Source organism: Oncorhynchus gorbuscha, linkage group LG02, assembly GCF_021184085.1.
Source record: "Oncorhynchus gorbuscha isolate QuinsamMale2020 ecotype Even-year linkage group LG02, OgorEven_v1.0, whole genome shotgun sequence".
Classification (NCBI taxonomy): Eukaryota; Metazoa; Chordata; class Actinopteri; order Salmoniformes; family Salmonidae; genus Oncorhynchus; species Oncorhynchus gorbuscha.
In genome coordinates, this window is record NC_060174.1 from 62,927,383 (window position 1) to 63,067,399 (window position 140,017).

The 140,017-nt window shown below is 43.2% G+C and overlaps 3 protein-coding genes across 4 annotated transcripts; all 3 read right to left on the bottom strand.

Annotated features, from left to right (window-relative positions):
• Positions 1-24,293: 24,293 nt before the first annotated feature.
• On the bottom strand, positions 24,294-79,927 carry LOC124006445 (GDNF family receptor alpha-4-like). Its single transcript, XM_046316466.1, has 8 exons — positions 79,382-79,927; positions 39,494-39,757; positions 39,304-39,396; positions 38,327-38,678; positions 30,774-30,883; positions 30,351-30,485; positions 29,771-29,922; positions 24,294-28,608 (listed from the first exon to the last, which is right to left on the bottom strand). The coding sequence occupies exons 1-8, from the start codon at positions 79,488-79,490 to the stop codon at positions 28,408-28,410; spliced, it is 1,416 nt and encodes a 471-aa protein (XP_046172422.1). The 5' UTR covers positions 79,491-79,927; the 3' UTR covers positions 24,294-28,407.
• A 21,777-nt stretch (positions 79,928-101,704) lies between these two features.
• LOC123993564 (ORM1-like protein 1) lies at positions 101,705-102,715 on the bottom strand. The gene is made up of 2 exons (XM_046295869.1): positions 102,345-102,715; positions 101,705-102,043 (listed from the first exon to the last, which is right to left on the bottom strand). The coding sequence occupies exons 1-2, from the start codon at positions 102,668-102,670 to the stop codon at positions 101,908-101,910; spliced, it is 462 nt and encodes a 153-aa protein (XP_046151825.1). The 5' UTR covers positions 102,671-102,715; the 3' UTR covers positions 101,705-101,907.
• A 4,852-nt stretch (positions 102,716-107,567) lies between these two features.
• Positions 107,568-114,822, bottom strand: LOC123993573 (UDP-glucose 6-dehydrogenase-like). 2 transcript variants are annotated; one of them, XM_046295890.1, is made up of 12 exons: positions 114,768-114,822; positions 113,334-113,502; positions 113,128-113,229; positions 112,747-112,947; positions 112,460-112,657; positions 112,161-112,308; positions 111,903-111,997; positions 111,615-111,745; positions 111,363-111,505; positions 109,409-109,500; positions 109,107-109,217; positions 107,568-108,870 (listed from the first exon to the last, which is right to left on the bottom strand). In XM_046295890.1, exons 2-12 carry the CDS (start codon positions 113,493-113,495, stop codon positions 108,766-108,768), a joined length of 1,488 nt encoding a protein of 495 aa, XP_046151846.1. In that variant the 5' UTR covers positions 113,496-113,502; positions 114,768-114,822; the 3' UTR covers positions 107,568-108,765. The 2 variants fall into 2 exon arrangements, with proteins under 2 accessions (XP_046151846.1, XP_046151837.1); XM_046295881.1 differs by having other exon boundaries at positions 113,334-113,500; positions 114,659-114,820.
• Between the last annotated feature and the right edge of the window lie 25,195 nt (positions 114,823-140,017).

Here is a 140,017-nt window from a genome sequence, read left to right on the forward strand (position 1 = left end):
CTCCCCTCCTCTCTGTCATGTCCTCCATGTTGTTTATGTCAGGGCTATAGGAGATGAAAGGTAATGAGCAACAGCTGTTTCTCGGTGTTATCACTGTTTAATGGTTACTTCATTCGTTTCACACAGAATTCAATTTGAAAAAGCCCTGGGGTGTGGTTTATATTTAATAAAGTTGCATTTGAGAGTGAGTGTCTGTGTGCGTATGCGTTTGTGTGTGTGTGTTTCAGTTTGTGTGTGTGTGTGTGTGTTTGAGTTTGCGTGTGTATGTGCTGTCTGGGTAATGGAGTGGTCGAACAGGGCAAACGTGGGGCAGGGATTCAATTACTTCAGTCTGGTATCCCTCAAACAGAAGGCCTCCGAGCGCCACCCCGACAGGGACAGGAGAGGATCTCATCTCATCAGGTGGTACAACCCTTTTGTCTCAATTCAGACAAACGAAACACAACTCATCATACCACTGACGTTGTCAAGTCCCCGATCTTCTCTTACACGGCAGGTTGGAGTGAGTCCGTGGTGCGTGTTTGTGCATGCATGCATGTAACACTCGACTTTATGGATGTGAGTTGAACAAGGTTAAGCCATCAGCAGATGAATGAAAGTGATTCCATAAAGATAAGATAAGAGCATTAAATAGAGAGGGACTTAAGAGAGGGAGAAGGACGGTGGCAAGAATCAAAATTTAATGTGAGCTAAAAGGAATAACAGATTTGAGAAATCACCCCCAGGAATCGATACCTCTCACGAGCGAGCCGGGGCAGAGAAAATAAGGTGTCCATTGAAGAGGCACCATTATTGTTATCATTTTCATTTGTATGGTTTTAACTTCCTTACCACAGGTCTTACAATAAAACGGCCATCGATTCCAGTAATATCCGCGGGAGGCACATTGTTTATGAACATCTACCCACTCAGAGAAATTAGGCCCCGCAGTCTGTGTTTGGGCATTAGAGCGTCCTTTTACCTGAACTATTATGGTGATAGTGTTCTAGTAGCGCCGCGCCGTCGTGTAACATGTCATGACACATCTGTCTCTACCACAACATCACGAGTCTCCGCCACAACACTTCATGACAGCCGTTAGTCATTCAGCGTATATGAATATGTATGAACTCTGTAACATTCTACTGTACGAGCATTATGAATGTATGGATTCAAGAAGGTAGAAAATGACCCAAAGCGGCATATTCCCAATCTAACGTGCCAGGTTTTTAAAATAATTATTATAATTATTTTTTTTTATCTTGGGGACCTTAGTTTTCAGCTGTTTTCAGGTGTTTTATCTAAATGTTTGTGTCATGTTTTGTCATTGGTTATCATGTCTTGTCTCTGTGCTTCCCTTCTATTCGTTTCCCTCTGCTGGTCTTATTAGGTTCTTTCCCTCTTTCTATCCCTCTCTTCCCCTCCCTCTCTCCCTCTCTCGCTCTCTCTCTCTATCGTCCCGTTCCTGCTCCCAGCTGTTCCTCATTCTCCTAACTACCTCATTTACTCTTTTCACACCTGTCCCCTATTTTGCCCTCTGATTAGAGCCCCTATTTCTCCCTCTGTTTTCCGCTTCTGTCCTTGTCGGATCCTTGTATGATGTTCGCTGTTCTGTGTCCTTGTCTCGCCCTGTCGTGTTTTACCTTCTTCAGATGCTGCGTGTGAGCAGGTGTCTAGGTCTGCTACGGCCGGTGCCTTCCCGAAGCAACCTGCAGTCTATGGTCGAGTCTCCAGTCAGTCCTCTCTACTGACGAGTGGATTTCAGTTTTCCTGTTTTGTTTTCACCTTGATAATATCCAGGATTATCACTTTTGTCAAATACTGGAATAAAGACTCTGTTTTCGTTAAGTCGCTTTTGGGTCCTCATTCACCTGCATAACAGAAGGATCCGACCAAGAATGGACCCAGCGACTACGGATTCTCGCAACACTGCCGTCGAGATCCAGGGAGCAATGCTCGGCAGACACGAGCAGGAATTGTCTGCTGCTCGTCATGCCGTTGAGACCCTGGCCGCTCAGGTTTCCGACCTCTCAGGACAGTTTCAGTCTTCGTCTCGTGCCACCAGCTACTTCCTGGTCTTCCGAGTCTCCGGAACCTAGGGTTAATAACCCACCATGTTACTCTGGGCAGCCCACTGAGTGCCGCTCCTTTCTCACCCAGTGTGATATTGTGTTCTCTCTCCAACCCAACACATACTCAAGAGAGAGAGCTCGGATTGCTTACGTCATTTCACTCCTTACTGGTCGGGCTCGAGAGTGGGGCACAGCTATCTGGGAGGCAAGGGCTGAGTGTTCTAACAATTATCTGAACTTTAAAGAGGAGATGATACAGGTTTTTGATCGTTCAGTTTTTGGTAGGGAGGCTTCTAGGGCCCTGGCTTCCCTATGTCAAGGTGATCGATCCATAACGGATTACTCTATAGAGTTTCGCACTCTTGCTGCCTCTAGTGACTGGAACGAGCCGGCGTTGCTCGCTCGTTTTCTGGAGGGACTCCACGCTGAGGTTAAGGATGAGATTCTCTCCCGGGAGGTTCCTTCCAGCGTGGACTCTTTGATTGCACTCGCCATCCGCATAGAACGACGGGTAGATCTTCGTCACCGAGCTCGTGGAAGAGAGCTCGCGTTAACGGTGTTCCCCCTCTCCGCATCGCAACCATCTCCTCCCTCCGGCTCAGAGACTGAGCCCATGCAGCTGGGAGGTATTCGCATCTCGACTAAGGAGAGGGAACGGAGGATCACCAACCGCCTTTGCCTCTATTGCGGTTCTGCTGGACATTTTGTCATTTCATGTCCAGTAAAAGCCAGAGCTCATCAGTAAGCGGAGGGCTACTGGTGAGCGCTACTACTCAGGTCTCTCCATCAAGATCCTGTACTACCTTGTCGGTCCATCTACGCTGGACCGGTTCGGCTGCTTCATGCAGTGCCTTGATAGACTCTGGGGCTGAGGGTTGTTTTATGGACGAAGCATGGGCTCGGAAACATGACATTCCTCTCAGACAGTTAGGGAAGCCCACGCCCATGTTCGCCTTAGATGGTAGTCTTCTCCCCAGTATCAGATGTGAGACACTACCTTTAACCCTCACAGTATCTGGTAACCACAGTGAGACCATTTCCTTTTTGATTTTTCGTTCACCTTTTACACCTGTTGTTTTGGGTCATCCCTGGCTAGTATGTCATAATCCTTCTATTAATTGGTCTAGTAATTGTATCCTATCCTGGAACGTTTCTTGTCATGTGAAGTGTTTAATGTCTGCTATCCCTCCTGTTTCTTCTGTCCCCTCTTCTCAGGAGGAACCTGGTGATTTGACAGGAGTGCCGGAGGAATATCATGATCTGCGCACGGTCTTCAGTCGGTCCAGAGCCAACTCCCTTCCTCCTCACCGGTCGTATGATTGTTGTATTGATCTCCTTCCGGGGACCACTCCCCCTCGGGGTAGACTATACTCTCTGTCGGCTCCCGAACGTAAGGCTCTCAAGGATTATTTGTCTGTTTCTCTCGACGCCGGTACCGTGGTGCCTTCTTCCTCTCCCGCCGGAGCGGGTTTTTTTTTTGTTAAGAAGAAGGACGGTACTCTGCGCCCCTGCGTGGATTATCGAGGGCTGAATGACATAACGGTTAAGAATCGTTATCCGCTTCCCCTTATGTCGTCAGCCTTCGAAATTCTGCAGGGAGCTAGGTTCTTTACTAAGTTGGACCTTCATAACGCTTACCATCTCGTGCGCATCAGAGAGGGGGACGAGTGGAAAACGGCGTTTAACATTCCGTTAGGGCATTTTGAGTACCGGGTTCTGCCGTTCGGTCTCGCTAATGCTCCAGCTGTTTTTCAGGCATTAGTTAATGATGTACTGAGAGACATGCTGAACATCTTTGTTTTTGTCTACCTTGACGATATCCTGATTTTTTCACCGTCACTCGAGATTCATGTTCAGCACGTTCGACGTGTACTCCAGCGCCTTTTAGAGAATTGTCTCTACGTGAAGGCTGAGAAGTGCGCCTTTCATGTCTCCTCTGTCACATTTCTCGGTTCTGTTATTTCCGCTGAAGGCATTCAGATGGATCCCGCTAAGGTCCAGGCTGTCAGTGATTGGCCCGTTCCAAGGTCACGTGTCGAGTTGCAGCGCTTTCTAGGTTTCGCTAATTTCTATCGGCGTTTCATTCGTAATTTCGGTCAAGTTGCTGCCCCTCTCACAGCTCTTACTTCTGTCAAGACGTGCTTTAAATGGTCCGGTTCCGCCCAGGGAGCTTTTGATCTCCTCAAGAAGCGTTTTACATCCGCTCCTATCCTTGTTACTCCTGACGTCACTAAACAATTAATTGTCGAGGTTGACGCTTCAGAGGTGGGCGTGGGAGCCATTCTATCCCAGCGCTTCCATTCTGACGATAAGGTCCATCCTTGCACTTATTTTTCTCATCGCCTGTCGCCATCGGAACGCAACTATGATGTGGGTAACCGCGAACTGCTCGCCATCCGCTTAGCCCTAGGCGAATGGCGACAGTGGTTGGAGGGGGCGACCGTTCCTTTTGTCGTTTGGACTGACCATAAGAACCTTGAGTACATCCGTTCTGCCAAATGACTTAATGCACGTCAAGCTCGTTGGGCGTTGTTTTTCGCTCGTTTCGAGTTCGTGATTTCTTATCGCCCGGGTAATAAGAACACCAAGCCTGATGCCTTATCCCGTCTCTTTAGTTCTTCTGTGGCTTCTACCGACCCCGAGGGGATTCTTCCTGATGGGCGTGTTGTCGGGTTGACTGTCTGGGGAATTGAGAGACAGGTTAAGCAAGCACTCACTCACACTGCGTCGCCGCGCGCTTGTCCTAGTAACCTTCTTGTCGTTCCTGTTTCTACTCGTCTGGCTGTTCTTCAGTGGGCTCACTCTGCCAAGTTAGCTGGCCACCCCGGCGTTCGGGGTACGCTTGCTTCTATTCGCCAGCGTTTTTGGTGGCCTACTCAGGAGCGTGACACGCGCCGTTTCGTGGCTGCTTGTTCGGACTGCGCGCAGACTAAGTCAGGTAACTCTCCTCCTGCCGGTCGTCTCAGACCGCTTCCCATTCCTTCTCGACCATGGTCTCACATCGCCTTAGACTTCATTACCGGTCTGCCTTCGTCTGCGGGGAAGACTGTGATTCTTACGGTTGTCGATAGGTTCTCTAAGGCGGCACATTTCATTCCCCTCGCTAAGCTTCCTTCCGCTAAGGAGACGGCACAAATCATCATTGAGAATGTGTTCAGAATTCATGGCCTCCCGTTAGACGCCGTTTCAGACAGAGGTCTGCAATTCACGTCACAGTTTTGGAGGGAGTTCTGTCGTTTGATTGGTGCTTCCGTCAGTCTCTCTTCCGGTTTTCATCCCCAGTCTAACGGTCAAGCAGAAAGGGCCAATCAGACGATTGGTCGCATATTACGCAGCCTTTCTTTTAGAAACCCTGCGTCTTGGGCAGAACAGCTCCCCTGGGCAGAATACGCTCACAACTCGCTTCCTTCGTCTGCTACCGGGCTATCTCCGTTTCAGAGTAGTCTGGGGTACCAGCCTCCTCTGTTCTCGTCCCAACTCGCCGAGTCCAGCGTTCCCTCTGCTCAGGCGTTTGTCCAACGTTGTGAGCGCACCTGGAGGAGGGTCAGGTCTGCACTTTGCCGTTACAGGGCGCAGACTGTGAGAGCCGCCAATAAACGTAGGATTAAGAGTCCTAGGTATTGTCGCGGCCAGAGAGTGTGGCTTTCCACTCGTAACCTTCCCCTTACGACAGCTTCTCGCAAGTTGACTCCGCGGTTCATTGGTCCGTTCCGTGTCTCCCAGGTCGTCAATCCTGTCGCTGTGCGACTGCTTCTTCCGCGACATCTTCGTCGCGTCCACCCTGTCTTCCATGTCTCCTGTGTCAAGCCCTTTCTTCGCGCCCCGTTCGTCTCCCCCCGTCCTTGTCGAGGGCGCACCTATTTACAAGGTACGGAAGATCATGGACATGCGTTCTCGGGGACGTGGTCACCAGTACTTAGTGGATTGGGAGGGTTACGGTCCTGAGGAGAGGAGTTGGGTTCCATCTCGGGATGTGCTGGACCGTTCGTTGATTGACGATTTCCTCCGTTGCCGCCAGGGTTCCTCCTCGAGTGCGCCAGGAGGCGCTCGGTGAGTGGGGGGGTACTGTCATGTTTTGTCATTGGTTATCATGTCTTGTCTCTGTGCTTCCCTTCTATTCGTTTCCCTCTGCTGGTCTTATTAGGTTCTTTCCCTCTTTCTATCCCTCTCTTCCCCTCCCTCTCTCCCTCTCTCGCTCTCTCTCTCTCTATCGTCCCATTCCTGCTCCCAGCTGTTCCTCATTCTCCTAACTACCTCATTTACTCTTTTCACACCTGTCCCCTATTTTGCCCTCTGATTAGAGCCCCTATTTCTCCCTCTGTTTTCCGCTTCTGTCCTTGTCGGATCCTTGTATGATGTTCGCTGTTCTGTGTCCTTGTCTCGCCCTGTCGTGTTTTACCTTCTTCAGATGCTGCGTGTGAGCAGGTGTCTAGGTCTGCTACGGCCGGTGCCTTCCCGAAGCAACCTGCAGTCTATGGTCGAGTCTCCAGTCAGTCCTCTCTACTGACGAGTGGATTTCAGTTTTCCTGTTTTGTTTTCACCTTGATAATATCCAGGATTATCACTTTTGTCAAATACTGGAATAAAGACTCTGTTTTCGTTAAGTCGCTTTTGGGTCCTCATTCACCTGCATAACAGTTTGTCTATTTCTGGCACAAAGGCTATAGCTAATTGCTGGAGATGTACCCTTTTAGTCCAGGAGCACCTGGCCACGTCTACAGAAGACCTGGAGACATGCTGGGAGAATCTCAATGAACTACATAATGGACATCAGCTCTCTGGCCAGAGGTCCAGTGCTCTAACCGCTGGTACTAATCGCTGGTCCACTGGGCTGTGTTGTAGCTGGGCACTTCAGATGGACGCTATAGAGTCATCGGACCTCAGATAATGACACCAGCGCCGAGCTCCTCTAACGATAATTGTCTCCACAGGAAAACTCTTTGTGTTCTTTTACCATCAACTTGAGAACATATTTTCTGCTTCTCCTAATCCTTTTGTGCCCCTCCATGTGAACGTGACCGATGCTTATGGGCAGTGTAACAGTGTAATGTGTGCGTGTGTATGTGTGTATGTACTGTATGTACGTGAGAGAGATAAACACACACACACACACACACACACACACACACACACACACACACACACACACACACACACACACACACACACACACACACACACACACACACACACACACACACACACACACACACACACACACACACACACACACACACACACACACACACACACAGACTTCTCGGCAGGAAAGAGGCAGGATTAAAGCTCTAAAGCCCCTGGCTCCATCTTTACCGCTGAGATACCCCATCTCCCCTCCTTTCTCTCTCTCTCTCTCTCTCTCTCTCTCTCTCTCTCTCTCTCTCTCTCTCTCTCTCTCTCTCTCTCTCTTTCTTGCATGCCTTTATCCCTCTGCGACCCTCTATAATCCCTAACAATGTGGTGCATTCTCTCCATCTCAACAGAGAAGCACTGAGAAGCATCCATTAGGTTGCATAATTTACCTACAAAGCAACAAAAAAAGCAAAAAAAAGGGCCACTTCCATGGAGTGCATTTCACTGCTGAAAATGTGCATTTGTGCCCCACTCACCCAGCCAGGACGCAGACTTAAAGGTACAGACCTCATACATGAGAGCCAAATCCCCACCCTCCTGCCTCGCCACTGACCCCATCTTCACAGAGCACTTAATGGTCACACACAGGTTAAATCACTTATGGTCCAAGTTTTACACACATTTTCACAGTAGAAAACCATGGAACAAAGTAGCAACATTTCCTCAGAGCAGTTGATGCAACGTGTGTGTGTGTGTATGATGGTACTTCTGTATAACAGCGTGCCATCTTTGGGGACAAGATGGAGCAGTCATGCTCGTGAAACGCATTCCAACAGAACCAAGTTCTCAGGCACACACTGGCATATTAACCGTACCATAACAATCCCATCTGTTATCCACGTGTGTGTGTGCATGTGTGTGTGCACGTACAGTACAAGTCAAAGGTTTGGACACACCTACTCATTCCAGGGTTTTCCTTTATTTTTATGATTTTATATATTGTAGAATAACAGTGAAGACATCAAAACTATTAAATAACACATATGGAATCATGTAGTAACCAAAAATGTGTCAAAATATATATTTTTATTTGAGATTCTTCAAAGTAGCCACCCTTTGCCTTGATGACAGATTTGCACACTCTTGGCATTCTCTCAACCAGCTTCATGTGGTAGTCACCTGGAATGCATTTCAATGAACAGGTGTGCCCTGGAAAAAGTTAATTTGTGTAATTTCTTTCCTCAATGCATTTGAGCCAATTGTGACAAGGTAGGGGTGGTATACAGAAGATAGCCCTATTTGGTAAAAGACCAAGTCCATATTATGGCAAGAACAGCTCAAATAAGCAAAGAGTAATGACAATCCATCATTACTTTAAGACAAATATTTTTTTCAAGAACTTTGTACATTTCTTCAAGTGCAGTCGCAAAAAAAACTCAAGTTCGTTAGAGTTACCAGCCTCAGTGAATCAGGCCTTCATGGTCAAATTGTTGCAAAGAAACCCCTACTAAAGGAAACCAATAATAAGAAGAGACTTGCATGGGCCAAGAAACATGAGCAATGGACATTCGACTGGAGGAAATCTGTCCTTTGGTCTGATGAGTCCAAATTTGAAATTTTTGGTTCCAACCGCCGTGTCTTTGTGAAATGCAGAGTAGGTGAACAGATGATCTCCGCATGTGTGGTTCCGACCGTGAAGCATGGAGGAGGAGGTGTGATGGTGCGGGGGTGCTTTGATGGTGACGCTGTCAGTGATTTATTTACAATTCAATGCACACTTAACCACCATGGCTACAACAGCATTCTGCAGCAATACACCATCCATCCGGTTTGTGCTTAGGGGAACCATGCTGTGTAAGGGCTATTTGACCAAGAAGGACAGTGATGGAGTGCTGCATCAGATGACCTGGCGTCCACAATCACCCAACCTCAACCCAATTGAGATGGTTTGAGATGAATTGGGCGGCAGAGTGAAGGAAAAGCAGCCAACAAGTGCTCAGCATATGTGGGAACTCCTTCAAGACTGTTGGAAAAGAATTCAAGGTAAAGCTGGTTGAGAAAATGCCAAGAGTTTGCAAAGCTGTCATCAAGGCAAAGGGTGGTGTCACGCCTTGGTCATTGTATCTTGTGTTTTTGTTATATGTTTGGGTAGGCCAGGGTGTGACATGGGTTTATATGTTGTATTTCATATTGGGGTTTGTATTAATTGGGAGTGTGTATTATTAGGGGTGTGTCTAGTTAGGCTTGGCTGCCTGAGGCGATTCCTAATTGGAGTCAGCTGATTCTCGTTGTCTCAGATTGGGAACCGTATTTAGGCAGCCTGAGTGCGCGTTGTATTTTGTGGGTGATTGTACCTGTCTCTGTGTTAGTCACCAGATAGGCTGTATTAGTTTCACTCGTTTGTTGTTTTTGTATTTTCAGTTATTTTCATGTACCGCATTTTTCTTTATTAAAAGTCATGAGTAACCTACACGCTGCATTTCGGTCTGACTCTCTACAAACAACAGACGAACTACATTACAGAATCGCCCACCCCATTCACAGACCGAGCAGCGTGTGAACTGGCAGGATCTGAAGGTGGACGTTATGGACAACAGAAGCAAGGAGTATACTACGTGGGAAGAAATCGACAGGTGGGCGGCCGACCCAGAGCGAGTGCAGGAGCCCGCCTGGGATTCCCTACAGCAATGCGAAGAGGGCTATACACGGATGGAATCGAAAAGGAAAGCACGGCTATACAGAGCGAAAACCGTAGGTAACGGGGAAAGCGCAGAGAGAGAGTGGCAGAGTCAGGAGTCAGACCTGAGCCTACTCTCCCTGTTAATTGTGAGGAGCAGCAATATGAGGACTTCTGGTCTTGGGAGATAATATTAGACGGAAAAGGACCCTGGGCGCAGCTGGGAGAATATCGCCGTCCCAAGGAGGAAATAGAAGTAGCTAAAGCGGAGAGGCGCGAGTATGAGGAGGCACGCGGTTGGAAACCGGAAAGTCGCCCCAAGAAATTTATTGGGGGGGGCTAAAAGGGAGAATAGTTATGCCAGGTAGGAAACCTGCGCATACTCCCTGTGCTCACCGTTGGGCTAGAGAGACCGGGCAGGCACCGTGTTATGCTATGGAGCGCACGGTGTTTCCAGTGCGGGTGCAGAGCCAGCTGCGTGTCATACCAGCCCTTCCTGTTGGCCAGGCTAGAGTGGACATCGAGCCAGGTAAGCTTGGGCAGGCTCGGTGCTCAAGAGCTCCAGTGCGCCTGCATGGTCCGGTCTATCCAGAGCCACCTCTACACACCAGTCCTCCGGTAGCAGCTCCCCGCACCAGGCTTCCTGTGCGTGTCCTCGCGCCAGTACCACCAGTTCCAGCACCACGCACCAGGCCTCCAGTGCGCCTCGCCTGTTCAGTGCAGCCAGTGCTTTTCTCCCCTCCTGCGCTGCCGGAGTCTCCCGCTTGTTTAGCGCAACCAGAGCTGTTCTCTTCTCCTGCGCTATCGGAGTCTCCCGCCTGTTTAGCGCAGCCAGAGCCTTTCTCCTCTCTTGCGCTGCCGGAGTCTCCTGTCTGTCCAGCGCCACCAGTGCTCCCAGTCGGCCCAGCACGTCCAGTGCGCCTCGCCTGTTCAGCGCAACCAGAGCTTTTCTCCTCTCCTGCACTGTTGGAGTCTCCCGCCTGTTCAGCTCAGCCAGAGCCTTTCTCCTCTCCTGCGCTGCCGGAGTCTCCTGTCTGGCCAGCGCCGCCAGTCGGCCCAGCGTCACCAGTCTGCCAGGATCCGCCAGAAGTGCCAGTCTGCCAGGATCCGCCAGAAGTGCCAGTCTACCAAGATCTTCTAGATTGGCCAGACAACCTGAATCATCCAGGTCCATCAGCCAGCCAGGATTTACCGGAGCCTACTACCTGCCTGAGCTTCCTCTCAGTACTGAGCTTCCTTTCAGTACTAGGCTTCCTCTCTGTACTGGGCTCCCTCTCAGTACCGGGCTTCCCCTCAGTACTGGGCTGCTTCGGTCCCGGGCTGCCCCTCTGTCCCGGGCTGCCCCTCTGTCCTGAGCTGCCCTGCTGTCCTGAGCTGCCCCTCTATCCTGAGTTGCCCCTCTATCCTGAGCTGCCCCTCTATCCTGAGCTGCCCCTCTGTCCCGAGCTGCCCCTCTGTCCCGAGCTGCCCCTCTGTCCTGAGCTGCACCTCTATCCCGAGCTGCCCCTCTGTCCCGAGCTGCCCCTCTGTCCCGAGCTGCCCCTCTGTCCCGAGCTGCCCCTCGGTCCCGAGCTGCCCCTCAGTTATGTGGGGATCAGGGTGAGGACTATTAGGCCATGGTCGGCGGAGAAGGTGGATTATCCTAGGACGCGAAGGGGAGGAACTAGGACATTTATGGAGTGGGGTCCACGTCCCAAGCCAGAACCGCCACCATGGACAGGCGCCCACCCGGACCCTCCCTATGCTCTTGAGGTGCGTCCCGGAGTCCGCACCTTAGGGGGGGGGGGTTCTGTCACGCCTTGGTCATTGTATCTTGTGTTTTTGTTATATGTTTGGGTAGGCCAGGGTGTGACATGGGTTTATATGTTGTATTTCATATTGGGGTTTGTATTAATTGGGAGTGTGTATTATTAGGGGTGTGTCTAGTTAGGCTTGGCTGCCTGAGGTGATTCCTAATTGGAGTCAGCTGATTCTCGTTGTCTCGGATTGGGAACCGTATTTAGGCAGCCTGAGTGCGCGTTGTATTTCGTGGGTGATTGTACCTGTCTCTGTGTTAGTCACCAGATAGGCTGTATTAGTTTCACTCGTTTGTTGTTTTTGTATTTTCAGTTATTTTCATGTACCGCATTTTTCTTTATTAAAAGTCATGAGTAACCTACACGCTGCATTTCGGTCTGACTCTCTACAAACAACAGACAAACTACATTACAGGTGGCTACTTTGAAGAATCTCAAATCTTACCACTTTTTTGTTACTACATGATTCCAGATGTGTTATTTCATAGTTGTGATGTCTTCACTATTATTCTACAATGTAGAAAATAGTACACATAAAGGAAAACCCTTGAATGAGTAGGTGTGTCCAAACTTTTGACTGGAACTCTACGTGTTCTGAAAGTTATAAAAGCGACAGAAAGTTCAGCGAATAAAAGAATCAGGAGATGAGGAGATGCATATTGATTAGCTATATAGCCAAGGTGGTAGTGAAAAACAAGACACTCCAACAACACTGATGTCTGTGATAAAAGTAGAGGCCCTGACTCCAACAACACTACTGTCTGTAGTAGAAGTCAGAGGAAGGACAGGGTTGGGAGCCCTGGAAGCAGGGCAGGCACAGAGAAGCCTGCAGCCCAAACACAGCTGCCCACTGAATAAGTCAGGCCACCCAGAGGACGAGAGGAGCCAAAAAAGAAGAGAGGAAGAGAAGGAGTGAGAGAATTCCCACAGACTCTATCAAAGCAACAGCACGAGAGAGAGAGAGAGAGAGAGAGAGAGAGAGAGAGAGAGAGAGAGAGAGAGAGAGAGAGAGAGAGAGAGAGAGAGAGAGAGAGAGAGAGAGAGAGAGAGAGAGAGAGAGAGAACGAGTGGGAGGAAAACAAAGATCCTCCCCTCTTTGTTTCTCAGACATATCCTCATCATCAAATAGAGAGCGAGTGAGTGAGAAGAACATCGATGGCCATGCTCCTGCTCCAGTTTCAACTGTTCTGCCTTACTATTATTCAACCATGCTGGTCATTTATGAACATTTGAACATCTTGGCCACGTTCTGTTATAATCTCCACCCGGCACAGCCAGAAGAGGACTGGCCACCCCACATATGCTCTCTCTAATTCTCTCTTTCTTTCTCTCTCTCGGAGGACCTGAGCCCTAGGACCGTGCCCCAGGACTACCTGACATGATGGCTCCTTGCTGTCCCCAGTCCACCTGACTGTGCTGCTGCTCCAGTTTCAACTGTTCTGCCTTATTATTATTTGACCATGCTGGTCATTTATGAACATTTGAACATCTTGGTCATGTTCTGTTATAATCTCTACCCGGCACAGCCAGAAGAGGACTGGCCACCCCACATAGCCCGGTTCCTCTCTAGGTTTCTTCCTAGGTTTTGGCCTTTCTAGGGAGTTTTTCCTAGCCACCGTGCTTTTACACCTGCATTGTTTGCTGTTTGGGGTTTTAGGCTGGGTTTCTGTACAGCACTTTGAGATATCAGCTGATGTACGAAGGGCTATATAAATAAATTTGATTTGATTTGATTTGATTTGATGGAAGCAATAAATATTAATAGCAGATTAAAGATGAGGAAAAATAAGAAAACAGTATATTTATGGTGCTTATGTTGTTGCAGTACATTGTCACTATAGACACAGGTTACCTGAAACCACAGATGTACCTAGTGAAGGACTGGCAGGAAGAGTTAGTGAGACGCCAGAGAGGGAGAGAAGAAAGTGATAGCGTGAGCGGAGTGAGAGACATGAGGTGACAGATGGAGAGAAAGGAACTATGGGGCTGACAGAGAGGTGACCCTCCAGAGAGAGAGAGAGAGAGTAAAGGAGAGAATAGAAAAGGATGGATGTTGATTCTAAATGATTGAGAAATAGATGTAGACTTATAGAGAGGAGGCCAGGCAGTGAGACAGAGCAGGTGCTTGAGTACCCGGAGAAAAACAGACTCAATCATAAATGCAATTCATTGTTAGAGCAGCTTTGTTTCACCTTATTACAAACATCGGAGGAAGAGAGATTGCATTATAAAAAAACAGAGCTGTAGGAAGGTGTGGAAGATGAAGTATGTTTGTTTTTGCGACAACAGGAGTTATAAACAAACACATCAGAGATTAAAAGGGGTGAAGAATCCACAATCTCAATAAAATAAAGTAAAAATACCTGCCTCGATAAGTGAGTTGTAAAGGCAGGGAACAATCTTGCGTCTCCGCCAAAAGCAGCTGCAAGTCGACAGCTTGATCAACTCCTGTTCCTCTACAGAGTGACTTGCCTCTACTGTCATGCAGATAGATTTATGAATCATATATCTAGACACCTAGTGATATAGTTGGTCATGTCGATGTAAGTGTTGCGATGATATTATTATAACAAATCTCTGATATACTAGCTGTCGTGGCAGTAAAGTAGTAGTACTGTAATGGATGTAATTGTATGGGTGGTAACCAGAGGAATATATTTATAATAAGGTAGGCTAGTCTTTAAACTAAGAAAGTGACAGGCCGCAATCCCATAGCTATACAGCACATGTAATCAGAAAATAGCTCAAAATGCCATTTGGTAAATGCTGCATGAGCAGAACCTGGCATAGCAGTGATGGGATCCTCTGAGCGGAGGGAACTCAGGTCTGGACACAGATGGGAGGTCATCACCCTCTAATGGAAAAAATATTATATTCCAACCCAAGTATTCTTTTGGGGGATTTGTATCTTGTCCAGGCCAAGACAGCAATCTGAATGTGCAGAACGTTTCTCCACTTCACTGGGATTTAAATGTTTAATCTCGCCAGGTTGAATTTACAACACTCCAAAATATCAATATTTATGGAAGTTGGAAAATAACTGAGTTAGAGGAATAGAGTCCATTCGGTAATACTTAATTTTAAGGGGTCCGTAATTACAGTGTAATTACATGTGTAAATACATTAAAAGTACTGTAACTAATTGTAATAATTCATAGTTACACTGTTTTCACAAGTAAGAGGTGGTAATTGTGATCTGTAATTACAAAGGTGCAACAATGAACGCATGTTACCATGCTTGTTACAAATGTTCAAGCTTCCAATGATATCCAATTGCAAAAATGTTCAGCCTGCACAAACCATGTAATAAGTGTTAGCCAATTGAAAACCAACCACTTAATTGACACAACTCTGCTATAAAAGCCTCTGGAGTCTGATGCCCAGGTCCAGATCAAGATTTTGTTTGAAATGCATGGACACAATTGCCTCAAAGTATGTTTGGAATATTTATTTATTGCACAGAAGAACAAGTTGACCAATAGAATAGGTAAACTTTTGTACTAAGGGGGATAGTAAATTGACATAGGCTAGTGTTTTTGCTGTTTGTTAGGCCAACTCATCTTGTTGGCTGACTAAAAGTAGGCTAAATGTGGACAGTTCTAGCATCTTCAATATGTGTCTGTCTTCATTCACTTGTAGCTATCTTCTTGGTAACCAACTCCAGTGTAGATTTGGCCTTGTGTTTTATGATGTTGTCCTGAAAGGTGTATTAGTCTCCAAGTGTCTGGTAGAAAGCAGAGAGAATAAGGTTTTCCTCTAGGATTTTGCCTGTGTTTAGCTCCATTCAGTTTATTTTTTATCCTGAAAAACTCACAGTCCTTAACGATTACTAGCATACCTTAGCATGATACAGCCACCACCATGCTTGAAAATATGGAGGGTCTTTGCCAAATGTATTTGCAGTATTAATTGAATGTGTTTTTGCCAACAGGATGCATCTTTTGGAATATTTGTATTCTGTACAGGATTTCTTATTTTCACTCTGTCATTTAGGTTTGTATTGTGGAGTAACTACAATTTCGTTGATCCATTCTCAGTTTTTTCCTACCACAGCCCTTCAACTCTGTAACTGTTTTAAAGTCACCATTGCCCTCATGGTGAAATCCCTGAGCAGTTTCCTTCCTCTCCAGCAACTGAGTTAGGAAGGATGCCTGTATCTTCGTAGTGACTGAGTGTATTGATATTGATCATTATTAGCTTCACCATGCTCAAAGGTATATTCAATGTCTCGTTGTATTTTTACCCATCTTCTAATAGGGGTCCTTCTTTGAGAGGCATTGGAAAACCAGGGTCTTTGTGGTTGAATCTGTTTGAAATTCACTGCTCGACTGAGGGATCTTACAAATAATTCTATGTGTGTGGTACAGAGATGAGGTAGTCATTCAAAAAATAATGTTAAACACTATTATTTCCTACAACTTATTATGTGAGTTGTTAAGCAAATTTTTACTCATGAGTCATTGGATACTTATTAACTCAAGACATTTCAGCTTTTCATTTTTTATTAATTAGGAAACAATTCAAAAAACATAAATCCACTGTGACATTATGAGATAGTGTGTGTAAGCCAGTGACAAATGCATCTCAATGTAATCCATTTTCGATTCAGGCTGTAACACAACAAAATGTGGAAAAAGTCCAGGGGTGTGAATACTTTCTGAAGGCGCTGTACAGGGAGGAGGTCAGAGACCTGGATGTGTTGTGGCCAGGAAAACAACCTCTCCCTCAACGTGGGCAAGAAGAGTGAGCTTATTGTGGACTATAGGAAATGGAGGGCCGAACACTCCCCCATTCACTTTGACTGGACTGTAGTGGAGTGGGTCTTATTTATCCTTTCGCCAAGTCACTTTACACCTACCTCTATATGTACATACTGTATCTACCTCTGTATGTACATACTGTATCTACCTCTGTATGTACATACTGTATCTACCTCTATATGTACATACTGTATCTACCTCTGTATGTACATACTGTATCTACCTCTATATGTACATACTGTATCTACCTCTATATGTACATACTGTATCTACCTCTATATGTACATACTGTATCTACCTCTGTATGTACATACTGTATCTACCTCTATATGTACATACTGTATCTACCTCTATATGTACATATTGTACCTACCTCTATATGTACATACTGTATCTACCTCTATATGTACATACTGTATCTACCTCTATATGTACATACTGTATCTACCTCTATATGTACATACTGTACCTACCTCTATATGTACATACTGTATCTACCTCTGTATGTACATACTGTATCTACCTCTGTATGTACATACTGTACCTATCTCTGTATGTACATACTGTATCTACCTCTATATGTACATACTGTATCTACCTCTATATGTACATACTGTATCTACCTCTATATGTACATACTGTATCTACCTCTATATGTACATACTGTATCTACCTCTATATGTACATACTGTATCTACCTCTATATGTACATACTGTATCTACCTCTATATGTACCAAAGCGCAGCGTGGTAAGTGTTCATGATGTAATATTTAATGAAACGAACTGAACACTGAAATAAAAAACAATAAAGTGAACGAACGAAAACAGTATCGTGTGGCCCAAACACTCACACGGAAAACAAACACCCACAAACCAACAGTGAAACCCAGGCTACCTAAGTATGATTCGCAATCAGTGACAATTAACGACACTTGCCTCTGATTGAGAAACATACCAGGCCGAACACAAAAACCAACATAGAAAAACAAACATAGACTGCTCACTTCAACTCACGCTCTGACCATCCTAAAACAAAGAATAAAATAACAGAACTATGGTCAGAACGTGACAGTCATCATTTGTTTCTGGCAAGTTATGTCTAAGTTTGCTAATCTTGCCAATGAAAAAATAATTACAGTAGTTGGGAATATCAGTGGGTTTTGTGATAAATTAGATATCTGATTCAATGAATGATTTTGGCCTTTTTGCCCAAAATTCCATTTAAGGTGTTCCAAAGTGTTTTTACCATCATTCTTTATATCATCTATTTTTGTTTCATAATATAGTTTATTTCATTTTTATAAAGTTTAGTCACATGATTTCTCAATTTGTAGTACTTTTGCCAATCGGTTGTGCTGCCAGACTTATTTGCCTTACCTTTTGCCTCATCCCTCTCAACTGTACAATTTTTAAATTCCCCATCAATCCAAGGGGATTTAACCGTTTTTACAGTCATTTTGTTCATGTGTGCTTATTAGTAACTGGAACACCAATTTCATAAATGTGTAAATGTGCAGCGTCTGGTAGTTCCTCATTACACACCAGAGACCAGCAAATATTCTTTACATCATCAAGATAAGAATCACTACAAAAGTCATTGTATGACCTCTTATACACTATATTAGGCCCAGCCTTTGGAACATTGGTTTTCCTAGATATGACTAATATATTGTGATCACTACATCTTATGGATTTGGATGCCGCCTTAAAGCACATTTTTGCAGCATTAGTAAAGATGTGATCAATACAGGTTGACTGGATTAATATCTACAGGAGTGGTCACCAACCGGTCGATCGTCATTTTTCTTTGAACCATTTCATGTGTCTTGGGTTAGAACTCCGCTTACCCTGCAGTCCCAGAGAACAAATCAAGTACATTCATAAGTCTACAGCTGGCCAACCAGACAGCTCAAATCACTGTGTCTGTACAGTTTCCTCGTACCATAGTCTGTAAAAAAGAAGAAGCCTCGAACGCACAGCAAAGTTGATCATGTGAGATTCCTTTTAAAACCATGGCTAGAGGGACAACGAATACAGCAAGGAACTGCTCGTCTTTATGAGTAAGTTCATTTTAAAGTTGTTATTCAGCACTGTCAACACTTTCATAAGCCATAACATGTGTTCTCCCTACTTCCACTCACGCTACAACCAACAATGCAGCGGCAATGAACGAGTAGCAAAGTGTTTCGACAAGCTTGCGTCGTTATTGTTAGCGGCTTGTGTCTTTTTTAATATCAAGGAATGTTTCACTTTCTCTGGTCATGGTCAACATGAATCGCATGAGGCAGAAATAATGCAGTGAGACTTAAGTTTCGCCATCAGCTGGAAGACTGTGTCCTCTTTTCTCAGGAGAGAGGAGGGAGGATGATTCGGGTGAGAGGCAACCTCACAGCTGCTCCCTCCCCTCAGACTGGCCATCAGATGCAGGCCATCAGTTCAGTAAAAATAAATCTCATGATTATGCTCTCTCAGCTGTGCCTCACAAGTAATACAACCAATGATCTATTACCAGTGTGATCATATACGGTATCTAACCTCAATATCATTTCAAAATGGTCTGAGAAGAACAACATTGGCAGGGCAATTCAAGCATAGCCAATATGTAGTGGGAATGTATTGGGCCTATAGCCTACTGCACAAACCTCATTGCTAGAGAACTGTTTTTAATTGGTTAATGTTGCATAGACTTGCGATTCTTTAAAGCTACTTGTGTCAACACACCTCATTTTCAATAGTGTATGTGCATAGCAGAGGTGCACTTACCAAAAATGTCGATAAGTACGCCGTACCCCCTAAAAAATATAAAAATAAAGTTTGCGGGATTGTACATTGCACTTTATTATTTATTTTATTTGTATTTATTTATTTTTTGGCAGTGATTATTAGCACAGTATACACGATCCTAAATTTGGCTTCAAGACACCCGTAAAATTGAAAAAATGAAAAACTAGATTGTGCTGATTTATTGGCACATATTGGCCATAGTTTATAAACTCAGTGGATAGTGCTAAAACAATGACGTCATACCTGAATCTTTATGCACGTTCGCCAATGAAACACTAGCTAGCTTCTTTGTGCTAGCAAGACACATTTTTAGTATAATGCTAGCTGGATAACACATCAACTAGGTAGCTGGGCCTAACTATAGGCCTACACCATAAATGATAGAAATCATGACAGCTAATGAAGATAGAAGAGCTATTGGAAGAAGGTCTCTATGTTGTCTCTGACAATAGCTAGCTAGGCTAATTGTAGCGTGTCTTTGCTAAATTGCCATACATTCTTCTTCTCTACCACAAAGTCCCACAAGATCTCAGACTCCAGGATGGGAAAATGCTTACAAGAAAGAAACAGGTGAAGACACAGATGTTGTCGATTTCCATTGTTACTTGCAATGTGGATTTCCTGTTTTCTCTGAATTGGCTAGCTAGTATTTTCACTTGCTAATGAGTAGTAAGTAAGTATTTGTTAATTGCTATATATGTAGGTAACTTACTAAGTAGGTACACAATAATCACAAGTACCAGTCAATATACACTTCATTCTAAGTAGCTAAATCCTGTGTAACACCTAGTAAATACAGTACATTGTACTTGGGCAGATATGACATGTACTCTGTGTTGTACTAGTGTGTTTATCTTCCAACTTGGATGGCAAGGAGGTTTAAGTTGTCATAACTGGTAACGTACACATTCATTATATATATATGCTTTTTAAAATGTATAATCAGGGATCCCACCTGTATGATCCCCAGTGATGTCGACCTATATTTGAGCTGTTTCTGTAAACACAACCAAGTTAATCCATACGGTACACTTTTTGGTGCCGAGTTGAGTGGAGATTTTGAATGGTGCATTCACGGGTAGGTAATTAGAGCCCATTGAGCCTCCGACTTTTGCAATCTCGGACACCCACAGCACATCTGTCCACGAGAGACTACCGTTGACCATTGCTGCTGAATTGGATGCAGCTGAGAGGAAACGAAACACTAAGTCTCCTAAGCTTTATGTCTTCAAATCTCATAAGCTTTATCACGTAACAGACAGAAGAACTGACCAAGTGACTAATAAACCCATCAAAAACAAAGCTGTGCTCCATTGGGCATAACACATATAGTGTGTTGTATAGCACAGCATAGGAGCCACTCAGCTATCATCAACCAGCACCCAAAGGGTTACACCTCATCCTTCACAACTCCTTATCCAGGCCCGAGGGGGCCTTCTGTATTTCCCTCAGTCCCCTTTCCCCAGGCTCCTCTCTGAAGTAAGCTGGCCTCTACCAAACTTTTAGATATTCATTCACTTATTTATCTTTTTCTGCTTGCTCCAGCAGGTATATTTAATTTATTTACATTTGACCGTTTTTCTTTTCTTCTGAGAGTTTGTAAGGGTTTCGTTTCGGGACTGCGAGGAGAGATAACTCGCAAGCCCTTTTCCGTACACACATGCGAGGGCGCATACACACACACACGCCACACTAACACGAACACTCCCCTTCCCTCCATCGGTGGGAGTCAATCTCTCTCTACCATGTGCAGTTATAAAGACTGCATAAGCTACATTCACATGGTACTACTAAACTTCAGTTGAAGTGGAAGTAATCTTTCACACATTTGCCTCCCAAACAGTTTTGCCTGCCCTCACGAACAACAGTGTACAGAGTACAGAGTACCACACACCCCCCACAGTGAGGGGGGACCCACAAGCTCTGCCCCCCCCCCCCGATAGAATATGAACACATCATAAGCCAATTGTTTTTTTTTTTGAATAACAGGAAATTCGTTTTAAAGCTGTAAGAATATCTCTAGGCCTCGTGGCTAAGTGTGTAGAAGCCAGGCAGCCTAGCTGTTAAGAGTGTTGGGTCAGTAACTGAAAGGTTGCTGGTTCGAATCCCTGAGCCGACTAGGCGAAAAATCTGTTATTGAGAAAGGCACTTAACCCAAATTGGTCCTGTATGTCACTCTGGATAAGAGTGTCTGCTAAAATGCAATATGTAAAACTGCAGGAAATTAGCTATGAAACAGCACATTTTTCTCTCTGTCCCATGGCAAAATCTGCAGAATTGCATGAAATTTGTTGTTTGTTTTGGGGGGGGGGTCTTGTTCGGACATTGCAGGTGGGCCCTGCGAATCTGCGGAATACCCGTGTGAAAAAGGGCTATGATCACACTGATTTCCTCCTTAAACCCTCTGTACATATATTCTCATGATTCCAAAGTCTTTGAGTTTGCGGATCCTGAATTAGCTTCAAGAAAAAAATGACTCCTCCATCCACCCGTTTAATCAGGCCAACTCCAACTGCAGATGTGCCGCAGGAAGCATGCGTGCCCAGTCCTCTTGTACACACCTGGCCGGCGAGCTGTGTGCCAATTTCCCACCAATCCTAGGACTTTCTTTGCCTCAGGCTGATAGTACAATGTCCCTCAGTCCAGACAGACATACTGTCACAATGTATTACTATGAAGGAGTTATTCACCCAGTCTCTCACAGACATCTTAAAATCCCTACTATTCCCTGCTTTTTGGTTTCTGTTTGTGTGTCTGTGTCCTTGGATTGGCCTAGGTCTTTTTAGGGTGTTCTTTATGTGGTCCCTCCCCACAAAGTGGCAAGTGGATTCTGATTAGGCTATAGGTTACATGCTGCATGCATTAGAACATTTTCAATATAGGCCCATTTAAAACCCAGAGAATTCAATGCTCTTATTAAGGATATACACTATATATGCAAAAGTATGTGGACACCCCTTCCAGTGAGTGGATTTGGCTATTTCAGCTGACAGGTGTATAAAATTGAGCACACCGCCATGCAATCTCCATAGACAAACATTGGTAGTAGAATGGCCTTATTGAAGAGCTCAAGTAACGTTCAATGTGGCACCGTCATAGGATGCCACCTTTCCTACAAATCAGTTCATCAAATTTCTGCTCTGCTAGAGCTGCCCCGATTCAACTGTGTGCTGTTATTGTGGAGACGTCTTGGAGCAACAACCGCTCAGCCGCGAAAGTGATAGGCCACACAAGCTCACAGAACGGGACCGCCGAGTGCTGAAATGTGTAGTGCGTAAAAATCATCTGTCCTGAATACCGAATTCCAAACTGCCTCTGGAAGAAATGTCAGCACAAGAACTGTTCGCAGGGATGAAATGGGTTTCCATAGCCGAGTAGCCGCACACAAGCCTAAGATCACCATGTGAAATGCCAAGCGTTGGCTGGAGGAGTGTAAAGCTCGCCCCATTCGGGCTAGGCCCCTTAGTTCAAGTGAAGAGAAATCTTAACGTATACAATGACATTCTAGACGATTCTGTGCTTCCAACTTTGTGTCAAAAGTTTGAGGTGGATTGGGATGAATTGGAACACCGACTACGAGCCAGGCCTAATCGCCCAACATCAGTGCCGACCTCACAAATGCTCTTGTGGCTGAATGGAAGCAAGTCCCCGCAGCAATGTTCCAACATCTAGTGAAAACCCTTCCCAGAAGAGTGGAGGCTGTTATAGCAGCAAAGGGGGGCCCAACTCCATATAAATGCCTATGATTTTGGAATGAGATGTTCGACGAGCAGGTGTCCACATATTTTTGGTGTGTTACCAAATATGGACCTATAGGCATGTGGCTTTTAGTCTAATAATTCTTGCTATTATAATTCTGCTCACAGATGCAGGCAGCTCTGATAGAATGTCGCCCATTACACAAAGCCATTAACAGATTAAAAGCTTTCCGTGGTCGTCTGGTTGCTTCACCTACCTCATCCTTTAGAGCAGTCAAAAGACAAGATAGACTCCCCGGAGAGTTGAGCAGAAAGGGAATCAGAAGATATTTCACTGTGCACGCGCCAAAGTCTGGTGAGGGCGGAACTGAATCAGCTCAAATAGGACGGGAGACATCCCAGGTGTGGAGGCTCTCCTGTTTAGAAAATTACCATGATAAGTACTTATCAAGCACTTTCGCAGGGTAAATCATTGGGCCCCACCATGGCAGCGATATGGACGTGAGGAGATAAGAGTGCTGAGTAGTTGAATTAAAACAGTTTCTGTGCATTCTGGGGCTCAGGTTTGTGGTTCGGGGTAGACGAGCCTACTGGCAGTCACTGAAATGGGTCCATAATGGACATGTTTGTTTTCTATGTGGTTGCATTTTGCACAAATTGGCAAAGGATTTCTAGGTTATTGCAAAGATGATCTACCCATACGTAGAATGTATGCACACATGACTGTAAGTCGCTTTGGATAAAAGCGTCTGCTAAATGGCATATATTATTATTATATTATTATTATCTATTATATTACCAAGACAGTCGTGTGACCGTTCTAACAATGGAAATGCCTGTCTTCAAACATTTCTAATAACCCTTTTTTTGCTTTGTATTTAAAAATAAAAATAAAATCCATTTTATGACAAGGCTGTAACATAACAAAATGTGGAAAAGGTCAAGTGGGCTGAATACTTTCCGAATGCTCTGTATATCAGTGCATTTGCAACAGCCTAAACATTACGAAACTTCTATTCGATCAAATAAGCCCCGTGTACAGTAATTCAGCACTCTCATAGACTTTCATACAAAAATAATCCACACTTTAGTCGGACAGTTTTTTTGGGGGGGGGAATAAATCTGTCCTGATGTCCTTGAGATTTGTCCTCAAAGCTTTTCCAAACATTATCATGTCAACTCATAGATTTTGGGGGGTTGGCAAGTTAGAAGGGTCCCCCCCGTCTTCTGTCCTTCCTGATTAGTCTACTTTATGCACCTGCAATAACACTGCATCACACAGTCATCGAAAACCATCTATTCTTCTAACCTTTAATATGCTCAGATAAAACTGCGGAAAAGTGTTGATCTATGCGCCAGAGAAAGGGGTCGGCGCGTTGGTGAAAAGTCAAATCACCCCATTCCAACATGCAAAAAGTTCCACACCGAAAACAATCATTTTGAAATGTTTTATTATTGTACGTCGTCTTTTTCACACAGCATTGTAAAGTCTCACATTTGATGGAGAACCACACAGTGCTCACACCTGATTGTAAACTCACACCATCAGGCATGAATAGGGCACGGCGGAACTCATGGCCATGAAGGTGGATGGTGTGACACAGGTAGGGATAAGGAGGGCACTGTGTGGCTTAAAGCAACGGCGATGGCTGGGACGTTTTGGCATTGCTGAACTCTGAAGTTCTAGATAACTCATTGTCAAAACAAGGATCGATATCGCCCCTAATCCAGTGGCTGTTTCATGTTAAACTCAGCCCACTGTCGTGTCCTTCATTCCTTTCTCCAACTGAAGTCTACATAGGCACGTTCAGTGCAATGCGCTTACTATGTTACTTGGATAGCTTCTAAGTCTCTCACTGGCCTCATCCATTTTCTAAATGGCGACCATTTTGATACTAATGGACAGAGCCCAAGACTGTTTAGTGGGCTGGCAGAGAGGCCGGCAACTCCTCAAGTTGAACGTGTTAACCAGCGTGCCAACTGAGGATCACTTTCAAGAAGTGGCTTTACACCATGTCCACAGAGTGTTCATTCAACAACTCTCAGGAGTGGTGTGATTCAGACAGCTAATCCAATTTGACACAACTGTACGGGGGGCTTTGGTAAATGAGCAGTGTGATTCTAACGCGGAACATGAGGATCATCATATACCATACTAAAAATGACCATCAACATGTATATCGAGGTCAACGCAAGCAGGACACCGCAGAACAACAGTGTTTCACTGTTACAAACAGACAGAGAGACTGACAGATGCTTGACCATAACCTGTACATAATACACTTACAAGAGGCATACATAAGATCCAACGGAGCAGACACAGCTCACTCTCAATGATAATTACAACAGGAGAAAAGAAAACACAAAAATATATACACATTTTCTGTTTAAAGCATACATAAAGCCTACCATAAAATAAAGCTTTGTACAAGTAGTTGATGGTACAGTGTTTGTTGTTTCAACATGAAAAAGAAAAGAGGAATGGGTAGAAGATGTAGAGGCATGTTGTCTGTGAGGGGCCGCAGATGATTGTAAAATACACACGGTGGCAGAGAGTGATGGGAATGCATGTACGGGAGAGTAGCGTTGTCGGTCTGTGAGGCCAAACTGAGGTGGAGGCACACAGTTCAGGACGTTAAAGCACAGGAGTAATAGAGTGGAACAGACACTCGCCTCTTAGCCACAGGCATGAAAATAAATCTGAGAAGGCCTGACTACAACAGCAATGCTACTGAAAGCTTTTAAGAGCCCTTGCTTTCTCTCTCTCTCTCTCTCTCTCTCTCTCTCTCTCTCTCTCTCTCTCTCTCTCTCTCTCTCTCTCTCTGCATCTACGTCTGTCACTCTCCCCATCTTTCCCAAATCCCCTACTGTCGCACCTTTTTCATTCGCTCCCTCTTACCTCTCCCTTTCTCTGTGGATTTATTTGAGTACAAAAACATTATATCAACTCTGCAACTCCGGTAATCGATCACAATACATATTTTAGTTCTCAGTGATCAACCAAAATGATTTGAATTTAATTTAGTTCATTTTTTTTTCTGTGAGCACGTTGCTAAGTTTCGGTAGAAATAAATCAGATCAAGCGCAAACTGCGTGATGTAGTAGGGAGTTGTAGTTTCCAACAGGCTAATATTCTATACAGTTTAGCGCAGAAAATGTGGCAATTAACTACAATAACCATATTCCACACGGAGACCTCGATAATGGAGACGGAGAGAAGAGAGGACGTACGAGATGGATAGAAAGCAGTTGCTTTGTGAGGCATCTCTACATGAAAATACATGATTTAAGTGATTGATAGTTGGTATTCAGCAGTCATAAGTTTGCCTTATTTACTTTGAAGAATGACTAAAATTGTGATTTTGTCAGACAGCATAGGCGGCAGCTCTATAGAGATGAGATGATGACTCGGAATGAAATAATAAAACCATTGAATAAAACAAAATATTGTATTAAAGCAAAGTAATGTGAATAAATGATGGTTAATAAGTGATGAGCAGTAATGGACAGTCACTAACCACCATGGGACTTTATTCATTGTTTTATTCTGTGTTACAGAATTCAACCCACATAATGCATGGTGCATTAAATGTGTAAAAAAAAGAAGAAGATTAGAAACCGAAATCGGAAACCGTGATTATTTTTAAAATAATCGAATCGAAACCGAACAGACCTCTAGAAGCGCCCTCATGGGTCAGCACTAAACGTCAGCACTAACGTCATTGAATATTATTAAAACCAATTGGCCATGGGGGAAATATATGTGCATACAGCTGTACAAACAAAACCAACGTGATACATTTAGAGTTGGCACGCTCGTTCCCTCTTGCTGTTCGCTTGTATGGCTTACGCTCATATTTATTTCGGCTGTTTCAGTGTGTAAATCAAGGCTTGCCGCTCTCACGTCATCTCTTGTGCGGTCACTCACTTTGATGATCACTAGCATAAGGATCCCTTGCCAGGCAGTGAGAGATGACAGGTGCCTATTAAAAAGAGAACAGCAGTCGTCATGAACGTCACTGTCCAGATTGGAGATGGTGTTAGACTGTACGGATGCCACCGTGCCCGCTTAATTAATACTCAGAATTAAGTCCCAGCGACTCCCCTCACCGGTGGCTGATGATGTAAAGAGCTGCAGCACAAATATGCCCTGTAAATATTTATCTCTTTATTTAGCATCATGTATTATCGGTGAGAGCACGAGTCAGGTCTAACATCTCCCTCTAGAACGGAAAGAAGTCGATGAATGCAAGTCACGTACACAATTCCACAGCAGAGCAGTTTCCCCCTTTAACTACCACCCACAGCCCTTTACCTACTTCCCCTCAGGTGGGAGTTCATTTTGCAAGTTCACAAGAAAATGAGCGATGCAAGAAACAAATGGAGAGAGAGAAAAAAACATGAACATCAGCAAAAGGTTTCGAGGCTCAATGTGATGCTCAATGTGATGCTCAATGTGATGCTCAATGATCAGAGCTGCCGCGGGCTCTATAGTGCCCCATCTCTCCCTCCCTATCTCCTCCTACTCCAACACGGGCAGGAAAGGTATAGCTAAGTGTGATATTGTCTCTCCAAAACTATAACAACACCTAGGGATAGAAAGCACTTGTGAACTACAGACAGCAGCAAATTGGTTCCTCTCTCCCCTGAGCTCAAATCCAGACGGCCCCAGCACCTGCCCGCTGAGCCATCTGATTTCATGTTTTATTGCTTATGTTGTTTCCTCTGCTGTTGTCATTATTCAAATTTGGTATAATTCTTGTGCCTGTGGTGGGTTTCTCAGATCTCCTCCACAAGGCTGAGAATAAGTGGTGTACAAACTGGAGAGGTCAGTGGCACCTAGTCTGAGGCGGCGAAGAGGGTGCAAACAAGGAGAGCAACGTAAGAGACAGGAAGGAAGTGCAACAGAGGTCTCTCTGGTTTATAGCACAGAGTGGCTCGCCCTTTTTACAACCCTCGTATCCAAGGGATGATGAAAGAAAGGAAGTTAACGAAGGAGAAAGAAAAAGGCGAGGTGAGGCATGGCACAAAAATCAAAAAGGAATGAACCGTCATGGTTCCACCAATCACTGGTCATGTTTTCTTGGAGATAGGTGCTGTTACTGGCCTTGGGCGATGAGCTCCTCGTGAAGAGGGAGAGTGGAGCTGGATAGCCAATCTTGAGACAGGCACCGGACAGACAGCCATATCGATTCATCCAGACAGACCTTATTAATTCAGCCATCGACTTATTTATCGGCCCAGGTTGTTCAACTACGTCTACTTACGTGAGAGAGGAGCAAAAGAGATGGGCAGCTATGACTACTTAAACAGATCGCAAGTAGACAGAGCAGGAGAGGAAAGATGTAGAATACAGAAAAGGACCAGTCGTTGGAAAGTAAGAAAGGAAAACAGAAATACAGCAAGTAATGTAAAACAGAAGAAATGTCCATTTCCTCCTTGTGGTCGTTCTTCCCTCAGCCTTAAGTCTCCCCATCAGTCCATTCTATCTCATTGCCATGGTGGAGGTGACCCAGTGAATGTGATACCGTAGCTGAGCGTAAGGGAGGTAGTAGGGGGGGGGCTCGTTAACCCTGACACCCCCAGCCCAGCATGGCAGCGGGCAGCAGCAGCAGCAGCAGAGGCAGCATGAGTACTGTTTGGCCTGACGCTCCTCTATGGCCCCCTCGGGCCCCGGAGCCCACACTAGACTTCTCCTTCTCAGAATATTGAGGGATAACGTTGAATTCCTGACTTTCCTCCTCTTCTTCCTCTTCAGTATCTTCCACCTGCGAGAGAGAGAGAGAGAGGGAATGTGATCATTCAGAATTCAAGCAGAGCCAGGGGCCCTACCCGACTGCTTGGTAGGCGTCCGCAAAAAAATAGCCTCGTTTTGTATCACATTCCCAATGATAAAACTGGTGGGGGACAAAAATGCAATTTCAGAATGTGGGGGGGGGAACATGTCCCGCCCGTCCCCTATGAAAGTTGCACCCCTGAATAGAAAGAATGGAATTTGCAGGTAATTAACCATCTCATACAGTCAGTCCATAGTGTATCTGCTTGTTGTAAATATGAAACATCTTGGCAGTAAACAGGGTTGTTAAAACGATCCATCATTTGTGTGGAATAGGTAGGGTATCATGAGCCTCCTGACAGAGAAAAAAAGCAACTCAGCGTTAAAAGTTGCTTTTCAATGTAGGGTGTTGAATCCCGATTCGAAAGTTGTCAGCATCTTTGTTATTAGAAAGAAAGGTGAGAGTCGTGGTCACAGAATAAGATCACCAGAGTGAGGGGAAGAAAGTGGAAGAAAATAAGTGTATTACAGAGGAACATCTACAACCTGCACTCAGAGGGAGGGAGGTTTAGAGGTTAGGGGGGAAAGAAGAGAGGGAGGGATTGGAACGGTGTAAAGGATTGTAGCGGAGGAGAGGAGAAAGCGAGTGAGAGGGATTAGGATGACAAGAGAAAGGGGGAGAGGAGACAGATGGGTGTGAATAAATTAATATCAACACAAGAGGATTGATGCTCCCTCCTGCAAACACCTCTGGCTAATCCTCACGCACAGTGAGTGAGAGAGAGAGATAGGGAAATGGGACAGAAGGATGGGGAGAAATAAAGATAACTGAAGGTAAAAAGGGAGGTGCTGGGGCTTGTTCAACGCCACAGTAATGTGTTGACTGTGAAAGTGAGCCCTGTGTTGAGTCAGATGTGTTGGGAGTATATATATATATATCAGGTCAGTTCTGTGTGTGAACTTTGACACTCAGGCAGCTCTGTTGGCACTCACGTCACACCGTAGGTCATCATGCAATTCACAGAACATCCTAGTGAGAACCTACTCTAGAAAAACCCAAGGAACAAGCTTTTTGGCCACCATTGTTTTTAAGTTACTCTACAGTATTTAAGCAGTCTGGGTTTGGTGAGGCAACGCAGAGTACTTATACTCACACTGTTGCGCTCTGATAAAACGTTGACGTTGACATTGATCTCGTCCTGAAAGATGTGGGGGGAGGGCGTGGCAGATGCGTGGCGACGAGGTGGCAGAGTAGTGCTCTCCACAGGGCGAGGGGAAGAGCCACCCAAATAAATGATAGCATTACCTGAGACACAACAACAGACATCATCATTACCACATTATCATCATCCCCATTATACCCACTGCCGACGAGGCCAAATGTCCTCAGAACATTCCATTATTCATAGCAGCCATGAATGCGTTAATCAACTGGGCATTGCACCCTTAAGGCATAGCAATTGTTCAGTTATTCACCTCAGTTGCAATATGGGAATCAGACAGGAATGAAACAGTTTCAATTTACACTGCTGTCCATCAATATTGTAATTAAGTGCTGGGCTACAGTATACCATAAAGAACAAGTAGGCAGCTCTCTAGGGCTACCGGGCTACAGAGCGCCCGCTAATATATTTGTGTGATCTGCTGATTTCAAGTGGGCTCACAGGACCAGGGATATTGCTGGAGCAGCCTCTGGGGGATGGCGTTGTAGGCGGTTGAGGGAGTGTTACTCACGCAGACAGACGTTGCTGTCAAACATGTGCAGGACGCGCAGACAGTCCTGCCACTGGTTCCCACTTCCCTCACAGCTGCACCACTGGGACACGTCCATACTGATATTGTTCACGTAGTTGGGGGTCATGATGGTGCCTGGAGGAGGTTGTTGATTAGAGACGTGTCAGCAGGCTTGACTTCTATACGAACTTTGGAACGTTTGATCCAAAGCCAAACAAGGCAATTGGCTATGAAATGAGTGGCTACCTATATACCCTGGGGTTATCAAGAGCTAACAACAATGATCTGATTATAAGGCCATTGGGGTCAACGCAGAACTCCTTCTCTACCATTGTTCCTTCCTTGTGTCGTTAATCCCTCTTCCATCCCTTCCCTCTATCTCATTTCTTCCACCCCCTCGATCCTGTTCTCTCTCCAGCTCACCTATGAGTCCGGCGTAGGCCTTAAGGCAGACGGCTCCACTCTCTCTCATGCAGCCAGAGGGAGAATGGGACGAGGGCTGGCAGTTGTGCTGGAAATCAGCCAGCCGAGATCTGACAGACACACACACACCAACACACACATTCACACAAACCCACACAAACACACACAAAGGGAGACAAATATAATTGTAAACAGGTGCCAATACTGGGTTGGCAACTTGGCGATGTAATTTTCTGAGGGCACCTTTGCAATTATGTTTTGGGGGATTTAGTACCTAGCGAAAGGCAGAATCCACAGCACATGAAAGCCTACAGAAAGATAACCTTCCACCTAGGAATTTTAGTGTTAGCACACACAATGTTTATTTTATAGACATTTTAAAATCATTATCTGAAGCATGATGAGAGGTGCTGCGCCATCATTATGAACCAGTGTTCGTTTAGATTTAATCTAGTCTTAGTCATTTTGACTAAAGTATAATTTAGTCTTAGTCACATTTGTGTCCGTTGAATAATGATTTGGTCTAGTTATTGTCAAAATGATGAAAACGGTGGGCCATTTTAGTAAACTAAATGTCCTTTCATTTTAGTCACGTTTTAGTCACATCACATTTTGTATTCCCTCAGTAACCTACAATAAACATAAATCACTGACATCCAACATACATATCATTGTCTTACCAACATACAGTATTTTTTTTCTGCATAACATCCCATTCTCTTCCCAACAGAATAAATATATATAAGAATTATTTTGCCATGTAAATTCCTAATTCAGCCTACGTAGATATTACATACAAAACAAACAAGACACACAGGAGTGCAGAGGGAGAAAGAGAGCGAAAAAGAGAGCGAACAAGAGAGAGAGAGAGAGTAGCGCAATCACCAGATGGTGATGCAAAGTGGAATGGGTTGCACCTCCATCACTTGGTTGTGTCCTTGCCATTGTTATCGGCATTCCACAGACGCCACAGCCACACTGATGTCCAAAAGTAGAACGGGGGCTAATGACTTTGAACTGGAGTTAATGACTGTTTCACCCAATGATGTAGTTGAGTCACTAAACCTCGAGTCCAAATCGAGTCCCAAGTCTCCTGTGGCTGAAGTCAGAGAGCCAGTGCTCAAGTCGTGATACAAGTGCTCAAGTCTGAGTCACTGGGTCAACATGAACTTAAAATAAAGTTACTCACCCAGTGTGATATAGTGTAGTAGCAAGAAGAGTTTAGTCAATAAACAATTTGCTCTCCCTTTTCCATTTTTTATGTGCCACCAAATATTTGCATTGAGGCTACTGGTAATGGTACCAGGGCCAAGTTCAGTTGCAAAACATTCTCGAACGTTGCATATGGAAATGCCATGAATAAAGCCAACGTTATTCCTTATTAAACATGTCAGAGAGACATGTTTGTTCTACATAGCACATTTCTATCTGAAAGTTCCAAAACGTTGAAAAACTAGATGATTACTTCTAGAATTGTTTTGGGGTCCCTTTCTGCTTTCTCTATGACGTTCAAATCAGCATTGAAAAAAGGCGCAAGTTTAAGTTTGTTCCACCTAAGCGAGTCTGACCACAAGTCAGGGACAACTATAATACCATATGCGTTTGATGGATTGCAGGAAAAGAGCAGGAATAGCCATTTATTGTAGGCTATAGAGGTTGACCCATTATGATTTTTCAACGCCGATACCAATACCGATTATTAGAGGACCTAAAAAAGCTGCTACCGATTAAATCGGGACAATTTTTGATGACAATTACAACAATACTGAATGAAAACTTTTATTTTAATAAAAATCTATTTAGTCTCAAATAAATAATGAAACATTTGGTTTAAATAATGCAAAAACACAGTGTTGGAGAACAAAGTAAAAGTGCAATATGTGCCATGTAAAAAAGCTAACGTTTAAGTTCCTTGCTCAGAACAGGTGAAAGCTGGTGGTTCCTTTTAACACGAGTCTTCAATATTCCCAGTTAAGAAGATTTAGGTTGTAGTTATTATAGGAATTATAAAACTATTTCTCTCTATACGATTTGTATTTCATATACCTTTGACTATTGGATGTTCTTATAGGCACGTTAGTATTGCCAGTGTAACAGTATAGCTTCCATCCCTCTCCTCGCCACTACCTGGGCTCGAACCAGGAACACATCGACAACAGCCACCCTCGAAGCAGCGTTACCCATGCAGAGCAAGGGGAACAACTACTCCAAGTCTCAGAGCGAGTGACGTTTGAAACACTATTAGCGCTCACCCCGCTAACTAGCTAGCCATTTCACATCAGTTACACCAGCCTAATCTCGGGAGTTGATAGGCTTGAAGTCATAAACAGCGCAATGCTTTAAGCATTGCGAAGAGCTGCTGCCAAAATGCACGAAAGTGCTGTTTGAATGAATGTTTACGAGCCTGCTGGTGCCTACCATCGCTCATTCAGACTGCTCTATCAAATCATATAATTAATTATAACATAACAGAAATACAAGCCTTAGGTCATTAATATGGTAGAATCCGGAAACTATCATTTCGAAAATAAAACGTTTATTCTTTCAGTGAAATATGGAACAGTTCTGTATTTTATCTAATGTATGGCAACCCTGTGTATAAATATTCCTGTTACATTGCACAACCTTCAATGTTATGTCATAATTACGTAAAATTATGGCAAATTAGTTCGCAATGAGCCAGGCGTCCAAACTGTTGCATATACCCTGACTCTGCGTGCAATGAACGCAAGACAAGTGACACAATTTCACCTGGTTAATTTTGCCAGCTAACCTGGATTTCTTGTATCTAAATATGCAGGTTTAAAAATACATACTTCTGTGTATTGATTTTAAGAAAGGTGTTGGTGTTTATGGTTAGGTACACGTTGGAGCAAGGACAATCCTTTTTCGCAAATGCGCACCGCATTGATTATATGCAACACAGGACACACTAGATAAACTAGTTATATCATCAACCATGTGTAGTTAACTAGTGATTATGATTGATTTATTGTTTTTTATAAGATAAGTTTAATGCTAGCCTGCAACTTACCTTGGCTTCTTACTGCATTCGCGTAACAGGCAGGCTCCTCGTGAGGCAGGTGGTTAGAGCGTTGGACTAGTTAACCGTAAGGTTGCAAGATTGAGCTGACAAGGTAAAAATCTGTCGTTCAGTTAACCCACCGTTCTTAGGCCGTCATTGAAAATAAGAATGTGTTCTTAACTGACTTGCCTAGTTAAATAAAGGTGTAAAAAAATATTGGGGGCAAAATCGGTGTCCAAAAAAATCGGCCCTAATTAATTGGCCATTCCGATTAATCGGTCGACTTCTAGTGAGTACGGCCTAGTACATCAACAGGGCCAAGCTTCCTGCCACCCAGGACCTATATAATAGGCAGTGTCAGAGGAAAGCCCATACATTTGTCAGATTTGATTTGTGTGCAATAATAGTTATTTTTTTCAGTTTTTTTTCTCCCCCATTTTCTCCCCAATTTCGTGGTATCCAATTGGTAGTTACAGTCTTGTCTCATCGCTTCAACTCCAGTACGGACTCGGGAGAGGCGAAGGTCGAGAGCCGTGCATCCTCCGAAACACAATCCAACCAAGCCGCACTGCTTCTTGACACAATGTCCACTTAACCCGGAAGCCAGCTGCACCAATGTGTCAGAGGAAACACAGCGCAACTGGCGACCGTGTCAGCGTGCACTGCACCCGGCCCGCCACAGGAGTCTCTAGTGCGCGATGGGACAAGGACAGCCCTGATGGCCAAACCCTCCCCTAACCCGGACGACGATGGGCCAATTGTTCGCCGCCCTATGGGTCTGAATGACTGCCTCATCTAGGAGAGGAAGAAAACCATGAGGCCAATGGTGATTTTAAAACAGTTACAGAGCTTAATGGCTGTGAATGGAGAAAACTGATGATGGATCAACAACATTGTAGTTACTCCACAATACTAACCTAAATTACAGAGTGAAAAAAAGGATGCCTGTACAGAATACAAATATTACAAAACATGCATCCTGTTTGCAACTAGACACTACACTAAAATTGAAAACAAATGTGGCAAAGAAATTATATTTTTGTCCTGAATATAAAGTGTGATGTTTGGAGCAAAACCAATACAACACATTACTGAGTACTACTCTCTAAAACATTCACTGTTTTGCCAACAGGAGGATGGCATTGGTGTTCAACTAGTCAACAAGTATGGTGAGTCCAAAAACATTTTTTAACTTGCGCACACACACACAGCCTTGTACAGCTAACCTTGTGGGGACACACAATTCAGTCCCATTCAAAAACCTTTGTTCCCTAACCCTAACCCGTACTCTTACCCTAACCTTAACCCAAAAATGTAACCTTAACCCTAAACCTAACCCTAGCTCCTAACCCTAACCCTAAATCTAACCCTAGCTCCTAACACTAACCCTTAACATAACTGTAACCCTAACAGTAATTCTAACCTTAACCCTAAACCCCTAAAATAGCATTTCACCTTGTGGGGACTAACAAAATGTCCCCAGTTGGTCACATTTTTGTTTGCTTACTATTCTTGGGGGGGGGGGACGACTTCTGGTCCCCACAAGAATAGTTAAACATGTCCACTCGCACACATACACACAGACATAAATCAGCACCATGCACAGCCAACATGATCTTTAGCCACATTGATTGGACTGAATAGTTTGTAGTTGTCTGGATGTCCTTCGGATGGTGTACCATTCTTGATACACACGGGAAACTGTTGGCGGGGGGAGAAATCCAGCAGCATTACAGTTTCTCCACACAAACTGGTAAACCTGGCACCTACTACTATAACCCGTTCAAAAGGCGCTGAAACATTTTGCCCCGCCCATTCACCCGTTGAACGGCACACAGACACAATCCATGTCTCAATTTTCTCAAGGCTTAAAAAAATCCTTCTTTAGTCTGTCTCAGTATACAGCCTGGTTGATTTGACGACGTGTAAATGTTTAAGTTGAAATGGTGCTGGAATTAGCGGAGGCTCCTGTCGTCTTTGTGCTGCAACTCCATGGTTCTAAATCAGTCGTTATTTATTTAGTAAACTGTCAAAAACACCGGAAACACTGTCACCGGACAGATGTTGCTCTCTGGTTTTATGATGAAACAAACGTACGTGTAGTTGAATTTATTCCGCCACAGTGTGACTGTTGTCTTTTTGTTGTCACGGCCTTATTGTATATCACGGTGGCATATGAGCGAAGAGTTTATAGAGCAAACAAAGCAATTATCCCATACAGCTTTAAATGTTACTCCCCTACAGCTCACGAAGCCGGTGTAGGCTGTGTGTGGCGGGTGTGGTGTGTCCTTCCCACTGCTGAACACAACTGCCCTGCGCATCTGTGCTGCTAATATTAATTGTGCGTACCAAAAACTCTTGTCCAGTCCAATTAGTAGTCAGATTTTAGTCAGAGATCATTTCATCTTGTCTCGTTTTAGTCAACTGAAATTATTTCTTTTTTTTAGTTATAGTTTTTTTAGTCTATTTAGTCAGTTATAGTCTCCTCAATTGCAACTGAAGAATGTGTGTGTTTATTTATTTTAATCACTATTTCTGTTGACAAAATTAACACTGTTATAAACATATTGAATATTAGCTTTGGATGTTACCTGTGGCATGAATATTGACTTTATAGGAACACTGGGAAATAGACTCTGCTCGTCAAACCCAGTGGTGCATTCATAATTCACAGACTAACACCTCTAAACCTGCTCCCCAAGCATACTCATCCATACAAAAACACCTCTGAGCAGCCGGTGGAATAAAAAACTGCAGCCTGGGACAGAGCCAGACACAGAGACATAATCGACATATCATTAGTCTTTATTATTACGAATGTCATCAATGTTATAAGTAACCATGTTTCCATCCAGTCATTTATGTGAATAAATTACCTGGCGCACGAAAAAAAGTCATGACCGGGCTGATGGAAACATTAACAATTTGTTTGTTGGATATGGTAGGTGTCACATTCTGACCTTAGTTCTGTTGTTATGTCTTTGTTTTAGTATGGTCAGGGTGTGAGTTGGGTGGGTTGTCTATGTTCCTTTTTCTATGTTTTGGGTTTTTTGTGTTTGTCCTGGTATGGTTCTCAATCAGAGGCAGCTGTCAATCGTTGTCCCCGATTGAGAACCATACTTAGGTAGCCTGGTTTCACTTTTGAGTTGTGGGTAATTGTTTCCTGTTGTAATGTTTGTGTCACATTTCAGGACTGTTTCGGTTTTCGTTTGGATCATTCACGTTGTTATTTTGTATTCTTTAGTGTTCAGTTTAATAAACTAAAACGGACACTTACCACGCTGCACATTGGTCCGATCTCTCCTACTCCTCCTCTTCAGAAGAAGAGGAGAACCATTACAGTAGGATCTTCTTGAGGGTCTTATTCTGGTAAGATAATGCTCGATGCTTGGCTGTCATTTGACAAATACAAATAATATCGCTCTTATCCATAATAATCTCATAATGTACTCTACCCCCCACTCTATCTGTGAGCTGTTGGCTAGAGCACATGTACCAAGACCAGAGTAGGGACATTTTCTATATAATGCAATAGTTTTTGTGGCAACCATCAGTAGAGATGAAAGTGTGACGGAGACCCATTTAACTTGTATTTTTCATTCGTTACATGGTATTTTAACAGAAAGTTATTTTTATGTTAACTACGTCATCACGCATAGCCATTTACGCATGAAAATCTGTCGCAAATTGGATGGAAACCTAGCTAATTATGATGATTATTGAACAACAGGGCGTCCCGAGTGGCGCAGTGGTCTAAGGCACTGCAACGCAGTGCTAGCTGTGCCACTAGAGATTCTGGGTTTGAGTCCAGGCTCTGTCGCAGCCGGCCACGACCGGGAGATCCATGGGGCGGCACACAATTGGCCCAGCGTCGTTCGGCTTAGGGGAGGGTTTGACCGTTAGGGATGTCTTTGTCCCATTGCGCATTAGAGACTCATGTGGCAGGCCGGGTGCAGTGCACGCTGACACGGTCGCCAGGTGCTTGGTGTTTCCTCTGGCACAATGGTGCGGCTAGCTTCCGGGTTGTCAAGAAGCAGTGCGGCTTGGTTGGCTTGTGTTTTGAAGGACGCACAGCTCTCGAGTCCGTACTGGAGTTGCATCAGTGAGACAAGACTGTAACTACCAATTTGATACCATGAAATTGGGGAGAAAAATAAAAAAAGATTATTGAACAACCTTTTCTCTGTAGGGAACTCAAACATCTGAACTCGTTGTACTGTAACTATTGTACTGTATATAAGGATCTGAAGTTGAAGATTCAGGTGGTAGTTCATGAAATACTTATTGTATGTAGATCCAGTCCTCTCCACCTATGTCTACCCTCACATTCGCTACAAAACCTCCCTTCACACTCATGCACTATAATGAAATCAGTTAAGCCCTCTGCAAATACTACGCTAGTTAAGAATCTTTGTATTGTGATTATAACTGTTAATATGCCTCAATACAGTACTTAGAGTTGAGTGGAAAAGTTTAGTCTGATGTCAAATCTCCCAGTAACCGTGTTTCCCCAGCCAGCTCAGCTCACCTACACAGCTTGTCCCTGGCACAGTAGCCCTGCAGGCTGAGGCAGTTGGGCTTGCCGTCTCTCTCCTCATAGGAACACGAGGGTACGATGGTCTTCCGCCGGCGCTCCCCACAGAGGGCATCGGAGCAGGGGCAGAAGAGCAGGGCAAAGCTGTACTCCTCTGGCACCCGCTCCAGGAAGCGTCGCAGCGCTCGGTGGCACTTCTGTCTGTTACAGCTGCCGTCGGAGCCCGGTGGCCGCTTGGTGCAGGACACAACATACTCCGACCTCAGAGAACCACACTTCTCGTACAGACCACAGTCCTGGGCTGCCTTCAAACACTGGTTCTGCCCATCCAGAGGCAGAGAGGAAGCTGGGAGGAGAGGGAGAAAACACAGAAGAATGGAAGAAGGTGGTTGTGTTTTGGGAAAAGGGGCAATGAATAACAGACAAAACCATAAAATATATGATTCTGGAACGCAAAAACGTCCCAGACTGACATGTAAATTCACTCTGGGGTGCCAGAGTGTGCTCAGAGTGTGCCCTGGGCGTACGTAAATTCAGAGCGTTGTCAGATTGTCCGTTCGCGTTCAGAGCCCACACTGGACGATCGGACCGAGGAGTGGGGTTGATCCAAGCGTTCTGACCACACATTGACAGTCAAGCACCCAAGCTACCTGGCTAACGTTGGCGAGCTTGCTAGCTGCTTCCAGACACTAATGAGAGAACACCTCACTCTGACCATTTTACTCGCCCTAGCAGAGCAGTGGTGACTAACTGCTACTGGCAACAATTTCAATTCACTTTTTTTGCCGACGTTTACTGACACCGGCCATATTCCATGGGTGTTGAGCGTTCGTAAATTGATCAGTTATTCTGCGCTCTGGCATAATCAGATGAGAGTGCTCTGAAATTGGAGTAGATAGCCAGAGCGACTTATTCAGAGATGTTTCAATAAGAGAAAGCTGTGTATTGACGGAGCAGTGAGCAGAATTTACCTGCCATGATGGAGGCCATGCGTGACATCTCTATGTGCCTCACAAACTCCACCTCCAGATCCTCATACGGAGACACCTCGTTCTCATCGTACACTGTGAAAACACAGAGGCCGTAAGGACAGAAACAACCTCACATGCACCAATACAATCGAACAGATAAAATACAAAACATAAACACAGTCAAACCCACCAGCGAATCTGACGGTCCAGTAGACCCTGAGGCAGAGCTCCTCCCGGCGGGAGCCGCGCTGACACTTGCAGGCCTGGAGGGGGTGGTAGTGCTGCAGGGCGCTCTGGGCCTCCAGGCACTCACGTCGGGCGTCTGGGCCCAGGGGCGACACAGCCTCCTCAGCAGCACAGTACTCTAGCACCCTGTACACCCCCATACAGCCCTCATCCTGCACACAGCCCCGCTCCGCCTCCAGACAGTCTATGGAGCCAGCCAGCACACTACCTGGAAGAGGTGGAAGATGGGGAACATGATTGTCTATTGGTCCCCTGTGTTCCTTGAACAGCTTATTTTTACAGATGAGAATAGTTCTGTCGGTTAGCACCCGTGTCGTTCTACAAAAAGAGTGCCTTTGGAGTCCCTTTGATATTTTAAGTAGAAATTGTGCACCAATATTGAATGTTAAATACCGGTTATATTCAATGAAGTTCCCTTTAATATAGACCACGTGGAGAATTCAATAATTCTATCATTTTTTATATGAATAAAGACTTGCTAAAGTGTCCCTCCGTACACTATGGAAGATTTTAACCCAATTAACCCCAAACTTTCTCCACGTTTTCACTATCATTGTAAAGCTGTAGTTATTTTTGTTTCCTTGATCAAGTCATTCATTCATTCATTCATTCATTCATTCATATATATATATATATTATACAGTCATGGCCAAAAGTTTTGAGAATGACACAAATATACATTTTCACAAAGTCTGCTACCTCAGTGTCTTTAGATATTTTTTGTCTGATGTTACTATGGAATACAGAAGTATAATTACAATTATTTCAGAAGTGTCAAAGGCTTTTATTGACAATTACATGAAGTTGATGCAAAGAGTCAATATTTGCAGTGTTGACCCTTCTTTTTCAAGACCTCTGCAATCCACCCTGGCATGCTGTCAATTAATTTCTGGGCCACGTCCTGACTGATGGCAGCCCATTCTTGCATAATAAATGCTTGGGAGTTTGTCAGAATTTGTGGGGTTTTGTTTGTTCACCCGCCTCTTGTGGATTGACCACAAGTTCTCAAATGGGTTTAAGGTCTGGGGAGTTTCCTGGCCATGGAACCAAAATATCGATGTTTTGTTCTCAGAGCCACTTAGTTATCACCTCAACATTGTTCGTCACCAAACTGTTCCTGGATGGTTGGGAGAAGTTGCTCTCGGAGGATGTGTTGGTACCATTCTTTATTCATGGCTGTGTTCTTAGGCAAAATTGTAAGTGAGCCCACTCCCTTGGCTGAGAAGCAACCCCACACACGAATGGTCTCGGGATGCTTTACTGTTGGCATGAAACAGGACTGATGGTAGCGCTCACCTTGTCTTCTCCGGACAAGCTTTTCTACGGATGCCCCAAACAATCGGAAAGGGCGATTCATCAGAGAAAATGACTTTACCCCAGTCCTCAGCAGTCCAATCCCTGTACCTTTTGCAGAATACCAGCCTGTCCCTGATGTCTTTCCTGGAGAGAAGTGGCTTCTTTGCTGCCCTTCTTGATACCAGGCCATCCTCCAAAAGTCTTTGCCTCACTGTGCATGCAGATGCACTCACATCTGCCTGCTGCCATTCCTGAGCAAGCTCTGTACTGGTGGTGCCCCGATCCCACAGCTGAATCAACTTTAGGAGATGGTCCTGGCGCTTGCTGGACTTTCTTGGGCGCCCTGAAGCCTTCTTCACAACAATTCAACCGCTCTCCTTGAAGTTCTTGTTGAACCGATAAATGGTTGATTTAGGTGCCATCTTACTGGCAGCAATATCCTTGCCTGTGAAGCCCTTTTTGTGCAAAGCAATGATGGCACGTGTTTCCTTGGAGGTAACCATATTTGACAGAGGAAGAACAATGATTCCAAGCACCACCCTCTTTTTGAAGCTTCTAGTCTGTTATTCGAACTCCATCAGCATGACAGAGTGATCTCCAGCGTTGTCCTCCTCAACGAGAGAATCACTGACATGATGTCAGCTGGTCCTTTTGTGGCAGGGCTGAAATGCAGTGGAAATGTTTTTTGGGGATTCAGTTCATTTGCATGGCAAAGAGGGACTTTGCGACTAATTGCAATTCATCTGATCACTCTTCATAACATTCTGGAGTATATGCAAATTGTCATCATACAAAACTGAGGCAGCAGACTTTGTGAACTTTTGACTGTATATATATATATATATATTTTTTTTTACCAGGTCACACTTTGCAATAGTCACCGAATTGGTGGAAGGACTCACCTGTTTGACAATGAGCATCAGTGCTTATTTGTTGAAAAGCAAGACCCTAACATCAGAGGTGGACAGACAGACAATCTACAAAACACTTCACTTCAGAGTATGTTCTATGAAGAACTGGTAGTTGTCAAGGATAAAGGCCAGGCAGAACCACAGACCGAAGAGTTTGAGTAAAGCAGTGGCTAGCAATGTTGTTTAATTCACAACTGTCCTTTTTCTGTTCTCAGGGGGGACTTCAAATTCAGTTCATTTGTGGTAGCATTGAAATAGTTCCTGGCAAGTGGCAAATGCAGCTTTTTCCCTGAGGGTTTTAAGGATCAGACTACAAATGGAATCCGGATTTGCAGTTATATCCTCATTCAACATGTTTGTTGTGCAGACTCTCTCTCTTACTCACACCCACACATACCTGCAAACAAATAAATATACTGTATAATACAGTACGACTATAAGCCCACATTCAACCACGCTCCTATATATACAAACACAAACACACAGAGGGGAATACTGATTATGGTTACGCACTTCAATTAAGCCCATGCTGGCTAGGAGCGCACAGCACAGCTGAAATCAAACTCCAGTGGCGCATGGTTACAATCACAGACGCCCCATGAGTTCCACATCTCACTCTGGCAGGAAACAAATCAAAAACAGATGGACACGCTCCGTCACCATAGGCAGGGGACCCTAGCAGACGAGGCCAGCAAGGCAAGCACATAAACTCTGGAGTTCCCACCAAGCTACAGGGTGATGAGGCATATAAAGTCAAGTTCACAATTGTTGGCACCATCGATAAAGATGAGCAAAAAAAGACAGTATAAAATAAATAATAAAAATACTGAGCAATATTGTATGCTCAATTTAAAAATATATATATATATTATACTAATACAATTGACAATTTTAGTTTTACCAAGTAATTTCTTTTTTCTTAAAGAGGGGTTAAAATGATTGGCACCCCTGTTTTCAATACCTAAGCTTGCGAGGATAATGGCACTAAGCCTTTTTCTAAAGTGTTTTATGAGATTGGGGAAACACTTTTTGGGAGGGATCTAAGACCGTTCCTCCATACAGAATATTTCCAGATCCTTGATATCCTTTGGACTGCCCTCTTTGATTCAAACCACAGGTCTTCAACCCCATTGAACAATTTGGATTTTGTGGTCAATGAACCATTTCTTTGTGGATTTTGATGTGTGCTTGGGGTTATTGTCTTGCTGGAAGATCTATTTGTGGCCAACCCACTGGGCACAAACGGATTGCATCAAAGTTGTTTCAACGTAAATTGTCAAAGTTGTGGAATCTACATGGAAAATACATTGGATTTGAAAAAAAAGTTATCAATGTCAGCTGTTGTTTTGAGGGTGACCTTTTTTCTTTTTTAAAGAGAATTATATATTTTATTTATTAATTTTCTGTTTTACAAACAGACAGATAATTACAGCAAACAGTACATCAAGAATACCCCCCAACACCTCAACAGGACACAAAATTGGCACCTTGCTTCATTGATTTGGGGACCCTAGTGAAGATATGACAGCCCTCAGTATAAGGATTGTCATTAAAAATAACTACTATGGATCAGGGCTGGTTGCAGGTTGTATGTTGTGTTGCCCATCATCACGTGAAAGATACGCTATAAAGGGCTGTCATATCTTCACGAATGCATTAGATCTGCCAGAGATATCATGGCGAATTTGAGGGTGGCACTTCAACCACCGGATTATGTCATCATGGTAACCAAATTTCAACATGGACAAACCTTGTATTAAAGATGTGGAATTTGTACCTGTAAAAATAAAGTTTGATCTTCAACCTTGTTTCCACTGGGCTGAGCCTCCTACTAGAGAATGTATCTATTTACAGCTTCCCTTTGGTCTTCCATCCAGGGTTTTAACCAAGCCCAGCTTAGCTATGATATTTGACACTGACTATCCCCAATGTGCTATTGTGAGAATGATAGTTCAAAAACCAAAATAGATTCCCTGTTGCTACCGAAGTCCTTCCAAAGGGTAGGTTCAACAGAGTAAATGAAATGTGACCATACTTTATCTGTCATGTTTTGTCTTAGATTGTCTTGTCATTTTGCTTTTCCTTCTGTTCGTTTTCCCCCTGCTGGTCTTTTTAGGTTCGTTCCCCTTTTTCTCTCCCTTCCTCTTCTCTTCTCTCTATCGTTCCGTTCCTGCTCCCAGCTGTTCCTATTCCCCTAATCAATCATTTTCTTCCCACACCTGTTCCTTATCTTTTCCCCTGATTAGAGTCCCTATTTCTTCCCTTGTTTTCCGTTCCTGTCCTGGGATCCTTGTCTATTGTTCACCGTGCTGTGTCTGTGTATCGCCCTGTCGTGTCGTGTTTCCCTCAGATGCTGCGTGGAGAGCAGGTGTCTGAGTCTGCTAGGTTCAAGTGCCTTAGGCAACCTGCAGTTCTTGATCGAGTCTCCAGTCTGTTCTCGTCATTACGAGTGGAATTATGTCTTATGTTTGTAGAATTACTTTACTGGATTAAAGACTCTGTTTTCGCCAAGTCGCTTTTGGGTCCTCATTCACCTGCATGACATTATCCCTCATACTGTCTACTGAGTGTACAAACCATTGGTGTATATCATCCCTTATGTTAATTGGGTCTGCGTAAGCATTTGCAAAGTCATCAACGACTATATATTTTTTCAATTCTACCCAGAATTCAACTAAAAATAGACAATACAATAGGCTTAGGGTTTCAAGCTCTGGTTGATTTCAAATGTAATGATATTTAGTGATATTGAATTGTGTTTGGTTGTCAACGCATTCAAATACATCATTTTGAGATCTTCTGTTTGGCGCAGATGGACACATAATCAAGTTGGATTTGATTCTTTAACTTAGATTTTTGGCTGGCATTGAGATGTGAATCCGACATATGAATTATTAATGTGCAGTCAGTTGCACAGATGGAACCTTCCAAGCAGAAGATACATATACTTCACATGTTGATATTTGGTTACGTTGACAACCAAACTCAATTCTAAACCACTTTTGAAGTACAATACATAGCCTATTAACTTGCAGACAAGTTAACAAATGATATGTTGGATTCACGCCTCCATGTGAACTCTATGACTATAAAGCTCTTTGGCCATACACACCAGCGGAGGGTTTGTTGTTGAAAATAGGAATCACATGTAGAAAAGAACCCCATATCAACTGTAAAATTGTATTACTTGTGAGGCCCAACATGTAGAAAAGAACCCCACTGCGCGTGGTTAAGGGTGTTGTACTGCAGCGCCAGCTGTGCCACCAGAGACTCTGGGTTCACACCCAGGTTCTGTCACAACCGGCCGTGACCGGGAGGTCTGTGGGGCGACGCACAATTGGCCCAGCGTCATCCAGGTTAGGGAGGGCTTGGCCAGTAGGGATATCCTTGACTCATCGCGCACCAGTGACTCTTGTGGCGGGCCGGGCGCAGTGCTAACCAAGGTTCAAATCAAATCAAATGTATTTGTCACATACACATGGTTAGCAGATGTTAATGGGAGTGTATCGAAATGCTTGTGCTTCTAGTCCCGACAATGCAGTAATAACCAACGAGTAATCTAACTAACAATTCCAAAACTACTACCTTATACACACAAGTGTAAAGGGATAAAGAACATGTACATAAAGATATGAATGAGTGATGGTACAGAACGGCATAGGCAAGATGCAGTAGATCGTATTGAGTACAGTATATACATATGTTAAGGGATTTTTAAAATCAATAATGACTAATTATGTATACATTTCAATCAGGACTGACTAATCAGAGTACTATTATCTTACTGTATATGTATCCATTTTCTTTTTATCCTAGTACTGAATATAATGTGTGTAATTATAATCAAGAAGTAGAACAATGACTGACTGTTCCTTGGAATAGATGAATGAACTTATCGCCAGACTGGCTAGAATGCTTATCTACACAGGCAGACCTTTGCTTGGGTCATAAATGATCTAAGTCTTGAGAACTATACAGCCATTGTACTGGAGCAGAGATGCGACGGGGTAGTACGAAAACGAATGACGTCATTTTCAGTTTATAACCTGTAAACTGTATCATATTCAGTACTCTCGAGAATAAACGCTGCTGATTGATTTTGAGACTGGTCTCTGTCCATTTTATGCAAATAAGAGTCTTACAAATTCTTAGGAATTGACAGTGTTTAATTTGGTATTAAAACATATAGGAATTAAATTCCTGTAACAACATATGAGATGAGTAATGTAGGGTATGTAAACAAAGTGACATAGTTTAAAGTGGCTAGTGATACATGTGTTACATAAAGATGCAGTAGATGATAGAGTACAGTATATACATATACATATGAGATGAATAATGTAGGGTATGTAAACATTATATTAAGTAGCAATGTTTAAAGTGGCTAGTGATATATTTGACATCAATTCCCATTATTCATGTGGCTAAAGTTAAGTCAGTGTGTTGGCAGCAGCCACTCAATGTTAGTGGTGGCTGTTTAACAGTCTGATGGCCTTGAGATAAAAGCTGTTTTTTTGGATGAAGCTGCCTTCTGGATGATAGCGGTGTGAACAGGCAGTGGCTCGGGTGGTTGTTGTCCTTGATGATCTTTATGGCCTTCCTGTGACATCGGGTGGTATATGTGTGTCCTGGAGGGCAGGTAGTTTGCCCCCAGTGATGCGTTGTGCAGACCTCACTACCCTCTGGAGAGCCTTACGGTTGTGGGCAGAGCAGTTGCCATACCAGGCGGTGATACAGCCCAACAGGATGTTCTCGATTGTGCATCTGTAGAAGTTTGAGTGCTTTTGGTGACAAGCCGAATTTCTTCAGCCTCCTGAGGTTGAAGAGGCGCTGATGCGCCTTCTGTGTGGGTGGACCAATTCAGTTTGTCTGTGATGTGTACGCCGAGGAACTTAAAACTTACTACCCTCTCCACTACTGTCCCATCGCTGTGGATAGGGTGCCAGGTGCAAAGTTTCCTCCGACACATATTTGCGGCTGGCTTCCGGGTTGGATGAGCGCTGTGTTAAGAAGCAGTGCGGCTTGGTTGGGTTGTGTATCGGAGGACGCATGACTTTCAACCTTCGTCTCTCCCGAGCCCGTACGGGAGTTGTAGCGATGAGACAAGATAGTAGCTACTAAAACAATTGGATACCACGAAATTGGGGAGAAAAAGGGGTCAAATTCAAACAAACAAATCTTTAATGTTATGGCCATTTGCTTTCACTGGTCCTGGGGCCTTTTGTTAGGGTCAACGGCATCATTAACCTTACCCAGTACCAGGACATTTTAGCCAAAAAACCTGGTTTCCTCTGCCAGGAGGCTGACACTTGGCCGCAAGTGGAAATCATGAAAATCCACATTTTGCAATGGCCATCTCAGTCTCCAAGCTTGAACCCGTGATTTGAATAGAAGAGGGCAGACCATAAAACAGACAAAGGACATCAAGGATCTGGAAAGATTCTGTATGGAGGAATGGTCTAAGATCCCTCCCAATGTGTTCTCTAATCTCATAAAACATTATAGAAAAAGGCTCAGTATCATTATCCTCGCATGGTGAGGTATTGAAAGATATTGAAAACAATCATTTTGACCCCTATTGTTTTTTAGAATTGTTTCTATTACTTGTTGAACCAAATGTATTTTTATAGAGCAATTCTATTTGTATAAAATATAATTTTGTTTAGCATACAATACAGCTCAGTATTATTTATTTCATACTTTTTTGCTCATCTTTATCAACGGTGCCAATAAATTTGACCAAGCATGTAAGTGTAACTGATAATATTAATGACACCAAGTACTTAAATACATTCATATTAAACTAAATGCAAGATGTGCATCTTTATGAAATCCAGAACCTTCCAGTTACTAGACCAATGCTCTAACTACTAGGCTACCTTGCTAGGTTACCCCTGCCGCTCCAATGAATAATCACATTCTAAGCTCATTTGATAGTTTGGGGCGCGGTCATTTCCGGTCACAACTTGCAGACTTGTTTTCGAGTTGCTGTGCATTTTGTTGCCAACCTATTTTGCTACCTGACAACTTTACAGTTTTTAATTTTTAATTACCGTTTTATCTGGACACGATTCGTCAGGACCTCCAACAGCCAAAGCTAAGTAGTAACATTAACATGATGCCTTCTAATTGCAGTTGCTGTACTCATAATATACAGGAGAAGGATAGCCTTACTGCGAGGATAGCTGTGCTACAAGCCCAGCTTCAGACGCAATCGTTAGTCAAGGGTAATTTCAGTGTAGGAAAGGATGAAACAGCGTCTGTGCCACCAGTAAGTACAGATAGTAGTATAAATCCCCTGGCACAGTCCCCGCAGCCGGACAACTTTCTCACAGTTTCTGGAAGGAAATGCTGTAGGAACACTCAACCGGTGTCGCTCATTCAGCCGACAGAAACTTTCAACCGGTTTTCCCCATTAAGCAGCGAGTCGGAGTCAGAGGCCGAGTCTTCTCTGGTCTCTACTCCTCCCATTACGGGGTCTGAGACGCCGAAGCTTCCCACCATTAGCTCTGACAAATTGAAAACTCTAGTCATTTGCGACTCCATTACCCGCAGTATCAGACTTAAAACAAATCATCCAGCGATCATACACTGTTTACCAGGGGGCAGGCTACCGACTTTAAGGCTAATCTGAAGATGGTGCTGGCTAAAGCTAAAACTGGCGAGTGTAGAGAGTATAGAGATATTGTTATCCACGTCGGCACCAACGATGTTAGGATGAAACAGTCAGAGATCACCAAGCGCAACATAGCTTCTGCGTGTAAATCAGCTAGAAAGATGTGTCGGCATCGAGTAATTGTCTCTGGCCCCCTCCCAGTTAGGGGGAGTGATGAGCTCTACAGCAGAGTCTCACAACACAATCGCTGGTTGAAAACTGTTTTCTGCCCCTCCCAAAAGATAGAATTTGTAGATAATTGGCCCTCTTTCTGGGACTCACCCACAAACAGGACCGAGCCTGACCTGCTGAGGAGTGACGGACTCCATCCTAGCTGGAGGGGTGCTCTCATCTTATCTACCAACATAGACAGGGCTCTAACTCCTCTAGCTCCACAATGAAATAGGGTGCAGGCCAGGCAGCAGGCTGTTAGCCAGCCTGCCAGCATAGTGGAGTCTGCCACTAGCACAGTCAGTGTAGTCAGCTCAGCTATCTCCATTGAGACCGTGTCTGTGCCTCGACCTACGTTGGGCAAAACTAAACATGGCGGTGTTCGCCTTAGCAATCTCACTAGGATAAAGACCACCATTCCTGTCATTATTGAAAGAGATGATACCTCACATCTCAAAATAGGGCTACTTAATGTTAGATCCCTTACCTCAAAGGCAATTATAGTCAATGAACTAATCACTGATCATAATCTTGATGTGATTGGCCTGACTGAAACATGGCTTAAGCCTGATGAATTTACTGTGTTAAATGAGGCCTCACCTCCTGGCTACACTAGTGACCATATCCCCCGTGCATCCCGCAAAGGCGGAGGTGTTGCTAACATTTACGATAGCAAATTTCAATTTACAACAAAAATGACGTTTTCGTCTTTTGAGCTTCTAGTCATGAAATCTATGCAGCCTACTCAATCACTTTTTATAGCTACTGTTTACAGGCCTCCTGGGCCATATACAGCGTTCCTCACTGAGTTCCCTGAATTCCTATCGGACCTTGTAGTCATAGCAGATAATATTATAATCTTTGGTGACTTTAGTATTCACATGGAAAAGTCCACAGACCCACTCCAAAAGGCTTTCGGAGCCATCATCGACTCAGTGGGTTTTGTCCAACATGTCTCTGGACCCACTCACTGTCACAGTCATACCCTGGACCTAGTTTTGTCCCATGGAATAAATGTTGTGGATCTTAATGTTTTTCCTCATAATCCTGGACTATCGGACCACCATTGTATTACGTTTGCAATTGCAATAAATAATCTGCTCAGACCCCAACCACGGAACATCAAACGTTGTGCTATAAATTCACAGACAACAAAAAGATTCCTTGATGTCCTTCCAGATTCCCTCTGTCTACCCAAGGACGCCAGAGGACAAAAATCAGTTAACCACCTAACTGAGGAACTCAATTTAACCTTACGCAAAACCCTAGATGCAGTTGCACCCCTAAAAACTAAAAACATTTCTCATAAGAAACTAGCTCCCTGGTACACAGAAAATACCTGAGCTCGGAAGCAAGCTTCCAGAAAATTGGAACGGAAATGGCGCCACACCAAACTGGAAGTCTTCCGACTAGCTTGGAAAGACAGTACCGTGCAGTACCGAAGAGCCCTTACTGCTGCTCGATCATCCTATTTTTCTAACTTAATTGAGGAAAATAAGAACAATACGAAATTCCTTTTTGATACTGTCGCAAAGCTAACTAAAAAGCAGCATTCCCCAAAAGAGAATGACTTTCACTTTAGCAGTGATAAATTCATGAACTTCTTTGAGGAAAAGATTATGATTATTAGAAAACAAATTATGGACTCCTCTTTAAATCTGCGTATTCCTTCAAAGCTCAGTTGTCCTGAGTCTGCACACCTCTCCCAGGACCTAGGATCAAGAGAGACGCTCAAGTGTTTTAGTACTATATCTCTTGACACAATGATGAAAATAATAATGGCCTCTAAACCTTCAAGCTGCATACTGGATCCTATTCCAACTAAACTACTGAAAGAGCTGCTTCCTGTGCTTGGCCCTCCTATGTTGAACATAATAAACGGCTCTCTATCCACCGGATTTGTACCAAACTCACTAAAAGTGGCAGTAATAAAGCATCTCTTGAAAAAGCCAAACCTTGACCCAGAAAATATAAAAAACTATCGGCCTATATCGAATCTTCCATTCCTCTCAAAAATCTTAGAAAAGGCTGTTGCGCAGCAACTTACTGCCTTCCTGAAGACAAACAATGTATACGAAATGCTTCAGTCTGGTTTTAGACCCCATCATAGCACTGAGACGGCACTTGTGAAGGTGGTAAATGACATTTTAATGGCATCGGACCGAGGCTCTGCATCTGTCTTCGTGCTCCTAGAAATTAGTGCTGCTTTTGATACCATCGATCACCACATTCTTTTGGAGAGATTGGAAACCCAAATTGGTCTACACGGACAAGTTCTGGCCTGGTTTAGATCTTATCTGTCGGAAAGATATCAGTTTATCTCTGTGAATGGTTTGTCCTCTGACAAATCAACTGTAAATTTCGGTGTTCCTCAAGGTTCTGCTAGGACCACTATTGTTTTCACTATATATTTTACCTCTTGGGGATGTTATTCGAAAACATAATGTTAACCTCTTGAACCTATGGGGGCGCTATTTCATTATTGGATAAAAAAAACGTGCCCGTTTTAAGCGCAATATTTTGTCACGAAAAGATGCTCGACTATGCATATAATTGACAGCTTTGGAAAGAAAACACTCTGATGTTTCCAAAACTGCAAAGATATTATTATCTGTGAGTGCCACAGAACTGATGCTACAGGCGAAACCAAGATGAAACTTCAAACAGGAAATTAGCAGAATTTGAGGCTCTGTTTTCCATTGTCTCCTTATATGGCTGTGAATGCGCCAGGAATGAGCCTGCCCTTTCTGTCATTTCCCCAAGGTGTCTGCAGCATTGTGACGTATTTGTAGGCATATCATTGGAAGATTGGCCATAAGAGACTACATTTACCAGGTGTCCTTTGTCTAAATTGGTGCATAATCTTCAGCTGCAGGCATTTTCCCATGGGATTCAGGGGAGAAAGCACACTTCCACGAACGATATATCATCACAGAGATATGTGAAAAACACCTTGAGGATTGATTCTAAACAACGTTTGCCATGTTTCAGTCGATATTATGGAGTTAATTTGGAAAAAAGTTTGGCGTTTTGATGACTGAAATTTTTTTTTTTTTTGGTAGACAAACGTGATGTACCAAACGGAGCGATTTCTCCTATACAAAGAATCTTTCAGGAAAAACGGAACATTTGCTATCTAACTGAGAGTCTCCTCATTGAAAACATCCGAAGTTCTTCAAAGGTAAATTCTTTTATTTGAATGCTTTTCTAGTTTTTGTGAAAATGTTGCCTGCTGAATGCTAACGCTAAATGCTACGCTAGCTATCAATACTGTTACACAAATGCTTGTTTTGCTATGGTTGAGAAGCATATTTTGAAAATCTGAGATGAGTGTTGTTAACAAAAGGCTAAGCTTGAGAGCTAGCAGATTTATTTAATTCCATTTGCGATTTTCATGAATAGTTAACGTTGCGTTATGGTAATGAGCTTGAGGCTGTAGACATTATCCCGGATCCGGGATGGCTCGACGCAAGAAGTTAACTTTCACTGCTATGCGGATGACACACAGCTGTACATCTCAATGAAACATGGTGAAGCCCCAAAATTGCCCTTGCTTGAAGCATGTGTTTCAGACATAAGGAAGTGGATGGCTGCAAACTTTCTACTTTTAAACTCGGACAAAACAGAGATGCTTGTTCTAGGTCCCAAGAAACAAAGAGATCTTCTGTTGAATCTGACAATTAATCTTAATGGTTGTACAGTCATCTCAAATAAAACTGTGAAGGACCTCGGCGTTACTCTGAACCCTGATCTCTCTTTTGAAGAACATATCAAGACCATTTCAAGGACAGCTTTTTTCCATCTACATAACATTGCAAAAATCTGAAACCTTCTGTCCAAAAATGATGCAGAAAAATTAATCCATGCTTTTGTCACTTCTAGGTTAGACTACTGCAATGCTCTACTTTCCGGCTACTCGGATAAAGCACTAAATAAACTTCAGTTGGTGCTAAATACGGCTGCTAGAATCCTGACTAGAACCAAAAAATTTGATCATATTACTCCAGTGGTAGCCTCTCTACACTGGCTTCCTGTCAAAGCAAGGGCTGATTTCAAGGTTTTACTGCTAACCTACAAAGCATTACATGGGCTTGCTCCTACCTATCTCTCTGATTTGGTCCTGCCGTACATACCTACACGTACGCTACGGTCACAAGACGCAGGCCTCCTAATTGTCCCTAGAATTTATAAGCAAACAGCTGGAGGCAGGGCTTTCTCCTATAGAGCTCCATTTTTATGGAATGGTCTGCCTACTCATGTCAGAGACGCAAACTCCGTCTCAACCTTTAAGTCCTTACTGAAGACTCATCTCTTCAGTGGGTCATATGATTGAGTGTAGTCTGGCCAAAGAGTGGGAAGGTGAACGGAAAGGATCTGGAGCAACAAACCGCCCTTGCTGTCTCTGCCTGGCCGGTTCCCCTCTTTCCACTGGGATTCTCTGCCTCTAACCCTATTACAGGGGCTGAGTCACTGGCTTACTGGGGCTCTCTCATGCCGTCCCTGGAAGGGGTGCGTCACCTGAGTGGGTTGATTCACTGATGTGGTCATCCTGTCTGGGTTGGCGCCCCCCCCTTGGGTTGTGCCATGGCGGAGATCTTTGTGGGCTATACTCAGCCTTGTCTCAGGATGGTAAGTTGGTGGTTGAAGATATCCCTCTAGTGGTGTGGGGGCTGTGCTTTGGCAAAGTGGGTGGGGTTATATCCTTCCTGTTGGCCCTGTCCGGGGTGTCCTCGGATGGGGCCAGTGTCTCCTGACCCCTCCTGTCTCAGCCTCCAGTATTTACGCTGCAGTTGTTTATGTGTCGGGGGGCTAGGGTTAGTTTGTTATATCTGGAGTACTTCTCCTGTCCTATTCGGTATCCTGTGTGAATCTAAGTGTGCGTTCTCTAATTCTCTCCTTCTCTCTTTCTTTCTCTCCTTCTCTCTTTCTTTCTCTCTAGGAGGACCTGAGCCCTAGGACCATGCCTCAGGACTACCTGACATGATGACTCCTTGCTGTCCCCAGTCCACCTGACCGTGCTGCTGCTCCAGTTTCAACCGTTCTGCCTTATTATTATTCGACCATGCTGGTCATTTATGAACATTTGAACATCTGGGCCATGTTCTTTTATAATCTCCACCCGGCACAGCCAGAAGAGGACTGGCCACCCCACATAGCCTGGTTCCTCTCTAGGTTTCTTCCTAGGTTTTGGCCTTTCTAGGGAGTTTTTCCTAGCCACCGTGCTTCTACACCTGCATTGCTTGCTGTTTGGGGTTTTAGGCTGGGTTTCTGTACAGCACTTTGAGATATCAGCTGATGTACGAAGGGCTATATAAATAAATTTGATTTGACTATGGAGACCTTGGGGACTATGGAGACCTTGGGGACTATGTAGACCTTGGGGACTATGGAGACCTTGGGGACTATGGAGACCTTGGGGACTATGGAGACCTTGGGGACTATGGAGACCTTGGGACTATGGAGACCTTGGGGAATATGGAGACCTTGGGGAATATGGAGACCTTGGGGAATATGGAGACCTTGGGGAATATGGAGACCTTGGGGAATATGGAGACCTTGGGGAATATGGAGACAAGCCAGCATGTTCATACAGATGAGAGCGCTGCCCTTTTCAAAGTCCTCTGGTAACAGAGAGAAGTTATTGGATTGATTGAAATGTGAACAACATTAATTCCCAAAGAGTTCAACTCGTCAGTTTGCATTGCAATTGTTGTCCTTCAGCTATCGCCATGTCATGTCCCTAGCAAAGTGTGGTGGTTGAGGCACAAGTGATAGATGTCACACACACACACACACACACACACACACACACACACACACACACACACACACACACACACACACACACACACACACACACACACACACACACACACACACACACACACACACACACACACACACACACACACACACACACACACACACACACACACCATTGTGAGTTCTTGACACATAATAAAGTAATATCACAGAAAAGCAGGCGGGGCCCGAGGCTTAGGTTGTGCAATTAAACAGCCTGCCAGTAATCTCCATTATGGGCAGTGGTTTGTTCATTTACTCTCCACTCCAGCATGTATGCTCCCTAAGGCTGACCAGGCCCAAGATAGACACCATCAGCAACATTTGTTTCAGAAGGCCTATCTTAATACACAGGCACATAATTAGAACCCATGTCAGGTACAGACCAGCTCGGTTAAATCTTGTCAGGCAGAGAAGTTCTAATTATGGTAATAACTTGAGCGTTCTTTATTGGCACGATGATGAAGAGTCGCCACGCTACATTGGGCAGTTTCACTTACGACAAAATGGGTGGGGTGGAGGAGGGAAGGGGTGTGATGGGTGAAAAGTAAGGGGTAAAAAAATCTTAAGAGTGAGGAGGAGGGATGAACACCTGTGATATGTGAGGCTTCATGTGCACTATTGATTTCTCAGTAGGGCGATTTATAGAATTTGTAAGGCAAAGCTGATGGCTTGCCAGCTCAGTGACCCGCCTTAGGTTAATGTCAGAAGAGCAGCACCACACAGCATATCAACACACACAGGCCCACACACTGAACCACATAATTTAAAGCAAACACACATTTACTTACCCGTCCGTTCTCACCGCGAAATAGTTAGTTAAACACATAAAAACCACTACATTGCCTAGCAACATAAGAGGACAAAGCAACCAGAGGGCGCAGTTACATTACATTTACATTACATTTAAGTCATTTAGCAGACGCTCTTATCCAGAGCGACTTACAAATTGGTGCATTCACCTTATGACATCCAGTGGGACAGTCACTTAACAATAGTGCATCTAAAACTTAGGGGGGTGAGAGGGATTACTTATCCTATCCTAGGTATTCCTTAAAGAGGTGGGGTTTCAGGTGTCTCCGGAAGGTGGTGATTGACTCCGCTGTCCTGGCGTCGTGAGGTAGTTTGTTCCACCATTGGGGGGCCAGGGCAGCGAACAGTTTTGACTGGGCTGAGCGGGAGCTGTACTTCCTCAGTGGTAGGGAGGCGAGCAGGCCAGAGGTGGATGAACGCAGTGCCCTTGTTTGGGTGTAGGGCCTGATCAGAGCCTGGAGGTACTGAGGTGCCGTTCCCCTCACAGCTCCGTAGGCAAGCACCATGGTCTTGTAGCGGATGCGAGCTTCAACTGGAAGCCAGTGGAGAGAACGGAGGAGCGGGGTGACGTGAGAGAACTTGGGAAGGTTAAACACCAGATGGGCTGCGGCGTTCTGGATGAGTTGAAGGTGTTTAATGGCACAGGCAGGGAGCCCAGCCAACAGCGAGTTGCAGTAATCCAGACGGGAGATGACAAGTGCCTGGATTAGGACCTGCGCCGCTTCCTGTGTGAGGCAGGGTCGTACTCTGCGGATGTTGTAGAGCATGAACCTACAGGAACGGGCCACCGCCTTGATGTTGGTTGAGAACGACAGGGTGTTGTCCAGGATCACGCCAAGGTTCTTGGCGCTCTGGGAGGAGGACACAATGGAGTTGTCAACCGTGATGGCGAGATCATGGAACGGGCAGTCCTTCCCCGGGAGGAAGAGCAGCTCCGTCTTGCCGAGGTTCAGCTTGAGGTGGTGATCCGTCATCCACACTGATATGTCTGCCAGACATGCAGAGATGCGATTCGCCACCTGGTCATCAGAAGGGGGAAAGGAGAAGATTAATTGTGTGTCGTCTGCATAGCAATGATAAGAGAGACCATGTGAGGTTATGACAGAGCCAAGTGACTTGGTGTATAGCGAGAATAGGAGAGGGCCAAGAACAGAGCCCTGGGGGACACCAGTGGTGAGAGCGCGTGGTGAGGAGACAGATTCTCGCCACGCCACCTGGTAGGAGCGACCTGTCAGGTAGGACGCAATCCAAGCGTGGGCCGCGCCGGAGATGCCCAACTCGGAGAGGGTGGAGAGGAGGATCTGATGGTTCACAGTATCGAAGGCAGCCGACAGATCTAGAAGGATGAGAGCAGAGGAGAGAGAGTTAGCTTTAGCAGTGCGGAGCGCCTCCGTGATACAGAGGAGAGCAGTCTCAGTTGAATGACTAGTCTTGAAACCTGACTGATTTGGATCAAGAAGGTCATTCAGAGAGAGATAGCGGGAGAGCTGGCCAAGGACGGCACGTTCAAGAGTTTTGGAGAGAAAAGAAAGAAGGGATACTGGTCTGTAATTGTTGACATCGGAGGGATCGAGTGTAGGTTTTTTCAGAAGGGGTGCAACTCTCGCTCTCTTGAAGACGGAAGGGACGTAGCCAGCGGTCAGGGATGAGTTGATGAGCGAGGTGAGGTAAGGGAGAAGGTCTCCGGAAATGGTCTGGAGAAGAGAGGAGGGGATAGGGTCAAGCGGGCAGGTTGTTGGGCGGCCGACGCGAGATTTCATCTGGAGAGAGAGGGGAGAAAGAGGTCAGAGCACAGGGTAGGGCAGTGTGAGCAGAACCAGCGGTGTCGTTTGACTTAGCAAACGAGGATCGGATGTCGTCGACCTTCTTTTCAAAATGGTTGACGAAGTCATCTGCAGAGAGGGAGGAGGGGGGGGGGGGCGGAGGATTCAGGAGGGAGGAGAAGGTGGCAAAGAGCTTCCTAGGGTTAGAGGCAGATGCTTGGAATTTAGCGTGGTAGAAAGTGGCTTTAGCAGCAGAGACAGAGGAGGAAAATGTAGAGAGGAGGGAGTGAAAGGATGCCAGGTCCGCAGGGCGGCGAGTTTTCCTCCATTTCCGCTCGGCTGCCCGGAGCCCTGTTCTGTGAGCTCGCAATGAGTCATCGAGCCACGGAGCGGGAGGGGAGGACCGAGCCGGCCTGGAGGATAGGGGACATAGAGAGTCAAGGGATGCAGAGAGGGAGGAGAGGAGGGTTGAGGAGGCAGAATCAGGAGATAGGTGGGAGAAGGTTTGAGCGGAGGGAAGAGATGATAGGATGGAAGAGGAGAGAGTAGCGGGGGAGAGAGAGCGAAGGTTGGGACGGCGCGATACCATCCGAGTAGGGGCAGTGTGGGAGGTGTTGGATGAGAGCGAGAGGGAAAAGGATACAAGGCAGTGGTCGGAGACTTGGAGGGGAGTTGCAATGAGGTTAGTGGAGGAACAGCATCTAGTAAAGATGAGGTCGAGCGTATTGCCTGCCTTGTGAGTAGGGGGGGAAGGTGAGAGGGTGAGGTCAAAAGAGGAGAGGAGTGGAAAGAAGGAGGCAGAGAGGAAAGAGTCAAAGGTAGACGTGGGGAGGTTAAAGTCGCCCAGAACTGTGAGAGGTGAGCCGTCCTCAGGAAAGGAGCTTATCAAGGCATCAAGCTCATTGATGAACTCTCCGAGGGAACCTGGAGGACGATAAATTATAAGGATGTTAAGCTTGAAAGGGCTAGTAACTGTGACAGCATGGAATTCAAAGGAGGCGATAGACAGATGTTGTAGCCTCTCTCGTCTACAACAGTTCCTTAGAGGGGTCTTGGTAACCGTTTTGTAAACATGGAAACGCTGGAGGAGTTTCAGGATCTAATATGTTCAGCGCTCACCCAGGGCACACCAGCCTTGTTTTACTAGGGTAATTGAGGGTTGAATATTGGATAATAACTCTGTTACAAACATAGGGGCTAAAAAGGAACAAAATGAAATAAATGAGCTCAACCTCAGTGAACTCTGTAAATTGGTGATGATGACAGACATGTCGGGAGGGCTGGGGTCCACTTCAGAGCTTCTCACTCCCGGGGTTTACATATCACAGGGCTACAAGGTCGGCCCAGTATACGGTTTCAAAAACAACTCCGTACCATGGGGGAAAGACATGGAAATACACTTTACTTAAAAAATAATGAGAAGAGCACACAGTAGGCGAGACAGGGGGATATTGTAACACCTTGAATTTCTTCAAACAGAAACGAGGTAGAGTGATAAAATTCTCGTAGTGCATGCCCATTTAGGTTCTCTCCCGAAGCCACATATCTCACTCTTTGCAAGTTTTATGGGCTAATGTTTGTTTTTGAGGGTGAAAGTAGTTTTTTTCACCTGCAGTAATTTTCGTATACTGTACTGAGTATTAATGTCCACAACTCCAAACTAGCATAATTGTCAGCACTATCTGCAAAAAAAGGATATTCTTTTTTTCTCTCTTCATTTTTTACATAACATAAGTGTTTGGGGTGAAAAAACAACATTTTACCAAGAAAAAGACATAAATATGAAAACATGTACATTACAGTCAATGGGTACAGTAGTTGCGGCATCTGGGTGTCCACAACAGAGGACATTTTGTGATAAGCTCTCATTTAGCTCATTGAATGTGAAACGATTCTTACACAGTCCTGACAACTCACTTAACTATTCCTGAGATATTCACTTACTAGAAGAGAATCTGAATAACAAACTCACATAAATGATCATTCCCAACTACACATAGTTATTTTCAAATTTCCATAAAATGTACGCATTTTGACGGCTGCCATTTTTTAAGAACCAGGAAGATAAAGTTGTCACGGTCACACCCCCACATCTGTGGAATCATTGAAAAGACAAGAATATCCTCTCAAAGGGACAACAGTACTTAATACAGTGGCTTGAATGGCAGAGATACGGACCAAGAACTGACATCCACTATAGAGGACAAAAATGAATTGATGGGTCTCAGGAGGCTGGATATATGTTGGCTAAACATTGACATGATTGTCATCTCACTATTGTTGTCACTGTGATTTTAACTTACAAAAACAAACTTTAAATAACAATGGGGACCTGTAGAGTACCAAATAAGTTGTATATAATATAGTTAGGTTATCGTCATACTATTCAGATGTTTTGAGAGAAACAGAATGGCCATCCACAAACATGGGTGTCACTGTAAATAATGTTACGTACTTAGAAGTACTTATATTTCTTGCGAAATCATCACATATGTCTATGATAATATGATCATTCATAAACATGAATGATTTTGAAGTCAACATTTTACTGCAGAGGGTTAAATCAGGATTCTTGGTGGTCTTAAACAAATCTACTTTGAAATAAAAGTATACACCTCACACACATGGTTATGGGCTTTAAAAAAAGAAGACACCTGTACCATGTCAGATATAGAGTTGAAATGTATTCAATTTTGAGTTTGCATCCCTATGGTACACTTTATATACACATCTGTGAAGACTGAAATATAACAAAACTGTTGGACATAGAAACATCAGATTTTCATGCTTTAAAAAAAAGACTTTATTAATGATTAAATTCTGAAAAATATGAATAACATTCCACCCTTGAGGGCCAAAAAGGGCACTTTTGCTCATTGACTGCAGGAAAGAGCAGCGTGGATTTATTTGGTTTATTCTTTAGGTGTTATATTTGACCCCAGCTGCTGTTACAATTGCCCCTGGCATGAGGGGAAATGTAATGTCCGGACTCTACTTTTCAAATTAAAATCAATATAGTGATCCAACTAGTGTGGTCACGATAATAGAATTTTGACTTGGATACAGAGACAAGGTTAAGTATCACGATACTCGATACCATCACAATACTCAATACCAAAACAGTACCAAAACGATACCATGCAAAAAAAAAGAAAGTATATTAGCAAAAGTCACAGAATGGCACTTGATCCTGACAGAAACTCAGCTGCTCCTCTGATCAATCGTTTAAGTTCAATATCATTATATTTTTTACGTCAACATTTTCCAGAGACAGCCATGTATGCATTAATGAATCAATTACACAATCAAATTGACTTTGTTTTTACCAATCTAACTACATAACAACATTTGTTTAATTTATTTTACCTTTATTTAACCAGGCAAGTCAGTTAAGAACATATTCTTATTTTCAATGACGGCCTGGGAACAGTGGGTTAACTGCCTGTTCAGGGGCAGAACGACAGATTTGTACCTTGTCAGCTCGGGGGTTTGAACTCGCAACCTTCCGGTTGCTAGTCCAACGCTCTAACCACTAGGCTACACTAAGCTACGCTGCCGCCCCATAATGGTAATCATGTATTTCAACAGTAAATCTCTATTGATAAACTGTGTAATCAAGATGTAGTCTAGGCCAATTCACAATATAGGTGAATGAGTATTCAATAGGAGTGTGTGCATGCATTGAGTGATTGAGCTTATTTTGGCTGATTTCATGGGGCTACAAACAGATGACAAACAAATCTGTTTCCCTTCTATTTGGGGACTTATTTTACTGTACTGATCAACAACATTAGCATACATCTGCCTCTCTAACCAGCAATGACGTCATTCACGGGGCAAGAGAGAAGCGGCCCATCGGAGCCCTATGCACATACACAGTCAGTTCACTGAGGCAATAGATCATCTTAGGGAGAGACGTGAGACGGGGACCGATTAAGTGAATGAATAAAGTTTTGGTGGCTTTGAAATCAGCATATTTTCCATTATGGTTTGCATATTATCACAAGCAAAGTACCTCGATATAGGGAAGTGGCGGTCATGACATTTTGTCAGCCGGTGATTGCCAAGCAAATAACTACAGGTCTCACGGTAATTGACCGTTAATTACAAACACATTTATCATCTCATGGCTTGCATGCTCAGCCTACAAGCCACAGATGCAGACCTTTGGAACATCTACATTTTAAAAAGTCTAATAAATCCATGTAATATAACCTACACCATCACAATACATCCATTCTAAATTTCAGACAGGTCTAAAGAAACATGATATGAAGAAAATGTTGTCTATTTCAGAAGAGCAGAATAGCATCCTCTGAGGTTTCCTTATGTTGGGCTCCCGAGTGGCGTAGCGTTCTAAGTCGCTGCACCTCAGTGCAAGAGACGTCACTGCAGTCCCTGGTTTGAATCCAGGCCGTATCACATCCAGCCGTGATCGGGAGTCCCATAGGGCGGCGCACTATCGGCCCAGTGTCGTCCGCGTTTGGCCGGGGTAGGCCGTCATTGTAAATGAGAATTTGTTCTTAACTGACTTGCCTTGTTAAGTAAAATTAAATTAAATGTTAGGCTGATCTGGCTATGTCATATGGCTGTGGGCTACACTAGTTTATTTAGCGGACGAGATTTGCTTAGAATTCTGTGTCATTATTATTTTATATTTTCTAGTATGAGGAATACAATTGAACATAGAGGAAAAGTTTAGGGAGTGCGCACATGTTGAGCGGTTAGCAAAGAAACAGGTACTCCTATATGCTTAATTTAGAGTTAGTTATGTAACTTTAGTTGTGATACAAACGTTGGGCTATATGTTTCGATTTTTAATACATTCTAAGGCTGCATCATGCGACGCTAAAGATGACTTGAAACAAGTTGCATGGAAGGCATGAGCTCTGCTTTGTTTTTTTGCTCAGGCTGTACACACTTCGTCAGTCTCTCATTTACAATTTGACAAGCATTTGATAATGCCTCAAATTTCCCGGCGGCATCTCCTTTGTGTGGCCGTAATGCCCTTTAAAAAATCCATGCCTTTTGCGGCCAGTGGGCTTTATGTCCTTGGGCTGAAAATAATAATAATAATTCCCTTGTCCCGGCTGCATGCTCTGAAGAACCTCTCACTCACATGGCTCTCTGTCACATGATCGGGTCTTTCTCACGGGCTACAAGTGAAGACGCAACTGCGCGCATTCTTATCCAATTCCGAGGAGCATGTTGAAGATATAGGAAGAACGGTACACATTTACTTTTCGTCAGCCAACAAGATGAGTAGACCTTAGGAACAGCAAAAGCTCTAGCCTATGCCAATCTACTATCCCCCACAGTACAAAAGTTGACCTATTCTGTGCGAGAAATAAATATTCCAAACATAGCCTGGGAGAGTTGTGGGACGCGATAGATCCCAAGTGAATTCAACCACCTGAATCAAAAAAATGTTTTTAAGTAATGAGGTTGACACAACAGATCAGAACATTTAGCTTAAAAATGTTGAGAAACGATTAGGCTATTTCTTCACATTATACACGCAGCAATGTGCTCATAGCAGTAGACTATAAGGGCAAGTGTTACATTGGCAGGATTTTTTATTTTTTATTTTACCTTTATTTAACCAGGCAAGTCAGTTAAGAACACATTCTTATTTTCAATGACGGCCTAGGAACAGTGGGTTAATTGCCTGTTCAGGGGCAGAACGACAGATTTGTACCTTGTCAGCTCGGGGGTTTGAACTCGCAACCTTCCGGTTACTAGTCCAACGCTCTAACCACTAGGCTACGCTGCCGAAAACACCATTCTCAAAATTGACCACAAATGCAATTATGTATGTAGTGCTTTTATAATAAAGGTGCATTTTTATGGTGAAAATGATCATCTCCAAACTTGAAACTCCCGCTGCATATGTATGTATGCCAGTTAGGCTCTACACCCATTGTAAAGCAGCTTAATTTTAAGAAGTTATTTGGCTACTTTAGTTGTGATACAAACCTTATCAAAACATATAGTTTTCTTTGCTAGGCTACATGAGGTGTGAGACTATGATTTGAAAAAAGTGATAGGCTAATATTGTCACCCATCAGACTATTCTTGATTTAATCCCGTCTTTACATATACTAAACAATATGTGTAAGGTTCTGCTTTTATTTTCTAAGTCAACCTTTTGATCATTTTCTTTGTGTTCTTGAACATAGCCCTGTTTATTTGTCTTCTGGAACGTAGCCCTGTCTTTTATTTTTGTTAATTGATTTCACCTGTGTTTGTTTCTCACCTGATCACATCAGCTCCCTATTTAGTTCAGTTCTTTCTGTTTGTATGGTTGTGAGGTATCGTTTGTTTTTAACTACCTACCTGTGTTTGACCATTGCCTGCCTGTGACCATGATTCCTGCCTTCTGCAAAGGCTTAATAAACATCTGCCATGCTCTGCGCGTGAATCTACACCTTTTTCTCCCTGAGTATTCATTACAATATGTGTGAAATTTGTCTTGATTTAGAACGGATGATTACCATGCACCTGTCTTGTAACAGGCAGGGGGAAAAATACATGTCATCAATGCACTTACATAGTGAATGGAGGACTCTATCCCGTGGTTCATTTTCATGCCAGCCAGGTAAGCTATACACCTGTTGTAAAGCAAACCAATGTTCTTAATATTAGGAAAGTTGGGAAATAAACATAGTAGGTCTAACCTAAAGAAAACTGATGGGATCCTCCTCTTTCTAATAGAGGCCATAACTCTGTTTTGTCACGCAATTGTATAACCTATAGAAATGTTGCGCAACATAACCCAATTTGTAAGTCGCTCTGGATAAGAGCGTCTGCTAAATGACTTAAATGTAAATGTAAATAAGCTCATGTTTGATTTGATTTTCGATTACATTTGCATTGATGTCAGAGTGATTAGAGGGACAACATAGTGCTGAGTATCATGCAGTTATCAAGTTTGGTAGGCTACTAATAACCATAAGGAGCATTAGAGCTCGGGAGAAGCCTATTGACCATGACTAAATGGTCACATGGAATTTGACTGCCATCGTGACTCGTGACCGCCGGTGTTGCGGTAATACGGTTACTGGTCATCATAACAGGCCTACCTGGGTAGTGAATTTATGTTCGCTTCAGCTGTGAAATACCAAGGAAAGTTATCATACAAAGCTGGAAGATACTGGTATCTTCTTGCATTGTAAAGTGTTTTGCAAAACAGCAATTAACAGTTTCTACATGCCGTGTTGCATTATTCAAGTGTGTTAACTTCTGTGCAGCGGGGATTAGCTCATGTGGGGATTAACTCATGATGCAGCCCAGACACCCAGTGCAGGCTAAATGGAGCAGGCACGGTGCACTATAACTGGGTCAACTGGGCTAATAGACAGACGTGATCCATGAGACACATTTGACAGAAGTACAGAAAGTAACAGAAATTGTTGTACCGAACCGTTTTTTGTCATGTTCTAGTATGGCAGTCTTGGGTAAGACGAAGGGAGGAGGGGGGTGTCTGTTAAAAACAGCTGGTGAACAATCTCTAATATAAAGGAAGTCTCAAGTTTTTGCTCGCCTGAGTAAGAATACCTCATGATAAACTGCAGACTATACTATTTACCAAGAGAGTTTATCAATATTTTTCATTACTGTCTGTCTATTTACCACCACAAACTGATGCTGGCACTAAGACCGCACTCTACGAGATGTACAGGACCATAAGCAAACAAGAAAAATGCACATTCAGAGGCTGCGTTTTTCGTGGCCTGTGATTTTCATGCAGGGAAACTGAAATCTGTTTTACCTCATTTTTACCAGCATGTTAACTGTGCAACTACAGTTGACAAAACTCTAGATCACCTTTACTCTACACACAGAACCACATACAAGGCCCTCCATTTGGCAAATCAGACCATAACTCTATCTTCCCGTTTTCTGCTTACAAGCAAAAACTCAAACAGGAAGTACCAGTGACTCAGAAGTGGTCCGATGAAGCGGATGCTAAGCTACAGGACTGTTTCACTAACACAGACTGGAATATGTTCCAGGATTCATCCGATAACATTGAGGAGTTTACCACATCAGTCACTGGCTTCATTAATAAGTGCATCAATGACATTGTCCCCAAAGTAACCGTACGTACATACCCCAACCAGAAGCTGGTTCTTTAAGGAATACCTAGGATAGGATAAGTAATCCTTCTCACCCCCCCCCCCTTTAAGATTTAGATGCACTATTGTAAAGTGACTGTTCCACTGGATGTCATAAGGTGAATGCACCAATTTGTAAGTCGCTCTGGATAAGAGCGTCTGCTAAATGACTTAAATGTAAATGTAAATGTAAGCCATTGATTACAGGCAACAACCACACTGAGCTGAAGGCTAGAGCTGCCGCTTTCAAGGAGCGACTTCCGACGTGCCCTCAAACAGACAAAGCATCAAGAGAGGACTAAGATTGAATCCTGCTACACCGGCTTTGTCGCTCAATGGATATGTCAGGTCTTGCAAACTATCACAGCTTACAAAGGGAAACAGCCCTGGGATGCCAAGTGACACAAGCCTACAAGATTAACCAAATGCCTTCTATGCTCGCTTTGAGGCAAGCAACCCTGAACCATGCTTGAGATCACCAGCTGATTCAGAAAGACTGTGATCTTGCTCACCATAGCCAATGTGAATAAGACCTTTAAACCGGTTAACATTCACAAGGCCATGGGGCCAGATGGAATACCAGAACGCATACCTTAGAGGTAACTGGCGGACTGCAATAGCATCGAATAGCCCCCGTGATATGCAACTGTTCAGGGAAGTCAGGAACCAATACACGCAGTCAGTCAGGAAAGCTAAGGCCAGCTTCTTCAGGCAGAAGTTTGCATCCTGTAGCTCCAACTCCAAAAAGTTCTGGGACACTGTGAAGTCCATGGAGAACAAGAGCACCTCCTCCCAGCTGCCCACTGCACTGAGGCTAGGTAACACGGTCTCCACCGACAAATCCATGATTATCGAAAACTTCAATAAGCACTTCTCAACGGCTGGCCATGCCTTCCGCCTGGCTACTCCAACCTCGGCCAACAGCTCTGCCCCCCCCCCCCCCCCCGCAGCTCCTTGCCCAAGCCTCTCCAGGTTCTCCTTTACCCAAATCCAGATAGCAGATGTTCTGAAAGAGCTGCAAAACCTGGACCCGTACAAATCAGCTGGGCTTGACAATCTGGACCCTCAGTTTCAGAAACTATCTGCCGCCATTGTCGCAACCCCTATTACCAGCCTGTTCAACCTCTCTTTCATATCGTCTGAGATCCCCAAGGATTGGAAAGCTGCCGCAGTCATCCCCCTCTTCAAAGGGGGAGACACCCTGGACCCAAACTGTTATAGACCTATATCCATCCTGCCCTGCCTATCTAAGGTCTTCGAAAGCAAAGTCAACAAACAGGTCACTGACCATCTCGAATCCCACCGTACCTTCTCCGCTGTGCAATCTGGTTTCCGAGCCGGTCACGGGTGCACCTCAGCTACACTCAAGGTACTAAACGATATCATAACTGCCATCGATAAAAGACAGTACTGTGCAGCCGTCTTCATCGACCTCGCCAAGGCTTTCGACTCTGTCAATCACCATATTCTTATCGGCAGACTCAATAGCCTCGGTTTTTCGGATGACTGCCTTGCCTGGTTCACCAATTACTTTGCAGACAGAGTTCAGTGTGTCAAATCGGAGGGCATGCTGTCTGGTCCTCTGGCAGTCTATATGGGGGTGCCACAGGGTTCAATTCTCGGGCCGACACTTTTCTCTGTATATATCAATGATGTTGCTCTTGCTGCGGGCGATTCCCTGATCCACCTCTACGCAGACGACACCATTCTATATACTTTTGGCCCGTCATTGGACACTGTGCTATCTAACCTCCAAACGAGCTTCAATGCCATACAGCACTCCTTCTGTGGCCTCCAACTGCTCTTAAACGCAAGTAAAACCAAATGCATGCTTTTCAACCGATCACTGCCTGCACCCGCATGCCCGACTAGCATCACCACCCTGGATGGTTCCGACCTTGAATATGTGGACATCTATAAGTACCTAGGTGTCTGGCTAGACTGCAAACTCTCCTTCCAGACTCACATCAAACATCTCCAATCGAAAATCAAATCAAGAGTCAGCTTTCTATTCCGCAACAAAGCCTCCTTCACTCACGCCGCCAAGCTTACCCTAGTAAAACTGACTATCCTACCGATCCTCGACTTCGGCGATGTCATCTACAAAATGGCTTCCAACACTCTACTCAGCAAACTGGATGCAGTCTATCACAGTGCCATCCGTTTTGTCACTAAAGCACCTTATACCACCCACCACTGCGACTTGTATGCTCTAGACGGCTGGCCCTCACTACATATTCGTCGCCAGACCCACTGGCTCCAGGTCATCTACAAGTCCATGCTAGGTAAAGCTCCGCCTTATCTCAGTTCACTGGTCACGATGGCAACACCCATCCGTAGCACGCGCTCCAGCAGGTGTATCTCACTGATCATCCCTAAAGCCAACACCTCATTTGGCCGCCTTTCGTTCCAGTACTCTGCTGCCTGTGACTGGAAGTTGGAGACTTTTATCTCCCTCACCAACTTCAAACATCAGCTATCCGAGCAGCTAACCGATCGCTGCAGCTGTACATAGTCTATTGGTAAATAGCCCACCCATTTTCACCTACCTCATTCCCATACTGTTTTTATACTGTTTTTTATTTATTTACTTTTCTGCTCTTTTGCACACCATCTGATCTGTACATGACCATCTGATCATTTATCACTCCAGTGTTAATCTGCAAAATTGTATTATTCGCCTACCTGCTCATGCCTTTTGCACACATTGTATATAGACTGCCCATTTTTTTCTACTGTGTTATTGACTTGTTAATTGTTTACTCCATGTGTAACTCTGTGTTGTCTGTTCACACCGCTATGCTTTATCTTGGCCAGGTCACAGTTGCAAATGAGAACTTGTTCTCAACTAGCCTACCTGGTTAAATAAAGGTGAAAAAAAAAAAATTAAATAAAAAAAACTGGCAAGTGTCTTCACTGACATTTTCAACCTATCCTTCACCTGGTCTATTAAACCAACTTGTTTCAAGCAGACTATGTGAGTCCCTGTGTCCAAGAATGCCAAGGTAACCTGGCTAAATGACTATGGCCCCATAGCACTCACAACTATAGCCATGAAATGCTTTGAACCATTGGTCATGGCTCACATCAACACCATCATCTCAGAAACCCTGGACCCACTCCCATTCACATACAGCCCCAACAGATCCACAGTGTGGAGTACACATCTATATTGTACCCCACACTGCCCTCACCCACCTGGACAAAATGAATACCTATTTAAGAATGCTGTTCATTGACCCTAACTCAACATTTAACACCATAGTCCCCTCCAAGCTCATCACCAAGCTCAGGACCCTGGGACTGAAAACCTTCCTGTCTAGCCATGTTATTTTTACTTGTCATTGTTGTTCTTTATTCTCTGTGTATTTATTCCTCCTGTCACCATTTAATTTTTTGGTTTTCTTTAACTCTGCATTGTTGAAAAAGGACCCGTAAGTAAACATTTCACTGTTAGTCTACACCTGTTGTTTTATGAAGCATGTAACAAATACCGTTTGATTTGATCCCAGACACGTAGAAAGCTGTTCCCCGTTCCCACTTCGGCCAATCAGATCAAGCCTCTCGGTTCCTACTCCCTGCTTACAAGCAGCAACTCAAGAGGAAGCCACCAACACAGAGAATAGTGAGGCGCTGGACAGAGGCAGACTCAAATCTGCAGGACTGTTATGAGAACATTGACTGGAATTGTTTTCAAAGATTCATTCGCCCAGGACTCATTGATCAACATTGAGGAATATACATAGTCAATAACTGGCTTCATTAGAAAATGCATTGATTATGTTGTACCCACAATAACAATCTGGACCAAACAAAACCAAATACCCTGGATGAATGGAGAAATCAGTGCTGCGAGCCCATAGTACAGCATTCAAAGTCAGCAGAAAGAACCTCGATGACTCGGTGGCGTGTGACGCGTACAAGGCAAGCAGGTATGAGCTCCGCAAATACACTGGGGACGCAAAAAGACAATACAAACACAAACTTCTTCAACAACTCAGACTCCTGAAGGGACACATGTGGCAAGGACTACAGACTATCATGGACTACAAAGGCAAATCCAGCAGTGTTGTGCCCAATTAAGAAAGAATGCTCTCCTTTGAGGCAGACAATACCAAGCCATCCAGGAAGGTTCTCGCTGCTCCGGACGACCAGGTGTTTTCGCTCTCTGAGGTTGACGTGAGGAAAACTCCAAAAATAGTTCATACCCAAAATGCTGCCAGCCCAGATGGCATCCCTGGCCGTGTGCTGACCAGCTGGCAAGCGTCTTCTCGGACATCATCAACCTGTCCCTGTCCCAGGCTGTAGTCCTCACTTGCTTCAAGGAGACGACCATTGTCCCAGTGCCAAAGAAAACCAAGTTGGCATGCCCAAATGACTATCGCCCCGTTGCATTCAACTCCGGTCATCATGAAGTGCTTTGAGGCACATTGGACCCACTCCAATTTGGCTACCACTCCAACAGATCCACGGAAGTTGCCATTTCCATCGTTATTCATACGGTTGTAACACATCTGGACAAGAGGGACACATACAGTATGTGAGAATGCTGTTCATTGACTACACTTCAGCATTCAACACTATTGTTCCCTCCAAGCTCGACACCAAGCTCAGTGCCCTGGGTCTGGACCAACCCTCTGGAAACAGGATCCTGGACTTCCTGACGGGAAGACCACAGGCTGTGAGGATTTGCAACAACACCCCCTCTACATTGAATCGTAACACATGGGACCCCCAGGGGTGTGTCCTCACTCCCTGTTCACCCACAACTGCATGGCTTTGCATGACACCAACTCCATCATCAAGTTTGCTGACAACACCATGGTTGTAGGCCTGATAACCAACAATGACGAGTCAGCCTATAGAGAGGAGGTAAGTGAACTGGCATTGTGGTGCCAGGACAACAACCTCACCCTCAACATTAGCAAAACAAAGTTGATTGTTTACTCCAGGACGCAGAGAAGGAAACACATCAACGGGACTGCAGGAGAGAGTCAGCAGTTTTAAGTTACTTGGAGTCCACATCACCAAGGACTTGACATGGACCAACAACACCACCACACTTGTCAAGAGGGTGCAAAAGTGCCTCTACTTCCTAAAGTGGCTGAAGAAATGTTGCATGCCACCCTGGCACTGTTAATTCATCAACAAAATTAGAGGATTGATCAAACACCTATTTTCAGTGGAAATTGACGAGATTATAACCCAGCTAGCACATAATGTTCTGAGAACCATATGTTGGTGAGAGACTGGTGAGAGCGTAGTTGTCCTATGGCTATTTTGCATACATCCTTACCACAACTTTCTGGGAATGGTGCAGGATAGTTGCTTGGCTTTGGACTATTCTCATTACATTCAAGGAACTTGACAAAAAAATGTTGTATTGGTATTTCAATACTTCAACAGAACGTTTCCTAAAAGTTCAAACCTTCAAATAACCATCATTTTCATTTTAGTTTTTCATTTGACCTTTTAGGAAACTTAAGGCTTTGTTCCCAGAACCAATGGGAAACCCAAAACCTAAAAAAAACACAACTTCCAAGGAACCTAATGTGCTAGCTGGGAACTAACTGAATAGACCAAGAAAGGTCAGTTACCTGAAACGAGACGAGACAAAATTATCTCTGTGACTAAATTCTGACTAAGTGTACTGGATAGCACTGATAAGCAGAATTAATATTAGCAGCACATGTGCACAGCACAGTTTTGTTCAGGAGTGGGAAGGACGCGCCACATACCACACACAGCCTACATCAGCTGGTGAGCTGCGGGGGAACAAACGATGAGTGTAGGCAGACGGGCACACAGGCTTCGCTCCGGCTCCGGCTCCAGCTCCACCTCCTAGCTATAGCTAATAAGTTGGCGGGCGGGGCATTCACAAGGATGCAAAGTTTTGGAATGTTCAGATAGAAATATGCTATGTAGAACCAACATGCCTCTCTGACATGTTGAATAAGGAATAACATTGGTTCTATTCATAGTATTTCCATCTGCAATGTGGAAGATTATTTTGCAACTGAACGTGGCCCTAGTACCATTACCAGTAGCCTATATGCAAACATTTGATGGCACAGAAAGAAAGGAAAAGGGATCGCAAAAAAAATGTATTGACTAAATTCCTCTTGCCGTTACACTATATCTGACTGGGTAAATAACTTCATTTAGAGTTAATGTGGACCCAGTGACTCAGACTTGAGCACTTGGACAAGGACTCGAACACTGGGACTTGGACTTCAGCCACAGGGTTGGTCGACTCATGACTAGACCATTGGTGACTCGGACTTGAGCACTTGGACAAGGACTCGGAACACTGGGACTTGGACTTCAGCCACAGGGTTGGTCGACTCATGACTAGACCATTGGTGACTCAGACTTGAACTCGAGCAAAGGTGACTTGGGACTCGATTCGGAACCAAGGTTTAGTGACGTGACTACATCATTGGGCGAAACAATCATTAACTCTAGTTCAAAGTCATCAGCTCCCAGTCTACTTTTGGACATCAATGTGGCCATCTAACACCATCCCTACTGTGAAGCATGGTGGAAAGACTTGAAGACTTCTGTTCCCATCTAACTTTACAGAGTTTGAGAAAATCTTGCAGGGGGGAAGAATTGGAGAAAATCCCCAAATATAGATGTACAAGGCTTATTACAGACATACCCAAGACGACTCAAAGCTGTAATCACCACCAAAGGTATTGACTCAGAAAGTATTGAGTCAGGGGTGTGAATACTTATATATTCCATGTGTATCCTGTACATAAGACTAATAACACTTGAAACTGAAACTTGAGGTTTTAATTTCCACTTTGAAATTTCAGGCTTGATTATCCCTTACGAAAAATGTATCACCCCCTACCAAAATGTCCATGAATTATAATCCACCTAATAATTCATATTTCCTGTTGCTTGCAGGATTATTTTCCTTCTGTAGCAAACTGCCTCAAATTAAGATCCTGCGTCTGTAGCAAGCCCCAAATATCTAATGTGTGAGTTGAGTTATTTGGTTTCAAATAGAATATCCAAGTCAAGTAATTTAATCTGAAGGGTGCCACATACACAAAGGTAGATCATTTTGTTTTGTTATTTTGACCTGAATCATAAGTATGATGAAATATGAGTGAATCTTGAAATCACTGATCATCAATTCCCTTTTACAGGCAAAAGTCAAGACGGCAAGGGATGACCTCATTCGCTTATTCATACTGACAAACAAAGGTGGGAGGACGAAGATAAAGGGTCGGGATAAGAGGAAGGGTAACAGGATGATAGCAGAAATAATCTCTCCTTTTCCTTGTGTTCTTTGGAACAGTCTTCAAAAGAGAAGGAGATATGCATTGATTAGTCAGATGGAAGGAAACATGAAAATAAATGTCATCTACTGGGATGTGTGGATGTTTGTCTTGTGCTCTTGTAAGTGTTTTAATAAGACCGGTCAAGACATACCCTTGATAGTGCCGGGGACGAGGGGTGCATCTTGTGGGGAACTAATTTGATGAACACAGCCAAATACTGGTCCAAAGTCACAAGGACACACACATGCTCACCTAGGCCAAAGATGTGATGTGCACAATTATATACATGCAATGAGGGCAAAATGTATCTAAAAAAAAACCTGACAGACACACAAACACATACAAATGCAAGACACACACACAAGGCTTACACACAATGGCACACAGACAGACACACCCACTCTGGGCTACCCTCCCAACCATGGATAGAGCTCTGTGCCATCTGCTCCTGGAGACCAACAGTGTGTTCCAAATCAAGATTATCAACAAAACACACACATGCAAATGTTCCCTCTACCGACTGACTCCGTGACTATACTGTATGTCTTTGCCTCTCCACTGGTAAGTCAGTTTCAAACATCTGCGTTTACATCATGTCAACATTACTGCCAGCTGCGGCCCAGTTTGTGACATAGTGGTCTCCCAGAAGTTGTTGATGACACTTTTTAAAGGTGACATCATTTCTTGTATCAGTCTCCGGAGATAAGTGCATATTGTCCACGGCTCCTGGTAGCAGTGAAGTAATCGTATCGGTGTGTATGTGTGCCCCACAAAACCAAGATTTGACATGCCCTGTTTGCGTTAGACAAAGGGGTTTATGGATTCGATTTTACAGTTACAAAGAAGCTCATAGATTACTGTTTAACAAACAAATGAAAACAAAGTCGTCATTGGATACAATGGACTAGCATAAGCAGCAACAGCAGCACCAGTGTGTGTTCCTGATTTATTTTGTAACAGGTTTGACTTGTAGGTACATTGACAAGGCACACTTAGAGTATGTTGTTGTGGTGTTATTCTGACCGTGTACTGTCTGAGGTGGTAGAGAGGTGTGGCCGAGTACTGATAGTAATACTAGATAATGCATGTCCCTTGCCATATAATTTGTAGGTACCCGACAGGGATAGAAATGGGCATCACAGGGAAGCTGACAGGATTAACTCTACATTGCAGATGATGGGTCTGGACCATTCTGAAGAATGGTCAGCCTCAGAAGCAAAATGGCTGTCTGTCAATCTCTGATCCATTAAAACAATTGTAAAGGCGATTGAGTGCTCCAGTGTCATTACATTGAGTCCAAGTCTTCAAAGTGACTTAAGGTTCTTTCTACTAATTGTAGTCCTTGCTATGGGGACACCTTCTTGACGCTTTATGAGTTGCTGGGCAGAGGCACACAGTTATACCTTTTTTGTTTGGTCTGGTGACTCTCATTTTGTTTTGGAGGGATTCTAAGTTGGATTCAAGCGTACCTCTAAATGTATTATATTGATGTCAGAAGTAGGAGGGTGACTGATGAACAGCTCAATGAACAACGACAGCTACATTGTTCATCGTTCAAGACAATCATTCAAAGAGAAACGTCCTGAACAAACACAGCTATTTAAATACACTGATTTAAATATGTGAAGGTTGAGGAATATTTTTTTAAATGTGATTGTATTTGATTTTTAACCTTTATTTAACTAGGCACGTCAGTTAAGAACAAATTCTTATTTTCAATGACGGCCTAGGAACAGTGGGTTAACTGCCTGTCCAGGGGCAGAACAACAGATTTATACCTTGTCAGCTCGGGGGTTTGAACTTACAACCTTCCAGTTACTAGTCCAACGCTCTAACCACTAGGCTACCCTGCACCAAATACAACAGTGAAATGCTTACTTACAAGCCCTTAACCAACAACGCAGTTTTAAGAAAATACTTTCAAAAAGTAAGAAATAAGAATGACAAATATTTCATGGGCAGCAGTAAATAACTATAGCGGGGCTATATACAAGGGGTACTGGTACAAAGTCAATGTGCGGAGGCACCGGTGTCGAGGTATTTGAGGTAATATGTACCTTTAGGTAGAGTTATTAAAGTGACTATGCATAGATAATAACAGAGAGTAGCAGCAGCAGCGTAGGGGGGCAATGCAAATAGTCTGGGTAGCCATTTGATTAGATGTTCAAGAGTCTTATGGCTTGGGGGTAGAAGCTGTTTAGAAGCCTCTTGGACCTAGGCTTGGCGCTCTGGTATCCCTTGCCGTGCAGTAGCAGAGAGAACAGTCTATGACTTTTGGCCTTCCTCTGACACCACCTGGTATAGAGGTCTGGGTGGCAGGAAGCTTAGCCCCAGTGATGTACTGGGCCGTTCGCACTACCCTCTGTAGTGCCTTGCGATCGGAGGCCGAGGAGTAGCCATGCGAAAACTGTTCAGTCTCATGAGGGGGAATATGTTTTGCCGTACCCTCTTCACAACTGTCTTGGTGTGCTTGGACCATGTTAGTTTGTTGGTGATGTGGACGCCAAGGAACTTGAAGCTCTCAACCTGCTCCACTACAGCCCCGTCGATGAGAATGGGGGCGTGCTCGGTCCTCCTTTTCCTGTAGTCCACAATCATCTCCTTTGATCACGTTGAGGGAGAGGTTGTTGTCCTTGCACCACACTGCCAGGTCTCTGACCTCAACCCTATAGGCTGTCTCATCGTTGTCGGTGATCAGGCCTACCATTGTTGTGTCATCGGCAAACTTAATGATGGTGTTGGAGTCATGCCTGGCCGTGCAGTCATGAGTGAACAGGGAGTACACGTGGGGACCGAGCACGGACCCCCGAGGGATTTATGATGATCGATTGGGTCATTATAATACATTCTTCACAGGACTATATTAATAGCCACAATCAAAATGATCAGTTTGGCAAAAGCCTGAAAAATATTTTCAACTTCTGCTGTATTTGTGGTTGGTGTGTTGGGCTACAAATATAAAGATGGCGCCATACTGGATGGCCGCCGTTTTGCAATCGCTGACCCAACTTTGGTATTTTGTGACAATGTTTTTTTAAATTTTTTATTTATTTTCTCTAAATGTATCTGCTAATTTCTTATAACTTTTGAACATCAGATGGCAGTTACTTACCTCAATTCCAGCTTCAATTTCGACTTCAAGTTCGACTTTCTGTTATTCCGACCCAATTTTCAGGCTACCCAAGAGGAAACGCCGAAGTTAAAGAGGAAAGAGAGGGGGGGATCCTGGTGAGATTAAGGCTAAGGGAGAACCGGCCACCTCCTCCCTACATTCTACTGGCCAATGCACAGACACTTGATAATAAGATGGATGACCTCCGATCGCAGATTTGCTACCAACGGGACTCTCGTAACTGCAATATTCTATGCTTTTCTAAAACATGGCTCTCGGACAAGATAACCCTCTTGGCTCTCCAACTCGATGGATTCTACATTCACTGTGCCGACAAGGCAGTGGAGTCTGGGGAAATCGAGGGGGGAGGGGTTTAGCTCTTCATCAACAACTGGTGTGCCGACTCGAGCGAGGTGGAAGTGCGACCAATTGTTCACCCATCTTGGAATACCTGATGGTCAAATGTCGACCCCTTTACCTCCAAACGGAGTATTCAGCTGTTATCGTGACAATTGTATACATTCCACCTCAGGACAAGAAAAATAACAAGCTGGCACTTAACAAATTGTACAAGGCTATAACCAAGCAAGAACACTTGCATACAGAAGCTGCTTTTCTGGTTGCCGTCCATTAGAATTCTGTGTCATTAAGACACGTGACGCCCATCTTCCATCAACACGTCTCCCTGGACACTAGGGGAAATAAAGTCCTAGACCACAGTTATTCTACCCACAAGCAAGAATACATGGCCCTCCCTCGTCTGCCATTCAGTAAATCAGATCATGACTACTTACTCCTGCTTCCTGTTTACAAGCAGAAACTCAAATAGGTATCAACCGTGACTCGCGCCGTTGAGAAATGGTCACCATAATCAGAGACTATGCTACAAGAGTGCTTTGCTAGCGCTGATTGGAATATGTTTTCAATCATGGGGAGGACTCTGCCGAACATATTGACAAGCTAACCACCCAGCTTCATTAGGAAATGCATCGGTGACTTTGTCCCCACAGTTAGGGTTTGCTGCTTCCCCAATCAAAAGCCCTGGATTAACACGGAGGTTGGCGCTAAAACTAAAGGATGGGTCTAACGCACACAGGGCTATCGCAGACAACCCTGAGGCTACGGCTGAGGACAGAAACAAGAACAAGAAGTCACGTTATGACCTCTGCAGAGTCATCGAACGAGCAAAAGGACATTATAGGAATAAGGAGGAATCATATTACACAGGCTCCGACACCCGCCAAATGTGACAAAGGTTACAGTCCATTACGGATTACAAAGGAAGACCCAGCCGTGATCTGCCCAACCATTCCTCCCTACCAGATAAATGCAATGCATTTTATGCACACTTTGACAATAGCAACATCATGCCGGGTGTGAGGGCCGCCACCGACCCAGAAGATTGGGTGATCTCGCTCTCCGAGGCCGATGTGAGTAATGTCTTTAATAAAATAAATACAGCGGGGCCCGATTGGTATTCCAGGGCGTTTTCCCAGAGCATACACAGAACAGCTGGAAGGTATATTCACAGTCTTCTTCAACCTCTCCTTGTATCAGTCTGTAATCCCCACATGATTTAAGATGACCACCATCATTCCTGTTCCCAAGAACTCTAAGGCTTCATGCAACAATGGCTACCCCCCTGTAGCACTCACATCTGTAATCATGAAGGTCTTTGAGAGGCTGATTATAGCACACATCAACTCCATCATCCCAGACACCCTAGACCCACCCCAATTTGCATACCATCCCTACAGATCCATAGACACAATCTCATTTCACAGCCCTCACCGTTCCAGATAAAATGAATACCTATGTTAGAATGCTGTTCATTGACTACAGCTCAGCATTATCCCCTCCAAGCTCGTCAACAAGCTGAGGACCTGGGACTGAACACCTCCCTCTGCCGTCAACAAGCTGAGGACCCTGAGACGGAACACCTCCCTCTGAAAATAGATCCTGGACTTCCTGACGGGCCGTCTCCAGGTTGTGAAGGTAGGCTCCGCCACATTGACCCTGAACACGGCGGTGGCACAGGGATGTGTGCTTAGTCCCCTCCTGTACTCCCTTTTCGCCCACCACTCCAACACCATCATCAAGTTTGCAGACGTCACGGCGGTGGTGAGCCTGATCACTGGCGACGATGAGACAGCTTAAAGGGAGGAGGTCAGTGTCCTGGCAGTGTAGGGCCAGAACAACAACTTCACCCTCAACGTCAGTAAGACCAAGGAGCTGATCGTGGACTACCAAAAACAGGAGGGCAAGCACGCCCCCCTCCACATCGACGGGGCTGCAGTGGAGCGGGTCGACAGCTTCAAATCGATAAGAACATAAAATGGTCCACCCACGCGCACTCAGTCGTGTAGAAGATGCAACAGCACCTCTTCCCCCTCAGGAGGTTGAAAAGGTTTGGCATGGGCACTCAAATCCTCAAAAAGTTATTCAGCTGTACCATTGAGATCAGCTTGACTGGCGGCATCACTGCTTATGGCAATAGCACCACTCTCGGTCACATGGTGATACAGAGGGTGGTGCGGACAGCCCAGTACATCACTGGGGCCGAGCTCCCTGCCATCCAAGATCTCTATATCAGCCTGTGTGAAAGGAAGGCCTGGAAAATTGTTCGACTCCAACCACCCAAGCCATAGACTGTGCTCTCTTCTTCTGCATGGCAAGCGGTACCGGTGAATCGAGTCTGACACCAAAAGGCTCCAACAGCATGCCTCATGGCAGAATGCATTCAATTTGATAGCAGCCTTCTGGTTCACACCTTTGTGATAATTTGTCTTGGACGAGCAGTCAGTGGTTTTTCCAATGACATCACAATTAACTAGGGTAAGAGCATGTTGAGCTCTATCTGTATCAGTAAAAAAAAGAATGGCCAGGAAAACAAGTCTTAAAAGCAGAGTAAAGCTGTAAAAGGACCCGGCAGAACACTTTTTCCACTCTAGTCGTGTAAGTATAAGAGCAGGACAAGACCTTCAAAATGATGTCATCGAGCTATGGTCTTAACTGTGTCGATAACCATAGATCATACTGTCTCATGTTCTCGCATGCCTTTGGGAGTTGATTTAAGTGCTTCAATTTTAGTCACAAAATCTTGGTATGAAAGATTACAACACCTTTTATAGAGCCAGCAATTAAATATATAGCTCCGTTGTCAGCTATAGCAAGAGAGGACACATACATGAGTTTCCTATGCTAAATTAATATGCTAAATGAAAATGACCACAGTAGAGAATTCATTTTGGATAGGCATCATGAATCCAATTCTACATTCAACACTACATGCAATTATTAACTTTGTGTGAATTTCATGAAAACAAATGAAACACTATCCATATTGATCCTAATGAGTACTTTGATTAAAAACATTGTTTTTTAAATGGGAGTTGCCTGCCTAAAATAGAGAATTGAGCTGAAGTGAGAGTTTTGGAGTCTCTTTAAAACTAATAATAGGCCTAGCCTACTGTAAATTATTAATACTGTCTAATTATAAAGGATTGTCAATATTCTATTTGTCACAGAATTGTTATAAAAGTCAACTAAAACCATTGTTAGCTGTTTAACTTTGTCTCATCCAGTGAGTGCTTTCTGAACCAATGACCTGCTATATTTAGAAATAGAAGCACGCTATTATGATCCCTGGAGATGCCTTAGAAAAAAAACAACTCCCCAGACCGACTGTCCATCGGTTGAACCCTATTTTGGAAAGTGACAGACAACTAGAAAATTTGATATTGATAACGGCTTTTACAGCATTACAGTTTGGAGAGACTGGATTTTCTAAACAAGGGGGAACATTTAGTGCACAGTGCGCCGGGTAATATTTCATCACTTTAGAATTGACGACATGATAAATAAACAATATTATAGTGACTGACGAATTTCGCTTACCATGACTGAGGACATTCAGAAGTATTCCAAGGACAATCATCATGCACGGCATCAGGTAAGAGAGGTCGGGGAGTTGGGGACTTCGGAGGCACTTTGTCCTCGCGCTCATTGACCCGCATGCAACATCCAGCCACACCGCGTATGTCCCAGGATCGACTGAGTGAATAAGCCAAGCCGATTCTCGCAAATGTGTGACAATTCCCAAACCTGGACTCGCAGGGATGCAAAGTTTGCAGCTGTCGCGTTTTTTTCAAAGAGAGGACTTGCAGTAAAATAAATGACAGTTATATTATAATTAGACGAGTGGTCAAGAATAGGTTACCCCAAAGACCGTGCATCAGACACTGCAAGCGTTCCGCGGTCTTTTCAGAAAAATGTCCCTCCAAAGTTTCCGAAAGGTTAAGCGACCCAGAGGCAGAATTTGTTTAGAATCATTCTCAATTGCACTTATGTCGCCTTGCGTCGTCGGTCCTCAATTGCGCCTGCTGGACTTGAAATTAGAATGGTCAGACTGCATGGTGCAGCTCAAACACAGAGCTGTGTTGTGATTGGCCCCCGAGTAGCCTAATACCCCTACAGAAAAAGTCGGTGAATAAAATACCATACTCCACTGTGATGCTGCGCGCCTTTGTGTGTGCGTTTACTTTGTGTGTGTTTTACTTAAAGGAACGCGACATATTTTGTTTACAACTGTAATTACACTAGAGGCAAACAGATGTACACATATCTACACATCTACAATAACATCTGCTAAATATGTGTATGCGACCAATCCAATTCTATTTGATGTACCTCAATCTTTGAGAGGATAGAGTAGGCTACATATGTGCTTCAGCATGATGAGCTGGAGTGACTGCATGTTTTATTTCATCCTAACGTAGGTCTCAGTTGTGCATGCATATTTTGTACTGTACGTTTGGGGAAAATATTTTAAATATGAGTCAGAAACCAGCGTCTGAAAATCAAATTGGCAGAAAATACACGATTACCATATTAAATGTAGGCCTATACACACACATCACCTCTACACAGAGTGATAAACTTACTGAAGAACTCGATTCTAATACACCTCAAATACTTCCAGCCTGAGCAACAGCAGCATTATGCCACCACTGCCACCAGCACCCCAAACATCTGAGGGGGTGAGGATGGCTGGGGGGGTCGTCCAACCTGGTCTCAGAGCAGTTCGTATTATTCTGTCAGTAAATCGGAGAATCTCCAATTAGTATGATATGTTACGTTTCAAATGGTATTTCATATGGTATTTATTCATCGCACACCAGCGACTCCAGTGGCGGGCCGGGCGCAGTGCGCGCTAACCAAGGTTGCCAGGTGCACGGTGTTTCCTCTGACACATTGGTGCGACTGGCTTCCGGGTTGGATGCCCACTGTGAGCGGTTTTGGAGCAGTGGCTTCTTCCTTGCTGAGTGGCCTTTCGGGTTATGTCAATATAGGACTCGTTTGACTGTGGAAATAGATACCTTTGTACCTGTTTCCTCCAGCATCTTCACAAGGTCCTTTGCTGTTGTTCTGGGATTGATTTGCACTTCTCCCACCAAAGTACGTTCATCTCTAGGAGACAGAACGCGTCTCCTTCCTGAGCGGTATGACGGCTGCGTGGTCCCATGGTGTTTATACTTGCGTACTATTATTTGTACAGATGAACGTGGTACCTTTAGGTGTTTGGAAATGACTCCCAAGGATGAACCAGACTTGTGGAGGTCTACAATTTATTTTCTGAGGTCATGGCTGATTTCTTTTGATTTTCCCATGATGTCAAGCAAAGAGGCATTGAGTTTGAAGGTAGGCCTTGAAATACATCCACAGGTACACCTCCAATTGACGGGAATGATGACAATTAGCCTATCAGAAGCTTCTAAAGCCATGACATCATTTTCTGGAATTCTCCAAGCTGTTTAAAGGCACAGTCAACTTAGTGTATGTAAACTTCTGACCCACTGGAACGGTGATACAGTGAATTATAAGTGAAATAATCTGTTTCTAAACAATTATTGGAAAAATGCACAAGTCCTAACGGACTTGCCAAAACTATAGTTTCTTAACAAGAAATGTGTGGAGTGGTTGAAAAACGAGTTTTAATGACTCCAACCTAAGTGTATGTAAACTTCTTGACTTCAACTGTGTGTATATATATATATATTCTCTGAGAGCGTTGCACACCTGGATTGCACATTATTCTTTTTAAAAATTATTCAAGCTTTGTCAAGTTGGTTATTGATCACTGCTAGACATCCATTTTCAAGTCTTTCCATAGATTTTCAAGCAGATTTCAGTCAAAACTGTAATTAGGCCACTCAGGAACATTCAATGTCCTCTTGGTAAGCAACTCCAGTATATATCTGTCCTTGTGTTTTTGGTTAGTGTCCAGCTGAAAGGTGAAGTTGTCTCCAAGTGTCTGTTAGAAAGCAGACTGAATGAACCAGGTGTTGCTGTAGGATTTTTCCTGTGCTTAGCTCTATTCCGTTTCTTTTTTATGCCCCCCCCAAAAACAAACTCTAGTCATTGCTGATGACAAGCATACCCATAACACAATGCAGCCACTGCCATGCTTGTAAATTTGAAGACTGGTACTCAGTGATTGTGTTGGATCTTCCCCAAACATAATGCTTTGTGTTGGCACATTTTTGCAGTTTTACTTTAGTGCTTTATTGCAAACATGATGCATGTTTTGGAATATTTTTATTCTGTACAAGCTTCCTTCTTTTCACTATGTCATTTAAGTTAGTATTGGGGAGTAACTACAATGTTGTTAATCCATCCTCAGTTTTCTCCAATCCCAGCCAATAAACTCTGTAACTGTTTTAAAATCCCCATTGCCCTCAGTGTGATATCCCTGAGCCGTTTCCTTCTTTTCTGGCAACTGAGTTAGGAAGGACGCCTGGTTTTTGTGGTTGAATCTGTGTTTGAAATTCACTGCTCGGCTGAGGGACCTTACAGATACGTGTATGTGTGTGGTACAGAGATGAGGAAGTAATTTTAAAAAATCATATTAAACACTATTATTGCACACAGAGGGAGTCCATGCAAACTTCTTATGTGACTTGTTGAGCACATTTCTACTCCTGAATTTATTAGGCTTGCCATAACAATGGGGTTGAATACTTATTAACTCAAGACATTTAAACCTTTTCATATTTAATTCATTTGTAAAAATGTATGAAAGCATAATTCCACTTTAGCTTTATGGAGTATTGTGTGTCCAGTGACACAAAATCTCAATTTAATCAATTTTAAATTCTGTCTGAAACACATTTTTTTTTTTGTAAAAAGTCAATAGGTGTGAATACTTTCTGAAGGCCAACATGATGGCCTTCTCTATTGAAATGTAATTTGACCCTGCAGAAAATAACTGGACTCCAAAAATGAGCAAATTGTAGTCAGCTATTAGGTTGGATTTCCTCTCACCGTTAGCAGTTGGGTTTTTTTGCACCTGGGCTTCCTGCATATTGCGCTGACAGACTATAACTAATCTCTCCATCATCGCCACTCTAATAATGGCACTTATAAATAAGATGGAATGGATCATTTCACTTTCCCTCCCGTTACCTCTCCACTCTGGACTGCATGACTTGAGGCGCAGGGATTAAGGAACTCCAAATCCATTGGCTCAGTTGAAACCAGCCTGTATATTCCAAACATTACACCGCACCAGAAAGCATTATCAGACACATGCTAGTCATGGTAGTCGACAGGCTGATTTTGTTGAGCAAGTGACTTTTGAAAACTGTAATTTGAGACCTCCACTTGGACATAGCTGTTGATAACATGTGATTTCTTAATTCACCATTTTCTCCAACAATGTCCTTATATCTCCCCACTCAACATCCCCCGTCCTCCCATGGCCTTGTCTGGGATTCTAGGTTGTTGCTGCCAGAAATATGAGGTATGTAGGCCCATACGTGGTATTAAAAACCCATAAAAATTTACTGCCAAAAGGTCCTCCACTGCAACAGCCAGCCAGTACCAGTCTTCCTTCCTCCTGGGAAAGGTCTGAAGTCTGAACCGTGGCCATTCCCACCCGATCTGCTTTCAGTATAGCCGGATACCACTTTTTGGGGCCTGTGAAATCCCACAGTTGTTCCGCAATTACAGCTGCTGTGCATAGAAGAGGGGGGGCTTTTTAACGGCGAGGGGGATAGAGTTAACCCAGCTGTGTTGGGGGAGGAACCACAGCTGCAAACAAGACACACCTGTGGCACCGGCAGGGATAAGGACTAAGGATATTCACAAGGACAAGCCTAATAAAAAAATACTTTAAAGGTTTCTCCTTTACGTTTTGGTTTTACTGTCCATGGACCATATGATACCCATTGAAATGATATAATTAAAATGAAAGTTATGTTTTTTTGTGTGTTTTCTTAATTATAAATGTCATAGTTAATGCATTAATTAATGTGCAGGTCCCTGATATAATCAAAACATTAAAAACTATTCAACCTAAACTCCAAGGTCATTCACTCTGGTTAAAAAAAATGTTATTCAGAAGAGCTCAAATGAAGTCATGATTCCCATTAATAATAAAAACATACATCCATGATTGACACTGGAAATAATGCCACCCCTTTCTGCTCTGCAATGTGGAAATTACATTAAAGCAATTTGAAAAGGCGACCTGCGGTCTCTACTGTAATTAAAATATACTACAAAATGGACGAAGGCATCAGTGAACATCGACATAGTGCATAGTTTACATGACAGCATGTGAAAAAGGGTTCCATTTGGAAAGCTAGCAAGCCCAACAAAAGGGCAATTTGTTATCACATAGTCAAGTAGGTTCCTGTAGGATAATTAAACAGACAATCTCTGGGTCACTGTTTGGACTCAGCTGTCCCTCTGAGTGTCTGTTCTTCTCCTGGACTCCATCCCCGACACGACTGGCTCAGAGTTTGACAAAAGTCAGGATGTGGTGGCGTCTGCGGGCGCTCCTAGGCGGAGGCTAGGCTGTGTGTGCAGCACCGCAGCAGCTTCTTTCTGTGGTCCTCTTGGTGCATGGGGCAGTAGGTCTGGGGCTCATAGTGCTCCTGACAGACAGACGAGACCAGGGGAGTGAGAAATAAACTGATCACAGCCTAGCCCAACAGCTCAGAGTCTATTTGAGTATTGGAGCCAAGCTGATCCTCAACACTGGGGCCACTCGGGTGTGCGTGCTTAGTCCCCTCCTGTTACTCCCTGTTCACCCACGACTGCACCATCATTAAGTTTGCTGACGACACAACAGTGGTAGGCCTGATCACTGACAACAATGAGACAGCCTATACGGAGGAGGTCAGAGACCTGGCAGTGTGGTGCCAGGACAACAACCTCTCCCTCAATGTGTGTAAGACAAAAAAGCTGACCTGGTATAGAAACTGCTCAGCAACTGACCGTAAGGCGCTGCAGAGGGTAGTGTATACAGCCCAGCACATCACATCACTGAGGCCAAGCTTCCTGACATCCAGGACCTATATACTAGGCGGTGTCAGAGGAAGGCCCCAAAAAGTGTCAAAGACTCCAAATCCCCCAAGTTATAGACTGTTCTCTCTAGCACCAAGTCTGGGACCAAAAGGCTCCTCGAACAGCTTCTACCCCCAAGCCATTAGACTGCTGAACAATTAATCAAATGGCCACCCTGACTATTTACATGTACATTTTTTGTTGTTGTAAATATTTTCTTAACTCTTATTTCTTGAACTGCATTGTTGTTTAAGGGCTTATAAGTAAGCATTTCACAGTAAGGTCTACAGCTGTTGTATTCGGCGCATGCAGCAAATAAAATTTGATTTGATTTATTGTCAGGTTCAATACCTGATGAGAGAGGTCTCTGTAGCCACCCTTGAGGATAGTGCAGGGCTGGGTATTCGTTCACTCTGTGGTCCACACTGCGCAGGAGGCGACACCTACAGAATGAGAAAAGCACTCTCTTATGAGGAGAGACTTAATCTCAAATGGAATACATGCAGAAAAAAAAACACATTTCTGGTCAGGAGTCAAAAGCAGACAATAGGTAATCTGCAGATTTGATACACACACACGAACATGACAACACGCACAGGAGGACGTGACAAAAAGGTATGTATGTTACGTTCTGGGTGCTCTTTCGGAGGAGAATTCACAGTGCAGCTCCAACACAAGCCTCTTATCAAATGTGTGGGCTTTTAGCCTCTGGGACAGTATGCTATCCACTGCCTCCTCTGTGTTGAGCAGGCTCAGAGCCCCCTGCAGGTGATGAGAGGGATAACACTAACTCAGACGAACACACTCGGTTCACACTCCACATTGATATAAACAAAGATTGCACTGCCCAGGGAATTATTCTCACCATACTGTGTCCTCCCTGATACTCATATGGGTAACAGCAGTCCACCACGGCAAAAGACTCAACCAAGCAGCCCAACATCCCTTCCAGAAGAACACCCATCTGGGTCAATGAGAGAATGAAGTATTTTGAGATATAATGTATCTTACTGCAAATGTAACATGCAACTATGTTAGGAGGAGAACTACATCTCATTACACTTACTGTGTCAACCATGATGTATGTCAAGCCATGGACACATGAGAAAAGGAAAGGGAAGGGGAGAGATTCAAAATTGGGGTATGTTGGAAGACAGAAAAAAAAGGAAGAAGATCTGGGGAAGAATTATTCAAAGCTGTAGCAACAGAGATTGTACCGTGCATTGAATACAGGTTCAAGATTCACACGGGTGCAAACCTCGCTGCATGATCCATTCAGTGACATAGCTTAACGCAATGGGGCAAGAGCCGAAGACAAGTCTATGAGATCCAGATCACATCAATAGCTTCCTGCTCCAGGATTTCCATGAATCCATCTGGATCCCCTGGAGAGTGTGTGGGGGGGGGGAGATGCAGGGTAGATGGGACTTCCTAAGGCACAGGGCTCACTGTCACCTTGGAGCTGAGATTCTGGAATAGGCATAAAACACTTTGGCTTGCCCTGAGACCTCTTCCTGGGGCCATCTAAACACAGGGGAAACCACAGCAATGCAGTCATTGTAATTCAGGTGAGATACAGAGAATGCGTAACTCCTCAAAAACACATCCACAGCAGAGGTGGAGAAACTTGAGCAATCCCATTCTGTCATCTAGTGGCCATAGTTGAATAAGCCACACGGGGCACTGAGCTGTTACTGAAATGTAATAATTTATGCTGCTACACAGCAACCTGAGCTGAGTGAGAAGAGAGTGTGTTAAACACAATGAGAATCATTAAAAACACATTCATAGGTAGAGAGCGTCCACAGACTGTTTTTTTTACCAGGAAGGACCGTATAACTTCCTAGTGCGACTGCTCCCGGAACAAAGGAGAACATCATTACGTTAGATGATGTAGGCAGCAACACAATGCCACTGGGATCCACAGGGCAAATGGGGATCAGGTACTCATCCATCCACAAACGATAACAGCATTCATACGTGTTTCCAGAATGTTTATAAACACAGTGTTCAAGTTAATGGTGTTCTTGAAGGTGAGAGGAATAAGTCTGGCACCTACAGTAGGTGCAGGAGAGCCCAGGGCCACTGGAGAAGAATTATGCTTGTCTGCAAACCAACAGGAAATAATGTTTGAAAAAAACATGAAATGCAATGACATACAAGACTTCTTAAATTAAAATTGTGCAACATTTTGCTGAAAGTGAAAGTACAAAGCCTCTGCTACTTTACCAGAGTTTGTGGACAGAATATGCAACGCACACACCAGCATAGATGGTCATACACTCTTGCAGTAGGGATGCCCAGGGATGTTCTCATGATAAGTGTGTGAATTGGACCATTTCCCTGTCAAAAGTACTTTTGGGTGTCAGAGAAAACGTATGGAGTAAAAAAATCATTATTTTCTTCAGGAATGTAATGAAGTGAAGTAAAGTAAAAGTTGTTAAAAATATAAATGGTAAAGTACAGATACACCAGAAAACTACTTAAGTAGTACTTTAAAGTATTTTTACTGAAGTACTTTACAACACAGCAAGTATAATGGGACTCGTTTCTGAGCTGTCTTGTGTGTTATTCAATGTGTTTCTATCGTAGTAAAGGCCAAGTTCAATGTTTTATCAAATAATTAGCAATGGTATGACCATCTTAAAACAATTCCATGTTAGCTTAGTACCCCCCCCCCCAATCTATCTGGATTCTACTTCTCATGGAGCCAGCTGTCCATACAATCAGCTGAGAACCCAAGACAGGGACTGGCTGAGAGCCACTCTGGGCCCCCTTGGGTTCTCAAGAGCTAGTGCCATGACTTGTGAATAAGAGGCTAAAACTACAACCATGATCTTTATACCTCCATGTTTACCCATCTTTATCCCATGCATCGCCTGCCTGCCTTAGTGACACTCCTCGGCGATGGTTGGACATGTCTAGACATCGCAGAGGAGTGAAACTAAGTAATGCAGGCGATGTCTGGACCTGTCCAACCTCAGCACTGGAAGTGCAGATGATGCTGCTGCACAGGGATCACCACACAAAGGTGACCAATTCATTTTTTACAAAGGCCTATTCATTCATACACAAAAGAAATGCTTGACAGCAAGTCAGCAACCCAGGGGAACCCCCTAAAGAAAAGCAGAGGAGACAATGGCAAGGATCTGAACGGGTCTCTCGGATCCGAACCAGCACAGGTCTGTTTGGGTCTGTTTCCCACGCTACTTGTCGGAACGGGTGTGACTGTTCTCAGGTCTCTGTTTTTTGAAAATGTATTTATGCATATCAAGTCAGGCGGGAAAGCCACGGATCCATTTCCAACCTTTTGGATCTGTTAAGACCTCTAACTCCCAAGGTAGGAAGACCCGAGACGCCAGTCTTGGCAGGGCATAAGTTCATACTGCCTTTGATCTGCCGGACTCACTAAACACATGCTTTGTTCGTAAATTTATGACAGTGTTGTAGTGCCCCTGTCTATCCATACATTTTAAAAAGCTATACATTTTGGTGTCTATTTTTTATAATATAAGTCATTTGAAATTATCGATGTACTTTTACTTGATACTTAAGTACATTTGACCAATTCCATTTACTTTTGAAACCTACAGTAAGTATATTTAAAACCAAATACTTTTAGACTTTTACTCAAGTAATAGTTTACTGCACATATGTCAGAGTCAAGGCCCGCGGGCCACATCCGGCCCGCGAGAAGGTTTTTGAGATTACGCCCCTGGGATGATCTTGATTTGTTATTAGAACCGGCCCGCAGACCGCAGCAAGCCGGCAGCCCGCAGATCTTTTACACGCACCAATACTACATTTCCCACAATGCAACGGTGGACGCATGAGCAGTAGGCTGCTCCATTTCAATATTTATTTGGCACAGCAGTTGTCAGATCACAGTAAAATTAACTTTCAGATACCCATCAAAAATGGCAAAACGGAAGGTGGACACTGAGAACCGGGGTTTCAAACAAGGTGGGAGTCGGAGTATTTGTTCACGGAGGTTTCTGGAAAACCTGTGTGTCTTCTGTGTGGAGAAGGTGTGGCGGTACTGAAAGAGTATAATCTGAGACGACATTATGAAACGAAACACGCGGACAAAAACAAGAATATGGACATGGAACAAAGGCTACAAAATGCAGAGGAATTAAAACGAGGCCTCAAATCTCGACAGGCTCTGTTCAAAAAAGCCAAATCACAAGGCCAGGCTGCTGTCAAGGCCAGTTTATTTTGGCAGAAGAGATCGCTAAATCAGCCCGGCCATTTACGGAGGGGGATTTCATCAAAAACTGCATGATTAAAGTTTGTTTACCAGGAAGTTTGCCCAGAAAAAAGGCAACTCTTTTTAAATGTGAGTCTGAGCAGAAACACCATTGCCGAGAGCAAATAGACCAGTTGTCCATCAATCTAAAAGAGCAGCTTGTGAAAAAGGGAAAAGATTTCATTGCATATTCCTTGGCTGTGGATGAGAGCACCGACATTTCTGACATTGCCCAGTTGTCAATTTTCATCCGCGGAGTGGACTCCAGCCTAAGCGTGACAGAGGAGTTTTTGGCTTTAAATTGTCCTATGCATGGCACAACTACGGGGCATGATTTGTATGAAGAGGTGTCAAGATGTGTAAATGAGATGGAGCTGCCTTTGGAAAAACTCGTGGGTTTGATAACCGACGGAGCACCTGCGTACTGTGTGGACACAGGAGCGGACTGGTGACGAAGATACAGGAAAAGATGCAAGAGGAAAACGCGACAGGTGAGCTGACAGCTTATCATTGTATCATACACCAGGAAGCTTTGTGCGGTAAAGCCTTGAAAATGGAGCATGTAATGAGCATCATCACGCGCACAGTTAACTTTATCAGAGCCAAAGGTTTGAATCACCGCCAGTTCAAGGCATTTCTGACGGAGTTAGAAACGGAGCATGGTGATTTGCCTTATCACACAGAGGTGCGATGGCTAAGCCAGGGAAAGGTGCTTCAAAGATGTTTCGAGCTTCGTGAGGAGATTTGTCTGTTCTTGGACAGCAAAGGGAAAGACACAACACAACTCCGAGACGAAATGTTTCTGTGTGAAATGGCTTTTCTGTGTGACATTACGAGTCATCTGAATGCAATGAACTTGCAGCTGCAGGGTCGGGATCGTGTCATCTCTGATATGTACAGTACAGTGAAGGCATTTAAAACCAAGTTGAGTGGATGATAGAAAATTGCTATTATTGTTTTTTTCTTTGAAGTAAATTTAGCCCACTTTTGCTAAAATAGAAAATATAGGCTACTGATGGTGCCTTGAATACCGGTTTCTTTCATTTAATGTTCATGTTATGGGGATTTTTATATAAAGGAAATTTGTCTTTTGTGTCTGTTGAAAATTAAAGATTACTGACAGAGCCATAAGAAAATATTGCTTTATTTATCTGATCATATTGGAATATATTTGTTAGGTTTTCAGTAGGTTCAATTAGGTTCACTAGACTATATGCGTCATTTAAACAATTTTCAATGAACATTCGAACAGTCCGGCCCTCGGCTTGTAGCTAAATTTTTTATTTGGCCCTCCGTCCATTTGACTTTGACACCCCTGGTTTACTGGGTCACTTTCACCTGTGTCCTTTTCTATGAAGGTATCTTTAGTTTCACTCAAGTATGACGTTTGAGTACTTTTTCCACCACTGTTATGTTGTAGTTCAAACGGTTCGGACGCTACAGACAGACGTTGGCACAGTCAGCATAGTCGAATTGAAACGAGTCCTGTGACACTTGTTGGCGGAGTAGAGCCAAACGGAGTCTCCCCTTTCCATAGCGTGGTCATAATAATCCTTGGGATGCCCTAACCCGTTGATGTTTACATTTAAAATGGTTACGGTAAGGGTTATAGTTAGGCTGAGTAACGGTAGGGGCTTAAGGATCTTTGATGAAACTTAGAAGAGAAGAACAGGGGTAACCATGACAACGACAACACCACGTGATTGAAAAATGGAAAAGGGACAAAGGCCGGCGTTCAGAGCAGCAAGTTATACTTCAGCGGTTTGACGACCTAAAACATATTTTATATCACAAAAATAATACAACTGCTGCTCGCAATTTTAGACGGGAAGCATGGCATAAAATTGCCGATTCAGTCAACGCTTACAGTCTTTCTCAATTGCGAAAACACTAAAACTCATTGGCTGAACAAAGTTCTCAGTTGCCTGGACTCATTTAGCTAATTATGCAGTCTGTTGTCAATACCTTAAACCATTTCACATGGTAAAACACAATTTGCAGATCTCACTTAGACTTTTCAGCAAAACTCTAAACACATTCTCAAAACACATTCTGCACTCTAATGCACATGTCATCCATACTGGTAAACACAAGTGGCAACAATCAAATACAAATAGAGAACATATGTCATTGATTGAACACAACCACTCAAAATTGATATAACCTGTTTCAAATGATGAGACACAACCAATATAAGCCAGTTCAGAGAGCAAACAGGTTGTTGAAGGTGGGAAGGAGAAAGTCTGAGAATGGATAGAAGAAACGTGAGAGGATGTGAGAGGACGAGGACGTATGCGAGGTGGGCGACAAGGAGGAAGAGGAGGAGGGCAAGAAAGAGGAAGACAAAGAGTGGAAATATCTGATGAAATTCGAGCAACAGTTATAGACCACGTTCTTGTCCATGGACTGACAATGAGGGAAGCAGGACTTAGAGTGCAACCCAATTTGAGCCGATTTTCTGTGTCCACCACAGTAAGGACATTCAGAGAAGAGAACAGGTACAGTATACTACTGTATTCTTGTAATAGTACATTTACTGTACTACACTATATGCAGCTGTTTCAATAGACATTTGTAAAGTTAATCACTGTATGCATTGTACTGCATGAATATGTTTTGTAACTGCACAACTACTTTTTGTAGAAGGCTGCCACATGCAGGTGGAAGGACAGCTATATTCACTCTGGAGCAAGAGGCCATTATAGTTGGAATGGTCCTTCAGGATAATGCAATACAACTCAGAGAAATCCAGGAACGAGTGATACAAGACAACACACACTTCCAGGGAATCGACAGTGTGAGCATTTCCACAATTGACTGTGTTTTCCATCGTAACAGGATGCGAATGAAACAAGTATACAGAGTACCTTTTGAGCGCAGCTCACCATGGGTGAAAGAACTGCGAGCTCAGTATGTGCAAGTAAGTGTACATTCAGAAACATTTACTGTAATCCAGATTGTCTACAGTACTAACAAATACTATGTGACTGACATTACTCTTCAGTACAAACATTGTATGTGAATCAGAAGCCTAATTGTACTCTACAGTATAGCACTGTCTCTGTACGACTTACAAAATCCTACATACAGTATATTGTATTTCTACACAGACAATATTTGACTTGGAATCCTTGGACAGACCCCATGAGTTCATCTTTGTCGATGAAGCAGGCTTCAATCTAACAAAGAGGAGAAGGAGAGGCCGAAACATGATTGGACAGTGGGCCATTGTTAAAGTCCCTGGTCAACGATGTGGCAATGTCACAATCTGTGCTGCTATCAGCAACCATGGTGTTCTACATCACCATGTTACACTCGGGCCATATAACACCCAGCACCTTCTAAGATTTATTGCCAATCGAAGAGATATTTTATTTGAGCAGCAGGTTCAAGAGCAGCAGGGTCAAGAGCTGAATGAGAATCCCATTCCCACCTATGTGATAGTGTGGGACAATGTCAGTTTCCACCGAGCTGCTCAGGTAAGGGAATGGTTTAACATCAATATGCAGTTTATGAACTTGTACCTCCCTCCATACTCGCCTTTCCTGAATCCGATTGAGGAGTTTTTCTCCTCTTGGAGATGGAAAGTGTATGATAGACAACCCTACACCAGAGTAAATCTGTTGCAAGCCATGGATTTAGCCTGTGGTGATATAGGTTAGGAATCATGTCAGGGCTGGATACGGCACACAAGAGGCTTCTTCCCCCGTTGCCTCAGGAGGGACAATATTGCTTGTGATGTCGGCGAAGTGCTCTGGCCTGACCCAGCCCAAAGACAAGAAGAAGCTCATTGATCACATGTTTACTCCTTTGATTTTTGTCCCTTTTTAGTATTGTATACTGTAGTACAGTGCATTGTAGGCTGTATACTGTACAATGGACAAATTGTATGGCCCTGAACATTGTGCCTTCCATTTAGTAACAGTACTGACTGCTCAATAGATTTTGACTGGTTGCAGGTTCATATCAACAAAGAACAAGAATTATAGGACAAGTTTATGAGATGCAGGGTACAGTACTTGTAAAAATAGGGGTACAAGAAGGAGGAAGAACAAAAAACTAAATTGCAAAGAGCAAAGCAGAGTAGTAATTTCTGATCAATTTTGAGCTACTATGATAGAACACGTTTTCGTTCATCAAAAGACAATGACAGAAAAATATGAATATTTTTTTAGATTAAAAATGTACTTCTCCCTGAGAATTGTATGTTTTGAACAATGTGTTTTCTATTTTTCGGTGTATTGTTTACTGACTGCTTGAGAGTGTATATAATTTTGATCACTTTGTTTATGATTTGAGAGCAGTGTTTGATTTTGAACACAGGTAAAACTGTTTTGAGGCGAATGTTTCATTTTGCGAGAAGAGTCAGAGGTTATGACTATTGCGGACAGTCTGAGCACTGATGGAGGGATTGTGCATTCCTGGTGTAACTCGGACAGTTGTTGATGCCATCCTGTACCTGTCCCGCAGGTGTGATGTTCGCATGTACCGATCCTGTGCCGGTGTTGTTACACATGGTCTGCCACTGCGAGGACGATCGGCTGTCCGTCCTGTCTCCCTGTAGCGCTGTCTTAGGCATCCCACAGTACGGACATTGCAATTTATTGCCCTGGCCACATCTGCAGTCCTCATGCCTCCTTGCAGCATGTCTAAGGCATGTTCACACAGATGAGCAGGGACCCTGGGCATCTTTCTTTTGGTGTTTTTCAGAGTCAGTAGAAAGGCCTCTTTAGTGTCCTAAGTTTTCATAACTGTTAACTTAATTGCCTAACGTCTGTAAGCTGTTAGTGTTTTAACGACCGTTCCACGGGTGCATGTTCATTAATTGTTTATGGTTCATTGAACAAGCATGGGAAACAATGTTTAAATGCTTTACAATGAAGATCTGTGAAGTTATTTGGATTTTTACGAATTGTCTTTGAAAGACAGGGTCCTGAAAAAGGGAGGTTTCTTTTTTTTCTGAGTTCACTTAGCATGTTAGCTAACCCTTCCCCTAACCTTAACATTAACCTTTTAACCTAACTCCTAAACTTAACCCCAACCCCAGGGGGGCATAGTACGGCACTTCAGTCCGGCCCGTGAGATATACATAAAAAAAATGTATTTAATTTTTAAAAATGACCCTTTTTTTCTCCCCAATTTCGTGGTATCCAATTGGTAGTTAGTCTTGTCCCATCGCTGCAACTCCTGTACAGACTCGGGAGTGGTGAGGGTCGAGAACCATGCGTCCTCCGAAACACGACCCAGCCAAGCTGCACAGCTTCTTGACACAAAATGCCGCTTAACCCAGAAGCCAGCCACACCAATGTGTCGGAGGAAACACCGTACACCAAGCGACCTTGCCAGCGTGCAGGCACCCAGCCCGCCACAGGAGTCGCTAGAGCGCGATGGGACAAGGAAATGTTCATTTGTGCAGACAGAACTTCAAAATAAAAGCCCTATAATCTTCAAAATAAAAGCCCCCAAATTAAAAAGCCCTAGGATTCAACTTTTTTTATTTTTATTAACTGATAAGAATAATAATTGTATCAACTACTAAAATTAATAAAACATGTCAATAAAAAACAAGTTTGTTTTCCCATTCACTTCAGCATAAATACTCTAACTTCTGGAATATTAGCTTACTAGCTAGGGACCTAAATGTAAAAAAAATGGTTACCTGGAGGAAAATGGGGAAGGGTCATACCTTTAGAATTTCAGTCAAGGGGAGGGTTTAGTTTTTTTTTTTTTTACTTGTCCAGGAGAGGGTCATGCATTCGGGAATGTGATATTTCAGTTTTTATTTGTAATAAATTAGGAAATATTTCAAAAAAATATGTTTTCACTTTGTCATTATGGGGTATTGTGTTCAGATTGAGGATTTTCAAAATGTAATTCATTTTAAAATGAGTCTGTAACGTAACAAAATGTGGGTCTGAATACTTTCCGAATAGACAGTAATTGGTAATGGATCAAATTTCAATATTTCAATATATATTAGTTGCTTATTAGGTTACATATCGATGTGTGCCCGATGCCGCCCCTCATCTCTGATACTCCACTGGGCGGGCAATATCATTGCGCCTATAGGCTCCTTAGTGTGGTCTCAAGCAAATGATCCATAGCATAAGTTTTCTTCCGATGTTTTTGTTGTTGTTGATAAGGCATAGTCAAATAAAGCACTATATTGCGCGCATCTAGCCTGTAGCCTATGTTCTGTTCAGTTTGAGAAGGAGAGCACAGAGATAAGGAGGAGGACCGGAGTTTAACTTTGATAGCTTGCTACTACTATAATTGATTTTATTAAAAGCAATTATGTTTCTTGCCCATGATGTACACTGAACAAAATATATAAATGCAACATAGTGTGGGTCCCATGAATCATGAGCAGAAATGAGTTGCCATACATTTTTATACGCACAAGAAGCTTATTTCTCTAAATGCTGTTAGTGAGCATTTCTTCTTGGCCAAGATAATCCATCCACCTGACAGGTGTGGTATATCAAGAAGTTGATTAAACAGCATGATCATTACATAGTTGCACTTTGTGCTGGGGACAATAAAAGGCAACTAAAATGTGCAGTTTTGTCACACAACACAATGCCACAAATGTCTCAAGTTTTGAGGCAGCGTGCAATTGGCATGCTTACTGCAGGAATGTCCACCAGAGCGGTTGCCAGATAATTTAATGTTAATTTCTCGACCATAAACTGCCTCCAACGTCGTTTTAGAGAATTTGACAGTAGGTCCAACGGGCTTCACAACCGCAGACCATGTGCAACCACGCCAGCCCAGGACCTCCAGATTCGGCTTCTTCATCTGCAGAATCATCTGCGACCAGCCATTCGGACAACCTATGAAACTGGGTTTTCACAAATTAAGAATTTCTGCACACACTGTCAGAAACTGTCTCAGGGAAGCTCATCTGCTTGGTCATCATCACCAGGTCTTGACCTGACTGCAGTTTGGCGTTGTAACCGACTTCAGTGGGCAAATGCTCACCTTTGATGGCCACTGGAGAAGTGTGAACTTCACGGATGAATCCCGGATTCAACTGTACCGGGCAGATGGCAGACAGCATGTATGGTGTTGTGTGGGTGAGTGGTTTTCTGATATCAATGTCGTGAACAGAGTGCCCCATGGTGGCGGAGCGGTTATGGTATGGGCATGCATAAGCTACGGACAATGAACACAACTGCATTTTATCAATGGCCATTTGAATGCACAGAGATACTGTGACGAGATCCTGAGGCCCATTTCTGTGCCATTCATTTGCCGCCATCACCTCATGTTTCAGGCTGATAATACACGGCCCCATGTCTCGAGGATCTGTACACAATTCCTGGAAGCTGATGTCCCAGTTCTTCCATGGCCTGCATACTGTTAGGTTCTAATGTTTCAGAGTAAATAACTCACGGACACTAGAGAAGCTTAACCAAGTTTAATTCTTCCAAAGGGTCGACACAGCTGTATTCAGACCCAGACATGTTTCCAACATTACAAATATATTTACTCCACATTAGGCACTGCTCCTTCTCTCCAATCCTTACATCTTATGGTTCGACAGGAAGACGAAGTGACAGAGTAATAAACCGTTCTGTCTCCCTTAAGGTGACCTGACCTGACCTGACCTCAATCCCCTTGATGTCTAATCCAAAGCTCTCCACCCGTATCACCTATCGCACTGCCGTGACTCCCTCCCGTCCACACAGCACATTCCACAGCCACTCTGTCTTTCTACAGAGAACCATTTAACCTCTGACCAGTCTCTTCCACTCCTTTATATACTATGCTTATGCGTATAACAATGTTAAAAGTTTCCCCCTGAATCCAACAGTACTCACCAGACATGACACTCATTGGGCACATTTGGGATGCTCTGGATCGACATGTACGACAACGTGTTCCAGTTCCCGCCAATATCCAACAACTTCGCACAGCCATTGAGTGTTGTGCTGCATGATTTTGCGCTGGTTTTCTGATCCACGCTCCCCTACCTTTTTTTAAAGTATCTGTGACCAACAGATGCATATCTGTATTCCCAGTCAGGTGAAATCCATAATTTAGGGCCTAATGACTTTATTTAAATTGACTCAGTAAAATCTTTGAAATAGTTGCATTTATATTTTTGTTCAGTGTATTTATCAGAGTTATTGACCTTACAATAAGCCAGATTTGAGTCATTTACATTGTGATGTTAAAACAGCCACAGCACAATCAATCGGAAGTGGACATGGTGCTGAAAAGTAGGCAAATTTGAGTAGGCATAATTAATTTCAACGTCTTTATTTTAATTAGACTTTACTAACAGCGAGGGCTTTGTGTTGGAGCCTATTTCTTCATTTTTTTAAATATTTTTTTTATTTTTTCAGGGCATAAATGCTTTAATGATGTTAGGTACAAGGGCTGACAAAGCTCCAAGAATTACTGTGGATAAGACATAGGTAGTCCTGTTTTTGTTTGGTCGTCTTAATAGTAGCCTCCAGGAGATATTCATATCCTAAACAAGTAGATCTACATGAATATACAGGCAACTGACAAAATAAAAGGAAACACCAACATAAAGTGTCTTAAAAGGGTGTTGTGCCACCATGCCCCTCTTTACACAGTTATGGTTCCGGAACTGACACACCCACTTGTTTTTAGCATGCAAATTTCAACAAAATGCTTGTCAAGTGGAATAGGTACAAAAATCTCCAGGGTGAACCATTCATCCAAAAGACTAGAAATTGTAACAAAGTGATATGGAAGAAAAGTTAAGGGTACAAGACTACATACCAGTTAGGGGGCAAACAAACTACTCATCCCATACGGCAGTGCAGCCTGTTTCATCCAATCGGAGCAGATGAAATTCACATGACCACTGGAATCTTTCCTTGGAAATTTGAAAAACATGCTGGTTGTTTGGCGAGGTGTTTCATTTAACAATTTCTGTTAGCTACCGGAGTTGCCATACATAGTACTAAAATAAACTGAGATCTGTTAGTAAAATCACAGGAACTGAATTTGTTGTGTTATAGTCTCCCGTGTGACGATCAGTTGCCCAAACTACATTATGTTTTTACCTCTGGGTTAACCAAGATTAGACACATTAGAATAATATAATATAATATTGTTATGCAGGTGAATGAGGACCCAAAAGCGACTTGGCGAAAACAGAGTCTTTAATCCAGTAAAGTAAATATTCAATACTCCTAGACAATTCGGAGCGGTAAATAAAGCATAAAGAACAATTCCACTTGTAATGACGAGAACAGACTGGAGACTCGATCCTAAACTGCAGGTTGCCTCGGGAAGGCACTTGACCGTAGCAGACTCAGACACCTGCTCACCACGCAGCATCTGAGGGAAACACGACACGACAGGGCGATACAAAGACACAGCACGGTGAACAATATACAAGGATCCGACAGGACAGAAACGGAAAACAAGGGGAGAAATAGGGACTCTAATCAGGGGAAAAGATAGGGAACAGGTGTGGGAAGACTAAATGATTGATTAGGGGAATAGGAACAGCTGGGAGCAGGAACGGAACGATAGAGAGAAGAGAGAGAGAGAGGGAGAGAGAAAAAGGGGAACGAACCTAAAAAGACCAGCAGGGGGAAAACGAACAGAAGGAAAAGCAAAATGACAAGACAATATAAGACAAAACATGACAAATATATGCCATTTAGCAGACGCTTTTATCCAAAGCGACTTAGAACAGACCCAGGGTCTGTTTCTGTGGCAGCAGAACCGCCAAAACTCATGTTTAGTGTTGTTTTTGGTGCCCTTTGAAGCCAGGAACTGACATAAAAGCACAACTTCAACACAGGTGGAAACATTCATAACCGATGGACACTACATCAACATACGAGTTGTTATGCAATCTCAGGTGAAAACAGAACATCTACATTGCACAGTAATATCGTCATCACTAATATTTAACATCACCACGAGGATTGAGACGCGGCACCATTCTTCCTGAGAAATTACACCATTTGGTGTTTTGATGGTGGAAAATGTCTCAGGCACCACTCCAGACTCTCACAGAAGTGTTCAATTGAGTTGAGAGCTGGTGACACACACACTTTAAACCACCTATGCTCCTTTGAGACCCCTCTTTAAAGTCACCGATCTCTTCTAGCCATGGTAGCTGAAATAATGGGAAATTGGGCATTTTATATGACCCTAATCATGATGAGATTTTAATTGCTTAATTAACTCTGGAACCACAGCTGCACAGAAGCACCCACTTTCAATATACTTTACATCCCTCATTTACTCAAGTGTTTATTTTATTTTGGCAGTCATGTGTAGGTACATAGCCATACCATAGACCTGTCTCAGTAAACAATTATCTGACAACACTTAACATCTTATGACAAATCATCTGATCTTCACATAAGACATGAACCTATACAGACAAGCTATATACATTGCAAAAATGCCTGCCCTATATGATTGAGTAACAAGGATAAATTATTAATATACAAAGGAAATCACAAACTCGAAACGAGCGAAAAACAACGCCCAACGAGCTTGACGAGCATTAAGTCGTTTGGCAGAACGGATGTACTCAAGGTTCTTATGGTCTGTCCAAACGACAAAAGGAACGGTCGCCCCCTCCAACCACTGTCGCCATTCGCCTAGGGCTAAGCGGATGGCGAGCAGTTCGCGGTTACCCACATCATAGTTGCGTTCAGATGGCGACAGGCGATGAGAAAAATAAGCGCAAGGATGAACTATCGTCAGACTGGAAGCGCTGGGATAGAATGGCTCCCACGCCTACCTCTGAAGCGTCAACCTCGACAATGAATTGTCTAGTGACGTCAGGAGTAACGAGGATAGGAGCGGACGTAAAACGTTCTTTTAGACCACTTAAAACACGTCTTGACAGAAGTAAGAGCTGTGCTAAATTAGTATTTCATATTGTTCAGGGGCCTCAAGTGTCACATACACACAAAATATGCCCAAAACATGCATGTACCAGTATTCACACAAGTTGGCATTAATAAAAATGTAACTTGATGTGCTTATCCTCCCGCAAACCTTAGACCAGGGGTGTCAAACATACAGCTCACAAAGGTGGTCCCAATAAAAACAACTCAATATACTTTAAAATGTAAATTATAATGAACCTATATTTATATAGTTTGACTGTCCAGCTCACTAATCACTGTGCAGTCAATGGATCTACATTCATACAGTTTCTTGACTGTCCATCTCACTAATAAATCACAAGACAGTCAGGGAGCATTGAAAATTCCCAAAACTGAATATAGGACTTTTTTGTGTGCTAATTTTGATGGCAAGGATCAATATGACATTTTCAGTGTAGCCCTCTGGAACTCGTTGAAAACCGAATGCTGACCCCGGGGCACAATTAGTTTGCCACTGCTGCTTTAGACCATGCGTACGCACAGTCTCTAGTGGTTTCAGTATTGCATTGTAAGAAGGCAGAAGTAGCCTAGTAGTGGCCTTGTGCAGGAATACATAATGACACTCTTATAACAAAAAAGGATGTGTTTTTTTTTAAACACACACAAAAAAACAGGTAGGCCCAGCTAAATATAATAAGATGCAATCATTTACCATTAGTGAGAAGAGCAAAAATCCCTTTATTTGATCTAAAATAATTATAGAAATAGATGTATTCTTTACCTCAATTACATGACCATTGTAGAATAAATTCCTCACCTTTTCTGACTGATGGTTTCATACAAGTTAGGATAGGCTACCATTCATCCCATCTCTCATTTAATTGGACCCACTTCACAGTAGTAAATAGATAAGCTACGTAAGTATTTTGCTCTGTGATCTGCTCTTAAGTGCAGGTTAACGGAAGAGCAGAGGGTTCACCTCTTCCCGTTGACGTTTGTGAGACACGTCTGAACACTGTAATGTCAAATTCCGAGACAAACATTGCATTTATACACAACTATTGCAAATTAAATTGCTCACCTTTTCTAGCCATGAGTTCATTTTCCTGAAGCAGCCATACAACAAATTACCAACGCGCATCTCATTTAATTGGGCCTATTAATATAGGCGAGTATAATTACGTTCATCCGAAAGGGAGCGTGGTTTATAACATACAGCTGAATTTAAACAGGTGAGCAGACAGGTTGATATTTTGCATTGAAGTGTGTGTCAGCTACCACTAATTAGGCCTACTAGCTTATTTCTATTTCAAGGAGACAGTTTCAGAACTCGGGGGCAATACACCATATTTAGATTGGGGGAAAAAGTAAAAAGTAAAATGCCAAACATGATTGAATTAATTCAAATCTGTTTACAGGTCCACGACAATTAGCAAATGTTTGTCTTCCAGAAACAGTCAGATAGGCTACCGCAACAGTCACTGCAAAAGAAAACATTCTGCCAACACCTCCAAAAACATTTGATCACGTTCGCCATTTCCAGATATCATCTTGGCCTAATTCCAATACTTCCAAAGTAAGTAAGGGCGCTATTGTCACCATAAAAGGTGAACGATGGGGCATTTTTCAGGCGGAGTTATAATGCTTGTCCGTGTCACTGTGTGAAGTGAGGGCAAATAACAAAAAAACAGATCAGAACAAAAAAAGGCCCACGTTTGAACCCTGGGCCAGCCCAGGTCTATGCAGATCAGAAAAATACAACATTAAATATTTACTTAAGTTAGTAATGCACATGGCATTCTCGCTCATTCTCCCACTACCTGACGTATCTAAACAATGAGTGATAATTGCACATACTGTACAAAACTGCTTAGTACACACTCCAGTGGTACAGAGTACATAGGGTTAACTATTCATCTTGCTATGAGGCAAGAGCTCCTTTGAGAGTTGGTCACACACCACTGACCCTCTTAACACTCAGATTAATACTTGTTGATGCCAAAGATTCGGACTCCATGTAGTTGTGGCAATTTGGGGATCAGCACGCTCAAAAGGGAAGCAGTGTTTATGACAAAGTGTGTTGTGTCGTACTTTGTGTAGAAGCTGGCAAGAAAATATCTAGGGGGATAAAAGATAAAAGTTAGCAAATGTGTCAATTAAAAGATATCTGCAACATGGTCAACAATTAGCATTTATAGGGCCGTTTTCCCAGTCACAAATGCCCAGTCCGGGACTAAAACACAATCTCAATGGAAGACCTCCATTTAAGTGCTTTTCAGTCCAATACCTGGCCCAATCCGCGCTCAGGAAACCGCCCCACACAGTTTACAATTACTTTTGCACTGGATGCTAAGTGGGTATCTAAAGCTAAATGTACAAAAATGTAACCTCTTGTTCTAAATGACGGAAGGCTACGTACAAAATGATTGGGGAGATAGTGAAGAATTTTCTGGATGATGTGAACTGCACGCCGTAATCCAACTGTTCCCAATGTGTCAGGAGCCGGGCTTTGCCTTGGTCTGGGGTCTCAAACGGAGTGCCTTTCACTGCATGCATGAAGACATACATCCCAAAATTGTGTATAACATTTGTGAGAGTCCACACCACAGGTACACCGAAGAAGGGTATGCTCAAGAGCACAATGTGAAGCATTCCAACACCGAGGGCATAGGTCAGCCAGATCCCTCGACTGTTCATGACCCGAGTGTTGGGGTTCACCTCACTGTGGGCTACACCAACATTCATTTTGTTTTGGAGTACCTTGTTATGAATCTGTTTTTAAACGTGGCAGTGCAGGTCAGTCTCCCCTAATCAAACGTGCGGTTGTTGACTGAACCTGTCCGCTAACGACTAGTGAGCTATCTCATTTCTTCGTATTTAAGAAATAAGAGGTAGGCCTACCTGTTTGACAGACTAAATTAGTCCATAGGCTGCTATATCCATAGATTTTGTCGGTCAATTCCTCCACCGACCATGCACTCTTTAAATAGCCTACCTCCGTGTCAATTAAGGGCTGTGAAGTTAAATCCAAGACTCCAATTGAGGGGGTATGAGAGGGTCTGCCATAGAACTACCTTTAATGAAAGAAAATGGCAAAAAGCACAGGTCTACCCCTTGTTAGCTTAAGATTTTGAAGAAAATAAAACGGATCCGATTATATAAAATTATTTTACAACATGCTACAAAGACGTGACTCCGATGCATATGGGGATATCATTGTTTCATTTCTTTGACATTCAAAGGCTGGCTTTACTTGGGAAGTAATCTGTCACTGTCAATTGAATACGCTATTCACTTTCTGTACAATAGAAGACGTTTAAACCCAGAAAGCTTTTATGGAAACGCTTGTGACCTCCTCTCGTTGGGTTAAGCCACGGAAGAAGAGTAGCCAGCGGTTAAAGCTGAAATGTTTCTGCATTGATCAGCCTACTCTGTCTGGGGTGGAAAGGTAGGCCTAACTTTTGAAAGTGCCATGCTCAGATTCCTAATTATTTGCAAACAGGGACAGTTTAGTTTGCAAACAAGACACATTGATTTCGCATTGGGGAAATATGATAAGAAGAAGACATATGCCTATCTCTGTTCATTAGCTCTAGCGACTCCTTGTGGCGGGCCTCGGTCGTCAGTTGAACGATGTTTCCTCCGACACATTGGTGCGGCTTGCTTCCGGGTTAAGCGGGCGGGTGTTAAGAACCGCGGTTTTGCGGGTCATGTTTTGGAGGGCGCATGACTCGACCTTCGCCTTGCGAGCCCGTTGGGGAGTTGCAGCAGTGAGACAAGATCAAAATTGGGTTGAAAAAAGGGTATACAATTTTAAAAAGTACGTATAATTGCATGAAATGTGAATTTTTTTTCTTGACCTGCAAATAAGATGATAGATTCATTCCTATAAAGATCTTTCCACCCCTACTCTTGTCCACGGTGGTCTACAAACCCGCAGCCTGTCCCGCAGCCCTGTGCTCTATCAAAAATTCCCACGTTGCCATATAATGCTTACAATAGAATAGTTTCTAAAACTGCATATCTAAGGCTCTGGCCTGCCCAAGAAGTGAGGGTAAACCGTAGACATGCTCTCTGCTATCCACGTTGTTTTAATTATTATTTTAGGTATAGGGGAGGATTACTTTTTTATGTGTTCAGGGAGGGTTTAGGTCAAATATATTTTGCTGAAGGGAGGGCTATCTATTTTCATTTCAGAGAGGTGCAATTATTTCCATGTAACCCATATTATAAATAACCTTTACAGGTTATTTTTCCCCCAGTCCCTATGAGGAATGTATTTTGAGTATTCTATAATACCAATTACATGAGCCTGCATGTAATTAAAATGCTGTCAGTCTCTGAATGTAGAGTGGTAGAGATTGCATAAAAGTTTGAATCCTCCCCCTCTTTAACTGAATAAGGAAAGCTGTGGTGACTGTTACCAATGCAATCAATCCACTTTGGCATAATCATCCCATGGTTTAGCTCTAAACTGTAATTGAAAGGAAATAGCGGATTTATAATTATCACTAGTGGACAACACATCTGTGCGTCATGGGGGCCTTGTTGCAAAAGTGCATCTGTCAGAGCCGAACAGGATGTTAATGATTAGGTTCATGTGTCACATAAAGCCACTGACCCAAGGCTGATCCACAGGAAACCCAGCAGTGGGTCAAGACTGTCGACAGAGGTACGCCGTTCCGTGAGGAAAGTCTTCCCGTTCCCAGAATTCACTGTCAGAACGACTAAAGCCAATGCCTGACCAAACAAGAGGCATGCAACTAATAAGGGTTGAGTTGAGTTGACCCAGAGCAACCTTGAATTATTTTTGGAATAAAAACATATCATGTAAACTGGCAACATCACTACATAGTACACACAATAATTGAGAGAAAGCATAAAACAACTTATGTTTGAACATAAATTGTAGTACAGTACAATTGATTCTAGGTATGCAAAAACTATGTATTCACAGATACTAAACATGGTTTTATTTTTGCAGGTAAAAAAATGTAATGTTCTACTTTACAGAGTTCTTATATTAAAAAACAACAACATATAATTATAATATTGCATATCGGTTACATGTTTACACTAACGCTGCTCAAGTTCACATTCAACCAGCACTAGTCACTTTAATAATGTTTACATATTTTTGCTTTACTAATCTCATATGTATATACTGCGTTCTATTCTACTGTATTTGTCTATGCCACTCTGACATTGCTCATCCTAATATTTATATATTTCTTCAATCCATTATTTTACCTTTGTGTGTATTGTTGTGAATTGTTAGATATTACTGAACTGTTGGAGCTAGAAACACACGCGTTTCGCTACACCCGCAATAACATCGGCTAAACAAATATATGTGACCAATAAAATTTGATTTGATTTCATAAAAATTGCTTAGAAATTAATAAAAACTAAAAAGAGCAATGGAATCAGTCATCCAAAAATGCTTTCATACATTCATATTTTGGGGCAAATATACTTTTTAAAAAAAGGGAAAATATAGAAACATCTGAAATTTAATTAAGTTGTTTTCCCCCTTGTGTAAGTTAAACATCCAAACCCTGGTAGTTATCCAACATGCAAAAAACAAATAAATGAGGTTGGAGGGGTATTGTTACCACATGTTGCTGACAAACAAGGTCCTCAACCCTAACTTCGAAGCATTCCCCCAGGCTTCTTTCATTGTAGCTGACATAATTTATTTGTTTCAAGTCACCATATCAAGTTGATGAGGGTGCTGAAATGACTAATTAGGGCTGGGCGAAATGGCCAAAAAGTAATATCACAATATTTATTTATTTTTTACAGTATTTGACGGTATTTATTATTTTTTATATATGAACATTTCCTAATTATGCTTTATGAGTAGTTTATGACCCTAGGGTGACAAAACATAAATTATATGTGATTTCATTGGGGCTTTCTCCACCCCCCCACCCTCCCTCATGATATGGGGGGGAAAATCTAGGCCTAATAAACTGAACTGTTCGAATTATCGAAAATGAATGATTCTAATATTTTAGGAATATAGTGGGCAGCATTTTTAAAACATTGTCGTTTTACATGACAACGAATTAAAAAACTATGGAGGAATTTTTGTGAGAGTTTCCCAAGGGACCCTAATTAGATGCTACATTACATGTTTTCTCTTACTCCATGTAGCTAGCTAGCGCAAGCTAAAATATTCATGCTTTGCATATTCCTCTGCATTAGAAGATACTGTTGCACAAACAACATGATAATCTAGGCCTACAATCAGCACTGGTATCAGTCTGTATTAGCTAGCTAAGTTTGCTCTGATTCTTTGCCCATTTAGCTAGCCAGCTAACACAATTTATTTTTGCAACAACTTGCTAAGACAAGATCAACTAGCTGTTTTGCAGACAGTGTCACGGATCCCCCCGGTACTGATGCTCATTCTGTTTACCAGTTCCGGAGGTCTACGTCACCGGCTTTCTAGGCTTCACTGAACAGGATTCATTATCATCAACCCCGGACTGTCTTGTCTGATTACATACACCTGGTTCCCATTTCCCCTGATTAATATGTTATATATGTGCCCTCTGTTCCCTCTGTCTTTGTCGGTTATTGTTCCCTTGTCCGGTGGTGGTGCGGGTACCTATGCGTTGGTGCAGCTGTTATGCTGAATGCTTTATATATTGTGTATTACGGGTATCGCCCCGTGTCGTTCAGCGAGGTTTACCCTCGCTCTTTTGTTTTTGTATACGTGTTTGTTTTGGGAGTACTAAAAACCGCTATTGTGTATTCCTGCACCAGTCTCCAAATCCTTTAGACCAGTGTGACAGACAGTAAGATACACAAACCAATAGGGTAATAACACTTGTGGATTTGCAGTGCCTTCGTATAGTATTCAGACCCCTTGAATTTTTCCACATTTTGTAAGGATATACAGCCTAATTCTAAAATATATTAAATATGTTTAATTCTCAGCAATCTACACACAATGCCCCGTAATGACAAAGCGAAAAACAGGTTTTTAGAAATGTTTGCAAAAAAGAGACCTTATTTACATAAGTATTCAGACCCTTTGCTATGAGACTCGATATTGAGCTCAGGTGCATCTTGTTTGCATTGATCATCCTTGAAATGTTTCTACAGCCCGCTTGGACTTTGCCAAAAGGCACCTAAAGACTCTCAAACCATGAGAAACAAGATTCTCTGGTCTGATGAAACCAAGATTGAACTCTTTGGCCTGAATACCAAGTGTCACATCTGGAGGAAACCTGGCACCATCCCTACAGTGAAGCATGGGGTTAACAGCATTAAGCTGTGGGGATGTTTTCAGTGGCAAGGACTAGGAGACTAGTCAGGATCGAGGCAAGGATGAACGGAGCAAAGTACAGAGAGATCCTTGACGTAAACCTGCTCCAGTGCACTCAGGACCTCCGACTGGGTAAAAGGTTCACCTTCCAACAACGACCCTAAGCACACAACCAAGAAAACGCAGGAGTGGCTTCGGGATAAGTCTCTGAATGTCCTTGACTGGCTCAGCCAGATCCCAGACTTGAACCTGATCGAACATCTCTGGAGAGACCTGAAAATAGTTGTGCAGCAACGCTCCCCATCCAACCTGACAGAACTTGAGAGGACCTGCAGAGAGGAAAGGGAGAAACTCCCACAATACAGGTGTGCCAAGCTTCTAGCATCCTAACCAAAGTAGACTCGAGGCTGTAATAGCTGCCAAAGGTGCTTCAACAAAGTACTGAGTAAAGGGTCTGAATACTTATGTAAATACGATATTTCTAAAACCCTGGTTTTGCGTTGTCATTATGGGGTATTGTGTGTAGATTGATGAAGAAGAAAAACAATTTAATCAATTTTAGAATAAGGCTGTAACAAAATGTGGAAAACGTTAAGGGGTCCAAATACTTTGCTAATGCAATGTATATTAAGAAGCAAAGAATAAATCAGCATCATTGTCCCCAACACCTCGTTGCATCTGACCTTGCAGACAGAGTGAAAGCAGAGAGGAAGAGGTGAAGCGAGAGGATTTACTCTACCCAAAATTTGTCCACATGAGATAAGCCCTTTTTTGTATGGAAGTCTATGAGTGTCTAATTACGGTAGCGTTTGTAATGTTTAGGTTGTTGACTGATATAAGTGGATGAACGTGGCATTATATTGACAAGATAGTCAAGTGACCACTCTAACAATGGAAATACACGTCCTCAAAGATGGAAGGCAGGCGGGAGGAGGCGGGACCTTTCTTGCAAACGAGAGGGCAAATATGCGTGTGAACAACAGGCCATAGAGATGTATAGGACTCATCATTTTATCTGTGCATTATAGCATCTGTGACAGCGAGGGCAACGCCATTGAGGCTATCTCTATTTTGAAAGTAGTCAATGATCTTCTTCATTGGCTGATTGCTCCCAACTCATAGGGATCCCTGCCTACTTTAAAATGGTGGAACCCCTCAAAGGCAATGTCCATGCTAAAACGTTTCCAAAATGCAACGTGCGTCCACTTATATCAGTGCATTCGTAACAACCTAACCAATATGAAACTTCTATTCAATCAAATAATACTCACGTAGCAAATGAGCAAGTAAAACCTCACGCTTCACCTCTTCCTCTCTGGCGGCATGCAGGAGGAGAGGGAGAGCGATGGCCCACATTTAACAAACCAAAACTTTGAAACACCGTTAGAAGGTAAAGAAAAAACCCAAACCGGTCCGTGCATCAATACTGGGGTGTATATAGTAAAATACGGTATACCGCCTAGCCATCCCACTAATGTAATATTACATCAAAAATGATAACTTGGTTTTAATATATTACTGCACTGAGCTGGCTCTGTCGCTCTTGTCCCATAAGCACACTTCATAGTTTGATCTTCTTCAATGGTTGCTGTTGGTCTATTTCTGACTTGTCCTCGATGGCAGTGAAGTGGATCCTCTGGTTAACTCTTTTCCCAATAGTCTCCACCTAGAAAAAAGACAAACAATTACTTTGGAAACTACTGGACTGTCCATTACTCGACATTTCTCAAATACTAATTAGAGGAGCTGCTGCAAATGGATCTTTTGGCTTTTTGTCAGTGCAGCCTTCCAAAAGCAAAAACAACTCCTTTGTTTGTGCCTAGGGTGTTTTCATATTAAAGCCATTACCTCGTCAGAATCCTAGATAGTGTTTAGTGTCTTTCTGTGGTTGTGGTTACTTGCCTGGAAGCCGATATGCTGGAGTTGGTCGTGCAAGCTGTCCAAGATCCTTCTACCGTCAAAGATGAAGGCAGGTTTCAGCATGGCTTTATAGATCTTCTCATAGTCCAGCTCCTGCAGCACAAATATGGACTCTATGGTTTACATTGAGAGCTCCCTTTAATCCATGTACAGTCCAATGCAACTATGTATGTAATTATCATTGCCACCAAAATATCTGTGTGGTCAGAGTCATCTCCTTGCCATTTGATGTCAGTAATTGATGAGTGAGTAGCTTCAAAAACGAAGAAGAAAAAAAAACACACCGTAAACATATCCCACTCTGTGCAGATGACAATTGCATGGGCGTTCTCACAAGCCTTGTATGGGTCAGTGACGATTGTGACTAGACGAGAAACTAGGACGAGAGAGTATAAGTCAAGTTTACTTCATGCAGGTGAATATAAATCAACTTTTTTCAAGCAGTTATATAACAAACATTCATCCCATCTCATTAGAATGAGCAAAACAAGTCCCCAGTTATGTATGGCAAACAAAAAACCTAAAGCAGAGAGAACCGTACACCCAGTACACCCCATATTGAAATATCAACATGTATTCGATAAACTTATACTGAGCAAAAAATATAAATGTAAAAATTCAAAGATTTTACTGAGTTACAGTTCATATAAGGAAATCAGTCAATTTAAATGAATTCATTAGGCCCTATTCTATGGATTTCACATGACTGGGCTGGGCTGCAGCTATGGGTGGGCCTGGGAGGGCATAGACCCCACCCACTTAGCCCAGCCAATCAGAATGAGTTTCCCCCCACAAAAGGGCTTCATTACAGACAGACAGTTTAATCCGCTGTCCGGGTGGCTGGTCTCAGATTATTATTAATATCTCAAAAGTACTCTTTTTTAATTTTGCTTATTTTTTAGACATTGTTTGGAAGTTGGAACAATATATTCTTCAAACATCACATTTCCAGAGTTGGCACTCAGCTACTTTTGAAATAAATTATACATTTTATAGGTAGCCTACTGGTTAGAGTATTGGGCCAGTAACCAAAAGGTTGCTGGATCGAATCCCCGAGCTGACAAGGTAAAAATCTGTCGTTCTGCCCCTGAACAAGGCAGTTAACCCACTGTTCCCTGGTAGGCCGTCATTGTAAATAAGAATTTGTTCTTAACTGACTTGCCTAGTTAAATTAAAGGTTAAATAAATAAATAAAAAATATATAAATATACATTGATATTATAGGTCATTAACCAATTACAGCACTCATGTAGGATTGCACATTCGGCAAATCACCAAGAGTACAAAGTGTTATGTTTGGGGCAAATCCAACACGTCGCTGAATAGTACCACTCTTCATATTTTCAAGCATGGCTGTGGCTGCATCATGTTATGGGTATGCTTGTCATCGGCAAGGACTAGGATGTTTTTTAGGATAAAAATAAATGGAATAAAGCTAAGCACAGGCAAAATCCAAGAGCAAAACCTGGTTTAGTCTGCTTTCTAACAAACACTGGGAGACTTATTCACCTTTAAGCAGGACAATAACCTAAAACACAAGGCCAAATCTACACTAGAGTTGCTTACCATGACGACGTTAAATGGCCTAGTTACAGTTTTTACTTAAATTGGCTTGAAAATCTATGGCATGACATGAAAATCGCTGTCTAGCAATGATCAACAATCAAATTGACAGAACTTGCATATTTTTTTTAAAGAATAATGGGAAAATACTGTATAATCCAGTCTTACCCAAAAAGTCTTACCCAAAAAGACTCACAGCTGCAAACGCTGCCAAAGATTCTTCTACAAAGTATTGACTCAGGGATGTGAAGAAATGAGATATTTCTTTATTTAATTTTCAATAAATTTGCAAAAATGTCTAAGAACATGTTTTCAATTGTCATTATGGGGCAGTGTGTGTAGATGGGTGAGAAAAAAATGCATATTTAATCCAATTTGAATTCAGGCTGTAACACAACAAAATGTGGAGCAGGCCAAGGGGTATGAATACTTTCTGAAGGCACTGTAGGCCTAAAAAGGGCCTAAAATGGCCACTTTATCGTGATTTAAAAATATATGGATGGTTTAGGTTTGTAAAAGGCATATCAAACATCCTTCCTCCCAATTAAGTTTCTATCTGAGGTGCCAAAAATATTTTTGGGGCCATGCTGTCATGAAATCACCCTAATGTTAGAATCTGCTTATTGATTTACTATACTATTCATTTACAAAAAGAACACAGAATACTGTGGCTACCTGTGGCGGGGTCATGTCTTTCTGAGGGTGTGGGCTGAATCAGGTCGTGCATGATCTGCTGCGCTTTAACCTTGGGGTCATAGATGTGTAGACAGGCTCCCTCCTCCAGCAGGTATCGACTTATGTAGATACTAGAAGATTCCCTGAAAACAAAATACACACAAGGATAGCCTTGGAGGGGGAAGCAGAAAAAAAACGTGCTCTGAGAGCTTTGGATGTAAGCAGAGAAAAGTTTTAAATGCCCCTCCAAACCTTGTATCGCCTGTGTTTTTCTTGAAAGCGAATCCTAGCAAGGCTATCTTCTTGTCCGTCACTGTGTTGAAGAGGCAGCTGATTATCCGCGAAGAGAATCGTTTTCGCTGGTAATCGTTTATCTCTATAACCTGGGAAAGACAACATTTAGATGTTCCACATTTTTGCCATTGTGATATTTTACTGACTGTAAAACAGTGTTGCGAGAGATAATTACAGGAATTTATCTTCAAATGAGAAGTAAGTTCTGTATTGCACTACTTTGAGTTGATGAAAAAAGAAGTACACCTGTTGCCAGTATCTTGCAACCTCTGGTAGGTTTAGCACCTCGCATAGGTACACAAGATTGAGGACATCCTTCTGGAAACAGCTGCCACCAAATCCTGTGAAACAAACACAGAATGAATCATGACTGAACTCACCCACTCAATTCCCAGTAGTTCATAACTGAAACCCAATCCCCCAGTCATCCAATCGTCTCATCCAACCAGCAACTAATGCTGCCCCACAAGTCAACCACTCCAGCTTTGCTACCCTCTCACTCACCCACGCTGGCCTTCAGGAAGCAACTGCCTATTCTCTGGTCTGTCCCGATGGCATGAGCCACCTCCTCTACATCAGCACCAGTTACCTCGCACAGGGCACTGATGGAGTTGATGCTACTGATACGTTGGGCCAGAAAGGCATTGGCTGCCTGTAAACACGAAAAGAAGAAAAAAAACAAGGATAGAAGTGAGCAAATGAATAAAGGCAGGAAACATCACAGGAGGAGGTGTCTGAGACCGTTATGCTGCTGAGCTGAGATTGTACTGATATAAAAGACGGACATAAAATGGTATTCATACCAGCTTGGAGAGCTCAGAGGACCAGGTGTTGGTGGTGATAATCTTGCTTTTGGGGACCCAGTGCTCATAGATGCTCCGCAGGGCCTCAATAGCATGTTGGCCCTCAGGGGTCTCATCCCCTCCAATCAATACCCTGTCTGGATTCTTCAGATCAGCGATGGCTGTTCCCTCAGCAAGAAACTCTGGGTTTGAGAGGACCTGCAGGAGAACAAGATCATGCTTATAAGACCTGACGACATGGCAGACCGATGAATTTAGACGTTTGATACACTGTCCCCTGCAATCACCTGAAAGTTGAAGCTACTTTTGGTGTTGGCGTTGAAGATGCGCCGGATGCTCTCAGCAGCACGTACAGGAACTGTGCTTTTCTCTACAACAATCTTACACCCGATGGACACATCGGCAATGCGCCGGGCACATGCTTCTATGTACTTCAGGTCCGCTGCTCGACCCTTGCCAATCCCAAATGTCTTGGTAGGCGTATTGACCTGGCAAAGGAAGGGGGAGATGTTTCAGGTCGATTCAATCATGGCTCTTTCGCCATCACTGTATCTTTCCTTTAAAGAAAGCCAAACTGAGTCCCATTCGTCTTAACAATACATTCAAGGAAATTGTGTGAAAGCCATTGACATTTATAAGAAGGGAAAGTGTTGATTTTTTTTTTTTACAGATATGAAAACGAGGTCTGCATTTTTTATGGCCTCATCAATGTCTGTGGAGAAGAAAAGGTTGACCCCGCGGCATGAGTCCACCACTTCCTGGAGTCCAGGCTAGAAAGAAAGGAGGGGTGTCGTTAGACATGAATGTGTAATCGTTTTACGTCATATCCTGCAGTTGATGTTAGTTTCTTTTATTGATATCGTCTCACACTCACCTCAAAGATGGGAAGGCTGTCAGAATTCCAGGCACGGATGCGGTCCTCGTTCACGTCCACCACGGTAACTGTCACCTCGGGGCACATCTGGGCGATCACGCTGCAGGTGGGACCGCCCACGTAGCCAGCCCCAATACAACAGATGTTCCTCACCTCCACCATTCTCCCTCTCAAAAAGAAAGAAAATACAAGCACTTAACACCCATTTGTCCTACTTTTCCATTTAACAGGATCTTAAGCAAATACACAGTTGGGCTAAGAATAAAACATTTAAAAAATGTAAGAAATCTAACCAAAGCATCAACCGATGGTTTCAGTCAAGCCTTTGAGTTTGTCCTTTCCCAATAAGGTAAATTATCCTGCACGTCATTGACAAAGGCTCAGGGGCAAAACGTTGGGATTATGTGCTGTACTATTTGAAATTCAATATCGAATTGGTCAAAACAAACAAAAATGTGTTGAAACAAAAAACAATTCCAATGCTAAATCTGAATATGCCATGGCAATAGCTACACGATTTCCACCTGGGGGTATCAATGGAGTACAGTTCAAGGAAAATTCCGTGGAGCAAATCAAACCACCTCTATTTGGCCAGTTTGCCCCTAACTCCACCCATTCTGCCACGCTCTCTAAATCACAGAGAGGGCTCTATGTGCAGTGTGGTCAGATGGAACTCCCTGGGACATACACACACACGCACACACACAACTGGCCCCTAGATACAAAAGCCATATTATTCCTAACTTTTAACCCAGAAATAACACAAAAAACGTGCAGGACCTGGCAGATATTAATCATCCCACTAATGTAAAGATTCTTGACTTTGGTCTGGTTAGAATAGCTAGCTACTGTACTGTGATACATTTCTGTGATGTACTATTTACTACTGATAAAGGGAATATGGCTGCCAGTTGTACGTGTTAAGTGAGCCTAAGAGATCTGTACAGAAGGACCAAAAGAAACCATTGAAAATTATTCAGGGAATAAAACTACATTTCACAATCAGAAACCATTTTGTGGCCGGTGAGGAGCGCTTCCTGCTGTGATGATGCTGGACTGTAACGTTAGGGTTGAATAGAAAACTTGCCACACGTTTCCAATTGGAGCCACTACCTCGATGTTATATTACTAGCTAACTACCTAGCGCGAGCGGTACCTCTTGCTAAATTGCGCCTGTACACCAGCCACCTATACTTGATTCAGACCCGTTCTTTACATGAATGTAGCCCCATCCAGTCGAGTATCCATATGTGTTGCAAAACCAATTTAGCTAGCTAACGATAATTTATAGCACCCGCTAAACATAAAACAAACGGGACACTTACCGGCAGTTGATGAGTGCGCAGCTGAACCGAATACAAAAATGTTTCAGAGACTCTCAACCACGTAAAACCGAGACCGTAATTATTTAATTCCAGGGGGTTGGTTGCTGACCTGTGGTGATGATAGTCCGATGTGTAGAACCTTGCTCCAGTGATGAGTTTGAAATGCTTAGTGCCACGGTGAAACTTATATCTAAATCTCAGACAGGGGGCAGGCTTTGACAATCGTTTGACATCACATCCCCACTGATGCGTACCAGAAAGGGGCTTAATTCAAGAGGACTTAACCATTCCGGCTATGGCACAAAGTTACAGACATTCATATTAGACCACTCATTACAGGGTTATTACATTGGTGTGAATTTGATGATGTGTCTGGGAGAGGTAATGGTGGGAAGGGGGGTATTTGACAATCTAGTAGTCTGATGATGACATACAATTACGTCACATTTGTAACAGTGGGATTTGTAACAGAAAGAAATGCACACATGGTAATGATTTCATAGTAAACTCCCACCCAGGTCCAGTCATCCATGTGCATGGAAAGCATGAGGCACAATCCAGCTCAATTTGAGACCAGACATTCAACCGACCACAGCCGAGGGAGTGTCCCCCTTGTTATTATAGATACATTAATCTCTGGAGAGAGTAACTCAGCTGGGTGGAAAGAAAACAGTCATTGTGCTGTTTACAGCAGGAGACAGAACATGTGTTACTTAAAGTCAAGGGAATTGTGTCACAGCCCTTATTGTAGTCTCTCATTCCGTACACATTGCGGTAGTACTTGGCTAATAAACAATGCTGATTTAGTGCTGTTCAATGAGGACAGTGTAAGACACTCATTGCTGACGTATTACCCAGCTCCCCAAAATGGTTACTAACCCAGGAAAAGTTAGGAGTCATTACCTAATCATATGTTTGATATTATAAACTGGGTGGTTTCGAGCCCTGCATGCTGATTGGCTGACAGCTGTATACCACGGGTATGACAAAACATTTTATTTTACTGCTCTAATTTCGTTGGTGACCAGTTTATAATAGCAATAAGGGACCTCAGGGGTTTGTGGTATATGGCCAATATACCATGGCTAAGGGCTATATCCAGGCACTTCAAGTTGTGTCATACCTAAGAACAACCCTTAGCTGTGGTATATTCGCCACATACCACAACCCCTCTGGCTTTATTACTTAATTATAAATGATTGTACCCCAGGTAAAAAAAAATAAAAAAACACATTGGTATGGTCTATAACCAGCAAAGTTACAATACCAGAGCTAATGTTATGTATTGTAAAATCCGAAGAGTGAACAGTACTATGAGGAGTACGCTATTCTATACAGGCATTTGTCTATAGAAGCAAACAAATAATAGAAATGGCTTTAAAAAGCAGCCAAGGGTTTTCGTTTGGAGGAGGTTGTCAAACTAAGTGAAACCACTCCACAGCCTCCTTGTGCCCCATTTGTTACTGCTACTACTGGTCAGGTTGGATTTTGTTAGCGATGGATATGATGTGCAACTAAAAACCTGTTTTTTTAACAGTTAGGAATAATGTGCAATGCATTAGTATCTTTACAGTTAGGGTATTGTGTAATGAATTAGTTTCTGTTTTTAAGGTTAGCGATTACGTGCACATTTTTAGGATGTCAGTATGAATCAATGTGATGGGTTTGTTTGTAGTTTGGTCTTGTCGTCATTAGATGTTCTTACCATCGAGGACAACGTTGGAAACAAGTGTTGTAGTTAATTTAAGTGCTATCCTCTGGGAACATATTGTACATATTTGTACATAAATATGGTTGCGTATGTCTTTTGCCCAAATAAATGTATACACACTATCACAGCTCTAGTCATTCACTACTCTCTCCACCCTTAGGGCAGAAGTAACTACCTTAGTCTACTTCCAGGTGCCTCTTTGTTGTAAGTAGAGATAATAGTATCCACTTAAAACACCCCATTCTTGAAACATCTGTTCTAGTTAACATTGGTCAAACTTAACTGCCCTCAAATAAGGAGCTGTATAGATGAGGAAAAGGAACTGAAAGTTAAATTTACGATGCCACCTTCTAAATTGATTCTGGGCCCTGTAATTCAAACCAAGATGGTGAGGCAACCTCTCTCTCTGATGAGGGAGCCTTTACGGAGATGAATGGGACCGTCAAAATGCTGCTGCCCTGTTGATCCTCGACTTTGTGGCCTCTAACAGACAAAGCTGTCTGGAATGTGCATTTTGTGCTGCCGTTGCTCTCCTCACTACTATTACTACGAGGGTCTTCAAAAATCAACAGAACAAGACCATTACCTGGTTATGTTTGACAAGATGCCAATGATTGCTGATATACTTTAGAATAGGACATACATCTTTATGCTGTACATTACAGACATGTGCATGATGCCATGTTACAATGGACTGGTAATAAGGTATTAAAAGATACCAACTGAGCTACCAACTGTAGCTCAGTTGGTAGAGCATGGCGCTTGTAACGCCAGGGTAGTGGGTTCGATCCCCGGGACCACCCATACGTAGAATGTATGCACACATGACTGTAAGTCGCTTTGGATAAAAGCGTCTGCTAAATGGCATATATTATATATATATTATGATAGGAGACAGAGAGCTGGTTTCAAGAGCAGGGCGCAGTAGGTGTTTATTGTCAAGGACCACAGGAGGAGGCAGGTGGCTGGGTCCAGGTGCAGGCATAAGGTCATACACAGGGGTCCAAAAAGGCAACAGTACAGGCAGGGAAAAGCTAGTAATGTTGTCCGAGAGATCGGGCAATAGGTTAATAACAGGAAATCCGATCGACTAAAGTACAGGCAGGGAATAGGCAAAAGGCGTCATTAGTGAGGCAAGCAAAAACTATCATACACAGGAAGAGTAAATTACAGGAAAACCAGCACTCCGAATAGAAGTGTGTCACAAAAACAAAGAATACCTCACAATGATGGGGTGCAAAGAGAACTGAACTAAATAGTGTGTGACAATGACATACAGGTGATCAGAATTCAGGTGATTGTGATCTGGAGAGTGAGCTGGGTTCAGTGGATCTATGTGTTTGAGAGGGTGAGCTGGAAAGTGGGCTGGAAAGTGAGCTGCGTACAGTTATTGGCATCATTACACAGAGTCCTAATAACATCACCAAAATAATTCCCAAATGTCAAATGCTTAAGACAATCAAAGATAAAATTGTGACTCACGGTATCAAATGCTTTTGTAAAATCGCAAAAATAAGATAACAGGGAAGTCATCCAATAGATCACAATACTCAAACAAATCAAATACTTATCAAAGACTCAAGCCACAGAAGTCATAGACTGTTCTCTCTACTACCGCACGGCAAGCGGTACCAACGCATCAAGTCTGGAACCAACAGGACCCTGAACAGCTACTACCCCCCAAGCCACAAGACTGCTAAATAGTTAGTCCAGGTTGGTTAACTTTGTAGCTATATGCACTGACTCTTTCTGAGCCTACTCTTTTGACTCATCACATACAATGCTGTTACTGTTTATTGTTTATTTATTACTCTTTTTTTCTCTGCATTGTTGGGAAGGGGCCATAAGTAGGCATTTCATTCTCAGTCAACACCTGTTGTTTACGAAGCATGTTGTAACTGCGTTCATCTGTTGAAAGAAGAGTCGGACCGAAATGCAGCGTGTAGGTTATTCATGACTTTAATGAAATAAATCGTGGTACATGAAATAACTGAATCTAAATACAAAAACAACAGAACGGAACGTGAAACTAATTACAGCCTATCTGGTGACTACAACACAGAGACAGGAACAAACACCCACGAAATACAAAGCGAACTCAGGCTACCTAAATACGGTTCCCAATCAGAGACAACGATAAGCACCTGACTCTAATTGAGAATCGCCTCAGGCAGCCAAGCCTATACCACACCCCTAATCAGCCGCAATCCCAAATAATACAAACCCCAATACGAAACACAACATATAAACCCATGTCACACCCTGGCCTACCCAAACATATAACAAAAACACAAAATACAATGACCATGGCGTGACAGAACCCCCCCCCCCTAAGGTGCGGACACCCGGACGCACCTCAAGAGCATAGGGAGGGTCCGGGTGGGCGTCTGTCCATGGTGGCGGTTCTGGCTCGGGACGTGGACCCCACTCCATAAATGTCCTTGTTCCTCCCCTTCGCGTCCTGGGATAATCCACCTTCTCCGCCGACCATGGCCTAATAGTCCTCACCCAAATCCCCACATAACTGAGGGGCAGCTCTGGGCAGAGGGGCAGCTCGGGACAGAGGGGCAGCTCGGGACAGAGGCGCAGCTCGGGACAGAGGGGCAGCTCGGGACAGAGGGGCAGCTCGGGACAGAGGGGCAGCTCGGGACAGAGGAGCAGCTCAGGACAGAGGGGTAGCTCGGGACAGAAGCAGCCCGGGACTGAGGGGCAGCCCGGGACTGAGGGGCAGCCCGGGACTGAGGGGAAGCCCAGTACTGAGAGGAAGCCCAGTACTGAGAGGAAGCCCAGTACTGAGATGAAGCTCAGGCAGGTAGTAGGCTCCGGTAAATCCTGGCTGGCTGGCGGAACTGGAAGATTCAGGTTGACAAGCAGATCTGGAAGAGACTGGTTGTTTGGCAGATCTGGAAGAGACTGGTTGTCTGGCAGATCTGGAAGAGACTGGTTGTCTGGCAGATCTGGAAGAGACTGGTTGTCTGGCAGATCTGGAAGAGACTGGTTGTCTGGCGGCGCTGGGCAGACTGGGAGCACTGGCGGCGCTGGGCAGACTGGGAGCACTGGCGGCGCTGGGCAGACGGGAGACTCCGACAGCGCAGGAGAGGAGAAAGGCTCTGGCTGCGCTAAACAGGCGGGAGACTCCGACAGCGCAGGAGAGGAGAAAAGCGCTGGCTGCGCTGAACAGGCGAGGCGCACTGGAGGCCTGGTGCGTGGTGCTGGAACTGGTGGTACTGGATCGAGGACACGCACAGGAAGCCTGGTGCGGGGAGCTGCTACCGGAGGACTGGTGTGTGGAGGTGGCTCTGGATAGACCGGACCGTGCAGGCGCACTGGAGCTCTTGAGCACCGAGCCTGCCCAAGCTTACCTGGCTCGATGCCCACTCTAGCCCGGCCAATAGGAAGGGCTGGTATGTGCCGCACCGGGCTATGTTCCCGCACTGAAAACACTGTGCGCTCCATAGCATAACACGGTGCCTGCCCGGTCTCTCTAGCCCAACGGTGAGCACAGGGAGTTTGCGCAGGTCTCCTACCTGGCATAACTATTCTCCCTTCTAGCCTCCCCCCAATAATGTTTTGGGGCTGCTTTTCCGGCTTCCAACCGCGTCGCCGTGCTGCCTCCTCATACCAGCGCCTCTCCGATTTAGCCACATCTATTTCTTCCTTGGGACAGCGATATTCTCCAGGCAGAGCCCAAGGTCCTTTACCGTCTAATTCCTCCTCCCATGTCCAATTCTCCAAGTGGTGCAGCCTCTCCCACTGCAACTGCTCTTCACGATTAACAGGGAGAGTTGGCTCAGGTCTGAACCCTGACTCAGCCACTCTCTCTCTGCGCCCTCCCCCAATAAATAATTGGGGGTTACTTTCGGTTTTCGCTCTGCGTCCCCGTGTTTTCCTTTTTGACTCCATTAGCCTGTAGCCCTCTTCGCACTGCTGAAGCGAATCCCAGGCGGGCGCCTGCACTCTCTCTGGGTCGGCCGCCCACCTGTCGATTTCTTTCCACGTCGTATACTCCATGCCTTTACCTTCCATAACGTCCTCCTTTAACTCCTGCCAGTTATCTACGTCGTTGCCAGTTACACGCTGCTCGGTCCGTGAGAGGTGGGTGTTTCTGTAACGCCGTTCTTCTGTTGAAAGAAGAGAGTCGGACCGAAATGCAGCGTGTAGGTTACTCATGACTTTAATGAAATAAATCGCGGTACATGAAATAACTGAATCTAAATACAAAAACAACAGAACGTGAAACTAATTACAGCCTATCTGGTGACTACAACACAGAGACAGGAACAAACACCCACGAAATACAAAGCAAACTCAGGCTACCTAAATAAGGTTCCCAATCAGAGACAACGATAAGCACCTGACTCTAATTGAGAATCGCCTCAGGCAGCCAAGCCTATACCACACCCCTAATCAGCCGCGATCCCAAATAATACAAACCCCAATACGAAACACAACATATAAACCCATGTCACACACTGGCCTACCCAAACATATAACAAAAACACAAAATACAATGACCAAGGCGTGACACATGTAACAAATTGGAAATGACCTTTTACATTTCTATCGCTTCAGCTTTACAGATTGAGTAGAGACCCAAAACTATTAGAAAAGACTTGGCGCTCTTCAATCTATCGCTGAAGCGTTACAGACTTTGCAATATGAACGTAAAGGTCATTTCTGATTGAGCAGACAAATTCAGCGTTTACCGTGAATGCCGTCTCCACTTACTTGGGATGAACATTGCCGCGATACAGATTGAATAGAGCCCAAAGTAGTTCTAGCCTTGAATAGGAGTGGACATACATTTTATAGTTGTCACGTCCTGACCTTAGTTAATTTTTTATATTTCTGTTTTAGTTTGGTCAGGGCGTAAGTTGGGGTGGGCATTCTATGTTTTTTGTTCTATGTTTTCTATTTCTATGTGTTTGGCTTGGTATGGTTCCCAATCAGAGGCAGCTTGCAATCGTCGTCTCTGATTGAGAACCATACTTAGGCAGCCTGTTTTCCCATTATGGGTGTGGGTAGTTTGCTTTCTGTTTAGTGTGTTTTGCACCTGACGGAGCTTTTTCGGTTGTTCTCGTTGTTGTTTTGTATTTAGTGTTCAGTACTATTTAATCAATATGAACACGTACCACGCCGCACCTTGGTCCTCACCTTCCTCCACCAATGATCGCTACAATAGTACACTATTGCCCCCCCCCCTGGGTGCATGTTTTGTTTTCTGCCCTAACACTCCACAGCTGAGTCAAATAATCAAAGCTTGATAATACGTTTGTTATTTGAATCAGCTGTGTAGTGATAGGGCAACAAAAAAAATGTGCACCCAGGGGGGGGGCAGGACCGAGTTTGGGGAAATTGCACAAGATAACAGCAAACATTACCCACAAAACATAGTAGAGGGCAATAGGGCAATATGTCCACTAGATGGCAGCAAAATAACCACTAAGACCCTACAGTAATGGTGAGAAATCCATATCTTAATTTAAATGAGAAGTTCCCTTTTTTTACAACCAAATCGCAATTTTTTTATGTAAATGAAATTTTATGGAAGGGTCCAGACACTTTTTTTGTGTGATTTCACATGTTTTTGAGAAACTTACCCCAACCAGTGAATCATTTCCTCATCCTTGTTTAACAGTATGGGCACCCGATAAAAAACATGAACAAAGGCTCCTAAAACACCAAAATACGTCCTTATAGAAACGGTAAAGCTCTCAGCATAGTGATGCATGCTAAAAATAAACTGGAAGAAGAGACCTTGGCCAGAGTGACCTAATGGTCAGTTGTCAATAACATATGTCGTGTGTGTTTGATAAATAGTTTTCCCAGTGTTGCAGTATTCTGTTATGCTTTGTGTAAAAAAATCCAGTTGTCACACATACACAACATTGCCAATAGTATGTGGACACCTGTCCGCCAAACATTTCATTCCAAAATCATGGGTGGTAATATAGAGTTGGTCACCCTCTTTTTTGCTATAACATCCTCCACTCTTCTGGGAAGGCTTTCCACTAGATGTTGGAACATTGCTGCTGGGACTTGCTTTCACTCAAACACAAGAGCATTAGTGAGGTCGGGCACTGATGTTAGGCGATTAGGCCTGGCTCACAGAATAGTCTAGAATGTCATTGTATGCTGTAGCGTTAAGAGTTCCCTTCACTGGAACTAAGGGGCCTAGCCCGAACCATGAAAAACAGCCCCAGACCATTACTCCTCCTCCACCAAACTTTACAGTTGGCACTATGCAAGGAAGCCTTTTCCTGGCATCGGCCAAAATCGGATTTTTCCGTTGGACTGCCAGATAGTGAAGCGTGATTCATCTCTCCAGAGAACATGTTTCCACTGCTCCAGAGTCCAATGGCGGCGAGCTTTATACCACTCCAGACATCGCTTGGCATTGAGCATGGTGATCTTTGGCTTGGCTGCCCGGCCATGGAAACTCATATCATGAAGCTCCCGACGAACAGTTCTTGTGTTGGCATTGCTTCCATAGGCAGTTTGGAACTCGGTAGTGAGGGTTGCAACTGAGGACAGACGATTTTCACAATGACATGACAACAGGTGTGGCTGAAATAGCCAAATCCACTCATTTGAAGGGGTGTCTTTTGGCCATGGAGTGTATATTTTTAATCAGAGTAGATCTACCTAGTGTTATTCTGCTTTGGCATAGCAAGCTCACCTGTTGTATAATATTTTTCCCTCTGCAATTTAGGCTGGTTTCTTAAAGAGTAGTCTTGGAATGGGGTTGATCGGTGAACAACTTGGCCGTTGTCAAGACAAGAGTTGCCCAATTGCGTCGGGAATACCATCCGCAACACGAACTCATCCCACACCGGTGACGGTGTCAACATTGGATTCAAGGAGACAGATGAGACATTTGTGATTCTTTGAATTGTATGTGATGCTATACCACAACTCTATAGTAAAGCTTTGCAGACTATTGATACTCCCTGCGCAGGCACAAATCATCCAGGACTGCTTGAATCAACCATTCCACTCACCTTCCCTTTCTATATGTCCTTTTGTCATTTATAGACTTCTGCTAAATTAACCCTTTCCACTGCCAATGTGTACAAGATCAAATAAACCTTACTATACATACGGTGCATTCGGAAAGTACAGTATTCAGGCCCCTTGACTTTTTCCACATGTTGTTACGTAAACATCCTTATTTTAAAATGTATTAAATTGTTTTTTCTCCTCATCAATCTACAGTACACCGACTACCCGATGATGATAAAGCAAAAACAGGTTTTTAGAATCAAAAAGAAAGGAGGACCAAGGAACTCTTCATATAATTAATTAAAATGCCTTTATTTGTATGGAATGTTCAAATGAAACAACGTTTTTTAAAACGACGCGTTTCGGCTGCATGGCCTTCGTCAGGGAGTACAAATAAATAATACAAGGTCCTCTTTTGAACAGCTTTTCTTCTAATAGAAGAATCTAAAAAGGACAGACAAATAGTCCAAACAGAAATTGAAGAAGTAAAAAGGAAACTCACAGAACACAGTGACAATTCAAATAAAGCACAATGTGATGAAATCTTGAAAGAGAAAGAAGACACATTCACTCTGACATTGAAGCAAGACAAGCTAAGAAAATTTAGAAGCGATGAAGTAGACTATAGAGATGGCAAGGTCTTTGTCTGGAGAAAACCAACGCGCGAGAATTCAGTATCACATCCACAGAGGAGGAAGCCTAGATCTGTTTCTTTCAACTTTACAAGCAGTGACGATGAGGATCACCCCAGACACTCAGAGGCCAGCTCCTTACAAGGTTTTTTAGATCAGGAAGAGGAGTCACGCAGGTTCCTCAACAAGAGAGGGAGAGGACGCGGAAGAGGCCAACACGGAGGGGGAGGAAGAAATCAAGACTATCCAACCACACGGAGCAGGACCAGAACAGGGCTGTGATCAACATTTCTGGAGAACCCCTTTTCTGATGATTTAAAAAAAATGTTTAACCTTTATTTAACTAGGCAAGTCAGTTAAGAACAATTTCTTATTTTCAATGACGGCCTAGGAACAGTGGGTTAACTGCCTGTTCAGGGGCAGAACAACAGATTTGTACCTTGTCAGCTCGGGGATTTGAACATGCAAAACATTTCGGTTACTAGTCCAACACTCCAACTACTAGGCTACCCTGCCGCCCCAGGGATTGCGTAAGGGTATTGTCTAAAGGACTGTCCTTTGCCCCCACAAACTCAACTAATGAATTTAACATGAAGATTGACATATTTAGTTTCTACAGGAATCTACATCTGAAGGCCTGGTACAAGCAAAACATCTCTCCAACTACAGACACCAGTGTCTCAGGTCAGGCAGTTTCTGTTCCCTCAAAAACACCTTTAAAGCCCAAGTCCACCTTTTGTCCCATCGTCCAGAATGCCACACTAAATACATTTGCCAAGAGGGTGAATGTTAATGTGGAGAATCTGTTTAAGGGTAAAATTGACAACCAAACACAACGTAATCTTTCTAAGACAGAGAAGGATGCAGTTGAATCATTGTCCAAAAATTAACGGATTGTGGTTCAAAAAGCAGACAAAGGCAGCGCTACAGTAGTGTGGAGTAAAGACAAAGGTGGCGCTACAGTAGTGTGGAGTAAAGACAAAGGTGGCGCTACAGTAGTGTGGAGTAAAGACAAAGGTGGTGCTACAGTAGTGTGGAGTAAAGACAAAGGTGGTGCTACAGTAGTGTGGAGTAAAGACAAAGGTGGCGCTACAGTAGTGTGGAGTAAAGACAAAGGTGGTGCTACAGTAGTGTGGAGTAAAGACAAAGGTGGTGCTACAGTAGTGTGGAGTAAAGACAAAGGTGGCGCTACAGTAGTGTGGAGTAAAGACAAAGGTGGTGCTACAGTAGTGTGGAGTAAAGACAAATATGTGACAGAAGCCTACCGTCAATTCGACAATGATGAATTCTACCAATCTCTTACCTTCAACCCTACAGAGGACCTAAAAACTGAATTGAAAGGGATCCACACAGAAGGAGAATGGCTACATTTCAGACAATGAGTTCAAATTTCTTTTCAATGGCAGTCTGGCTTCTTTTTACCTTCTTCCAAAGGTCCACAAAAAAGGTCCACCCATCTTCAAGATACCACAAAATGAAGGAATTGAACAATATAAGTACAGCTTCCTTTTTAGTCCCCATGGATGTGGAGTCTCTATACACCACCATTGAACATGAACAAGGTTTGACAGCTATGCACCATTTCTTGAGTACCCGACCTGAAACTGAGATGCCTCCTACAGAATTCATTGTCTCACTGACTGAATGGACTCTTAATCATAACACTTTTGTCTTTCAGGACCGTATTTCTAAACAGGTCAAAGGGTGTGCCATGGGAGCTTGCTACATACAGCCCTTCCTATGCTGGTTTGTACTTGGGTAAACGGGAAAATGACTTCATTTTGGATCCTTCTAATAACCATTTATTCGACCGGATGATATGGTGGGGAAGCTAGATTGTTGATGTTTGCCTGTTTTGGTCCGGCTCAGAAGATGAACTTATTTCCTTTCACCAATACATTAACAACATTAACCCTAACATCAAACTAACTATGGAGAACAGCAAGGATAACATTCCTTTTTTGGACCTCGACATCAGTAAAAATGACAAAGGTTATTTGCACACATCAATCTTTAGGAAGCCTACAGGTGGGAATACCATCCTGAGGGCAGACAGCTTTCACCCCAAAAGGCTAAAAGAAAATATTCCATATGGCCAATTACAAAGAGTCCGCAGAATTTGCCAGGAAACAGGCTACAGTGTCAAATCTGCTGAATTGGAGAATCGCTTCTTGAATCGGGGCTACAGCGTACAGGTCCTGAAAGATGCAGGTATAAAGGCTGGGTTACTTGACAGAGAGAACTTGTTGCGAAGGGGAGCGCCTCGTGATACATCAGAGAGAGAGTATTTTGTTACAAAATACAGGACTGAAGCAGAGAACATTAAAATAATCATTAAGAATAATTGGGGAATCATCCAAAGTGATACGCTACTACGCAAAGTCTTTCCTGAGACACCAGTCATAAGCTTTAAGAGATGTCCTACCCTAAATGACAAATTAGTCCAGTTATCTTTTATTTGATTTATTTCACCAGGTAGGCTAGTTGAGAACAAGTTCTCACTTGCAACTGCGATCTGACCAAGATAAAGCAAAGCAGTTCGACACATACAACAACACAGAGTTACACATGGAATAAACAAGACATAGAGTCAATAATACAGTAGAAAAAAATAAAACAAAAAGTCAATATACAGTGAGTGCGAATGAGGTAAGATAAGGGAGTTAAAGGCAATAAATAGGCCATGGTGGCAAAGTAATTACAATATAGCAATTAACACTGGAATGGTAGATGTGCAGAAGATGAATGTGCAAGTAGAGATACTGGGGTGCAAAGGAGCAAGATAAATAAATAAATACAGTATGGGGATGAGGTAGATAGATGGGCTGTTTACAGGTGGGATATGTACAGGTGCAGTGATCTATGAGCTGCTCTGACAGCTGGTGCTTAAAGCTAGTGAGGGAGATATGAGTCTCCAGCTTCAGTTATTTTTGCAGTTTGTTCCAGTCATTGGCAGCAGAGAACTGGAAGTAAAGGCGACCAAAGGAAGAACTGGCTTCGCCCCAGTCTGAGGTTCTGAGCGCTCTGGAGCAGGTTTTCATCTAGGATCTCTCTGTACTTTGCTCCGTTAATCTTTCCATCGATCCTGACTAGTCTCCCAGTCCCTGTCGCTGAAAAATATCCCCCTGGCATGATGCTGCCACCACTATGTTTCACTCTATGGGATGGTGCCAGGTTTCATCCAGTAGTGACGCTTGGCATTCAGGCCAAATAGTTCAATCTTGGTTTCATCAGACCAGAGAATCTTGTTTCTCATGGTCTGAGAGTCATTTAGGTGCCTTTTTGGCAAACTCCAAACGGGCTGTCATGTGCCTTTTAGTGGCTTCCGTCTGGCCACTCTACTATACACACCTGATTGGTGGAGTGCTGCAAAGATAGCTGTCCTTCTGGAAGTTTCTCCCATCTCCCGAGAGGAACTCTAGAGCTCTGTCAGAGTGACCATCGGGTTCTTGGTAACCTCCCTGACCAAGGCCCTTCTCCCCAGATTGCTCAGTTCTGCCGGGCGGCCAGCTCTAGGACGAGTCTTGGTGGTTCCAAATGTCATGTAAGAATGATGGAGGCCACTGTGTTCTTGGGGACCTTCAATGCTGCAGAAATGTTTTGGTACCCTTCCCCAGATCTGTATCTAGACACAATCCTGTCTCGGAGCTCTACGGACAATTCCTTCGATCTCATGGCTTGGTTTTATCTCTGACATGCACTGTCAACTGTAAGACCTTATATAGACAGTTGTGTGCCTTTCCAAATCATGTACAATCAATTAAATTTACCACAGGTGGACTCCAATCAAGTTGTAGAAACATCTCAAGGAGGATCAATGGTAACAGGATGCACCTGAGCTCAATTTCGATTCTCATAGCATAGTTTTTTATTCTTTATACATCTTTATACGTTTTCACTCTGTCATTATGGGGTATTGTGTGTATATTGATGAGGACATTTTTATTGATTTAATTCATTTTAGAATAAGGCTGTAATGTAACAAAATGTGGAAAAGTCAAAGGATCTGAATACTTTCTGAATGCACTGTATAAAAATACAGCTTACAGTAGATCCGGTGGGCACATTGAGTCAAGTCAGAGGTAGTTGTTGTTATTGCATAGTGTGTGTGTGTGTGTGTGTGTGGTGTGTAAGGCTGTGTTTTCCAAATCCAGTCCTCAAGAAACCCCAACATTTTTGTTCTAGCCACAGACAAGCACACCTGATTCAACTTGTCAACTAATCATAAAGCCCTCAATTAGTTGAATCAGTTGAGTTTGTCTTGGGTAACAACCAAAATGTGTGTTGGGGGGACTGGAGTTGGGAAACACTTCAATCTTGACAAAAGGTAATATTTTACTCCCAATTAAGAAAACAAAGTATGGCAGTACAAGACCAATACACAACCAGCACTCTGGATCAGCCGAGTCCTTTTGAAATGCTCCACAGATATACACATCCAAACTGGCCTAAACCGGATTTGACTTCCATTTTTCTGGTGGCTGTGAAATGGATACTCAAAAAAACAGTTACGGCCGACTCAGGTAGAATGCTTTGTTATTGTTTCAACTATGGCTCTCCCATAGACATGCAATGCGATAGCAGCTGGGTCTACTTAAGCCTCGTTCAAAATGCAGGCCTTAATCAGTTTTGTTGTTCAAATCCATTTTGGACTATTGACAGTCTAAACAGAAAGTTACAAGTGACCAAATCGTATTTGTGTGTGTTCAGACAGCAGTAATTTGCTGGCAAGGCAACGCTAGTTGTCATAGTAACGACAGGTTTGTGTGCAGTGTTGTAAGCTGATCGGTGGTGGTGTTTGTGCTTCCTCAGAAGTTACGTGACAAGGTGACAACAATGCATGCCATGGATGTTTCCCAGTTGCTTTGAATGTTGAATATCACAGGGTAAGAACACTTTTAAAGCCTCAAAGGATAAGACGATCCAACTTTCAAAACAAGTCGTTTTTTGGCTAGCCACAGCAGTCAACTAGCCAGCTAGGTAGCCGTTTAGCTTTCTAGCACATTCACACATTTCTTTTGTAAACAATTACCAGTGGTGGAAAAAAAGAACCCAATTGTCATACTTGAGTGAAAGTAAAGATACCTTAATAGAAAAGGACTCAAGTTAAAGTTTGTCACCCAGTAAAATACTACTTGAGTAAAAGTCTCAAAGTATTTGGCTTTAAATTACACGTATCAGAAGTTAATGTAATTTGCAAAAAATATACCTAAATATCAAAAGTAAAAGTATGAGTCATTCAAATTCCTTATATTAAGCAAACCAGGTGGCACAATTATTTTTATTTATGCATAGCCAGGGGCACACAGACACTCAGACATTATTTACAAACAAAGAATTTGTGTTTAATGAGTCCACCAGATCAGAGACAATAGGTATGTTCTCCTGATAAGTGCGTGAATTGGACCATTTTCTGTTCAGCTAAGCATTCAAAATGTAACGAGCACTTTTGGGTGTGGGGGGGGGGGGGGGTTGAAATGTAGCTTGAAGTATCCGATTCCATGTGCTTTTTGGCTGTTCAGACTGCAGGGAAAAGAACATATTCTAATTGGATATACAAATAAATAGAATTTGAACTTCAAACTTCCATTGTGATCGTGGTTTTAGGTCATTGACTTCAATTGAAACAGAAAAAATGAGAGAGTTGGATGTCTCGCTTCTTCTTCCGTCTCTGGTAAAGCTCTTAATTCACCTGGCTAAACCAAGAGGTTATGCGGTAGGCTTCAGCTGGTGCCACTATGTAGGAGATGGGAGACCACGTAGCATCTAGGGTGGAGACAGGGGGAGATGAATGGGAGGGAAAGGGAGAGGGGGTATCTGTGAGTAGAGTGCTGTCAAATAAGGTCAAGTCAAATATGAGTGTGTGTGGAATATGAAGAAGAGAGCAGGGTTCGAATTTCACACCCAAATTAGTGATCACTGAGGAGAGGGGAAGGATGTGGCCATCTATGACTGGACACAGATATTAATAAGAAAACAAATCCCTTAAAGACAATATCACCAAGGGCAGGTTAGTTGAAAAATCTATCGTGCTGTCTTGTATAAGCTAACCTGTAAAGGCTAATGGAGCATCACATTTACCCGTTACAATCTGCTAGCTAGAAAAAGGTGTCGTCCACGAGAGCACTAGTCCCTGGAAGATGGTAGTTTTGTGTTGACTATTTTAATGACCCAGGGGATGGATATAACGCTCACTACTGCTGAGCTACACTTAAAATATAGAAATACAGGAAGGAGAGATCTGAGCAGCGTAACTGTAACATCTACTCCCGCTCTCCCTATCCGGCGTTCAACGTTACAGGTCTACTAACCACTGGTCCTGGCAACCCATCATTATGCACACCTGGCAACCCTCATTACGCACACCTGCATCCCATCATGAGGCACACCTGCACCCCATCAAGAGGCACACCTGGACTCATGGACTCAATCACTTCCCTGACTACTCCCCCTTTATCTAGCACTCCCTAGCATCACTCTTCGGGTAGTATTGGTTATGTTTCCTTGTCAGACGGTTCTCTTCTTTTGTATCTTTCTACGTTCATTATTATTCAAACTCAGTAACTGCACCTGCTTCTTGACTCCCTGCGTCGACGTTACAGTTGCGGTCAGCTAAAGAATGTAGAATCAGCACCTTTACTGCCAACATCAGCACATTTACCTCCGAAGCCAGCATCAGCAGAGCTAAAAATGGAGCCTGGGGAAGGTCAATGGAAAACAAACTTCCTCCTACCCCCTCCTTTGACGTCCTTCTGGAGGTCAACAAATGCAACGAAGAATGGGACTGGGGTGGGGGGATAACTCTGACGGTATATACAGTGCCTTTCGGGAAAGTATTCAGACCCCTTGACTTTTTCCACATTTTGTTACATTACAAAATTGATTAAATTAATACAAATCCTCAACAATCTACACACTATCCCATAATGGCAAAGCGAAAACAGTTTTTAGAAATGTTTGCAAATGCATTTAAAATTAAAAACACAAGTATTCAGACCCTTTGTTATGAGACTTGAAATTTAGCTCAGGTGCATCCTGTTTCCATTGATCATCCTTGAGATGTTTCCACAACTTGAATGGAGTCCACCTGTGGTACATTAAAATGATTGGACATGATCTGGAAAGGCACACACCTGTCTATATCTGGTCCCACAATTGACAGTGCATGTCAAACCATGAGGTCGAGGGAAGTTCTACTTCAAGCGTTGCGATGAGCTGCTGGCAAACACAGGAAAGTGCTGTTTGAATTAATGCTTACATCAGACTGCTCTATCATATCAAATCTTTGGCTCAATTATAATACAATAAACACACAGAAATACGAGCCTTCAGTCATTAATTTGGTCTAATCCGGAAACTATCATTTCGAAAACAAAACGTTTATTCTTTCAGTGAAATATGGAACCGTTCGGTATTTTATCTAACGGGTGGCAACCCTAACTCTAAATATTGCTGTTACATTGCACAACCTTCAATGTTATGTCATAATTATGTAAAATTCTGGCAAATTAATTACTGTCTTTGTTAGGAAGATATGGTCTTCACACAGCTCTAGACGAGCCAGACGGCCAAAAATGCTGCATATACCCCGACTCTGCTTACACGGAACGCAAGAGAAGTGACACAATTTCCCTTGTTAATATTGCCTGCTAACATGAATTTCTTTTAACTAAATATGCAGGTTTAAAAATATATACTTGTGTATTGATTTTAAGAAAGGCATTGATGCTTATGGTTAGGTACATTGGTGCTACGATTGTGCTAACTACAAACATTTAACCAGTTAAAGATCATGAATAAATGACAGTGAACTACACAATAAATATTGTATTAAAAACAATGAATATAAGAGTTGGCTGTAACATGAATACAAACAAAGTGAGTGTGTGTATGTGTGAGTGTGAGTGTAAGCGTGTGAGTGTGCATATTATGGTGCGGTGGACAGACAAGTCAGTGGACAGGGAATGTGTGTGTCACCTCTGATTCGGACCCTGTCCAGTCCCACACAAATCAGGACTCCAGTATTACAAGGACTATACATTTGTAATGGATCTTATTACACAATAGTTACCGGTAAAGTTCCAGATTCCCAATGTAAACCATACACTAATTCCATAACAACTGTTAGCAACAGTAGTGTAACACAGTCAGCAAGTAAATGCTAGAATATGGACCATAGCACAACATATTTACATAAAATAACATCTATGTCAAAACGGATGAGCAAATTACACTGAACAAAAATATAAATGCAACATGCAACAATTTCAAAGATTTTACTGAGTTACAGTTCATATAAGGAAACCAGTCAATTTAAATAAATACATGAGGCCCTAATCAATGGATTTCACATGACTGGGAATAAAGTTATGCATCTGTGGGTCACAGATACCTTAAAAAAGGTAGGGGCGTGGATCAGAAAACCAGTCAGTATCTGGTGTGACAACCATTTGCCTCATGCAGCTAGATATCTCCTTAGCATAGAGTTGATCTGTGGATGTTGTTCCACTCCTCTTCAATGGCTGTGCTAGGGAGGTCAAAGACCTGGTCGTATGGAGCCAGGACAACCACCTCTCCCTCAACATGCTCAAGACAAAGGAGATGATTGTGGACAACAGGAAAAGGAGGACCGAGCACGCCCCTCATCGACGGGGGCTGTAGTGGAGCAGGTTGAGAGCTTCAAGTTTCTTGGTGTCCATATGACCAACAAACTATCATGGTCCAAACACACCAAGATAGTCGTGAAGAGGGAACAACAAAGCCTATTCCCCCTCAGGAGACTGAAAAGATTTGGCATGGGTCCTCAGATCCTAAAAAGTTCTACAGCTGCACCATCGAGGGCATCACTGCCTGTTATGGCAACTGCTCGGCCTCCATCCGCAACGCATTACAGAAGGTAGTGCGTATGTAGCGTAGTTCATTCTGGGTTGTGTACTTTTAATTAGGACGCTGCCACAACTGAAGGTCTGCTAGTTGAATTATTTGTATTTACCCTGCACACGAAGAGACAACACACATTATGTTAACCCTTGGCGCAGTCCTAGCTCTCAGGCACCTGCGCAAGCACATGGACACTCACTCAAACACTATCCCAAGTACTCACAAGTTACAATAGATACCCTAGTTAGCGAGCTTTGTGAAACTTGTTAACATAAATCTTTATATTATCCACATTGTAACAAACTTATGGTAGCATAACAGTACATTGTGTAACATTATGACAGTTTTATATTAAACAATTTCGGAGCCAAGGACAACATACCTTTCTAGCTGAAGGTCAGGCAAAAGAGAACACCAAGGGGGGTACGGAAATACAGATAACCCGCGATGGTCCAAACCAAAATATACAAAACTCAAAATGTATGTACAATATTAATATGAAAAAGTGTTTGTACGCCAAAGAAAAACATTAGCTATGCAGCTGTAATAAAAATTTAAAAAATACACTAAATTATTATTATCAAATTATTAACATCCCCTCTTGACCTGACCTATTTGAATTGTTCCTTGTGTGCAACTTGGTGCATAATCTAGGGGAACAACATCACACTGCTACACGTACAGCCCAGTATATCACTGGGGCCAAGCTTTCTGCCATCCAGGACCTCTATACCAGGTGGTGTCAGAGGAAGGCCCTAAAAATTGTAGACTGTTCTCTCTGCTACCGCACGGCAAGCAGTACCGGAGCGCCAAGTCTAGGTCCAAAAGACTTCTTAACAGCTTCTATCCCCATGACATAAGACCGCTGCTACTACTCTCTGTTTATTATCTATGCATAGTCACTTTAACTCTACCTACATGTACATATTACGTCAACTAACCGATGCCCCTGCACATTGACTCTGTACCGGTATCCCCTGTTTATAGCCTCACTATTGTTACTCTTTATAGCCTCGCTACTGCTCTTTAATTATGTTACTTTTATTTTTTACATATCTATTTTTTACTTAACACTTATTTTTCTGACACCAAACTGCAGTCACTCCCGGTGAGGACGACAAGCACGCAGATGAGCTTCCCTGAGACAGTTTCTGACAGTTTGTGCAGAAATTCTTCAGTTGTGCAAAGAAATAAGCTTTTTTGTGGACATGGGAAATATTTTATTTCAGCTCATGAAACATGGGACCAACACTTTACATGTTGCATTTATATTTTAGTTCAGTATAGTTCATAACTGGAATACAATATAATAATATAATCTAACTCAAACAATACCATTTCCATAAAAATAACTTGGGAAAACAGGAATAATATCTAATTCAAACGATACCATTTCAAACAGGGTAACGGTTTTGTCCTCTTCTGAGGAAGAGTAGGAAGGATCGGACCAATACGCAGCGTGGTAAGTGTCCATAATATAATTTTAATGAAATATAACTGAACACAGAAAACAAAAGAATAAGAGAATAAATGGAAATATCTAATTCAAACGATACCATTTCAAACAGGGTAACAGTTTTGTCCTCTTCTGAGGAAGAGTAGGAAGGATCGGACCAATACGCAGCGTAGTAAGTGTCCATAATATAATTTTAATGAAATATAACTGAACACAGAAAACAAAAGAATAAGAGAATAAATGGAAACCGACACAGTCCCGTATGGAGCAAACACTGACACAGAAAATAATCACCCACAACCAGGCTACCTGTAACGGTTGTCTTGGGTGGAAGAAGGGTCGGACCAAAGCACAGAGTGGTAAGTGTTCATGATGATTTATTCAAAATGAACTGAACACTGAAATACAAAACAATAAACGATGTGAACAAAACGAAAAACTAAATAGTACCGTGTGGCCCAAACACTCACACGGAAACAAACACCCACCAACCAAAAGTGAAACCCAGGCTACCTAAGTATGATTCTCAATCAGGGACAACGATTGACAGCTGCCTCTGATTGAGAACCATACTAGGCCGAACTCAAAACGCCAACATAGAGAAAAACGCACATAGACTGCCCACCCAACTCACGCCCTGACCATACTCAAACAAAGACAAAACAAAGGAACTAAGGTCAGAACGTGACACTACCTAAGTATGATTCTCAATCAGAGACACCGATCGACGGCTGCCTCTGATTGAGAACCATACCAGGCCAAACACAGAAATACAACATAGTTGTATTTCCGCGCATCAAAAGTTGCCTAATTACCGGGGGGGGGGGATGGGGGAAACTGCTTGCCGCGTGCAGTGCTCAAGTTCAGAACGACTGTCAGTCAAAACAGAGCTGTGAATCGCAGAGCCTGAGCTCTGACATCATATATAGCATGTTACTGTATAGCCTCTACGTTACAATTTAGGCTCTTATTTAGTGCCCAAATCTGCTATTTTCAACCCGTTTACAGGTATGAAATTACTAAGCAGGAGAGGGAGCACTTAAGTTTCTGGGATATGTAGTGGAAAATGGCAGGTGATAGCAGGAGGTGGTGATCAGAGTATAAAGCAACAGGGAGTAGCTATGCAGATCCAAGAGATGATGGGACCAGGACACAGCGCACAGTAGGCTATAGGAACGTGTCTGTCATGAATGGCTGGGCTAAGTCAGACAGAAAGGGGTGTCTATAGATTGGGATAAAACCTTAGGTCAGCGATGTAGCAACGACTTGCTGGGCGAGAGTTTCCACGTGTCAGGGACAACATCCTCTTGCCTGTGAGGGTCTCCTTTATCTGACGGGTTCAAACTTTCTACGTCCGACAGTGTGCTGCCTATGACATATTCAACTGATTGAATTGGGAGAAAGGGATCATTACATATAAACAAAAGATATGAGCAAAACGCATGGAATCTAACCTGGAATGCTGCCTATAGCAGCACCATCAACTCCTCCTTTGCCTCGGTTTCCTCCTTCAGAACGTTCTGCCGCCAGAGTTGTGTTTCCAGTGCTAAAACAGGAAGGGGGACTTACACGTCATAGATACTTTCAAATACATTGCCTTTATACTCTGTGCAAAATGATGGGATATCAACACAATCCTGAAAAAATGGGCCCTCTCAATACTTAACTGATTCCTAGTTTTAAAATTCCTACCTTGCCCTGACCCTGGCTAAGTAATAGAGGAGGGAATCCATGAGGGTGTCAACACGATGAGCTGGTGTCATCTCTTTTGTGATCTTCCCAAACTTTTGTAGGTAAGACCACAATCTTCATTTGTTCTCTGTCAGCAAGCCTGCTACCAGTCACATATCTGGTACCATCTGTGACCTGAAATGTAAAGTACAATCAGAAACCATAATGAGCATTACAATGGGGGATGTTTAATTAAGGATCTAGGACAGATTACAACTAGGTGTTGATGAATACCGTCAGGGCAACGGTCTGCAACTATACACAGCAGCAGTGTATAACAGATGAAATGATCAAGAAAAAAACCCAAGTTGTAATTATCTGCCAGTCACCATTGTAAGCATATTCATGAAAGGCTGGCACTGCAAATGTGGTGTCCACCATCAGATTGGGACTGTTTTTGTAAATGTCAAAACAATTCAGTGTAAAGAGCATTTATTTCATGCATTTTTGTGTAAACCATTACTTCAAAGTGGGTATGTAGAAATCCGTATCAAGCCATTCATAAAACTGTATCAAGCCATTCATGAATGTCACTACAGGGTGGTTAAATATTCAATACATGATCTAATGTATCATTATAGCTAACATACAGTGCGCTTCAAAAGCATTGGAACAGTGGCACTTTTTGTTGTTGTTTTGGCTCTGTACTCCAGCACTTTGGATTTGAAATGATACAATGATATAATTGAAGAGCAGACTGTCAGCTTTCATTTGAGGGTATTTTCATCGATATCGGGTGAACTGTTTAGAAATTACAGAACTTTATGTACATAGTCCCCCCATTATAGGGGACTAAAAGTATTGGGACAAATTCACCTTTAAGTATATTAACCTTCACTGTATCACAAATTAGCTTACTGAGACTTTAAACAATGACTGTACACAGTGGCGATTTTAGCATGTAAATCTTGGTGGGGTAAACTCAAAAGACATTTTTTTAGGTGCATGGCAGCAAGGACCACTACACAACACAACACTAAACAATACATTAATTGCACTATAATGGCGACAAGCGGTGCCCACAAACTCTTAGGTCCTACATAAAGCTGTACTAACAGCAGAGCTTTCTTTCCAGCACAATGGAGTGAATCCTTACCACCGCTACACCTGGCTATCAGCAGAGCCTTGTCTGGCTTCATTTAGCCTCATTTACTGCCTTTTTAAAAAACGTAGCTGATATGGCTGACTTGTTTAAACAAATATGGTTTCTACTGACAATTGAGATGGCATAAGGGAATGATGAGCGGATAAGAGGCATTCCGTAATTTCGATGAAGACATTAATGAGCGAACTAAGACGTACGTCGTCAATATAACTATGTGTTCAGCACTTTTGAAATGTACAGTGACAGAATGCAGAACATTCCCTGTACACCAAGTCAGAATCATAGGATAAATAAAGGGGGCATATAAGCAGACAATGAAAGCTCTTACAATATTAGATGATGACATTGCTCAAAAAACAGGTTATAGGCTACATGTGCACCACCGAGTCAGAAACAGTAACGTTAAGCAAAATTAAGAGGTGAAAATAGGCCAAATTATTAGGATGAGGCACATGGGCTACTAACAGCTTCATACACAACATACACTTAGTATTTGTTTCTTAGCTACTGTATACATATCTCCCTGGCATATTACATCATTTATGCAGCAGCATATAATACATTTTTGGACTCACCTTGTTGTGATGTGCTCACTTGAACAGGGTGGCGCAGCAATTCTTTGTGGATAAATGTTGTCATCAAAGAGAAAGATTTAGAATTACGAGTTCGATGACCTTTCAAAACGTATTTTCCCAGTCGGAACTCGTTCATTCCCGACTTCCCGGCACTTCCGATCTATGGCTCCCGATCAGCTCTTGGTGTATTTTTCCAAGTCGGAGGAAATCGGAGCAAACCCGGAGTAAAATGTAACGTCGCAGCTCGTAAAGTGTAATCACATACCGATTTGAGGTTGTTGGCTTTCACGGGCACTTGCGGTGTCCTGATCATTTTCAAACAGGTTGAATATAGTCAGCCCCAGGTTCCAGTTCACAGCTGCAGAACTGCAGCCACCCTAATCTAGTACACGTGATTCTAATAATTAACTGGTTGATAAGCTGAATCGGCTTAGTTACAACTGGGGTTGTAGCGAAGACCTTCAGGAGGGTATCTTTCCAGGAAAAGGTTTGGAGAGCCCTTTTACTGTTACTAAGTGGACTATAGAGTACCACAGTGTGAGTCATAATACCCATAAAACTCAAGAGGTCCACACAGGGAAATAATAATAATAATAATATATGCCATTTAGCAGACGCTTTTATCCAAAGCGACTTACAGTCATGTGTGCATACATTCTATGTATGGGTGGTCCCGGGAATCGAACCCACTACCCTGGCGTTACAAGCGCCATGCTCTACCAACTGAGCTACAGAAGGTTCCAATAATAGTTTTTCCACCATTCATTTTTCCCATAGATTTTAGAAACACTTCAAATAAGGGCTGTGTTTCATGTAGGGTTACCCTAACGTGACGTTTTGATAACTGTGTAAATCTCTCTAGGACAAGCTGACTTTTATCAATATATTCGCATGTATTTACCCCCAAAAAATGAAATGCTAATTAGCTGCTAATGTGGCTATCATAAAGAACTACAAATGCCATGATGATCTGGTGCGAGACTGCCGAATCGATGCGTAGGTAAGAATCTCTGGATTAACTGTCTAATGTTAACTAAATATATGAATTAATAATTAGGCTACTTTTCTTTATGTTGACGTGGATGAAAGCTGACACCTCTAAGGAGGGTATTCTTGTCCGTAGGTTTCCCATAGAGAACTGTAGAGAGGGGTGTTTTGTCCTTAATTAACCATCACATGAAGAAAATTGATTTGTGATAGGTCATAGTTAATGCTGAAGAGAAGGTGTTCATTCATAGAGTTTAGCTAAGCATGGAATTCCAAATGTTCTTCCTGGGTCCCAGTATAGATCACGAAAATGTCATTCAAATTTCTCCGAATTTGGAGAATATTGGAGAGAAAAGGGTTAAGGTCTGGATTCAGCACCACCTGTTTTTCAAACATTCCTAGATATAGGTTAGTATAATTAGGAGCCATAGTGCTCCCCATCGCTGTCCTTTTGGTCTGGAAGAAGAAGTCTCCTCTGAAGAGAAAATAGTTGGAGGTTAGTACCAGTTCAGCCATGTCCACAATACAATTGGTGCTGGGTAGAGCATTAGGGGGACTTTCATTGAGGTAGAACATGAGGGCCTCTAGGCCACCCTGATGGGGGTGTATATAGACTGGTAACATCAAAAATACACAAAATAGAATTTTCAGGTATATAGTCCACAGATTTTTTTTTTAAATGTATAAAATCAATAGAGTCTCTAGTATACGTGGGGAGGGAGATCACCCAGGGTTTCACAAATATTCTCTGTCAGAGATCCATTACTGCTCACAATGGGCCTGCCTGGTATAGGTGGCGTCATGATCTTGTGAATTTTGGGTAGAGCGTCTATGACAGGTGCGGTTGGACAGTCAACTTCAATCTAGTCATATTCTGTCTTTGTAATTTCCCCTTCATTCAAAAAGGTTGACAATATATCATGGATCAGAGACTTTAATTGATTAGTAGTGTACTTTGGGAGTCAGCATCACTAAGTTGTTTCAGAATTTGTCTCAGAATGTCCTTTGCATAGTCTGCTGCATTTAGGATCACTATTGCACCTCCATTGTCGGCAGGTTTTATGATGATACTGGAGTAATTTTTCAGTCACATAAGAGATTATTTCTCTGCTTTGGACATATTGTGGAATACCTTGTATTATTTTTTCTTAGCCAGGAGATTATGTACATCTTTCTCAACTAGGCGGCAATATGTTTCAAGAGAGGGATTTCTTTTGGGTGGTCAATTTTTTTTTTCCTTTTCCTCTTGAAATATGTATTTTCCCTCGTCATGTCCTCAG

What these genes read in the sequence shown, in the direction of transcription:
- LOC124006445 (XM_046316466.1), bottom strand. Translation starts at nt 79,490, where the DNA reads ATGAGCGCGAGGACAAAGTGCCTCCGAAGTCCCCAACTCCCCGACCTC. An exon ending in TCTGAATGTCCTCAGTCATG is followed by an intron (nt 39,758 to 79,381) that starts GTAAGCGAAATT and finishes CACCTCTTCCAG; the next exon opens with GTAGTGTGCTGGCTGGCTCC. An exon ending in CATGGCCTCCATCATGGCAG is followed by an intron (nt 38,679 to 39,303) that starts GTAAATTCTGCT and finishes CTCTCCTCCCAG; the next exon opens with CTTCCTCTCTGCCTCTGGAT.
- LOC123993564 (XM_046295869.1), bottom strand. Translation starts at nt 102,670, where the DNA reads ATGAATGTTGGTGTAGCCCACAGTGAGGTGAACCCCAACACTCGGGTC. An exon ending in ACTATCTCCCCAATCATTTT is followed by an intron (nt 102,044 to 102,344) that starts GTACGTAGCCTT and finishes TTATCCCCCTAG; the next exon opens with ATATTTTCTTGCCAGCTTCT.
- LOC123993573 (XM_046295890.1), bottom strand. Translation starts at nt 113,495, where the DNA reads ATGGTGGAGGTGAGGAACATCTGTTGTATTGGGGCTGGCTACGTGGGC. An exon ending in TTGCAAGATACTGGCAACAG is followed by an intron (nt 111,746 to 111,902) that starts GTGTACTTCTTT and finishes TGTCTTTCCCAG; the next exon opens with GTTATAGAGATAAACGATTA. An exon ending in TCCAGCATATCGGCTTCCAG is followed by an intron (nt 108,871 to 109,106) that starts GCAAGTAACCAC and finishes TCTTTTTTCTAG; the next exon opens with GTGGAGACTATTGGGAAAAG.